Raw genomic sequence first — 144,179 nt, 5'->3', positions numbered from 1 at the left:
AGTCTGAAAACAGATCTGCCCTCTGAAATTGATCTTTCCTTTTATCACTAGTGCTCATTTCATGTGAGTTGCACAGATAATCCGTTTTTAACATACAGCATATCAGAAGTTCCTATATTGCTTTCATATAGCCTGTTCATGACAATAAAATGTCAGCTTAGGCAATTTGGGTCTGATGTTCAAGGACTTTTGAGGATTTGCAATCTATATTGATTACAGCTGGAGTCCTAGGTGTTCACCACTCCTCCTGCAGCTCCATCAGTGCTAGCAACAATGGGAGCTCTAATGTAGACGAAATATTTGTCTTTTTATCACCAGTGTTTACTATACAGCAATAAATCTATACGGTGAAGTAGAGCAGCTGCCAAGAGGTTTTGCATGCTCAAGCTGAAGTCACCACTACCAAGAGTGGAGCTGTGCTCGTGTTAGCGTAACGGTGGGAAATTCTGCTAAAAGGCTCGTTGTAGACACGCTTCTCCGTACTGCACCTCTGCTCAATAGATCATTCATGACCACCCAGCCCCGCCTCCAGAGAGCAAGTAGAGTCGGGTCATGAGCAGGAAAGGATGGAGACAAGGCTGAGTTTCTTACTTATAGCTCAGGCTCGGAGCTGGTTTATTGTTGTCATGGCTACAGGCTCCACATGCCTCCAGTCCCTGCTTTATGAAAAGAATGATGCAGTGTCTAGCCTTACAGCTGAATATATAAACCAAATTAGTCTACCATGCCTCTACCTGTTTTGTGGCTCACAATGAAAGAAGTAATATATCATGCAATCAGTCTTGTAGCAGTTATATTCTGTAAACACTAAGTCATTACACCCAGATTTTTTTATTTGCTCTTTAGAGTCCCTTCTCAGTATAATAAACTGCAGATTTCAATAAGAAACCTAATTCATAAGAGTCCTCTGTGACTTCTCAGAATTTCTGTAACATATAAATTAAAAAGTGCATTTCAAATCCCTTCTCACACTCCATTTTTGCATAATCCCACTCACTAAACAAGAAGCAGAAAGACATGATGAATGTCTTTTCCAGAGCTGCAGTGCCAGAATCAAACTATTCCTAATATAAGTAAAGAAGAGTTATATAGTCCTGCAGGGAACCATTAACTTTTCCTGAATAGAGTAAGAGCCTCATATGGTCCCATCTCTACCACGAGATTAAATAAACCTTTAATGGCACCAGGGTAAAGCAGTGAGAGAAGACACGTCCTGTGATGCCACTGTTGTCAGTGTCGTTTAGAAGAGGGGGAAGGAAAGAAAGCTTTAAAAGTGTGGTCTCAAATGAAAGATAAACATATAAGAGGGGGGAAATGGGTATCAGAATAAAAAAGTGTAAATCTCAGCATATGGTGGTGTAGCCTGCATATCAAGGGTTTGGAAGAGAAGTGGTAACAGGAAAAATAACTAGCATGAAGGGTAGGGAAGGTGTAAATTCGCTTTAATTTCCACCTCCTTACACATTCTTCTTTTTTTCCCACCTTGTAAATTCCCCCAGTTTTGATTCTCTATAGGCTCATTTAGACTATGCATGTCAGTAAGTGGAGGTGTGTGGTCGCATAGTTCACCATCATTTTACACTCTATCTCCATCTTTAGCAAAATGGGCCTTATCCTCACTTACCTCCAAAATCCATTAAAGTGCTTTGGCAGTGTGGGCTGTAAAGGACGTTTATAGCCAAGGAAGTGTAAAGGGATCTCAGTGCAGATAAAGAGCACAAGAAAGTGTTACGTCTTTACAGATCTGAAGTATTTCTTAATAAATAAATAAAGACAGCTTTATTATCTATCAGGGAAGGAACAATGTAACAAAGCATAAATTGAACGTAGTCCCCCAAATTAAATTCACCTCGGCTACAGCAAATTGAATGTTTTGACTCATCAATATATCGCCAGTATTTCATGCTACGCAAAGTCTCCCATGCTGATATTTTCTATTTCTTGCTGCTGTGGAGAGAATTGGAAAGAAAAAAGTGTGTTCAGAATAATATACCTGTGTGTTGTAGAATAGTACTCAGTCTCATCAAGGCTGCTACATACTCTGCAATTTCTCACTTGAAGGGTTTTAATGACTTGGCCATTTCAGAAAACATCAAGACTGAAAAAGTAAAATAAAACCCAAAGAATGTTTTTGCTGTAATTATGTAACTTTTACAATTTCAAAAAAAGAAAAGTTTTTTGCATTCTACATTTCTACTACCTGGCTCTGAAGTGATATGAAAGAAAAAATGGATTTGTTTTTTTGTTCACTTTTTGAGAAGTTTTGGTTACAAAAATTGTTCAAAATGAAAGTCACTCAAGGAAGCACATTTAACTAAGACCCTATGTGCAGCTGCAACATATTTGCTTCTTTAAAAGAGATGCCTACAGCGCTGAAAGAAATTATAAACCCAATGGGAAAATATCTGTTATTACCATGAGTTATATATATGTGTGTGTTTGAATACGTATGAATATTCTGTGTATGGACTATAGATACCAACACCTTTTGCAGCAATAAAATGAAATAAAATTAATTTTATTTCTGTATTTATTGAGTGTACAATTTCACATTTTGCTTGGAGACACACGTTCAGTTCATAGGTTCTTAACCAGTGTTTGGCGTGTCATATATGTGGGAACTATATAGTACTTTCTGTGCAGCTGTTAGAAGACAAAAAATACTGTGTATATTTTAACCAGTGCTTTTATTTTTTGTTTAAATGACGTGAAACTTTACCAAGATACTTTTAATTATTTCAAGCTGTCCAATCTTATTTACAAAAAATGTATGGTAATAGGGAAAGCATTTAATAAATATGGGCAAACACAGCCCACTGCACAAATTCCTATCTGTAAGGGGTATGAATCCTGATATTTTGGCCTTGGAGCAGGAAGTGGTTTAGACTCCTAAACAGGTAGTGAGCTTCCTGTTAAAGTCTGTCTACTTTTGTATATGTTTGATTATTTTTTTAAAGTTGTTTTATTGTTTTTTCATGCTATAGATGAAATGATAGTAACAAATTTAGTAACACACATTTGCCAGCAAAATTTAATATATGTAGGAGACTATAAAACTAAGTAACCAATGAGGGAAACAGATTGTATAAATACTACATTTTAGGGTTACATAGTACAAATATTTTATAAGGCACATGTTGTATGGGACAACAAAATGTGAAAGCAGGATGGCTATTAAGCTGCTGACAGATTTAGTCTGTCCCCTAAAGAATAAGTGAAACAAGTTCTTTGAAACTCTATTACCTACATTTTCAGAGCTTTCACATGCAGTGTATTATATTTTTTTTCTTCCTTTTACCAAAAGAATTGAGGGACAACATAAATACAGAAAAGAGAGGCATTTCTGAGAGAAAATATACATATAACTGCTAATGGCTTTCCTAGTCTGTAAGTTTTAAGACCAGTTAAGACCTTTAGATCATGTATTCCAACCTCCTATATTCACAATCTCCCATTCACAACCCATTTCACCCAGATAGCTTATCCTAAGGCCAAAAAGTGACTTAAACAAAAACATTCAACTTTGAGAGCTGAAACAACTGTTCTCTCCCAGCAGCGACTAGGAAAGATCCAGGTTCCACCAGACTCTGAGGCTTCTGAGCAGTGAGAAACTCATTAAGTAAGAGATGTTCCAATGATCTGAGCAAGATGAATCATATCCCATGCCACAAAGGAGAGAAAAAACACAAGTAAATAAACAACCTCTCCTCCTCAATAACAAACACAAAACAGTGAAACAACAATAACAAAAACCCATAGGCCAATCTGTCTGCAAACAGAGAACGTATTTTTTTATCTGAGACCTTACAACTAGTTTGAGCTCTGGCATATGGATGGATACCAACCCTGGCCAGCCAACTAAGGTTCCTTGTACCTTCTCTGAATTTTAATCTGACCTATTTTGTACAAACTGTCCATTTACTGCAGCTTCAAACTAAGATCTGGCCAAACAAAGAAACTCAAAAGTACATCTGTCACTTGGAAAGGGAGATAAAAAAATTATTAAGTACCTCTACCATAAAACTGCCTGAAACTCTCAAGCATGCTGTGTTTGATCATAGTCATTGCCATGTGTTTCTGAGGGCACCTCAAAATGTATGTTCTCTTTTGACTCACAGAAGAATGGGAAACAGAGGAAAGTTCCCTGAAATGCAGAATTAGATGTCAAGGCCAAAAGGACCATTGTGAACCACATCACTCCTCCGCCCTCTCTGATTTTCTCACTCATAGATTTATTTCCAAGAGTTTGACTTCTTGTCCTTAAGAAAGCACTGCAACCTTGTTCTAACAATTCCAAGTGATCTTGCATCTGCTGCCTTTCTGCTGTAAGCTATTTCCACATTTAACTACGAACGCACCTTCTTTTAACATTGTTTGCCTGATTTGAGCCTCACTTGCTAGGCCTTGTAATATTTTTCTTCTCACTCAGTATTAAATTTTTCCTCAGTATCTCCTGAACACAGGGACTGTCTTCTATGAACAAAGAAGTTCACAGAAACTGACCTCCTTTTAACTTACATGATAAGCTTTATATTCTAAAGTTCATCTTCAGGACTGTTTGAAATTTTTAATATATCTGCATTCTTTTCAAATATAGATGATAGTGTCAATCTAGTATAACAGTGCTATATATAGAACTAATATTGCTTGTCTCCTTCCACCTGGTATCTTGGTTATCACTTAAATAACCAAGGTTCATATGGATCCTTTTTGCCATTTGTAATTCATTTGTAGTTCACTCATATTAAGAGGCATTATTTACTCTGAACTCTCAATTCTTATGTGCTTCATTGCTTTCCAAGACAGGGTTTCCTGTCCCCTTATGTTCATCTTCATTCTTGGTTCCCAGCTACAATCTTGCATTTGGATACTGAGAAAAGCTTTCAGCTGAAGGACACCCATTTAAATTATACATAATTCTCTGTAATAGTAATTTGTTCTCCCTCCTCATTATTTCTCCTCCCACAAACTATTTTGCACCTACAAAGCTTGCCATGAAAAATATTACTACCATCTTGATAACAAAAAAAAAGTGCTGTATGGCCTTTACAGCAAAAGCTGACCCCTGCAAGACCTACTATTGATCTCATTCAGTGAAATGCTTTTGTGGTAACCAGTTTGGATCTAATTGAGTCCTTATTCTGCCTAAAATAATTCTAAAATCAATATCTCAGCCAGAATTTTGCAAAGGCTTCTGTCTTCAAAATTAACCTTGGGATTTAAATGGAGAAAATACCCTGGCTATTTACAATCTGAATCCAAATGTGTATCACCACCCATAGTCTGGAGTGATCTATAATTTCTGGTTCTGAATCATATTTGTATAAATCCAGCATAACTTCACAGACATCAGTGACAAGTATGAGAGCAGAATTTGGCACAGATTATGTACACAGGCCTAACTGTAACAATAAAACTTTGGGTGGAATGCAATCCACCTAAATTAGATGTCTAAACTTAGGTCCTGCCTCACTGAAAGAGTAGCTGTCTACTATGGATGAGTGTGTGTGATAAGGGGTGGTAAAATGACCTAGTCCAACTAATTACCTAAGCTACCCATAAAGTCAACAGATGTATTTCTGAAAACATACAGAGGGAAATCCAGGCAAATTAATTTAGGCCTGTCCAGATAGCAATCCAGTCTGGTTAAGTGATACATTTGAATTTTCCAAGGAAAAGAGAAGGAATAAATAGGAAAAAATAGGCAGGGATCCCTATTTGCAGTCTACAGAAACTGAATGCCTACAGCAAATAGCATGGTAGAGGCACTATCCAGCTACTGCGTAATACGTGCTCAAAACACGCCACTCGTGGAAGTGGGAGGCTGCAGTTCTTTTCAGACTGTATATGCAGGATCCTGGACACATGTCAAGGAGGCAATCAGGCCACGGGATGCTCCTAGTTGGTGTGACTTTCATAGATTCATAGAATCATAGAATATCCTGAGCTGGAAGGGACCCAAGAGGATCATTGAGTCCAACTCCTGTCTCCACACAGGGCAATCTGAAAGTTAAGCCATGTATCTCAGAGCATTGTCCAAATGCTTCCTGAACACTGACAGGCTTGGGGCATGACCATTTCCCTGGGAAGTTTGTTACAGTGTTTGACCACAGTCTCAGTGAAGAAACAAGTGCACTTGCAGTGAACCAAGAAGTAGCTAAGACTGTGTGAGACTCAGGAAGTGAGCCTCAGTCATGAAATTCAGCTTGGGTTCCTTCCCCATTTCCTTCTGTTACATGACAATGGACAGACATAGCTACAATCTAAGTATCCATTTGGCTAGGAGTAACAGTAATCCCACAGGGTGTGAGTTAAAAACCCAACAGCCTACACAGAGCCGAGATTTTATCTTCTCTGTGAGTGGGCCGATCTCTGCAGCATTTGCAGTACTTATTGCTAGTAATTGAATTAGGCAGTGGTGGACAGTAAGTGGACTAAATTTCTGTCTGGACCTTAGTAGGGTTGGTTCCGTAATACTTTAAGGAGACTGTAAATTTAATACATTTTAGCTCTGAAATCACATTTGTCTCAAAACCAAGAGAATGATCTACACCACTTTATAAATATTCCACTCCTCCACAGACAGATTGTGTTGGTGCCATGAGCATACTACCATCTAAGCCATCCCTGGTAATTAGATTCTGCATAGCTATAACTTGCTAGCCTACACTAGCTTGCACTTACCTACGTTTGGTACGACTATCACCCTCAATTTTTCAATGCTCAGGCTCACATCCTTAGTACCTTTAAAATAATGTTGTTCTTTTTTTAACTGTGTAGGTAAACCAAATATTATAGCTAAAACCTGTGAGAAAAAAATTCTATTGAGTTCTCTAGAGTTTAAGGTATAAGCATGAAGGTGCCTTGGTACCACAGCAAATGTGAACTTACTAAACCATTGTGTTATAAGAAAAATAAGAAACATTTAGAGCTATTAAATCATGCACTTTTTTTCTGCATAAAGTGGAACAACACACAGAAGGTAAATGCAAGGTTTTAGTGATCAATACACAAAAAATTGTGTGGGGTTCACAGGCCAGAAACTTGCACTTTCTCCAGTATAATCTAGTCCTCATGTGGACTTGGTATTAGACAGCACGGAACTACATAAACAAATACTTAAGTCTTGAGATTCAGAAATAGAAAGGGAACTGTAATGAGGGAAAGGAAGGCAAAACCATGAAGTTTAGTCAGGATCCCAATGCCACATTGTATCTGAATTTCACAGTAAATATTATTACCTCAAATATTCTGAATACACACTCACGGATCCTGAAGATCCTCACACTTTTTGACAGGGTATTTTTCAAAAATTGCCATCTGGATTTGCCATTTTAAGATCCTCTTTGTGGTAGTAGAGAAAATTATTGTAAAATTATGCTAAAATTTATTTCATATGCTGCCCATGCTGTTTGTTATTGCTTATTTTAGAAATGTTTATGTATGTTTCATCCCTTCAAAAAGGGAATGTGAAGATTTGATGAGTGTGCCTTGAACCCAACCGTCTCCTGGTAGAATGAAATATGTTGCCTAGGTTTCCTGGGAATACACCACAGGAACAGATGAAGATAATGTGGTTGCGTATTATGTGATAATGATTATTCTGACTGATGTATTCACCCCAAGGTATACTTGAGCATCTGTTGTTTATTTAGGCAGGACTCGCCATTCTTATTTTTAAGATATTTAAGTGGGTGAACATATTTCTCCTTAAAGACTATCAAATGGGGAGAAAACTAACAAGAGGCACATGGGATTATGTACCAGTGATGACATGGAACGTGAATCCAGGTGGGAGATGTACTTGAGTTCTAACATTGTTCATTGCCTTAGGAACTTAGGGTCTGTATCTGAGCAAGAAGTTAGTTTGGCTTGTGTTGACTTTACAAAGCAATGAAGCGACATTAAAAGCAACTATTGTGGCTGTAAAGCCTTACTCAGTCCTGTACGTCTTTAACAATAAGGTTGATAAATCACTAGTAAAATACAGTAGAGTATGGGGTGGTATCCTCTCTGTCATATGAAGCCTTACAATCTGATTTTGATGATTTTCTAAGATACTGTACCTTGACAAGAAGTTATATGCTACATGAAGTAAATTACATGGGGAAAGTTTCTGTTCTGTGTTATACAGAAATTCAGACTAAGTGACATAATGGTCCTTTTTTATTTGAAAGCAGAGGATGTCTGAATCATTTAGAAGGGCTTCCAATGGAAGAAGGGCTTCTACAGGTATGTCAGCCAAAAAAGGAAAGTCAAAGAAAGTCTACACTCCCTGATGAACACAACTAACAAACTGGTAACAATGGATGAGGAGAAGGCTGAGATACTCAACAACTTTTTTGCCTCAGTCTTCACTGGCAACCTTTCTTCCCACCCCTCTCAAGTGGATGGACCACAAGACAGGGACTGGGGGAGCAAAGTCCCTCCCACTGTAAGGGAAGATCAGGTTCATGACCACCTGAGGAACCTGAATGTACATAAGTCTATGGGACCTGACGAGATGCATCCCAGAGTCCTGAGGGAACTGGCTGACGTAGTTGCCAAGCCACTCTCCATGATATTTGAAAAGTCATGGCAGTCAGGTGAAGTCCCCAGTGACTAGAAAAAGGGAAACATTGCACCCATTTTTAAAAAGGGTAGAAAGGAGGACCCTGGGAACTACTGACCTGTCAGCCTCACCTCTGTGCCTAGTCGCATCCAGAGGGTAGTGGTCAATGGCTCAATGTCCAGGTGGAGATCAGGGACAAGTGGTGTCCCTCAGGGGTCCGTACTGGGACCAGTACTGTTTAATATCATCAATGACATAGACAGTGGGATTGAGTGCACCCTCAGCAAGTTTGCAGATGACACCAAGCTGAGTGGTGCCATTGACAGGCCTGAGGGATGGGATGGACAAGCTCAAGAAGTGGGCCCATGTGGACTTGATAAGGTTCAAAAAGGCCAAGTTCAAGGTCCTGTGGCCGGGTCAAGGCAACCCCTGGTATCAATACAGGCTGGGGGATGAAGAGATTGAGAGCAGCTCTGAGGAGAAGGACTTGGGAGTACTGGTGGATGAAAAGCTGGACATGAGCTGGTAATGTGCACTTGCAGATCAGAGAGCCAGCTGTATCCTGGGCTGCATCAAAAGAAGCGTGGCCAGCAGGACGAGGGAGGTGATTCTGCCCTTCTATCCACTCTTCTGAGACCCGACCTGGAGTACTGTGTTCAGCTCTGGGACCCCCAACATAACAAAGACATGGACCTGTAGGAGCAAGTCCAGAGGAGGGCCATGAAGATGATCAGAGGGCTGGAGCACCTCTCCTATGAGGACAGGCTGGGGTTATTTAGCCTGGAGAAGAGAAGGCTCTGTGGAGACCTTACTGTGGCCTTTCAGTACTTAAAGGGGGCTTATAAGAAAGACAGGGACAGACTGTTTAGTAGGGCCCGTAGCAATAGAACAAGGAGTAATGGTTCTAAACTAAAAGAAGGTAGATTTAGACTAGATATAAGGAAGACATTTCTTATGATGAGGGTGGTGAGGCACTGGGACTGGGTGCCCAGAGAGGTGGTAGATGCCCCATCCCTGGAAATATTCAAGGTCAGGTTGGATGGGGCTCTGAGCAACCTGATCTAGTGGAAGATATCCCTGCTCATTGCAAGGGCAGGGGGGGTGGGGATTGGTCTAGATGACCTTTAAAGGTCCCTTCCAACCCAAACTATTCTAAGATTCTATGATTGTATGAGTTACGAGTGCAAGTCTGCCTACTATACTAAGCATAAATACAAAAATGGTAGGTTGAAGAAGTAGTACACATGACAGTGTGAACAGTTTCCTCTTATTCTGTGAATGACTGCAAATATAAACATTGTATTGCACAAGCGTCACATTATTATCTAATTCTGATTTCTGAATATTAGTATCCTCAAAACTGTTCACCCACTAGTGGGAAGAGATTGAATTTTCTATCAGTCTAGCTTCACTTCAGTCTTTTTTTGGACTTTAGCAAAGCCCTTCAAAGTATTAGGAAAAATTGCAGACACACAGGCTACGCTAATTAATTTTCTTATTTTATTTTCCCTGCAAGTTTTATCATTACCAGTGGACATTTACACCAAAAAAAAACCCCAACCAAACAAAAAACCACCCCCAAAAATCTGAAGACTTACGCATGATGTAATCAAGTCATGTAGAGTACTTACACCTTTCACCACATGTAAGGTTCATAACGGGTGACTATATTCTCTGTGGTTTAAGGTGTTACTGTTCCTGGTTGCCAGTTCCACTCTTTTTCAAGAAGTAACACTGTTATAGCGGAATTGGCAGGTGAGGATATGTCTGTGTCAACTGCTCTTCAAAGGTATATGCTGAACCGCCACATTGCTTTTAAATGAGCGAAAGAGCGTCCATGCACAAAAGCTCTCCTCCCATTATGAAAAATGTTGCAAAAAAATCTATGCAACTTATATGTATAAACAAGTTTTGTAAACATTTTCAGAAGAATGGACATACTAAATCATACCTAAACTCTATATAACCTGCAATGCTGTGTCCAGCAAAGGTCAGTTTGGGGGCTAACAAAAATGGTCTGGTTGATGTTGCTTCCTCATGAATCTATAAGCCTCTCTTTCATCCTACTTTGTATTTAGCTGTCTGCCATATCCATTTTCATTCTCAGTTCTGTGGACTTTCTCCTGACCTTTGGGAAAACTTACAGTATTTTCAGATAGATGTAGTTTTATTTCCTTTTTCTGATGTTTCAGATAATAGGAGATACCAAGGGAAGACTACAAGAAAAAGGGAAATATACAGTGATTTTTATCTCAAGGAGGGTGTAAATCCCTTTAGAAAGACAGTGGTTTGCACTTAGCATCTCTATAACTTCATTCACACTTTAGTTGTTAAAGGTTTTCTTGACATTTGCTCACAAACCTTTCACTTCCCCTCTTTCCTTCCATGATGCTCAAAGTAGCCCCAGGCATGGTCATTTGACAGCAGACAGCTGGTCCCTGCAGCTAAGAGAGGAAGCTGAAAAAGATGTTTTCAGAACCCTTGCAAATAGTAAGTATGTGTGTGGAGGGCGAGAGCAATAAACTCCAAAGAGTCTGGGTTAGTGAAGACTGCTTTGGAAGCTGGAGATAATGAAGAACTGTGAGGAGGTTTGTAGATGGCTGGAAAGATTTCCTTGCATACTTAGTTAAGGGAAGTACAAAAATTGCTTATGACCCCTACAGAGTAAATTCTAAAAACCCAACAGTAAGATCAGTGCCGACAGTTTATGCAGGCTGAACCATTCACAGTGAAAAGAAAGGTACTTTGAGATCATTCTGCTGCTATGGGCAATAAGAATTACACCAGACTGAAGCCCAGCTGAGAGAAAGCCTATTTATGGTCTTGTTTCCACCATTGTTCTTATTCAGCATATTTTGTCACATTATAAACCATGCACGGATGAAAGCTGTTCAGTGGTGCCTGGCAAAATCTCAAGCATCCACATATCCAGAGCACTAAACACCTGACTCCTAGTATTTGCTGACACGTTGGGTTTTAATACCTTGGGGCATTTTGACTGTGTTTACAGATAGGTAGACAGGCCAAGCACTTAATGCAGGCCTGAATACACAGAAGCGAATGTTTCTTAAACAGAGCCTTCTTTCCCCTCCCCTCCCTTGCCTTTTCAGGCTCAGCTTCTCACTACGAGGTTATTTTTCAAGAAAATGAAGACTGCTTAAGAGGATATAGGAAAAGTTTGTGGATAATTCAGTTTGGTTTATTATATTCTGGAAAATACAGAGATGAGATGAGAGCAGACATATCATTTGCTCAGACTTCATAAAAACAGCAGAATTCCTTTAAAACCTGAAAGGTATTTTTAGAACTTTTTTTTTTTTTTGACTGAATTTCTATCCTAAAATCCTTTTTAAATTGTGCTTCAGAGTAATTCAAGGTGACTAATCCTTACTATTTATAGCATTAAAAGGTAAGCATAATAAGGGTATAATTATTACTGGTTAAAACAAAGCAAACTCTTCTGGAGGTCATTACCATGATCTGTAATGTCACTGCAACAAACCACAGTTGGTGAGTTTGGTTAGGTCTCCCTATGTTCCTCTTTCACATGAAGGAAGTAATAGAAATCATGTCTCTGCTAGCCCAGTTTAATATACCACTTGAAAAAACAAACTACATGCAATATACAAGCAGGATAATATGACCTAAACGAATAAAATAAAACCCAGTCCAGATAAATAAAAACAGAACTGCCAAGGCTTAGCATGCCTAGGCATAGAAACGATACACTTATGCCTCTAGAGAATAGCTAAGAAATTATTTTCACGTTACAATTTCAGTTCATGCCAAGAAATGGAAGTAAGCCTAGTATTCAAAGTTAAGACTTAATGTACAAATTTCACTCTCTTGTCAGAGAAAACTTGGAGGTCAACATATTTGCGAAACTTGTAATACTTAGAATTGTATACTCAAGACAAGCTCAACCTATGTTTAGGATCAGATTAAGCGGCCCATATATGAAAAGTTTAGACCTTGGCAAGTATCTTTAACAGCCTGATGAAAGTTTCTTTTCTCTTAGCACTGTTCAAAATCTTATCTTTAGTTAAGGTTATGCAAGAATTGAGCTCTTCTGAAAAGCTGCTCTGAAGCAACTGACAACTGCCTGTTAACCTTAAGCATGCTGAGGCTCTTAGGCACTTGCTGTTGACAGTATTCAGAACTTTGCTGCACATTCAAAACTTGATGAATTTCTAAAGGACGAAGAACACGGCACTGTGCACAGCCCCTCTCATACGTCTAGGCAAGGACAGAGACAGTTGGGGAAAAATGAGGTAATATATGAATACCAGAAGCTGAACCTCATTTTTATTTGTTTGTCCATGAAAGCAAAACTGACAATATGGTACAAGGGGTTTTCTTTGTTTGGGGGGGGGGGGGTTCCCCCCCAAGGCAGCTGATTCTTAGCTGCTAAAAGCTGAAAGCTGAAAGCTAAAAGCTCTGAATTACATGACCCTGACAGATAACTTCAGCCTCTGGCCCAAGCTGAAATTAGTCTAAACCCTTAATAAAGCAAAATTAGGCAGAAGTCTTGTGGCATCATTAATTAATTTTATAATTTTCAAAGTGGTTTGTGTTCAGTAGGGGAAAAGAGGCAGAGGAATGTAAGAATTAACAGTAGTAGTTTCTGTAGAGTAAGTAAGGGGTTGTAGCAAACAGTCTGCACTGTGCATTCCCAGGCATGTTGATCATACTTTCAGAGTGGAAAAACAAGGACAGTGTAATCAAAGAGGAGGAGGTTAAAGAGAAGTGTTTTAATGAGAACAAGGGAAGATGGATGACAAGGGGAAGAAAAAGGAGAGTGAAGATCCAAGACATTTTGCAGTAAAGAGTAAAAAGGGAAAGATTCCTCCTGTATAACTCTTTTACTGTTCATTCCTTTCTCAACACCTTCTTCAAATGTATTTTTGTTGTATCAGTTGCAACACACTTCTCCAGCTCATTTGCCACATTATTGAGCTCTCTTTCATTTGGCCTTGATCAGTCAAGCTCCCTAGTCATAAACTTTCTGACTCACTTTCACACATCAGCCTAGTTTCTAGTGTAGGAACACCTAAGAACAAAGGCCTAAGGTGATAATCCCTCCTCTTCACACTTAACTTCCCCATGAAACAAATTCCCTCAGCTCTGAACCTTCTTATGCCTTCTGACATACACAAATGTCTATTTAAAATCATCACATATATATGACCTTCTTGACCTAAGAAATCCCACCCTAATGTCAGAAACTCCTGATCGCTGGCTCTTTACCACTAACAGCCTCAGAAGATTTAACACGCTGGATGAGAAAAAGCAGGAACAGAGAATGCCACTGTTCTGATTCTGTGCACTGGAGTGAAAGAACTTCATATTGGCCTAAGTTTCTTGCTCCAATGCCTGCACATATTAACAGGAGAAAAAACAAATTTTTTACAAATTTTCAGCCAGTGCTCCTCGTGGTCTCAGCATCAAAGGAGGAAAAGAGCACAAGGGGCAGTCAGATCAAATGCATCTCCACGGATTAAGGCCTCTATAGCATCATCTGTATTCCTCTATGAAGACATACACTGACACACTAGCTGCACTGCATATTGATTACATCATTTGTAGCCATCATTTTTAAGAGTCATGTTTGCTCTGGACTTTCTGAGTCATCAAAATAACTCTGACAAGCCTCAGCTCTGTCTTTGTGATCAACCAACTACTTGTGATGTTAATGTCTGGTTATCATGGAAGTAATGATCAAAACAGTTTCATATATAAAGCAGTTTCAGCTTTATATAATCTCTTTTATATAATTAGATACTTGTTTTCAGCCATGGGCAAAGATTAATCTCCTTCCAATGGTGTAAAGTAACTGGCATAAATAAGCCTTAAGAGATCAATGAAACTTTGGGCAATTTTGTCTTTATTTTCATTTCTTTGCAGATGAATCATTTAAATTAGTGATAACAGAACACTTCCACTGAATGACTTGGCTAAACAAAACTTCAAAATCAGACTGGCTTGTCCCAGCAGGAATGGTGGAAAAATGTCTATGGTAAGGGTTCAGAAGTATTAGGGAGGATATGGAACACAAAGAGGTATGTACTAGAAAAGAGTCAGATTTTTTTCTTTACTGAAAAACTCTTCAAAACTCTTTCAGGTAATCCTAGAGTTTCAATAAGCTCTATTGATTTAAGGAATGATTCACACTTGGACTGGAAATGAAGGAGCTTTTAAAGTGCAATCGCCAAACCCTTATGGTTTATTTCACAACATCTTACCGCTCAACTTTAAAACAAATATAACTCAGATCACAATACAATGATGATTGATGTTTTTCATCAACACCCAATTATCATTCCATCATGGCACAAGACTTGAAAGCAGAGTTGTCTGAGCCAGGTAAAACACAAAGTGAGCATCTGAAAATCCAGATCTGTGCTCTTACAAAATGACTTACCAAACTGCATTTATTATTTTCTGACATGTTAGGTCATGTTCGTTGTATATGGGTATACAAGATGAGGTATTTATTTTAATCTTATGCTCAGGTAGTTCGTTTCACTAATTTCTGAGTAAGAATCATATCTGCAAAGAGATTTTGCTTTTGTTTTAAACAGGGCTTGAACTGGAATTCTTCGTAGCATTGGTGGGATCAGTTCTCAGTTCGAGTTCACTGGACTTCTCTAAATACTTGATATTGAGCATTCACAGGGCTACCCACATATGTTGCTAGGTATTTAATGGGCATTTAATGATCAAATCATTACAAGTCCACTAAACTTCCCCTTTTGTGTGCAGAATATGTTAGAATATATATTTTACATTTATATAGAAATATATAACGTATATGGATAGCCTAACATGTAACAGAGAGAGGTATCTCCTGCTGTTTCTCTGCACCATCTGACATGACCTGACATGATTTTAGTTGGAAATTAAGTTACATAATTCAGAAGCAGGTTGTTTGGGGTTGGGTTTTTTCAGCATTGCACAGTAACAGCAACAAAATGATGGGAGGTTATGGGAACAGCAGGAAGTGGTTTAAACATGCAAACACTTTAAAAATGTAGGTGTTAAAACACATACTAGTAATCTATGTAAATTGTTACAGTATCATAGGTTCTACATTTCTTCTAACCAAGATAAGTAATACGTAATTTTCATACTATATATTATTCATAAACTTGACTTGGAGCACAGTATACATTTTGTCCTCAAGGACTCTAAAATAACTAATATACAGTTTACTTAATAAACACTTCATATTTTGCTGAAATGCAGTCACCTCAGGTGGGCATAAAAGCAATTATTTAATAATGATAAAAAATAATACATACCAGTTGAGAAAAAAATAGACAATGTTATATTAATTTTAAAAAAAACCCCAAACTTCTAGTGCATCTTAGCTAAGTGCAAAAGAATAACCAAACACGGAATTTAGCTGACACACTGTGCCTGACACAGCTACCTTAAAAAGATAACATTTTTTATTTTCATTGGTGGAAAGGATTTTGCTTTTATCCTGCAGCTCAAATTATGGTATCTCCTATACTGTACTTCCTAACTCTGAATTGTTTGCTATGATTCAGTGCAATAGCTGTTTGATGGTTTACAGATTTTTGTGGGAAGAAACAAGAGCATTCTAATGGAGGGGCATTTTAATGCAATTGATCTTTTGCAGCAATGAAAAATCTGAAATAAAATGTTTGCTTTTCAAAGGTGTCTTTCGTTTTTCTTTAAAAAAATCTAACAAGCTCCAAAAAGCATTCAATTTTTCACTTAGTTTACCACATAAACCAAACTGGAGTGATTTGGTAGTTATATCGTTTTTTCAAAAAGCAGACTTACTTGCTTCTCATTTTCTTTGGAGGAGAAAGGAGAAATGTGTGTTAACACATTTTCATTTTCTAATCAAGCCTTTCTGAAAGAAATAATTTTGCCTCTTGATCCACTAGAAACTTTTACTATAGGATTGAATGAAATCAGGTAAATTGCCTTCAGATACATGCTCCGTAACCATTAGAACATGTCATTACAGCATCACAATAGACATATGACACATACCTTCTGCATTTAGTTGCCTGTTCTTTTCAGATAACCATTTAAAGCAAAAAAAGCAAACACTTTCACACAGAGGTTTACAACAACGTTCTTGACTAACTGCTTGGGTGACATTTTGATTCCAAATCCATTTTGCTTTTGATTTTCGCTTGTGTTGTTCTTCCTGTATTTTACCTTAGGGAAGAAAAGATTAAAGATAATGCCTGTTAAGTTTTCCTTCATATCTTATGAAAACCAATGTGAATACAGTATATTTTCCCTTAACAACTTTGACAATTTCTTCAAAGATTCCCAAAGGCCCCTTTATACCAGTCCAGTACAAATCAGACTTAAAGTGCATGCAAATAGAATATTCATTCCCTTTAAAGACAATTTGCATTGCTTACACATATTGTAAACAGCAGCCATGTCCCAAACAGCTTCTTTCCAACAGGACTCATTTTTGTTATTTGTTCAAAATTGAATTAAAACAAAATTATCTTTAGGAAAGGGAATTTGTTGACCTGAAAGAATCCTGTAACTTAACACTCTAATTTTTATGACTCCATTTCACTTATACATGCACATTACCAGATGTCTGCTCACACTATAACCCTATGGAAAATAACTTCATTATGTGCAGGTAACAATCCATCATTAGCCAGCAATTAGAAATTCATGAGAGAGTGTGAAAACACTCTACATTCAGTTTGGTTGCTTACAGTGTGTGAGGCCTATCTTAAAAAGAACAGCTCAATGTCAGACTGAGTTTTGTGCTGTGCTGCAGTCCTGAATGACAATAGTACCACATGCAAGTCCCCATTCTTCTGTTGCAAATACTCATTCTCCTCTTTTGACATATCATCACCCTAAAGTATTTCAGTTGGTGGTCCCCAAGCTGAAGGTTGTGGCACTTACAAGTGGAGCTTGAGACACTAATAGAAATTCTTTTTTTTTTTCTCTTATCTGATATAATGACTCTAGTAAATCATATGTTTGCTTGTCTGCTTGTGCCTGGGTTGATATCAACACAGGAGGTGGCACCCCCTAGGTGAAGCTCATAACCATAACTAAAAGTGATATGATATCTTTAAAAAAGTGTGATCTGTTAATTAACAGCAAAACAGATAAAGAATTGCTTTCCCTGCAACCAAGAAAATACGCGATATGGCCTCTTCAGACCTAAGTACAGTTCTTCTCAATCTATGGTCAATGAACCATTCATATTCATACCGCCTCTTTTTTGGTCAAAAGTTAAGGGATGCATTGACTAAAAATGCTGATAATTCTTTGGACTGATCTCTTATGCATGTATTAAGAAACAAGGGTTATCACCTCTCCTTCTGTGCTAAACAGCAACAGGCATCAAGTGTTGCAGAAGAACGCAGAGACCACTTATGTGCCCTGTGTATTCAGATGAGATACAGTTCATCCAGAGCCCACCTCATTCCTAGGCAACAGTTGTGCCTGCTTCCTTTCTAGGATTACTTGTCTTCTAGACATCTCACTTCATGTTTCTGGCCACTTGGTTTCGGCTGCCATATACACCCAGAGCAATGCCCTTTTTCAGGAGGACAGGCACCCATCACCTATCCAAAATTATCATTATCAAAAATTATATACATTTCTAAAATTATCCTGCAGTCTAGGATTAGGCAAGTGCTAAATTATGCCAAGAATGTATATTAACGAAAACTAATCTAGGAAATTTTCAGATATGTCCTTCCTCCAGCAGGCTGGATGTTGCGGCCAGGCAGACCCTGATTTGCAACTGGTACACGGAGGGAAATTTGAGTGGTTTCATCCATATACACAGATGACTCCTGGTGCCACAATCACAGGTCGGTCTGGATCTGCTCTTTCTAAGCTGCTGCACTGCTTTGTAGGAACATCTGCACTACATGGAGCTCCGTGGACACTGCACTAGCAGCTGCTTGGACTGCACCTACACGGGGCTCAGATAAAGACCTATGTGAATGGTATAGGCTGTTAAAATGTGTCTTACACCTAAGCCACCATAGTCTAAACCAGGTGCTTCAGCCAATGTCAGGCAGATACCTGCCTTCTTTAATTTTATATAAACTGGTAAAGCAGGAGAATTTCTTGGTTCTCATGTAGGTCTAAAGATATCTTCACTTATGATATTTTCAGGGCTAGTTTGATTGCTAAATTTTCAGCAAATACTGATGTATACCTTGATATTTGTATCGCCACTGTTTGGGCTAACTTTTTAAGAAGGCATTACATTCAAAGATCAAGACAATGAATATGAGTGATACCAAGATTACTATATAAAAATGTGTAAGACCGCCTAAATACAATCAGGATGTGTTTAGGATACGGCAGGTAACCCTAAGCAATGCAAATTTCAACACTGGATTGTGAATAGTTGCTGTATAGCATGAGAAGGAACCATAGTCTATCTCCATGCTGCCCACTGTATACCACTGTTTATACGGTACATGATCTGAGGTGAGAAATTAGCATATTAACACACTTTATGTTCTAGGGCACGTTCACAAAAAAGAACAACGTAAGATGGAGAACTTTCAAACTGCTCAGGTGCCAATCTTGGCCACAATTTCCTAAGATTATTCAGTTCATAATTGCACATGATAATCAACACAAAATTAAACATCCATATTGCCTAATTACATGTATATACTCTAGTGGCATAATTAAGATACCCAATTTTACAATTAGAATGTGGCATTACTTAGTAAACAGCTTTTCAGAGCTTTGTTTCACTCATTTTAAATTACTTCCAGAAAACACAAATTAATATGCAAGGTACGGTACACTGTAAGAACATTAAAAATTGTTTAATAATGCATATTCACGAGGGCCCAAAATTAAGACTTAATAGGCATACTTGACTACCTGTGTCTTGATTTTTGAAAACTTAGCAGTACAACTTTAATGTTCTGTTATTATGGCTTATGTCTGGTTGTTTGAAATAGAGCTTTTGGTTTTGGCTTTTCTAGAGAAAAAAAATCCATGCTTTAAAATGGTGTAACCAGTAACCAGTAAACCAAATGTCTGCACATTTCATAAGTGAAGACAATATTATTTTTCATTATATTAAAAATGTTTTTTTCAGGAAGTCAATAGACTGACCTGAGAATTGTCACTTCTATTTCTAAGCAGATATGAATTCATAAGTATGCAAACACCTATCTTGTATATTGTTCATTATTGTGTTCAGTGGTTCAGTGGATATTTTCAAAGATGAATGATTTTGCAGGAGCCTTTGTCCAATGTCTTTTTTGGTTTTGGAAATCTTGCCATTAACTTCACCAATATTTGGTTTTTATAGCCAATATCAACAGCAGTCATCTACAATAAAAAGTAGCAGCATGCAACACAAATTTCTTTTGCTTCCAGATGCCAGTAGGGAGTAAAAAGCTGTTTGCATAGGGTTCTGCCTTACTAAGAAACATTTGCAATGCTCATGACACAGCCAAACTGAAACCAGCTCTCAGTCTTTGTCATCAAGATCTGTTCTGTACTCATTTTTTTTTCCAGTATCTAAGATAATTAATAATGCCAGAAATATGTATACTGTAGAAAATATTAAGTTTTCAATGCCTTCTCTTGAAAGTAGCTGAATGTTTTAAAATTAAAGAAAAGAAATAATATTTTAAGGGGAAAAAAGGTCTGGAAAGTGTTATCTAAAAATAATAGATGTTTCAAACAAACTGCGAGACTGACACAAGCACAGAACCCTACAGATGCCACTAGTGGATAAACTGTCACTAGAAGGTTAATAAGATGTGTCTTTCCTCCTGCATAGCTCTTTGGCCTGATTCCCACTAGATGACTTAGCTGAACTACCACACTTATTTTAGAAAAATGCCAAGTATTGATTTAAAAATATTGGTTGATGAGGCATCCACTGTGCACTTGGGGAACTGATTCTAGTGACTAATTGTCCTCATTCTTAACCATTGTGTCTACAGATCTAATATGATTTTACTTGCATTTAGCTTGCATCCACTGGATTGTACCATAACATTTTGCTGGAGCTCACACAGCGTACAAGTGAATCCAGGCCTAGGGAAGTGTCTAGTAAGAACTGAGTCATATAAGGCCAAGTTGTGACTCCTGAGGGATCTTGCCTCTGTAGAGATTGACAAAGAACAACTTCATGTTGCACATACTGTTTTAATCCATACCTTGTATTTACCTTTTGTCATTCAAGTTTTTTGACTGAAATGTGATACTATGTGATACCAAGTGATATATTACGGAAGTCTAATACATTGTAACACTGATTTTGATCAAAATTATAATCTCATTAAAAAAAGTGGATTAAGTTATTTTGACAAGAGCATGTTAAATGATCCCTTTGATTGTTTACTGAGCATTAATCAGCATTGAGCATGTTATTTACCCTGTCAGATGTCTAGCTGCTTACCTAAGAGTTAAGAAAACATACCTAGAATAAGATGAGTCTTCCCTTTCTCTTTTTAAAAATATCATCAGAAATGGCAATTTTATTGCAATTTCTGAAAATTTTCATGGTTTCTCAGACCTATGAGAAAGTAACACAAGCAGATGATAGGTATGACTTTAAAAGAACTCAGATCCAAATTATCCACAACACTAATTTACAGATTATACAGAGCTATAATAGGAACTGTTTAAGAACGTATCTAGGTACAGCTGGAATTAAAAAAAAAAATCATATTATATATACATATAATATATAATCTGTCTTTTTCTCCAAATGCAGAAAAGGAGCATTTGTCAAACACATACTTTTCTGCTTATTGATTGCATAGTAAACAAAGCAAAAAATTCTTCCTGTCCCTTATCAAATGAATTTAGCCATTATAGCCCAGATGAAAATGATACGTCAGTATATGTCAGCAATGGCAAAGTCCTATTATTCTTCATCTGAAGGCCTATATATTATGTATCTTCCAACTGCTTTCAATACTAAATGTAACTAGATGAATAACCACTGATGGCAACTCTCAGTCCTGTTTTGCATCCTAAGTTTAATAGATGAACATAAGTAGTGATTTTTCTGGATTTATCATACAGAATCCAGAAATACTAGAGACAGAATTGCTGATTACCTTCTAGCAGTAACTGAAGCTTGCAGAGGAAGGAAGCTCTCCATAGGGCTGACAGACTGTTGCCGTTTTCCTTCAATAACTGGTACAGGGAGTGGGAGAAATGCAAATTCAGAATTGTGCAAGGAAAAAAAAACAAACAAAACTATCAGTCTTCTTGTTTGAAGATGTATGATTTCTTCTTCCTTCATGTCAGGACAAGCCCTTGCTAGCTTCAGACTTACTTTAAATTGCTTGGAAATTATGTAATAACGGGTTTAGTTCGCACAATTGCAGCGCAGTTTTAACTAGGTGATCAGCTCAGCAGAACTGTTAAAATGACAGTAGAAAATCTGTTGGATTTGCCCCTAAGTGACTGGACTTCACAACTTTCTGTAATTATTGCTATCAGATTGTGACGCGAAGTTCCCACAGTGACAAATGCTGATAGGTTTATACATAATCTTAAACAATGTTTTAATGGTTTGGGTTTTTTTGTGAAGAAAGAATTGCCATTGGCTGGGTTTCTGCCTTCCTCTGTACCCCTAGCTGCTCAATACAGAAGTGTGAAAGGAGTCAAGATACCTTATAAAGATTGTCATGTACAACATTAGTAAGGCAAGTAGGTTGCTTGGAAGGTCTTCTCTCCCCAACTGGCTTCATGCCTAAAATGGAAGAAATCATCTGAAGATGCTTGGTAGAACTGTCAGTCACACACACTGTGGGTTATCTGTGTATAAGCATATGCATGCACAGACACAAAAATTGTCCTGGCATACCAGCACACCCAAACTGATCATTTACCTGTTTGCTTTTTATGTTGCTGCTTGATTTTCTGTTGATCTTTTGTTTGCATTATTTGTTATTTTATTGTTATTGTTATACCAGAAATACACAATACTCTGAAAGGAAATTGTAGAAGTGTACATTTCAGAATGAGGGTAAGCAACACTATGTCAATAGCCTATATCTCCTGGTTTTAAGGAGAAGGACAATGGGTATGTTAGAAAAGAATGAGACTTTTATTTATAATCTAACGAATGAGGAATAAACTGCTTGTGAAAAGCAATTTAGGCATTCTGGTCATTACAGACTCTTTAGGTCTTTGAGACCAAAGATGGAGTGGCTCCATATGGTGTGATTCATTATTCCAGATGATGGGTTCACTTGGCTACTGTTCTAGAATACAAATAATGTCCTATTCTCCATTCAGTAAATGCTTAAGTAGCAGTGGATTATGTTACAGAGTTTAAGTTGCATTCTTGATCACATTTGAATCGTCTCCTGTTAAGAAAAAAAGTGATCGCTGAAGTAACCAGCCCTTCTTCTGGAGTAGCCTTGCTACAGTCTGCTCGTTGCTCTAAAGCAGAGGGGTTTTGAATGCCAGCCTGATACCATGCTTTGCCTTATGAACAAATATAAACCAGCTAAGTCCTGCCAGCAAATTGCCAGCAGATATGCTGTAGAAATAGATCAGGCCATCAATCCCAGCACTGGCTTGATCACAGGATAGAAAAAGAAGCTTCACTCACTACAGTATTCCACTGCAGGGACAGCCGTTGAACTTTGCACCACAAGAATTCTGCTTTCTTCAAAACACTTTGATGGCAGGTTCTCTGTCTTCTGACTCTGTCTGTCTCTTTTCAGCTGCTCATAACTATCCCTTCCTTACTGCAGGAGGTTCCTGTACATCCACTCTTTCTAGCTCTGATTTTTATCCCACTCCAGTCAGGAAGAGCTAGGTTAGTTTGAGCAGGTTATATAGGGACTTATAGACAACCTAGATCGTTTTGACAGAGGATGTGGTGAGCACTGGGAACAGTAAACTGTGGAAAAGCACATGTGGTTCAGCCATAACCAGTCTTGTCTCTGTCATGTGCTGGCCCAGAGTTCCCAAAATGGAATTTACCCCATGGCTTTTATAAGGAAGGACAGGCTTTTCAACCAGCTTCCTAATTATAAATACACTGAGAAGCCAAAGAAGGGATAAAAGATATGCATGCAGTCAGACAAATTCCAGTTACAGCAAGGAAACTAGCACCTCACATGCAGTTGGGGGGTGTGTTAAAAAAAAAAAAAAGACAATGACAACAGAGATTAAAGTAGCAAACAGCAAAGTTGCAGATTCATAACTAAAAAAAAAGTGATACCCATGACTACAAGATGTCACATTCCACTATTGAAATACTGCTCCACCATTGTGTTTACTTTAGTACATAATACAGGCCCTGTGAGCCATCTGAAACCTGGAATGAAATCAGTAAGAACGGCAAATTCTCTTTTATCTTTTTATCCTCTTAACTCAAATGTATTTAATTCAGGTTTTTTTCAAAGCAATCCAGTTAGTAGTGGAACAGCCCACCTTTTTTTTCCAAGGAGAATTATTTTTTCCCAAGTGATGCAAGCTCAAGGGTCTCAAGTCATGTACACAGCTACTGAGAGTTATGTTTTTATGTTCAAATGAAACAAAGTTCTTTGGGGTTGTTGTTGGGGTTTCTTGGGTTTGTTTTTTTTTTCTTTTGTGAGTTGTTTGGGTTTTTTTTCATAGGCCTGATAATGCTACAGAAAGCAAAATGAAACTAAACAAAACCAGACATTCTTTTTTTTTTTTTTTTTAAATGGTTATGCAAAATTCAAAGTTTCTTGCAAAAAAAAAAAAAAATCTCTGTTCTGACAGTTGCACACATTCATCCAAGGGCAGAACATATCCTTCTGGGAAGGTATGTGTTTGCAGTAAGACAAATTTCTTCTGGAGAGAGAAAGAAGAATAAAAGCAGCCAAACTCCTAAGTGACAACTTACTAGTGGGGAAAATTTGGTTAGAGAATATTTGCAATTCAAGATTCGTGGCCTGGCTACTGCTATGTTGGCCTGACCTGAAAAGGAATGAAACCCGTCTCTGAAGCACTGCTTACATTCTTTAAAACAGAGGATCTGGGGAGAAGTACAAGCACATCGAGAAACTCAGGACATACAGTAAAGTGGATATGCAATTACATTGAGGAAGGCATCATTACTGTGGCAAAATGCTAGAAAAAGACATATCCTCTTCCTGTCCTACCTAGTGGTTTGCATCTACGTTTTTAAGAAATAAAACTGATGTCACAATAATAAGAGGTGTGCAAAGACTGTAAAGGACATAACTGGAAAAACAGAAAGTGAGCTCAAATGTAAATTCCACTAATCCTCTCACTGAGCTGTTCTCAAACATCGACAAAATATTATTCCCTCATTTCAGGATTGTTTCATCTAATTGCCAGTTATGCTAATTAAGGCAATGTGTGGTTATTTTCTTGTGCATGAAAGCCTTTGAAATAGCTCTGACTTCCTTAAGTCTCATTCTTGGTTTTCTTAATGGAAGAGCAGCACTTCTAGTCCCAAAATTTTCAGTTATAAAACCAGCAGCACTGTACTTAACATAGACTTACATATGGATTTAGTAATTGAAAAGTGTGGGGTGAGCATACATAAGGGGATTTTCAATGCTAAACCCTTTTCCCATCAGCTTGCTCCAGCAAGCGGACACTAAAAATGCACATAGGGGCATTTTATAGCCAGTGGAAAGAGAGATTTCTGTGGCCTTGCTAATACTCTCCATTGACCGTATCAGGAACTTGGACACCTCACCCAATCTTGTTAGGCTCCTACTTTTGAAAAAGGCCTGAACACATTTCAAGACCATCGTCTGATGTAAATATGCTGGGAAGTCTGGGCCCAAGTTAGTTCTGTAAGTCTCTCTCAGGGGTTACCTGCAGCTTTAGACATCTGAATATCTCTCAGTCTCGGCATGCTTGTTTGAAAAGTTTGTAAATTTATTTAGACATGTATTACATAAAAGTGAATTTGGAAATCATCTGATATTGGTTAACAGGTCTTTTTTTCCTTCTTTTTTTTTCTCAGATCTTTTGCCAGCAGACCTTTTTTACTGAACTATATAACAGTGTGAGTGTGTGGGTTCACAGCAAGCACTCCAAGGCACCTGCACCCTTGTACACACTGATACTCCCACTGCTAACCATCCTGGCACGTCCAGGTATCAAATCAGCCCGTGGCTTCTGGATGTTCCAGCACATTTTCAGGTGTGAGACGCTCAATGGGTTACTGACCTGGATGTTTTATCTTTCAATGCCAGCCTTTGTTGTTCTCTTGATGAATTGCTCACTTAGTGTCTAGAAAAAATAAAGCCATCAATATCAATGATTGTGCCAATGAACTGTGGCAAACTAAAGGATATGGCAGATTAACAATCATTGCATGTCAGAGGCTTATGATATGATGATGATGATTATTGGCATACTTATTTACCTCTACAAAAAATAATATTGTAACTAATTAGAATAAAGGACAACTTTAAATTATATATACCCTGTTTTATCCTTAGCAGAGAATTAACAATAAAGTTATAGAGGAAAAAAGAAGCTATTTTAATTGTTCATGTTACACAGATGCAAGGTGAAATCTAACTTAAACCTCACTGTGATATTCATAGGGAATATGTATTTTAAGTTACAATATATTTGATGTATAATATTATAAGACCTAGATTTAACCCTGATTAAAACAAAGGTCATCCAACTAACGTTTATAAAAGATCAAGTTAAAGAAAAGTCCATGTTTTTACCAGTAAGATTATTTCTTTAATTTGAGAATTAATGCTATCTGTACCCTACCAGAAAGCTTTTAGAGGTAGAGATGTAATACAGTCTTCTTTAAATCTAAAGAAATTAGCCCCATTGATATGATAAATACATTTTTATTTCTGCTGCTGATATGAGAGGGAAGCTGTCTTTTTGCCAACTTCCACTTATTCAGTATACAAAAGATATTAAATGCTTTAAAACTCTGTTCACATGGTTATATAGTCACTTTCCAGTCAAATGAAACCAAAGTCTAAAGCATGTGTTAGCTCTCTCTTCTGCCACACAGTAATTGGTCTAACCTCCCAAATGAAATTAAATTTAACTTTCTTTTGATGACTCAAGTCTGAAAGGAAATAAGCATACCCATATTTAAAGCTCCTATTTACCTTTCCCTTTGTCTTCTTAACAGAGATAATCTGGAGCTTTGTCCCACCAATATAGATGCTAATTTTACTATCTGGGAAAATCACAGCCTGTGACTCTATCAGATCACATAGAAAACTCCACTCCTACTTTCCCATTGTTGGCATCTAAGATAAATTTTTGTGAATAATTTTCTTTTTTCTCTCTTTCTCTCTGACTTTTACACAATTCATATTAGTAATGTCCTTCCTTCTTAGCACAGAGTAGAAAAAATATATGAAGGCTGAAATGACAGTAGGAATCTAGAAAAGCTCCTTTATCTCTACAAAACAAATATCTATCAGGTGACCCCTAGTAAACGTGTTAAAAGTTTTTATCAAGCAATCTGTAACCTGAAGCTTACAAACCCCAAAATACACCCTTAGAATTTACTTCAGGATGATACCTTCTTCTGAAATTGCTTAATATTAGTGAGATGTGGTCTCATGTCAGCAATGACCTTGCTGGCACACAGAACTGACGTTGCACTTTCCCTCCTGGTCAAAGTTAAGCCTGGTCATAATTTATGGGCACCTATTGCTCATTTTATCCCAAGCTCCACCTCCTCTTTTCATTACACCCTTCAGATCCACGAGGATAAAGTGCTAACGCAATTCATTTCTAACCCAGTTTGGTCAAAACGATCTGAGTTATGTGGCATTTAATCTGTTGAAACTGATGTCTGTCTGACTGAACTGGGTTAAGGAGCAATTACACAAGTAGCTGTGGCAATGGATCTGGGCTGCAGCTCCTGAACTGGCTAACTGCTGGCTGCTGCAGTCCTGATACATCCCAACCCTTCCCCATTCCTCTGTCATCCCTTCCCCAGGCTCCTCTGGCCCTGACACAACTTGTTGAAACTCCTAAATCTGCAGAAAACGGCCCAGTGCAGGATCAGCCAAAGACCAGAGCTGGTAAAAGGGAGGTGACAAGAAAAACTAACCAAGAAGGAACATGAGGGAGAAGAGGTGAGGTTTAAGGAGGAAGCCAGGTTCTGGGAGCAGCAGAGGTTGCTGGGGACAGGGACCTCCTCAGCCCGCCTGGAGACATCCAGGACAGCAGAGGTGACTGCAGATCACCTGTCCCTGCACTCCCTAATCTTGTTCCTGCCATATTAAGGGGCATCTTGGCAATGGTTTCAAGGAGGCCAGAACTGGACTCCAAGTGAGCAAGAAACAGGGCATACTTGGAGAAAGACATCATGAGGCAGTGGACTGTGCCAAAGAGGGATTTAGGTGCATCCAGAGCTTTTAAATCCATTTTGCCAGAGATTTCAGCATGGAGTTCTGGAAATAAAAGGAGGAACCTCTCGCCTGAGGTATTTTTAGCTTTGAACTCCCTCCTAAAGTTAGGGCAGGAGCAGATGTTTTCTCTTTTCCCCAGCTGGAGATTCCTGTCCCAGCCCACCTGTGACTGACTCAGTCTGTGGGGCAACTCCCTACCTCACCCCAAGGAAATTCAGCCAGGTTCATGCCAACAATCTGCACTGTTTGGACTGATCTCCTCTGTTGTGCCTAAAGCGAATTAGGGCGTGCATGTGTTAACAGCCTGCAGAAGGGTAGGCATGAGCAGCTGCTGTGAACCAGAACTGGCACCCCTGGACCCAGGAGAAAGAATCTGTCCTTGATTGCAGGTCCCTAAACCAACCCCCTTCTCACAAAACACAGTAGGAGGAATGTATTATCCCTCTCGTAATGATTACAAGGCCTCACCCCAGAGTGGGGAGACAGAGTTTTAATACTCTTTCTGCACAGGAGAACTTGTATCCACATGCTCTGGATGCACAGTTTTCAGATTACTGAGCATTTCAGAGCAGGATACTTTGTCTTTCCTTTTGCAATGAAATCTAAAGCAGGGTACAGAAACCCTTACCATCTAGTGAAACTCTTGTAACCTAGAGCTTGGCATTTTCATCCAGGATGGGAAAGATCAAGAGCCCGGGCGCTCTCCACCTCTCCAGTGAGCACTCACTGTTTAACTGAAACACAAGTCTCTTCCCTCTGACCATCCCAAAACATGCCCCCAGACAGCGGCTGTTTGATGCAGCTCTCTGTCAGAACGAACACCTCATCGTCCGTTTGCTGAGATAAGCACTCAAGCAGAGAAGGAAATTAACTGCAGGATAATGCTGTAACCGCAAAAGTAAAAGTGGTATTACACTGTCTGGTCTCCCTTTAAATGACGAGCAGAAATTAAGATTTGATCTGAGTCTGCTGACTGGATTAGGCCCTGCCAGGCAGCCATGCAGAATGATGTCTAATTTATATACCTCAAATATGTTTGAAACCTAAGCTAAAGATGCTCACGTGATGATGTTTTGGCAACTCCAGGGTATGAACAGTTGCAAGCACTTAGATGTGGAAGAAATTTAAGTGATAGCAACTTCAGTACTTATAATAATCAACCTCTGCAGGGTTAAGTGACAGCCAAGTAGGCATTTTGAGGCTATGTATTTTAGCAAACTCGAAAGGCACTCAGATACCTGAATCTATTTCGTGTATCAAAGGTAAAATCCAAAAAGCAGCCTCTGGCCTAAAGCATGGTTTCACCACCTTAGAGGACAGTGGATGTACGACAGCTACCCTCTAGCACACGGTTTCAGGGAGGGCAGGGGTAAGGAGAGATCTGGGAGACCTCACTGGCGCAGTCTATCCCGCAGGAGCACTGGCTGCACAGCTCCTGTCTGCTTTGGTCCTTTCCCCCTTCACGGCCAGCGCTTGAAGTTGCAGTGACCGACACTAATCCCACCCTTCAGAGCTGGGGTTGTGTGTGAGCAGCTTGTTTACTAAATCTCCAGTCCTGGCTTACTTTCTACTGCCAGGAGTTTGGGGCCTGTTTTCCACCAGCATTCATTAACTTTAAGTTATCATGCAGTGTGCCAAGTTTCCATCAGCCCAACAAAAACATTCTCAATTCCAAACCCTGTTTTCCTGATGGCAGCACTCTATGCTGTAGACTTTTTGAGCTGTCTTGGCCAGAGAAATCTGTTTATGCAGTTAAATTTTCCTAAGAAGTTGATGGGAGCATACACGCTTTAATAAGGCAGAAGATTATAGCAGCCACTGGGGCTAGTGCTTTCTAAAATCAAAACAATGGGGGGGAAAACTCCCAAACTTAAAAATACAGCCACAGAAAAAAAACAAACTGTAAATATAGATATAATTTTGCTCAGAGATGCCCAAGGCTTCTGGTCCTATAAATCTAAATCCTATTCCTAACACTGTGATCCTGAAATTAGTTTGCTTTTCATGAGAATCAGTGAATCAGACCTCTTCAGGTCTTACTCAGAGATGAAACAAGAATCAGTGACAATAAACGTAGCAAATTAAAATCTTGCCTGGTTGAAGACTGGAGATTTATTTTGGCAAACTTCAATTCTCCTCAGCATATTCTGTGAGTATGCAAGCATCCAACTCCCAGTACAATTGAGTGAGTCCTTAATTCCTGTCCACTGAAGTAAACAGAGGTAAAGTCAATGATTCAGCTGGGTTCTCAGCCTGCCTCAGTCTACATATTGCAAGGATGTGACCGTAATGACTATCTGCATTACTAATACCCGGTAGTTTCATTCATGAAGGAAAAACTGCTCAGTGGTTGTTCAGTGGGACAAGGTAACTATTCTAAGTAAAGCAGAATTTCACGATTGTTTTTACTACACAGAGGAGATGTAGAAATCTGCATCCTGTTTTGAATTACACAGCACATTTAAAGATGCGTACGTGTTTTTGCAAAGGGAGCTGGAATCCTTTTACCAAATAGGAAAAGTTAACATTTGAAACGGTCCCAGCAACAGAGTAATGAGAAATGACCAATGTGACAAAGATTTTTAAAAACCTTCCAAAAGGGACGTAAGGAACGGCAACTAGGAAATCTTGCATTCATATTAGGAAAACTGGTAGAAGCTAGTAATAAAAACATCCCATCATCAATCAAAAAGTGATAAACATGTTACACTAGGGAAGAGCGGACACTACTTTTGCACAAGGAAGTCATACCTCACAAGTTTACCAGAGTTTTTGAAAGATGCTGAAGAGCAGACAGATGTGGGAAATCCACGTTATGTAGTGAGTGTAGATTTTCAAACAATTTTACAGCATTTGTCTCCAACAAACTAAGCTGACATTGTAGCAGGGAAGATCCCCTCAGAACTTCAGATCTGATCAAAGTATAGAAACAAAGAGTAGAAATAACAAGCTGATTTTACAGGAAAAGGTGATCACCAGGACCTGTGCTGAGGCTTGCATTGTTCAATATAATAATAAATGATCTAGGAAAAGGACAAGATTGTAAGGCAATGACATTTGCTGGTAATTCAAGGTTTTAAAAATGAATATTCATATTACTTACTGGCTGGGTAATGAACTGTCAGGGGAAATGTAATGCTTGTAAATGCAGGATCATAAACAAAACCAGTCCTAACTAGATCTATAGAGCGATGGCCTCTAAACTAAATATCACTACTCTAGAAAGAGGTCTTGGAGTTAGTGAATAAGTCTGTAAAAATCTGCTCAGTGCTCAGTACTGATTACAAAGGTAAACAGAGAAAGTCTTAGAATAAAGAACAGAAGCAAAATCATTATTATGCTATTATTATAAATCTATGATAGGTTGTCATTTTGATTATTATTTGCTGTTCTGATGACACTCATGTCAAAAGAATACAGTGGCATAAGAACAGGTACAGAGGCAACAATTATAATCAAAAGTACAGATTTCCTTCCATATCAATAGAGGTTAAGTAGACTAGAACTCGTAAGTTTGAAAGAGAGAAGACTCAAAGGATTATGCTAGAAGTCACTGGTGATAATCATAAGTGGCCGAAGATGAACAGGATGCAATTATTCAGAAGTTTATAAACAAAACTAAGGGACAACAAATGAAGTTATTGGACACTAGTTTGGAAGCAAAAAGAAAGAGACATACATTCACTGTGTGTAACTAATTAAGTCATAGAATTCACTATGAAGAATGGTATAGAAGCAAAAATCTGGAACGGTTAAAGAGCAATAGAAAAAATTACAGGAAAACAATGCATCCATGGCCTTAAATTACAAAGATACAACTGGTAGTTCAGAAAATCTATGGACTGCAGAAGGCTGGAAGAAAAGGCAGAGGAAGTATCACAGCACAATGCCTTTTCTGGAGGCACACACCGCTCTCCCCAGGGAGAGACAGGGTGCTGCACTCTGACCCACTACTGGTTGTTCTAATATTATGTGCTTACTTGTATCATGTCAGAGATCTGAGATTCTGTGGGAATCCCATAAAAAATTATTTCCTCCTGACAATAAAACCAAACTTTGAAATCACAGAAATGCCTCAAATCTGAACATTTTTTTCTTTAACTTCTAATTCAGGCCACATTCAGATAAATCTCTTTCCACTGAAGGCAGCTGGAATACTTCTAGTGATTCCAATGCAAATGTCACAATTCTCCTTTTAGTATTTCTATCACGCATATGTCCACAACACTTTAAATAATACTGAATGTTTTGAAGATGTGAAGCATTGTATACTTGTTTGAAGATAATGTAACAATAACGAAAATTGTAGCTGTATGTCACACAAAAGAGAAGGTGGGAATTGCTTTTAATTGCATACAAATACTGAAATAGTGCTACAAGAGACTGACTTCTGAAGTGGGCGGTCAAATATGGGTGGTCCTTGATAACAGTCTAAGACGAAAAGACAAACTGAGCTATGGGAAATACTAGCTGTAACAAGGTCTCTTAAACCTTTTAAACACTGTTCTCAGAATCTTTTGATGTTCATCAGATTTCTTGGGCTGGAGGAGCCAGATGGTACTGCTGAAAGGACAAACATGCTCTCCTTAGGGCCCTTTACAAGTCAGTGACAAAATTTTCATTGATTGCTGTGAGGCCAAACATTGTTAACTCGTTAGGAAGGGATGGGCTTTTTGACAATTGATTTAAAGACAGGGAACTGGAATATGCAGATGCTTATATTTCACTGACAGTTCTGAGCAACTATTATCATAACATTTTACTACATTGCTTTCTTATTACTAAGTGTGGGCTGAACTACACTGTGCCTCAAAGGGTACAACGTTTTCCCACAAAAAATTAGCATTGCTCTTTTTCTTATCTGGGAGCTTTGTCACTGGCTACTGAGCTGATTGCTCTGCTGAGCACATTCTGTACACTGCTTTTATTAAGAAAGGAGTAACATTTAAGCTAGGTGGTTTACTAGAATTATTGCTTCAGTCATACCACCAGATTTATCAGATCTGTAAAGAGGCCACCCCATATGGATTTGTTCTCATAAAGTCTGGATAGGTGAGCAGACTACAGTATTTCAATGTTAGCTTTCTGTTAGAAGAATCAGACTTGAAGAGATTATACTAAATAACCTCTATTCTATTTCCTACCTAACCAAGACTTAACAGCAAAGAAACATCATACAAAATGAAACCCCCTTTCCTACCATTTGAGTGACAACTGCTTACTTTCTGGGGCAGGCTAATACCTTTCACACTGACAGCTGTGGAGAGAAACCTCAACCTAGTCTTCTACTCAAGCCCTATGACTAAGTGCCCATTGTGGGCTGCACTTTTCCTAGCACCCCATGAGCCCACCACCACTACACAAGATTTCTTTATGAACCCTGGAATCTCATGCCCCAACCACTAAAGCACTGCACACAGCGTCTGAATCAGCTGAAATCAGTAAGGGTAGTCAGTGTCTGTTCACCAAGGTATTGCTGTAAGGATTTCATGGATGGCATTGAAGGAGCTGATTCTTTCAGTTCACAGAAGAAACTTTGTATGGATTTTGGAAAAGATTTGTTATCTTGTAAAGTCATCTATGTCCCAGTAAAAAAAAGACGACTGGCTGAAAGTAAGTCCCTGTGACTTCATTTATATTCTCATGATACAGAAGATTTAGTAACAGTATGCTATACTGATCAGTGCTTTTAGATTCAATCGACTTTACTTAGGTCCTTCACATAAGAGACAGAATTATCCTACGCAAAATTGTAAAGGCCATGTGAACCGGATGGGAGCTGCTAATATTACAGTATAGTGAATGTAGCCACTACCTTATAACCTCACAATATTTCTTTACAGACATACCAATGCTTCAATTGATTGCATCATAAGGAACAAAATGCATTCCAAACTAGGTAAGAAAATAGTTTATGACCCCAGAAAAGACAACTAATTCATCAAAAGTCCTTCTTTGTAGAATCTTATTAAACATAAAGCTATTTACAAAATACTCAATGATAGATATTATACAAAGGCATGGTTATTTAGAAGACACTGAGGAATGCTCAGCTAAGACAACAATTCTCATTTGGCAAAAGTAATGGGGAACTCAGATTAGGATTTTTCAAATATTATTCCTGCAGACAGGCCAGACTGTGAATACTATGTATCATATAAGCTAGCGGATATCCAAAAGCTGTATGAATTGCAGAAGCGCAAAGAAAGAATGGACTTGTATTAGGGGGCTGATCAACAGCTTCTATTAGTTCTTACTGCAGCTGGTTAAATTGTGGTTCCCAGCAGTCTTCTCCACCCCTCTGCTGCATGTTAAAATGTCTGTTTCTGTTCAAACCAGTTTCTCACTCTAAACTCTTGCAGCTCTTTGTGTTTATGATCTGGTAGGTCTGACCAAGTTCAGCAGAATTACTCCTCTCTCCCGGGGACCTTGACATAGTGGATTGACCACCATACAGCTTTCATGCCGGAGAGTATCTCGTATTTTAGGACAAAGAGATACAGAGAAAACAAGCCATAGGACAGTCAACAGTCTGCACATATCTTCAACTTACTGTTAGGTGTACCAGTAGCTATAAACACAAACTCATGAAACTGTTTTAGTCTGTCTCTGCCTGTCCTCTCCATTCCTCTCCAGGATGGGGTCCTGTCTCCAGCCTGTGTCTTTAAAAAAAGTCTGTGTTTATCTGGCTTTGTGAACTAGGACAACTTTCCCAGAGGGTGGTGCTTTCCCAGACTTGTTTACCTGTCTGGGGAATTTGCATTAATCTCTCTCTCCAGTGAACTGGGAATATAATAACATAGCACAGCATTGGAAAGACAACTTTTTTTTTTTTTAGCATTTGCTGCTGTTCTAGCATCTAAGACATCTCAGTATAATTGGTTTTGAAGTTTCTGGGCTTCCAAGGCCTCCCATCTGACGCAAGTTATTACTATTTAATGTAGATAGTATAGAACACTTAAAGGCTGAGAAATGGATGAGAGTTCCTGTCTCACCACCCACTAGTGTCTGCTCTTGTTGAGGAAGCAAGTGATGCAGCCAGTGGACTAAAACCATACATGTATGAAGACCTAAAGCATAGCAGAAATCTGAAGACGGAACAATATTAAAATAGAACATATTATTACAGCTAACATACATTTGTAAATCCTGGGGAAAAAATATAATACTGCTATTTTTTCCACTGATTCTCTTAGTCAGATCCAGTCTGAACAAGTTCTCTCTAAAATGTGAAATGGGTGCCCAAACTTTGCCACAGTCTCAGAGAGAAATACAGTCTGTCCTACTTTCCAGGGTTCTCTCATGTATAGCTACATAAATTCATTAGGTGCCTCCCTTCTTAGCTTGAAAACTTCCGAGGTATTTACCTTTAGTCTCCCACATATACAGAAGTGGAAAAATGGATGCTTATCTCCTACCTACACCTCTCATTTAATGAGTTTGTTGGATTGGTACTTGAACTCAGTTAAAAGTCCCTGGAGAAGACTGAAATGTTAATTGTGGCCAGGACTACAACTAACCACATCTGATGCTATGGTAGCACTGGGTGTATAATTGTTTAGTTGCTAGAATATTCACCCAGGAAGTGAGAGAACTGAAATTTAGTTCTTAATTAGCCCAAGGGAGTAAACATGCATCTCCAGCACACCAGTGGCTAGGTACCAAGCAACAGGATAACTTGGAGAAGATCACATCCCCTGGGGAAGTTAAGCTACTGGGCAGGCAAGAGTGCCAGGTCTAGAAGAAGAGTAGATTGGAGGTGTCCCTGCTGCAGCCCGTGTGTCCACACCCCCAGTTTGGAGGGGCATGGCTGGGCATCTAGCGCCCACTTTCAGCACTGCTTTTGTTCACTAGGCAGTGACAGTTTAATATAAAACACCTACACATTTCAAGATACAGCTGCATAATACCAGTTCTGCCCTGACCACTGTTTTAGCATCAGCACAATCATTTCTCGTCTGTTCCAGGTAATATGGAAGTAAGGAGACAAAATGAGTAAAGGCCAAAGTTATCTCCACTGAATTCAGTGGCAGAGCTCCAACTCCAGTGGGACCAGCAATTAAACTTACATGACAAACACAGGCCCACAACATAAGTTAATGGCAAAAGTGAGATTAGAATAGAGGAACTGCTGGCAGGATTTACACACAGACAAACCAGTCATGCTTCTGAGACATAACTCTGCTGAAGTAAAACTTTGATCAATTAAAATGACACAGAACAACTGGGACCATTACAGCCATATTTCTAAAGTTTCTGAAAAAATATGTCCTGAATTTGGTAGAGGTCACAGGCTTGAAACATGCATAGGATGCTTTGAAAATGCCAAAGGTTCAACTAATCCTGAAACACCAATGTCATCAGAATCCTATTTCTTTTTATTTGCCTACCATGTCTGACTGCAGCCATCTCCTCCCACTAATGTAAGGTCTGTATTACATTTGACCACTTCAGATTTCTCCTCAGACAGGAAGCAACATAACCTTGATTTTTTTTACTGTGTCACAGGCACCTTCTATGCTATGTAAATGGCAAAAAATCAGATGGAATCCTCTTACCTGCTTTTACATTTATATTTTATATTTAATATAAATATGAACAATCCTACACTCATTATTACCACTGCATTTCACAGAGAGGGTTTTTCAGACCTGGATCCAAGCACATAAAGAACTTACACACCTAAAGCAATATCAGGGAAGAACAGGGCATGTAAATGCAAAGTTCTGGATCCCAGAGCCTGCTGCAGCAGCATCATCTATAGAATTCAAGTGACTAATGTACTTGAGGGGTGACATTCACAAGATGAGCATCCTTGATCACAGGATGGGGAAAGTAGAACTACGCTACTCCAGATGAAAGTGGTTTGCAGCTGGGTATCTTTGAGGGTCCTTGAAGGTCCAGGGAAGCGTAAGTTTAGCTGCAGAGTCATGGCTCCTGTACAGATGCAGGACTCCTTGGAACAAGCACATATCTGCAGTGGAAATGAAGCTGCAGCATTGGTGCTGGCACCGACCTGTGAACACCTCAGCCATCAGCACTGTGGCTGGGAAGTGGGGAGGCAGGGGTGGATGCACAAATCCTCATACAGACAGTCTAAATCTTGTTACCTAGTATAAAATAGAGGAGTCAAAACCCAGGACGCCTCTTTTCCATATGAGTGACTAATCACCGGACTCTAAAGCCAGGTTTGCGTGGCTCACTGGCTTGTGAAATTGCATGGTCCAGCTCCAACAGAAGGGTCGGTGAGCACTTTGTGTGCCTTCTTGCTGCTCCCCTCATCATCCTCGGCCAGTGTGGGGCTGGGGGGGCTCACATTTCCCTGGGAGGTGGCAGATACGCATGTGAATTCTTTCAGGCTGAGAAGCAAAATTAATTAAGTGCTTCCTTTGCAACTGCTATAATCCCCAGTCTGTTATGTAAAAAGGTCCTTGTCCAGTAAATAACTTTCAGAAGAAAAGCGTGAACCCTGCTCCATTACTTAAGGGAATGGTTTCAAGTTTCCACTGCAGGGGGAAGGTGAGCAAGCAGCAGATCTCAAATAGACAGAAGCGCTTTTTGGCAGACATGCACTGAGCACCTCAGAGTGTGTCAGCTTAATACATATACCTGACTTCTGTAATGACCCTGAGCAGGTCTCTTCACAGCCTACAGGTTCAATGTGAAGTATCTGTTTCCCTAGGCCTGTACAGGAAGGACAAGACATTAACTGAGACTTGGATTTCACTCTAAACTTTGGACTCGGAACAGTTAAGTGCTGTGGTGCTTCACTTCATAGAATCACAGAATGCTTTGGGTTGGAAGGGACCTTTAGAAGTCACCCAGCCCAATCCCCCTGCAGTGAGCAGGGACAGCTTTAACCAGATCAGGTTGCTCAGAGCCCCGTCCAACCTGACCTGGAATGTTGCCAGGGATGGGGCCTCCGCTACCTCTCTGGGCAACCTGTGCCAGTGCTTCACCACCATCATTGTAAAAATTTTTTCCTTATATCCAGTCTAAATCTATTCTTCTTTAGTTTAAAACCATTACTCTTGTCCTGTCACAACAGGCCTTGCTAAAAAGTTTGGCCCCATCCTTCCTGTAGGCCCCCTTTAAGTACTGAGAGGCCGCAATAAGGTCTCCTCGCAGCCTTCTCTTCTCCAGGCTGAACAACCCCAACTCTCTCAGCCTGGCCTCATAGCAGAGGTGTTCCAGCCCTCGGATCATTTTGGTGGCCCTCATCTGGACCCGCTCCAACAGGTCCATGTCCTTCTTGTGCTGAGAGCCCCAGAGCTGGACGCAGCACTCCAGGTGGGGTCTCACCAGAGCAGAGCAGAGGGGCAGAATCACCTCCCTCGACCTGCTGGCCACGCTGCTTTTGATGCAGCCCAGGATACGGTTGGCTTTCTGGGCTGCAAGCGCACATTGCCGGCCCATGTCCAGCTTTTCATCCACCAGTACCCCCAAGTCCTTCTCCGCAGGGCAGCTCTCAATCCCTTCATCCCCCAGCCTGTACTGATATTGGGGGTTGCCCAATAAATAACTTCCTACTTTCTTCAACTGAGCTCTGTCCTCTTCTAGTGGATACCAAACACAGTGTTTGCAACACTGGTATTTTAGAGAATCAAGACAGAGGTAAGAATATAATTCATGGCAATTAACGTGATGAAGTTTGCCACATTTTCACTTTGTGAGAGACAAGGAGGGAGAAGATAAAGCCAGATGACATGCACTGGCAGTGCCATTTTCCATGTAATGTCCTCCAACACAGAGGCCAGTTCAAGGCAGCAGGATGTGCCACAATAATTGAGTGCTTTGTAGGTACAAAGTCATCCTTGGACATCGTTTGTGAACAGCATATTCTAAAAGCAGGTAGCCTTAAGTAATGCTGAACAAATAGCAGGCTGCCTGTTGAATTAGAAAGCCACAACCTGCAATTTTCTGCTCTTGTGGCTGACTCTTGAGAGCCACTAATCAACAGAAAAACTGATAAGAGAATCATGTTTTCCAAATGACTTTGCACTATTGACTTGGAATACATTGTCTCAACAACCCTTCTTCCCATTAAACACAGGTCACTGGTTGATGATACGGTAAATCCAGATTAGGGATTTCAGTACCTTGTTCCAAAAATATCTTGGCCAGAGAATAAAAAAAAACCTCTAATATAGCATGAACTCAATCCACTGCAAATATGTTTAAAAAACCAAAAAATCCCAGGGTACTTTTTGTGCTGCTAGGCTTTATGCAGAATCAGGTATTATCTGTCACCCCACTCTAACTTCATACCAGATCAGGTAGCATCTTGCAGTGCCTGCAGCTGCCAGAAAGCCAGCACAGAAGCAGAAAGTCAACATAATTTGTTTTTTGTGTGCTCTGGGTAATTCAGCATAGATGTGATCATTTGCCCATACCTAATCTGTATCCTATTTATACTGCTGGGACACCTGGTAAAGCAGAGACTCTGTAAGAGTTATCATGAAAACAAAATCTTATTCGCCCAGGAAGGGAATGGAAAAGAAATACAACAGAGTGTAAGCAAAACAGAAATTAATTATAAAACCTACCGGAGCTTAGGAATAGCAGAGGCATCTTTATGAATATGTGCACTCAATAAGATTGCACTTAATATATCTGCTGCACACACTCATAGCCACTATCTATAGGCAGAGAAGGTCCAAAGAGTCAGTCTTGCCATGCATCAATGCCATGACTGCCTGACACAGCATGTCATTTGCCCTTCACATGTGTGTATATGTGTGGAGGGACATGCTATTTCACTAATTCCAACTTGGAAGAACAATACCTTCTTTCTCCCTTACAAAAGAGGGCATAAATTGAGTGAAAAACACATTGTCATAGTTATAAACCTTTTAATATTGACTGCACTGGTAGAATGAATGTGGTTTTCCTTATTCTATGTAGCTAGGATTTTTTTTTTTAAATGCTTTGGAGTCTTGGTGTATTTGTTCAGAAAATCCCTTTATTTTCTCAACAGGCTTCTCACAGTGTTAGAACAGCATCTCGTCTCCTTCATCTTTTTCCTCCCCTCTCTCTACACAAACACATCCTAGGACCTTTCCAATGATTAGGGAAGCCAATGCATTACTCCAGTTCTCTCGTGTAGTTTCTAATGTGCACAACTTGGAAAGTGCCCTAGGCTGGCACACTACTGGATCTGTTCTTTTCTAGATGAAGCAAATCAAAGTGAGACAAACTTCAGTGCCCTGCTGCTGTGGCTTCTGATCACTCCTGTATTCACAGAAAAAAATAAATCCGCCAAAAGTTGCTTGTGGGTAAACTGAGCAGAGAATATATATTGAAGGGCATTAGTGAAGCCAGTAAAAGTAACCCACTCAAAGAAAATAGTTAGATTTTTTTCCAATGTGCTGTATTTATTTGCGGTTAGTGGTTAAATACAGAAGATTTATATCAGAGTTTCCACTTAATAAAAGTATTTGTGTGGATGATCTCTGTTTAGTTACTGTTAGTAGGGATTTTGCAAAATGTAATTTTCCAAAAAGCAGCAGGCTATCTTATTGAGACTATTATCAAAAGTCCATGAAATCAGGGGGTGTTGATTATGATACAACATAAATGGCATTCTTGATTTCTTATGTTTTTCTAGGCTGGAACAGGAATGCATTACTGGAGAAACTGATACATCTGCTATTCCAAGAGCACAAATTGAGTGTATGACCTGAATATGCTGTACATGTAGAAAATAAGCAACGATATAATCCCATCACATGGTAGATGTGATAACTTAGAGGAAATATGAAACTGAAGAAATCTTTATGGTTCTGCTGTAATTCATTTATTATGGAGTCATTAGAGGAGGCCAGACTGAACACAGGAGAGAAAGGTGAGGAGTCATGGAGACATTTCTTTTAGATTCATAGGAATTACTTACAGATACTAATGTCTGCAGATGTTCATCCCTGCCTGTCAGGTGGAGTTGCTGCCTCCACACTCCTCTCCTGTGCTTCCCAGGGGGCCAGGCTGGTAACTTGGCCCGTGGTTTAAAGCGTTCCTTTTAAAGCCCTTCATTGCCCATACTGCCCTTGGTCAGATCCTCTGCTTTGTATCCTTCCCTGGTTCTTGCCTTGTCACAGCTCCTGGCTGACACCTCTGCTTTCCTCCTCTCTACAGAAAAATTGCCATAAGGCAATTTGTCTTCAACGGCAATTAATTATTTAATAGCGAGTGAAATTATGGATTTGATAAAGGTAACAATGTAAATAAATCATGTATCTTTTGGCAGGACACCACCATACAATATTATGAACTATAAACTAGAATGCTCTAAAGCCAACAGGTCACACAGTAAATGAATTAGAAAGCAGAAGGTCTTGAAATGCAACTATAAACACGGAGTAATTGTTGAGTAAAGTCCCACAGGAATAATCTTTGACCCTAATTTTAATTTACATTTAAATTAATGAATTAAAGGAGAAAAAAATAAATAGAACACCCCCCCCCCCCCCCCCCAGATATCACCATAGCTTGCTTTGGGCACAAATGTGAGAGGAGTGGTGAAAAAAAATGTGCAATGGCTGGTTTACTGACACTGTTTTATTTTGGTTGCTTAGGTAATGATATGAATTTTGTCATGATCAAAAGTAAAGTCATGTACTTAATCACAGACTAAAGACCGTTCTCCCAGGACCGGGGGAGGGGAACCAAGAGGAAGGGACTTCTACTGGATCTCCAAGTCCCTGGTGGATTAGACTTCCCAAAGTGATGGTGGTACCGAAAAGGATAATGGAGCTCATTGACATATAAACAAGGGGATAATGGTTTGAAGTGGGAAGATTCCTCTGTGGTATGGTGCAGTTGAATCAGAGCTATCTGGCTTGAAGCAGGAATTAATATACAGCAAATCAGTTGCCTTTGTTATGTATGAGGTCAGATGAACAGTCCCTTCTGGCCTTAAAATATATTAATTTATGTATGGGGGAAAAAAATTACCCTCACTAAAGCCTTATCCATCCCGAGACAATGAGTGGAACATACAAGGAATAGTAATTAAGTTTCTAGTTATTATTTTGGCAAGAAAATTACAAAAAAACCCCAACAATTTTTCAGATAATTCAAGGTTTTCCAAACTGGACATTTCAAAATGTCAACTGTTTAAAACTTTGCATTCCCGCGTTTTCCCTGTCCCCCTCCCCTTCACCAGTGAATGAATGATGCTCCAGGGTTTCACTCCGTTTCTAGTCCTTTTTTTTTTTTTTTTTTTCTTCCCCGCTTCTGTCCCTGTTATTCTCAGAAATTCCTTCAGTTTTGAAAATGTTAGAGTAGTTCAAGGAAAACTGAAGGTCTCCACTCCGGCAGGCCCTGGCTGTTCTCCCCAAGCACCGCTGTGAGCAGCCCCATCTCTCACCAGCTGCCAAGACCCACACGAGGTAATGGCAGGCGGGCAGCAGCCAGACACCCACAGCCCCAGCAACACCTCTTCCCTCCCCTCCACACCCTCTCTGCTGGTGGCCGGGGGGAGCCTACCGTAGGAGCAACGCCTGCCACCCACCACCACCTGCACTTTTCCCCAAGGAAGAAGGTCTGGAAGTTTTATGGGGTGATTCAAAGTGGCCAGAGCAGTTTGGAAAATCTGGGCGTTTGCATTGCTCTCCTTTTCCCTGTCTTCAATGAAGTGTTACATTGAAAATGTAAATTGTCTTGAACAGGGGAAAAAAAAAAAAAAATAGGAACCTTGCACATGTCTGTAGAGTGAAATCCAGACTGCCTGATGAAAGGATGAACAATTAATTAAATGATTGTTATAAACTGGAACTTAATCATGTTCTTACAGGTTAAAAAAAAAAATCACAGTGTTGTCTTTAGACAGTTTGCTGATATTCAGTATGGAAAGTTTTCTTTAGGGTTGTTCCGGGGAAGAGGGTGGGGGGAATGCAGAGCCTATCATTAGAGACATTAGAGGAGCAGTTTTATCAACAGCTGGGTTATGAATCTGTGACAGAAAAATCACTCCAATCCTTTCAAATTGCTATGTACTTAATAAAAGACCAATCATTTAAAGGGAGAAAAGATACCATAGAAAGAGTTTTCTTAAACTAGTACAATCTGGGGTTGAGGAATTTGGAAGGTGTTTTATATGGATTTTTGTGGTTTTTAGCTGGGTGGCCAAAGTATACTACATTAATTTTAAGTCTGCACTTACAGACTGCAGCAGAGTGGAGAGTAAACAATTAGGTTTGTTTGCTCTCTGAATTGTGATACTCTGGGTCTTTCATTGATTTAAAGGTATGCTGATCATATTTTATGCTTTGACAGCACCTGCCGGTCCAAGACCTCAAATGCTTTACAGTAATTAACCAGTGAAACCCACAGACCATTCCTCCCTCTTTAAGCCAGATACAATAATGCTGAAAATGCAAATACTTGATACATACTAATGAAAAAAATATATAATAATGAAAAAAAATCTTACAAAATAAAAATCTTTTGCTGTGATAGGTAAGTGCTAGGAATCCTATTTTGTATACAGAGGAATAAAACAGTAGAGAAGTTGAGAGTCACAGACAGTTAGCAGCAATGCAACACATAAAAGCTACAACCACTGAAACAGTAACCACAGCTGGGACCCGAATTTTGAGAGGTGCCCAGTACCCAGTAACTCCTATGCTTCTTCAAGTAAATGCCCAAATAAAAACAACTGGCGTTGTAGTTAATATAAAAAGCTGTCTGCCAGTTCCCTTCTTTAGCTTCCAAACAAGTTTCCTCCCAGTCAGAGATTACAGGATATGAAAGGCTTGTTTCTGCTGTGATGGTAATGGAAAAAGGTGGGAAGGAAAGGCTGAGAGAGAGCATATGCTGCTCCAGGCAATGCTAATGAGGGGGCCACTCATTAGCACAGCAGCCTTCCCTGTCATAAATCTGCTCCTGATTTGTTAATGTTTGCTAATATGTAGTTTACTGTAATAAATTAGAATAAATTGTACTAGCTAAATTGCTTGTGAAGTTGCAGTTTCCCTTTGCAAGCCTGGAGCTGCCTATTTGGTTCATTTGCTTGCTCCGTTCAGTCCTACTCCACTCTGCGTAGCTCCCTGCGCCGCCGGCCCCAGCTCCCGCTTACAGACCCACACGCACCCAGGACTGCTAAGCAAAACAAAATCGCAGCCATTGAGTTTCACTTGGTTTCACGCTGAAATCATGCAAAACCAGACACATTTTTTTTCAGAAAGGCAATGAATGAAGTTACCCAAATGAGTTTTCTAAGAAGATTCCAGCCAACCTGGGCTGAGATTTGGAGTACATGGGTCCAGATTGAGACATTAAGTCAAGACAGTACTGATCACAAGTACCTCATGATCTTTTACCAGTGGGAACAGTAAAATGCTGATACCCATTTGCTAGATCCTTATGCTGCCATCAGCACTGTTGGCCACACAGAATCTGGTTGGATGCACAGGAAAATTACACAGTTGCTCCTTAAGCTGTTCGTTTTCTTAGGATGAAGTTTGACATTGCAGACAATAGCAAAAGGAGGCAAACCACTTTCTGCCATTGGCTGTGAATTCCCTTACACTGCTGACGCTGAAGTGATGCACATGAGCTGGTTCAAGAAGCTAAACAAGAAGGCTTTTTTTTTTTTTTTTCACAGGTTTAACATGCTCCTGACCCAGAAAGCTGAACCAGTTCATTTAAGAGGCAAACAACTCACTCAAGTCAGCAAAAGCACCAGTGATGATGCAAGAGGAGCAGAAGGAGCATAAGTTGAGGGACAACAGGATTTTCTGTAAAGTAAAACTGCACCCTCAAAAATCCTACATATTATTTAAATAGCCTGAAATTAGCAACACCTTTCTTTAAATATAATTAACAGAATCCAGATGTAGCATCACAGAATCATAGAATTGTTGAGACTGCAAGGAACCTCCGAAACTCATCTGGTCCAACCCCCCTGTTCAAGCAAGGCCACCTAGAGCCAGTTGCACAGGACCATGTCTCCCAGGATGGAGACTCCGTAACCTCCCTGGGCAACCTCTGTCAGTGCTCTGTCACCCTCACAGTAAAAAAGTGTTTCCTGATGTTCAGAGGGAATCTCCTGTGTTCCAGACTGTGCCCATTGCCTCTTGTTCTGTCACTGGGCACCACTGGAAAGAGCCAGATTCCCTCCTCTTCATACTCTCCCTTCAGGTATTTGTGCAATTGATGAGACCCCCCCGAGCCTTCTCTTCTTCGGGCTGAACGGTCCCAGCTCTCTCAGCCTTTACCCATGTGAGAGATGCTCATAAAATTCTGTGAGGAAATTTTTTTATATTCCTTCTCCTGTGAGGTCAAGTAATGGAAGACAGGATGGGGTGTTTTTTAAAATCTATCATTTGTTCATACCGAGGTATCTATGGGACATCTGTATGCTTAAGCTCCCTTTATAATAATTTCAAATCTTGTCTATATAATCAATGGAGTCTAAAGAATGATTCATCCCATCCTAAAGTAACTGTCTAAAACAGGTGAGATGAACCATGCTCTAAAATTGCCTATTTCAATAAAGGAAGCATAGTGTAGTTATCTACACTGAAGGAGACTAAACTTGGACAAAATTAGTGTCCCCTGTAAGTTACATAGAACTCTAAAGTGGAATTTGTTAAAACTTATAAAATAAAAAAAACCTGACGTGTGCTTATTCTGCACAGAAGGTATGCAAGGGGTATTCTAAGGTGCTAAATTAGTGTCGTGGTCCCTAAAAATAACTTTAAAACAATTTTTCAAAAAATCTGTTCTCAACTACAGAGAACTCATGTCTTTGGCATAACAAGATTTGAAGGTTTTGGTCTTTGAAAACATAAAAAAGATTTCTCTGGCAAACTAATTTACTACAAATACACTATCATTTGGTTAATGGTAAAATATTACAAATGTTGGTCTAGACCATATTTTTATCAGCTGCTGTTTCTGGGGTCATTTATGAAGTAGGATAGAACACAGGATAATTTGTCATCACAAGAAAGCTATTTACTGTATTGGATAGTGATCACCTAGCAAGGTACTGTAGAGATTTAGTTTTGGTACACTACTGTATTCTTTTTTGTTTAATGAATAGTCTCTGTTTTGTCTGAAACTTTTGTAACTTTTTGCACATGAAAGAAGTATATATAGTGGAAGAAAAGAGAAATTATGGATGAGCTTCAGAGGGGCTTTGATAGGATACAGATTCAGCTTCCTTTTAATCATCTGGATATCATCTGGACAATCATCTGCTTCTTCACAGAAGAAAAAAAACACTAGACATTTTTTGGCACAAGATTTAAGTTGGCTGGTATTAAACAGCAGCTGTAGATCAAGTCCCTCCATAGTAACCCTCCCCCTCAATAGAGATTCTAATTTTAAATATTTAGGTTTCCATGTAGATGAGACTGTGTACTTCTGGAGACACACTCATGCATTTGTTTATAGAAAAGGGGTTGAGATGAAATTAGGTGTGTTTTATTATTTGAAGACTTGTTATACTTTGCTTGTCAGGAGAAGTTTAGCACCGTAATTAATGTTTCCATGAATTAAACACAGGAGTCTAGTATTTTAAGTAAAATATATGGTTGCTCTATCATCTGTTTAACAGACTTTGCCAGTTCATATTTCATGTTCATTTTGAATATTAGTGAATCTCTGGTTGTTCTTCCTTTAAAATATCACTGTTGCATTGCATGGGAAAGAAATTTAAATGTATATTACTACAGAGAACAAGAAATTCTTTTCAATATTCTCCAAGTACTCAGAATAATTTACATGAAGTCTAGGCTCTGATATGAATCTGGGGTTGCACCTCTAAGTATGCCTTTTTGGTCCTGCAAATAATTCCAAACATTGAAAACACTGAGCATTGAAACATTGCTTTACACATTCTATTTCCCTTCAAAATACTGCAAACAATCTTTAAAATATTTTTGCCAGTTTACAAGAATATAAGCAAATAGCCATATGGACAAATATACTTTACTGGAAGATCTGAGTTCAGATTTTCAAAATCTTAAGGCTCTGAAAGGAAAAGAAAAAGTTATCAAGATAGGTCAGTGCCTATGTGTTCTCATTATCATCAGTGAGGTCTTTGGCATGTGGGAAATCTTTAAAAATCCAGGTACTTCTGTACACGTTGAAATGAGAAGTGCTAGGTGTTGTGAAAATCCACCCAATGAAGTGAATGATCTTTCGATCCAGTTTCTTACATCAGTGCACACTAATCAAAAGGATAAATCCAGCCTGGTTTACTCTCACTTGATGTTCCATTAACTGCCTGAGAATTGGATATTTGGGTCTTGAAGAGTTTGTGACTTAAGCGCTTCTCTGACATTGGATCTGAGTAATTAGGAAAATCCACTTAATAAAATTTTTCCCTGAGCGAAGAGAGCTGGAATCAGACATTATCTTTCAACATTCTGAAAGAAAACAGTGCAGTAGCTGAAACCAAAAAGAATGCAGGGGAGCCCACAAGCAGCATCCAGTATGAAATGCACACAGAGGACGTCTTAAAAGGTACTACCCTTCAGCAGCTAACCGCAATGTTATTTTCTTGATAGAAGATATGTAAAGAAGCATGATAATGACATGCAGGGAGATAGGGCCATGCTGACAGGGGGAGATGGATTTTAGGAGAGACAAGGACAGGAGAAATATGGTAGATTACAGACTAGAAATTAAGATGGAAAGACAATGCAGAATATGGGGAGAGTTATTTTATTTTTCCTTTTCAATGCTTTTTTTGGTATTTTAAGTCCTTTATTCCATTTCACAATGTAGAGAGTCCAGAAACAGTTTTAGTGACAGAGCTGACTCGATTCTCATCACAACTGTACCACCTCCTGAGATGGAGAATACAGGAACAGCTTCACAGATCATTTTCTTAGGGTTATACCAAACAGAAGATGTTCAGAGATGAAGATTAAGTCCGTTTTATTCGGGCAGGAGGAACTACTATGTTTTGGGTTTTTTTAAGGCTTTCATTTTCAGAGAAAATGACATGAGTGACACAACAATTTCAAAGTACTACATGTTTCCAAAGCCAGTTTCCAAAAGTATATATGGCTTCATGTGAATGAGTTTTGCCACGTATATTTATCTCTTTTTTACTGTTGAAGTTATTAACTGACTAAAACCACATTAAATTAAAAAGCTATAAAAGATTAACACATCATATATTTTGAAATGCAAGCTTAATGGAACATATGTTTTGACCTAGAGAGGAGCTTGTTTGTTTACCTGTAACCACACAATAAGCATGTGGTGAGATTGCCACATAAATGGACTGGGCAAGTGTAGTGAACAGTCTAAATGATTCATTTGGTCTTCCATGTTTCTGAACTTTTATTGTATCAATGACAGCAACATAGGCTCATCAGAGGTATACATACAGTCAAGTGAACTTACTCCAGGAAAAAAGTAGTAAAATAGGGAAATATATGAAGATTTCAAAACAGATAATAGAAATAATTTCTTTTCATAATTTTATCCCTAAATTATTCTACATTCTAATTACTTTTCAAGGCCAGTGACTTAACCCTACCCATGTTAATCAGGAGAAACATAAAAGTCCTATAATGAAAAAAAATTAATTGGGTAGCTATTTACCTCTCTGTCATTCCTACACATGTCAACATCAAAATAATGTGTTGCTTGAATTGCTGACTAGTTTTCCTTAACTAGCCCACGGGGGTATTTGTATATGCAGAACATTACTCACACTGTATGTAACTTAATCTTTAACGCAACAGACTTTTCCAAACAACAGTTTATAAACACGAGCTATTCTGTTATTCATCCAAGAGCGAAGAAACAGATTTTGCTCTAAATTGCATTGGCAACTCTCTTCCTTGTTTGAAATGTGTGCAGTCATTATAAATTTGCACCAGAGAACCTGAAAGTAGGGGTTTTCCCACTGTACAGCATAAATCAAGCCACAGTATGGACACAATCCGTGAGTCACACATGTTGAAGTTAGCATACATGCAGGTACAGCGCGCAGAGCTGCCAGTGCTACATGTGATACACCCTGACATCATGCTGCCAGTTGCGGTAGGTAACAAGAAAAGTTTTGGTGACCCATGTGTGGATTGTACAAGACTTGTGGATATATACAGAACGAATATTCATCTGCGTCTCTTTCACAGAAAGAAGAGAAAGTTCAGGTCACCATTTTCTCAAGGGCCTAAACATTCAACTCTATGAAAATTTATTTGAGGACTTGGAAACTAAGGACTGTAAATCTATGTTCAGCTGTGTGCAAGGGAACGGACTCTATGAGCCAGACAGTCCTTCCCCATCACATGTTCCTTGTATAAGAATGAAGTCTAATATAAGTGATTTGAATAACTCTTTTAAGATGTTATATAAACTGTAACAAATTTAGGCTTCTGCTTTCAGTGTGTAGTTTTGAATCACTGCCAAGCTAGATACTTAAACAGCCAAAAATCAGCTCTGCAAAACCCCCCAAGGTCTCTTTTTGAATGAAGAAGTTAACAAATCTCAGACTTTTTATAGTGGAAAAGTCTCCTCCACACCATAACCAAAGACTGTTGACACTAGAATAATTTGGTCTTATTCTGTTACAGTAGCAATGGTGGAAGAGCTATAATAAATCGACCTCAAATTTGTTACCATTAAATTAATTTAGACACAAGAATGTGGTTAAAATCTTTTTAATTGGACAACTTTAACATACCCTCTCTTGCTCTTGCAATTGCAGCAGAGCAAGGGAAAATGAGAAAATACCCCGACACTGAGAGTTTCACTGTAATACCTTTGCCTGATTCTAGGTAGAATGAACATGGCAGAACACTATTACACATTGCTCATAAATTGACATGATCTAGCCGCAAAGAGGGCACAAAAAGGATGCCTTTGCGATCATTTATTAAAGAAAAAACTGTTTTCTACATTCACACTGCATGACCAGGTAGTGTGGACCAAGAGATGCAAGCTGGTGCTGTACGTATTTCAGAGGTTTTTATTTTGGACTTCTAGTCTGGGCCTGTGGACCAAATGCCTGTTAAACAATTGAGGCCTCCCGAGTGCACTCCTGGAATACATCTGCAATTTGAACTAAGGCAGAGAAAGTGGGAGCAAAAGTGTACTCCTTATGATTAGTGGAGATCTAGTAAAAAAAAAAATCAATGGGGTCTAGCTCCATGAGTGCTTATTTTTCCCTGTTGACGGTAACGACAGTTTGACATGATAAGCAAATTGTAACTTTCTAAACTGAGGAAGGCAAATGCCATGTTCTGCATCTCAGAAGATGAGGATGCTGTCCAACAGTGTTTAACAAGCATCGCCCCATGTGAGTTCTTCTATATCACTAAATGTAAACTGCTCCCTCAACCCATTTTTTCATTCCATTCAGAATGGTCCCTCTCCTCATCTTCTGTCTATTTTCTGGAAACTTAGTGGCATATAAACTGCTGGTCCTCTGTCTCAGTTAAAACTGCTAGTAGGTTCAAAAATGATAGGGGATGATCTGACAGACAAAAACGCAGGACTGATCAGTCCTCTAAAGTTCATTTCTTTACAAAAACAAAGGCTAAAGCATCAAAATCATTACCAAAATCACAGCAAAATACTCAAAAAAGTAACTACTTTAAACAACAAATACCCAGTGCTTCATAAGCTTTGCAGTCAAACCCGAGCTGCCTCACCCAGTGTGTGAGAGCAATGGGACACTGCAGATTTTTTTAGCTGGAGCCACTAGCTGTTAAGTAAATATCTTTCTTTCAAACCATTCACTTCCATTTTGGTTTTAAGTTACACAGGCAAACAGAGCTAAAAGAACAGAGCTGAAGCAAAGAGGCACTGAAATTGTGCAAAGGAACAAACCAGAAAAAGGCATTCTTTCATTTTCTCATATTCGCACAAATGGAAATTTGAATAGTGAGAATGCTAATGGTACTCCGAAAGTATTGAGTATCTTGGGCAATTTAAATCCTTAAAGATTACTGCAGAGAGAAAGATATTTCCACAGAGTTACTCTCTGCCAGTATCAGAAATTCCTCTTTATTAAACAAGTTCAAATAACAGCTCAGTGTTTCCAAACTTAAAGAAAATGTGAAGTGTTATGTTTTCCACAGAGAAAGAGACACAATATTTTCTTTTCTGGAATAAGTCATTTTACATTAAGCGAAACAACAAACCAGAAAAATATAAAAAAATTGAAATTGCCAGTTCCATCTGAGAACTGCGCCTGAAGAGAGCAAAGTCCTGGAAGCATATCCTGCATGGAAAATGGAATTGTAACTGCTGTATGTTACAGTTTCATATACCACAGTAAAGGCACTTCTGCCACTTTCCTCTGGAATTAGAAAATATTTTACTGCATGATTCAAAAGCTTCACTGTATTTGGTTTTCCTGAGCTTCTGTCAGCAGCAGTTCATATGTTAGAAGATGATGGAGAGAGTATCTCTGACAAATACATAATTTATGTAAGAATAAAGTATTATGGATCAGTCTGGAAGTGATGACAATAACAAATATCACTGTAATAGAATGAGATGATTTCTTGATCTATCTGTGAAAAGAACACAAGTTGTTTCAATCAAGGAGCAAACTTTCCTTCCTCAATTTCCAGTTTGAAGTTATTCCTGGTGAAGAAGCAAGGATAAAGGAACACAAGACAGAGTCAGCCTGACTGCAAATGTCTTGGCTAGGATGGTACAATTCCATATTGTGGAAAGCAAAACAAAGAGAGAAAAAAAATTACCTATACTAAAACCACGAAAACCAGAACTCCATTATATCTTAATGTCATATTAAGAGTTTAGAAAGCAGCAATGCATCCAGTGATGAGGACTAATAGATTTCATCTGGGATTTTTAGATCTTTAGATTTGTACATGATTTTTCAGAAAATATCATAGTTTCTGATCTTTCTTGAGAGAGAAAATGACGTTTTAATGAAAAGTTTCTAAAGGGGAGATTTTCAGCATGGAGTTTTTGATCAAAACAAGCATAAAGAAGATAGCAGAGCAGTCAGTAGCTGCAAGAGGTAAGTACAGCTTAAGACCGCTGGATTTAAGTTCCTGAACTGCTTATACAAATATGAGCAGCTGCACCATGAGGGGCTGAGAGGTGTGACTGAGTACTCAGTGATCCTGTGGTTAAGACATCCACAGGGTTGCGCAAATAACTAGTTGTGCAAAGCATGGGTATGAATTATATTCTTCTACATCGCTGCGTTACCAGCCAGACTATTCTGTGGTGGGTCCCTTGGCCTTTGGTTTTGACCAGACATGCCACCTGGTCAATACATACCAGTTTCTATATTTTCCAAAAAGTAAGTTTCACTGGAAAATTCCCAACCAACTCTCATCAAGAATGGGCTCTTGTTTGTCAGGCCAGATGAGCCACCCCACCACCTGACAACCTTTCCCACACTTTTTGGCAGGTAGCACTTGGTATGAATGCCAGTGGGCATCATCCCAACCTCGGAAAGTGTTCACTGTAAACTGCAGCAGTCATAAAGGGGACTCCCATGAATCGAGACAGCAGCTGGGAACATTCTCATTACTGGAGGTGAGAGGTCTGGAGAGAAGCAGCCCATGGTCACAGCATCAAGTTTCGGCAGATGCCTACACAGGTGCTAAGGTAGAAATATCAGGCTGAAAGCAAATTGGGGGAAAATTATGTTCAGATTCCAGTTAGACAGTGAGACACGGAAAGCCATGAGTGCAGTGCCCGGAAGAAAAAATGAAAACAGACTGTGGTGATATATCTTTTCAGATACTGAAACTACCTATAAGAAATCAATGTATCCTTCACGCAGTTAATTATGCAGTGTAAAAGCAGGCAGAGACACAAGAACAGAACATAAGCAAAGTGTTAGTCCAGAGGTACACAATTCCTACAAGACAGCTGGAACTGCACTGCCCCAAGGAGCACTAGCACCGCATGAAAACCCGAGGGAGGCTGTGTTCTCTGGAAACAGATGAGTTAGTGGGGTATGTGGTCTCATCACCAGTAACCATCACAAAGAAAACACTGCATGCTGCAAGACTGAGCACAATTCACATTACTGAGACGCTAGCGTTATGCTGCAAGGATAAGGAACAACTCACTAACAGCATTACTAATGACAGAGATACACATCAAAGCATGCCTTCTGGAGACAAGTATTCTTCCAGCTCTATAAAACAAAATATATGCAAAATGCAATACCTTTTTTTCTCTTTTGTGAGTGTTGAGAATGGCAGACAGCAGAAAAGTTCATATTCCAGAGCTAGCCATGTCTCAGAGAGCAAATGCCTCTGGGAAATTAGTCCCTATTATAGACAAAGCTATAAGATGGAGTTTTGTTTTAAAAGGCAGGGATAAAGCAGTAGTTCCAGAGGATTTGGAAGGCAGAACAAATGCATTCATCACATATGGAGAAAGAGGTATGTCTGAAATGAGCTGAGGGAACAGCTATTTCACAAGCACAAATGCTAAATCAGTAGCATACATAGATTGATGAAAAAATATACATGGTCCAGCAAGCACCAGAACCAGGAGATCTGTAATAGATCTTTTCATTATTAAAAGTTACAGAAATTACAAGATAGCAACAGATTAGTGCTCCATTTTCTAGAAAGTAGGCTGAATGGGGGGCAAAACTAAGGTCACAGGCAAAAATGTCTGTGATGCTTATAAAGCCTGTCAACTCGTTGCTCGGATTTTGTTGAGACCACTAACACCACACTGACCAAGACTTTCTTATTCTTTGCACTTCCCTATCATCATTTCTACTTGTGTACACTGATTCTCAGTTTACACACAAATTCAGGCAGAGACTCTCTTTTTGATCTTTGAAAGATGCGTGGCAAACCTGACTTGTTGAGACAACGGGCCTCCGTGCCCTGCGGTAGAACACAAATCAGTCAGTGTCAATTGGGAACTTAAGCACAAATTATCATCTAATAGGTGCTTTGAAAGCAAATGAAGACAGAGATGCAAGACATCCTAGAGTGTCACAGCAGTTGTCAACCGTACAAGGAAAGACCTCAGAAAAGGATGCATCAAAGAACAATGTTTTTGTTTCACACTGGAGCAGAAGAATGAATGACAGAACAAAAAAGCAGTAAATGATAGGGGACGATAATGTTCCAAAGATCCAATGCACACAGGTCAGCAGATCTGGGTACAGCCCTCTAGGAATGGGAAAATGCAAAAGCCCGAGCTCCACGGGAACAGAGAACACGGGAGACATGTGGCAGATTGTGCTGCAGTAGGCAAGGCAAGCAATGAAGAGTTATCAGTGATCAGTCGTCTCATATGTAGTTAGGCCAAGGCCAGGATCTGAACTCAACAGGAGTCTCAATGATCAGTGACACCCAACGCTCCTGATTTTTCTGCAAGACTTGCAACAACATTATATAATAGCAAACAACATCAGGAGCAACCCGGGGGCTACCTTAAATAGAACCCAAACAAGCACATAGAAAAGACTAGTAAAACCATGATGGCATGAAGGGAAAGGCTGGCTTCCCAGAACATCTGCACGCTCCTCATGTCTGGCCACAGCAAGTCAAGAAAGGCTTTCACAGAGAACACACAATAGTTACTAAAGGAACTTGTATGTACAGCTCAAAGGGAGGGGTACGGCCTGGAACTGTTCATTAGCTGCTTCTTAAGCTGTGGAGAGAGATTCCTGTTCAAGAAGTGTATGCTGAGCTCGTACTAACTCAGTGGGGCTAAGTTATAAACAGCATGCAGTGAGGACTGTTTATATCTTCTCTGAAAAAGGATCGGTATTAAGAGGTACATTCTCCAAAATCAGCATCTCAGAAACACCTCCAATCCAGACCTCACACTCCATGTTAGTGCTAAGAGAAGACTTTCTCTGGGTCTGTCCATGAAATTGTCCAGACCCTTCTGATGGTCATGTTGGAGGCAGCTAGCACTTTTCCTTCTTCATCCAGAAGTGAAAACAAATAGTGTGAGAGCATCCCTTATTAAAACAGAGTCAATTATTTATATAAGTATTAGGATTTCCATTACATTGAAGCAGATTTACAGCAACCAAATGAGGAAATCAATGAAGGGACTGCTGACAGATACAGGGAAATGGTTAAGAAAGCCATCAAAAGTTTTTCAAATATTGGCTGCAGCTGTTCGTCTACAAGTAACTATATTCTTTAAGAATCTGGGAACCCTTGCTTGGTGAATTAACTGCTTGCAAAATAAGTAACTGTTCTCAGCATGCCACTCCAGGTAGTGTGCAGTGTGCAGTGTGCACTAGGGAACTCCAGCAACCAAAACCTAGGCAGGATTTTGATAGCAGCAGTCTTGAGACTAGGAACTTAATTTTAACTTATGGTACCTGACTGCTTCTGTGGGCCTAAGTCACTTATTCAAAGGCATATTTGAAGTCAATGGCAGAGTTGGAAACTGAGTTTTGACTGACATACTAGAACTCTGTGCGGAGGCCATTCTTCTGTGACTGAATGGAAACTGAAATTACCAGGTTCATAATCTAGAAAATATATGTGGAACAGTGTCCTTGCTTATCTTAAAGCAGAGATAAACTCCCTTTGCCTTTTTTTCTGAGAGTGCGACTTTGTTCTATACATCACTTTTAAATATGTGCTTTTTTTTTTTTTAAGGTTTTGGGGAGAGAGAGGGAGGAAGGGAGGAAGGGAGGAGGATATCAGTAGTTCCCTTTCAAAATTATTTTGCAAATACAGATTTTACTTTTCTGTACATGAAATTTTGATCAACTTGTAACATCCATTTTACCTGAGGATAAGACAGTCTTTTTCTGCTTATGTAAGGGAGACAACTGAGACCTATTAGATCTGTCTACAGACACATCTGTAGTCTCTCCATGACCTTATGTCTTTTCACCCTGTGGAAGCTCCTGCCTTCGGATAACACAAAGTTTTAGAGACAGAAAGCAGAAGGAGAGGGAGCCCATCTGCTAGCCACAGGAGCTTCCCCTGCTGACCCCACATATTTCCACTTGGAAATCCAAGGAAGAGTTAATGCCTGCTTCAAAGCCTGAGGCACAGATAACTGCTTCCACTCTACCTGGCTGCAACCCAGAGCTGCCGGGGGTCTTAGCATGTGGCAGCCAGCTTGTGTGGCCATCCTGCAGGGACTACACCAGGCACTGTGAAGAACAGGCTCTAAACTGGACCCTAGCTTTCCTCAGTCGTGTGAGTCAAAGAATCACAAAATACCTGCCTACCTCTATAAACACAAACAAAGAACAACCTTCTGTTGTTATTGAAATTTGACAAAATTATTCCAGAAATGAACTTACACCTCCACAGGCTACGTGATTCCCAGACAGCGCCATCAGTCACTGCACTGAAATACCTGATTTATTATACATAGGTATGAGGTAATTACTACATATTTATTACCTATTATTTTATTATGTGTTTATTTTGGAGAGGCAATAGACTACCTGTAATTAGGTTTGCATCCATTATGAAGCCCTTTTTTAAGCTGTTTTATACCTTTGACTTGCCTTGGCTTGAAAATTACCACATTTATTCTGCAGGCAATGGGGAACAGGTCTTGTTTAGTTTGGAAAAAAAAAAAAAGTCCTAATACTTCACTTACTGAATTCAACTCAGAAACAGCAAAATAAGTTACTTTTGCTTATTTCATTAAGAATGCTTAAAATACGTTTGATGGAGGAATTACGTCTATTTTGTTCAGCTTTGACAAGTTTCCTACGAAATCACTGGCTCTGAAGCATATGGGCCTTAGTCCTGCTATAAGTTCCATCCTTTCAAAAGTCTGAGCATTCACAAATCCTGTGTGAAGCAAATGGGCATCTGCCTATTCACAATTCATCCTCCAGACTCAGGGGTTTATGATCTGTTTTCCATTTGTTTCCCAGGCACCATCCTCTGTCAGATCAATAGGATATTTGATCACAAAACAAAGAAATAAACTAGTTTGAACTGAAGCATTACAAGTTCCTTACTGGTACCTATTGCTGCATTTGAATGGGTGGGTTTTTTTAATAATAGATTTTATTAACCAAAAGCCCGTGTGCTCTTTTCTCATTATTTAAATGCAAAACCTTGTTGCCCTAAACAAGGTCCTCCCCTTTTAGTGGTAGAATGGTGGAAAGTAAAACACTTGATTAATACACTCCTTGGCAATTTCCCACCAGCACAACCAGAGAGAGGATTGTTTTTCATAAGAACAATCTTTTCCCTCAATAACTCTTACTTGAGGTTCCCTTTAAACCTATCAGGGTCAAGCCCTTGCAGTCCTGAAGTGCAATTGCTTTTATCGTGCCTCCCTTCAGTACACACATGCAGTTGTTTTTATTCCATTTTGCTCTATTCCTTAAGGAGAAAAAAGTTTTTTTACAAGTTTATAATTTTTAAAATTCCTAACAGTGATAATCATCCTATTGACTTCGAAAAATTTCTGGGTCTAATTTCCTCATTCTATTTCCTTTCAGTATTTTATAGTTATCCAAAATTAGCTTAAAATTGAAATAACATCTAAAGACTGTTAGAAGATTTTTTTTTTTAAGGTAATAAACATCTTGAGACTTCACAACAGGTCTCTCATTTGTTTAGTTAAAACACATCTTTATTACCTCTTTCAGCTGACACGAAAAGGTGCAAACATTTTGCCATACTAAAGCCTTTTTGGTGTGGCGAGCTCAGAGGAATAAAGAGACTTGAAGCTGCCAGTGATGGTCTGAAAAAGTAATTACCAAGGGACATTCTAGCAGGATTAGTGTCCTTTAGTATGCTGATTAATCGGGTTTTAAATAGTGAAGATCCTCGAGTAAGTCCTTCCAAGTAAAGGGACTGTCTTTACTTGCTGGTATATGATAATGGTATTTGAAAAATCAGAAGCGATTAATACCCGAAGTGTGTGTAACTGTACAAATGTAATTCTTTTCAGAAAGGAAAAAGCGCCTAGTAACACATTTATTGTCCACCTGTAGGGTCTGGCTGAACACTTCATTCGGGGGTTTTCTTATTCTCCCAGCAGCAGGCAACAAACATCCCATGGGCTTCACTGAGAGCGCAGCCGGGAGCCTGTCGCCGCCGCCGACATCCAGTCGGATCGTGACAGCCGCTTTGTAGTCGCGCTCGGATCCTCGTAACCCCGCCCGCTCCATCACGCCCCTACACGGCAACTTACGGAGGGCAGTCAGCGCCTCAAATCGCCTGGCACTTCGCGAAAGTAAGTGCTAATAGGCCTCCTCTTTCGAGCTCTAATTAGTACTATGCATTGGAAATGGCTCCTGAAAGCTGCTTGTGATCTCTCAGTCGAAGGCAACCTCAAAAAGCAAATAAACAGCAGATAAATACCCTTTTAAAAGCCCAGTTATAACTCTCTCGCTCAACGTAACATAGGAATACTCTGCCTCTTTCTTACGAATAAACATAATTATTTGCAAAGGCTTCTGAACTTTTAAGTGGCTTCTCACACCCACGTCTTTATACGAATTTAATGAAAGGCAAATGTCAAATGTCCCGTTGGGTGAAAGAGGATTGAGTCTTTCCTCTGTGCTGCGTGGTAAGCTCAGAAGTGTACTTCCCTGATCTTTCACTTGTACACCTACTTTTGTGTTAATTTTCTTGTCTTCTACGTATTCTCCTTTATTGCAACCTAAATTTCAGAGTACAAGTCACTACATATATTGATTTAACTTTTTGTACGATTAATCTTCAGAAAACATACCCACGGCTCTCATGTCTTTGTGTGACTTTGGATATGGGAGGAGTACACTGGAATTTAAAAGACCACTCACGCTCCTAAAATTAAGCATGTGTATAACTGTTTGCAGAATGGAGGCCTAAATTATCCCTTATCTCTATTTCTAATATTTCCAGGTTGCATTTATTATTTGCGGTCCTCTCTTGTGTTTACAGTCTTTACCAATTATACATAAAACACTTTTTGCCCATTCTTTCAGACCGCAAATGAGAACAAGGAACACAAGCCTTGACATCCTACAGGACATTTTTCTCCAGTGACTCTCCAGGCCCTTTGTTGGTCTTTCCTGAAATTTCTAGCTGAAAATCCGATCTGTGACAGATCAATTTAAAACAACAACAACAAAAAAAAAAAAAACCAAAAACAAAAACCCCACCCCAAATAAATCAGATTTTGTGATGCAGTGTATTGAGTGCTTTACTTCATTTCCCAGAATGGACCAAATACGTTCCCAGAATAATTCACCAAATCCATGGCAGCTGTAGGAGTGTTTAAGGTCACTGTTAGATACTATGAGATAGCACTGTACTATTAACTAGAGGACAGAATGGCATCTTTCTGATGGGAAGAATTGCCCAGCCTTTTCTTTCATGGGGAGAAATGCCAGCCTCTTTAAAGTCATGCAATAAAACTCCCATTAGCTCCGGTGTTATCCCCCTTACATGATGCTTATTTACTGTATGTGTGGCAATAACACATACTCCAAGTTTAGCGTCAAAGAGACTCAAAATTGCAGTTGTATAACAATTCGGTGAGTTTGAAAAAGTGAAGCAAAGGTTCCTTATTTGTGAACTTCCAAGGCCTCAGCAGAGCAGATGTTTCTATCAGCACTGCAAGTCACAGAAACCTGTGGGGTGCAGCAGGATTTGCAGGTTTTCCTGCCAGGCTGTTGAGCCGGAGGCTGCCATAGATAGTCTCAGTTGAAAGCTGCGCTAGCTGTGCTTGGCAACTACTGTACTCCGCCTGACAAAAAGGCATGCAGTACATGAAGTTAAATATCATGTGCGCAGGAAGCTGAAGTACATATAAAATATATCTGTGTGCATGTATATGTGTGTGTGTGTGAATTTACATGCACAATAAAAAAATGGGGGTCTGAGCATGAACTGCATATAATCCTGCACAGAAAGAAGGATAAAAAATGTGCATTAAAGAACTGTAGCACCCATGCAAACTCTGTGGCTTTAGACAAGCAAGCTTCTACAGCACTAGAAATGGAAGAAGAACGTGAAGTACAAGCACTGATGCATGCTGTCTGGTTTGCTTTCAACTATTTTTCCATTTTTGAGCCCCTATACATTTTTTACTAGCAATATGAACGTCTGTTAGGCTTATGAAAATGAGCTGGTTTTTCTTGTACTGCAGCTTCCATGATTGTTAATACCAGACCTGCACGTTACTGGGGTAAATGGAAGCGGAGCCAGATTAGGTGTGAATACGCAATTACATTCTGATAAACTGGACAGTATGATGTTTAATGCTGTCTTTAGTATCTTATACCAGTTTTGTTTGAGCTACAGATAGATCAGATCTGATCCAGCATAAAGTTAAACCAGTGGAGAGAGGAAACATTTGAGCCAGCACAGTTTCAAGGGCAAAGATACCTATGGAAAAAAAACTGAATTCATTTGAAGAGGCAGAGTGAGGTTTTGTAATTTCAAGGGACTGTGCTGTTTCTAATCTCAGACTCAGTGCCCAAAACCTGGATTTACCACCACATTAAATGAGATTCTTCAAGACACAGTATTTTTTGATATGTTGTTTTCACTGGTAACAACAGCTTAAGGTGCACCCAGGACCCCTAATGCCTTGCCACTTCTTCCCTGGTCCGTATCATGGCACCTGGCATCGTCTGTGGGGCCAAATGACAAACCAAACAAATAAGCAGAGCCAGGTTAAAAATAACGCCAACAAAAAATCATGATCTGGCTTCCTGTAAGGCACCACAAGCAGCTGTGCTCACATCATGGAAAGGGTGGTAGGGGCAGGTCTGAGCAGGCAGTGTGCTGGATGGGAAAATCTGAAGCCACCACTGCTTGAGAAAATGGTATGAGGAACTGTTCACAGGGATACTCTGTCTGCACTGCACTCCCTCATCCTCCCCACTTGAAAAGCTGCCCATGGCTATGGAAAGGTACCCAGGCCACAGGCGAAAGGCTATTCAGGCACATCTGATTTGCTGAAGGAGTAATGCTACAGACAGCTTTGAGCTACTCATGGTTACCAAATGCTTGCAGTTCATGAAGGGGTCCTGGTCAGGAAGGGTTCTCACCACCCAGCCCATCAGGCTTTTCATTTTGTGTCCAAACCTTCTTCTTAAATACATGCTCCAGTGCTCCTCTGAATCGGGGCTTTTTATAATAGTCTGCTACAGCTCTGGAGATCAGCGTATACCACTAAACAATGATAACAACAAAGGGTTGTTTGCACTTGCAAAGTAGTCAGTAGTAGCTTCTTTGGTAGAATTATTCATTTGTGTGAGCTGCTCTAACATTTTATAATTAAATATATACTTAATTTAAAACATCCGTTTAAGAAAATAAATTAAAGAATGAAGTATTTGGAAAACATTAGAGTAAGTTTAAGACACTTGAAATGCAAAAGAAGTCAGACAGCTATACTTAAAAATTAAAAAAAGTCCTACCACTTCATATTTAACTATTGCCATTTTTTAGACAATGACGTACATTCAAAAGCAGTGTAAGAGATTATGGCTTTAGTTTTAACTCTGAATGCCCTTTTCTTGTTGATTTTATTTTAACATACTTTATGGTTTATTTTTATGACACACAGCCATACATATGTGTGTAAAAAGCACATTTATTTATAATTTAAGAGATTAATTTATATACAAACTCAAATACACATGAGGCTAAGTTTCTTGGCTAGATCTCTTTTGATACTATTTTTAAATTGTATTATTTTACTAATAAGATGCAAGTCCAAGGGTTTAACATTGCCCTGGGAGAATTACGGTCTCCGAGGAACACATTGCTCACAGCTGCGGTGAAATATCAATCACTGAAAATTTCAGCACTTTTAATTCCATCTCAGTGACATCAGTGGGATAACTGAAATATTACTCACACGTGGTACTCGGTGAGTGTGTGTATGATTTTATCAAAATACTAGGAAAGTAATTTTGTGTTTATCTTTAGCAGGTTTTTTCTAACAAAAAATCAGAATGAAAAATATGAACGTGGACAACGTGATGGATTAGTGGTGGATTTTTTTTTCATTATGATTAAAATAAGATATAATTTTACCAAAGTTTAAAATGATCAGCAAACCTCTTCCTGTTTGCTTTAGTTTCTAGCTTTCCCCCCCCACACACAAAATTGGGAAATTCATACTGTAGAAGTAGCTTAGCCAACGTTATGGAAACTTTTCTGATTATAAATCACTCAAAGGATAACTCAATTATCGAGTGTCTGCAATTCAATGAAAGCCATGGTTTCTTAATCACTTCTGCCAGGCTTGTGCCCAGCCTGATCATGTATGTGGTAGTACTGCTTTGATTTTGACAGTGTGCATGTGGGCCAAGGCACCTAATAACCCACATCGTGGCACTGCGTCTTCTCATCTACCTAGGATGTGGTAGGATGCTGACGCTGTTGTCGGCATCTCTCTAGAAGGTTGCTTTTTCTCCTGCTAAGCTCAATACAGTCCAAAGAGAACTGTACACTGAGCTATTTGCCTTGTAGCAATGCTAAAGCATTGCACCCTTTTATCCTATTTATTTCCTCTCCATAAGCTGCAACAGCAATAGAGAACACAAATGCAAGGGAGTCCCTGAATCAGAAGTTTCTTGTTTGGAGATGACAGCACACAACCAGAAAAGTATTTCAAGATTCAACACGTGCAACTCTCTGTGCTGCTAAATATTTCCTTTGATAGATCAGAGAGTGTAGAGGGGCCTGTGAGAGGGATCAGCGACTGAGAGGAGATGACTAAGCTGCAGACCTGGGAGGGAAAACAGCAAACGAAAAACTTCACAACAGACAACATTCATGGAACTATGTGCTGATGGTTCTCTTAGCTTACCCTAACAGAAAACCTACTTGAGAAAGTCACTGAGGGCCAAGAGAAGTGCCATGGACATTAGGAAATGGACAAACCTCAGCCTCCTAGTGTTAGCTGGCAGCTAACAGGGCTACTTGGAAGGTGACATCTGCATTTCGGATGCTTCCCAAACCATGTTGCCTGCATGTGAGAGATGTAAAAGAGGCCATAGAAAGCTTCGCTTGCGTAAGATTCCCCAAAAGTGCCAGAGCCATGAACAGGATTCATACCAGTATCCCTTGCAGTTTCTCCCAATTCCATATTAACAAGATCAATACAAAGAGCGTGTTGCAGACCATTGTTCACCATTGTTCACCAATCTGGCCAGCTGGTGTACAGTCCTGGTGTTTGTTGCAACTCCCGCTGGGCTATGGCTGGCACCCAGCCCATCCAGATCAGCAGGCTGTGTTTGCTGCTGTCTGATCCAGCCTGCTCTTTGATGCTCTGGCTCAGAAAGTCAGACTTTATTAGCAAACATGGCTATTGCAAGTAACCACTTGAGCAGCTGTGGATGTGGTGCAATATGTGTTTGGCCAACATCTCACCAGGACAGTGCCTGCTTTTTTTTTTTTTTTTTTGTATAATAATTGGGAGAGCAATAGGCAGCAGACAGCAGAAAGGGGGGAGCAAGTCCAGATGACACTACAGTCTGCTATGACTCCCTGTTTTCCCAATGATGGCAATGGGATAGCTGTGTGCAAAATCTCAAGTGCTGCTTGCTGCGCTGCAACACTGGGTATTCATTTTGTGAGAGCAGTAAACTGTGTCTTCCTGAGCCTGCTACCAGCTTTCTGTAGCCCTCTCCTCCCCACTCCATTCCTCTCCACTCCTCTCCTTTTATATCTGGCTCCCAAATGGGATGTAGTACTTCATCTCAGCCCTCAACAGAACATGATTTCTTCCTCTCACATAGAAAACTCTAACTGATATACCCCAAAATGCCTTCTTTGATGTTTCACTGTTGACACATACTTAGTTTGTGATGCACTGCTAGGTCTTTTTCCACAGGGTCCTCATTTTGTAATTGTACATGGTACTTCACTTAAGCATAGCACTTCCCCTTTGTTTTACTAAATCTTGTAAGATTTAATCTGTTAATAAATCCTTAATACAACTTGTTACATCAGCAGACAACAAAGCAAACTATTACAGGGGTATAATAAAAATAAAAACTACAATTCATATTTGTGAGAAATTTTGCTTATTACTGCTACAACATTTAAGGTACCTATAATTGAAAAAGTTTGAGAACTATGTATACATATTAGTCTATTAAGCTATTCAATGTATATGTTCGAAGGCACAGAGTGGGAATAGTCTAAAAATCCAGGGTCTAGTCTAAACTAGTCATAAGGCTCTTTCTAGTCAATGGAGAGCAAGAAAAACCTCCAGAGGCTGATTCATTCCAAATGCCTTGATTGCTTATTTTAGAAAGGTAGTAATCACTCTCTGGATGTGTCTTTCTCCATTGGCTACAGAAGAAGCCAAGACATCTTTAGAATAGATACCAAACTTCCAAACTGCTAAAATCACACAAGATGAGTGCCAGCTGCAGCTTGTTCCCCCCCAGAACAGACAATCAGACCTAAATTCTTCAAAGACTTAGGTCCTAACTCCCATGGATTTCTCAGTGTGAGATTCTTTTAGCTGTTGACTTAAATGAGAGTTACACACCTAAACTTGGTGAATACTTAACATCGGGGGGGGGGGGGGGGAGAGGGGGTGCAAAACACTGCTAAAAATCTTAACCAAGTCTGCCCATGATGATTTAAACAAATACAACCATCAAGCAGCCATGCCTCTCCTCTGGCAGAAATTTCCATCCCCGTTGCAGAAGGGAACATGTGTTCGTGCTTCAGGTGCAGTAACTCCCCCCCTCCCCAAGGAAGGGAAGGAGGGAAGAGCTGGAGACATTACTGTCTGGGAGAGCCACCCCTAGATTGGACGGAGCATCTCTTTTGGATTCCCTTTTTGGCCACTTCTTGATCTTTCTTACTACAAAATGTTTACTTCTTTTAAAAGATTATTTAAGAAAAAAAAACCCAACAAACTAAAACAACGGGTAGAACAGACCTGGCAGGTGTCTTATTACAGTAGCACCATCCTGAAATTACATCTACTTATTTTCATTCAAATTGACATCATTTCAAATTGAGTGTTCCTTAATGACATAAAACTAACTCTTCTTTTTTCTTCTTTGAAGTTACATCATTGTAGATGTTGATTGTTTAATTGTCCTTCCAATCATGCACTTAACTTCCCACTTAGCCCCATGCAGGACATGACTTGAAGACATTAACAATCGTCACTAATGTGGATTGCCTTAGGATGTTTAAGTTTATTTGTAATGGAGGCAAACACTCACTGTTTGGATGAATTCTATAAAAGCTGAACATTTTCTGCCCCAGGCAAAGTTTTCAGAAAGAGTTCATATGGTTTTTCTGGTTGTAATCAGAGCATTCAAATTATGCATAATTTGGTTTTCATGGTTTCAGTGTTGGATCACATAAAGTCAAGTGTAATTACCACCGAAAATAAATTTCTGTATGCACCTTGGGATATTCACCATGGACTTATGACACACTAGTAGGAGATTCACAATTACTAGGAAATTATTTAAGAACATTTTCTTGTTTTCCTCAAATGCAAGTGAAATTACAATGGTTAATCACAGGAATTGAAATAAATGGTCATGAAGTCTTAGTGCTATCTAAGTAGTAGTAAAAAAATAGTATCAATTGCTATACCCAATGGGCAGAAGAAAAGGAGGGTAGGAAACCTTTGCATTTAGAGCCATTTCTATGAAAAATATTCCATGATATTGGATGAGATTCCTGTTTGCACACACAAAGGGAAGAAGTGAAAAGGGTCTTCTGCATCCAACAGCTTTCACAGGATTCTAGTATAATTTCCAGACAGGTGCCTGAGGCAAAACCTTCTATTGCCTATTGCAAGCTATTTTGCGTATGCAAGCAGTCTCCACAAAAAGCATGTTCTGCTCCACTTTTGTTTTTTAAGCAAGATGGGTCTCACTTGTTCATCTCTCTCCAGCTGTGGCTTTAGAAAAAGTTTTGTTAGCCTTCAGATTTTTTTTTTTAAATGGATTAAATTGGGGAACCTGCATTAGGGAGTGATAATCTTGAGAGGACGAACTCTTCACTTCCTTCTCCCGGATAGTCCTAACCATCTTCTTTGACTAGAAATAAAATGGAACTGAGAAGGTTTAGGAATAAATAGACATTAAATCTGCCAGTACTTCTACAGGGCCATTTACTGACAGGAAAGTGGATAGATGGGTCATTGATTTCTATCTCAATCTATCAGAACTGAGATGTGTCAGAGCATAAGCAATGTTGTTCTGCTTTGCTTCTGCTTTCTGCTGCTGAACACTACCTAAATCACTTTATTTACCCATGAAAAGTAGAAAATCCAAAATGAAGACTAGACACAGATTTGGATTACCTGGTGATCCAGGAGTACATGGGGAGACTCTTAATTCCCAGGGTGGCCTTAATGGACATAATCATTTAGTAGATGCAAATGTTCACTCCTTTTGACCTTCTGATATAAATTCTGCAGATTTAACTATACATAACTATATACAAATATATGTAACTGTCTCTTGCAGTGGCTTGAGACTCCTTTGAAATCTGACTAAAAATGAATTTAGATTAATCACACTTACAAGTTAATAATGTTATAAAAGATGTTCTAAATTTAACTCAGAACAGAAAATGTACAGTATCTTAATTTGGTTTTGCTTAATTTAGCAATAGTAAATTACTTTTAGTAATCTGCTAAAACCAGCCTGATTTGAGGTTGACCTTTTCTGGAGGTAGGTTACTTGAAAGGAGTGCCTGATTTCAATGCGTTAATGATATGTAAAAAAATCATACTAAGACAGCTTCTGGGTGTGTCTTTTGCCTGAAGTGAACGCATATTTTAAACAACATATGTTTGGACTTGAATCTGTAAACCCGTGTTTATCTGATTTAAAATAATCAGGGAGTGAAAAAGACACCATTAGAGGCAACCCATAACATCCCAACGAAGGGTCTACAGTTCACTATGCAACCTCCCTTCCTCCACTCCCAACTCACCCAGACTACTATGCTCAGGAGTCTCCTGGAGGAAACTAATCTCTTAAGCCAGAGAGCTTGAGGGTCTAGTTTTACTAGAACTTTTCTCTGCAGCTGTGCTTCCCCCTCCTCAACATCATCCCCTCAGGCTGACCTATATTCAGGCTGCCATGGAAAGGGCCTGTCTTTGTGCAACCACCATGAATAAGCCCTCTTCCTTGTGCAGCTACATGGAAAACTGGATGAGGGAATTACTCCAACTCAGAACTAAAGGGGGGCGGGGGAATGTGTTATTATTTTTGATAGGGTTTCAGTCAAATCAGTCCCTTAATCCTGCTGAATATACATTTACACTAATGCTGATGCCAAACAAGGGTTGGTAGAAATCCCTTGCTACATGTGGACATCACAGGGTAGAGGAACGTGAGACCTCTCATTTTGATATAAGCTTACTTAGGGCAGATATAGTCCAGCCAAACCTACGAAGGAGACCTTTGTATTTACTTATGTACAATCATGGTGCGCTCTCAACTTACAGCTAATGATGAAGAGACCCCTGGGACTGGGGGCTGCCAGCTCTTGCAGGATTCCTTATCAGGTGCAGATTTGGTCCCTGAAAGTTCTGAAGAGAGCAAATCTCCCTCTGGGAAGAAAGACTTTCTGTCATGGGCTCTCAAGTACAGCATATAAGCATTTTAGAATTCATAATATAATTAGTTCTAAAATGTTTGAGTATTCTGAAAAAAGAAGCTGCAAAGACAAATGGATTCATTTTCTGAATTGATTTACCTTGCTTAATTTAAAACAGCTTCATGTATTAGCACTCAATATGCATTAGGTATTTCTAAGGGCACAGTATTCCATGACTGCATGAGGGGGTTTCAAAATTACAAAAGCAAAAGTTCTTGCCCTGTTCAACATTTTCATCTTTTTTTTTTTCTGCTGTCTTTTCTCAGATTCTCTCTTGTTCCGTAGTTCACATAGGCACTGTGTATATTATTGACTGCTATGATAAAATAAGTTCAAAATGCTTTGTCTGTATTTTTTCTTTCCTTTGGATGTTAAAACTGACAGCTTAATGACTCCATTGCCACTTACCAGTGAATCACTGCCCTTGCCAACGCTCAAAATAAGACAAGTTCACTTTTCCCAAAAAGGAGGCCCTTTGCTGTGCACTCTGGGAACTGTAGTACAAGGCTTAGTTATTTTAAATCCATTTTAATTGTAGTATGGTTCTCTGTAATTCTCTGGAGCGACACAAACATGAAGGTCTTCCCCTTGAATTTGTGATTACTTTGCAAAAGTAGCAAGTACAGCATATTTTCCCTAAATATGAACACAACATGTTCAAGTGTCTGTCTGTATCTTAGTATAGAAACGACTGGACAGTTAGAACAACTGCTGGCACTTTTGAAACAGAAGGAAGCTTTCCCACTGCTTTCAGTGGGAATAGGTACAGGCTAATGATGGATAGTTTTGAAAACCTGAATTTGGCACTGTCCTTCTAGATATTTAGAACAGCTCAGTGTTTCACAGGCTTTGCTAATCTCATGTCAACCTAACATTTTTGAACAGAAGGCGGCAGCTGCAAAGAAAGTGACCAACTATGACACACCAATGCTGCCAAGGCAGTTTTCATTGACAACAAATCAATGAAAGTAACTTGTAAAGATATACTAATTAATTTTTATCCTGTATTTCGTTCTTTTGCTTGCTTGCTTTAATGTGTAGAAAAAAAATGTGTGTTCATGCAGTTTGTTTGTTTTTCCGCAGTAATTTCCTTAAGGAGCACCAGTGGTCAACGGAGCTCAAGCTGACAAAACACCGCAGAGCTCTGCACGCCCTATGCACCTGCAACAGTTGTGTTGACAGCGGCACGTGAATGTTTGTAGTTACTGAGGACTTGCCTGCTTGGCTTGCACATTGATGATTCCTGACTTAAAATGTAGTTTCATGTCTTTAAACCTGTGTCCCGAGATACACATGGGAACAACACGGACAGAGTTTCAGCCTTACAAATCTTGATATTGGAGCTGTCAGGCTTTTGAGGCTCCAGGTCCCCGGTGTCTAAGCTGCCTACAGTCTTTCAGGTGAAACGTATAGACGTAGAGGTGGGAGAGAAAGCACAGCGTCCATGAGCAGTTTGACGTCTGCCGCTGCCGAGTAGGAGTGTATGAAGCCTACAGTAATTGAATCCATTGCAGGGTCCGGGCTTACATATGGAACTTGAACAATAGGTATTTACTTAAATTACAAAGATTACCTCAGAGATGTGGAATCTGTACGCCCTGCCCACTTCCCTGAACCTCTGGAGCTGGGATCCTGTGGGGAACATAATGGGCTTAATTACGCTGTCTGGACTAGCCACGCAGGACCCGGAAGGCAGGAGTTAACCTCACCTCACCTTTTACATGCCAGTGACCCCAGGCTTGGCTGGGAACCTGTTGGGGCCTCTGGAGCAGCTTCTGGATTGCCCCGACTCGCGCTAACCAGCACGACGGCGAAGGGAAACGCTGCACGGGCAGGGCCTGGCCGCCCTCGCACCTCGGCCCACCCGCGGCGGGCCACGCTCGGGCACCCCGGGCCCGAAGCTGGGGGCACCCAGGGCCCGAAGCTGGGGGCACCCAGCGCACCCGGGCCCGCCGCCCGCGGCCGCCCGCCCCCGGGGAGGCCAGGGAAGGCAGCGAGGGCCCACACGTGCGCCCGCCGTGCTGCGAGGCCGGCCCTCGACGGCCCTCAGGGGGCGGGCAGCGGGCCCGGGGTGCCGCCCCCGCGGCCTGGCAGCAGCGGGGCACGACGCCAGCCCACCCCGCGCCCCCGAGCGCCGTCCGACGCCCCCCAGCCCCCGCGGGGCCAGGCCGGGGCGGCCGCCCCCCGGCCGCGGCGGGGCGGGCGGGGGCTGCGGCCGTCACATGGCAGGGGGAGGGGGCTGCGGCGGGGCGGGCCGCGCTCGGGGCTCCCCCGGCCGCGCGGAGGCGGGCTGAGGCGGCGGAAAGTTTGCGGAGTGGCTGGCGGCGGGCGGCGCGCCGGCCCCCCCCCCCCTCCCGCTTTCTCCCTTTACTTTTTTCCTACACCCCCCGCTCCCCCGCCACCCCACCGCCTTCCCCCCCTTGGCGGCGGCTGCGGGGCATGAGCGGGAGCCGCCACCCGCGCTGAGAGGCGGGAGGTCGCGCCGCGCCGCGCCGCGCTCGGCTCTGTCAGTGAGGGAGCGCCAGGGACGGGAGCGCGGGCAGCGGCTCCGAGCCCGCCATGCCCCGCCGGCCCCGCACGGCGCCCGCCGCCCTCCTGGCGCTGCTGCTGCTGCTGCTGCTGGTGCTGGGGGGCCGCGCCGCCGCCCGCTGCCCCTCGCCCTGCCGCTGCGCCGGGCACCTCGTCGCCTGCAGCCGCCTGGAGCTGAGCCGGTTGCCCGAGCGGCTGCCGCGGGGGGCGGTGCAGCTGTGAGTATCGGGGGGCCGGGGGTGCCGGCCCGCGCCCGTCCGCCGTCTTCTGCCCCCGGGGGGCCGGCGGGGGCCGCGGTCCCGTCGGCGGGCGGGTTTTGGGGAGGGGGGCGCGGGTTCGGTGGCCGTAGCGAAGCGGGAGGTGCCGGCAGCGAGGTGCGCGGGGCGGGAGGGGGCAGCGCCGGGGGCCGGCGGCCGAGCTGTCAGCGGGGGCGGCGGCGGCCGCAGCGGGACAGCGGCCCCCGGGCGGCCCCGGCCCCGGCCCCGGGAGGCGGTGGCGGTCGGCGCCCGGGCTGAGATCGGGCCCGGGAGCGCTGCTCGGGGTTTTGGGAGGGGGAGGGAAAAGAGTTCTGATGTCTTGCTTGGAAAGCGTGCGCTAATCGTCAAGTTAAGAACCGATTTGTGCGTCGGGAAAACTGGCCTCGGTTTTGCTTCTGCAGTTCCTCACCTTCGCTCCCCGGTAGTTTTGGGTTTGATGATTTTATTAACACTGGAGCTTGTCCCGTTCGGCCCGGTGGCACAGAGTCGCTGAATCTGCAGTAACGCGTCCTGAAATGCCATCTGTAGAAAATTTACTTTCAGTGACAAACTTTTATGGACAAAGCATGAATTATGGGAGCTTTCTAAAAGCCTGAAGATAGCTGAGGGACTTCGCACATTTGTTTTTAATCTCTTGTCACTCAGTGTTCTTCTGTATTAGTCGTATTAATTTTCTATTGCATTTCCAAAGCAGATTGAGATAAGGACTTTAAAGTAAACAGGAAGACTTTCAATTAGTTGTGGCTAATTCTGTTCAATTGCCTCGTCTGGAGGTCATGCTGCTTTACTCATGAAATGTGGATGGCTGTATTGACACCATATGGAACTGAACATAGGAATGGCTCTGGGAGATGAATATTTCCAGGAGTGGTATAGGAAAGTGTGAGGGGAAAGAAACTTTTTTTTTTTTTTTTTTCCTTCTGGCTTATGTGATTGAAGCATACGAATCAAATACCGGATCTGCTTTACATTCAACAACTGGCTTTGCTTCCTATTAAATTTCATCCCTCCTGTTCTTTTGAACTATTTCAGTATGCTAACGTAAGTTTTCTGACAAAACCTAAGGTGTTTTTTATGCTAAGCTAAGCTTCATAGCTTAGTTGCTTAGCTTAGCTTACTTTAGCGCTGTTAAGTTAAAATTCAGGCGTGACAGCATGGTAAACAAAAAAAGCCGAGGGGAAAAATCACAGAACTTTCATTTGTAGAGTTGCTTTAAAAAGCGTTTTGCATTAGCAGTAATCCAAATTTGTCTTTTCCACTTAAGATACTGAGAGACAATAAAACACATTGCAGGGCTTTTTTGTTAGCACAAGGGAGGTTTTTCTAATTAGAATTCCCTTGGTAGTGTAAATTGTCCTTATGTAAGTTCACATTCCTTTAAAAGTGTGAGAAAATAAGTTCCACTTGTATAAATAAGCTTTGGTCTGTTGTAAGAAACCCTGCTGTGATTACTCATTGGACAGCTGTGTCACTCGCTCTTAAACTCACAGGAGTACATCTTTGTAGGTGTCACCAAACCATGTGGTCTGGCCGCTTTTGTGTAAATATTTCTTTTGTTTGTGTCAAATGCCTTAGAAGTACCCCGCTCTTTCTTCCTTCCCCTCTTCTTAATAAGAGAACAGGGAAGAGCCTGGCATTGTCTGTTACCTCCAGCTACTCCAGTACTGGGAGCTGGGATTGCGCAACGTTTAAGATTATAATGCGTTTCAGTTTTACATATGCAAAAAAGGTTTGAATAGCCTGGATTATTGTTGCAACAAACTGTGCATTTACAAATTGTCAAAGACTGTTTATGAATTTTATTGGTATATGTTTACTGTGTTTTCCATGGAAGTCCATAGCGGGTATAGCCAAAGGCTAGTAGTTTAATTGCAGGCTTTCCAATTCTCTTTGGAAAACAACAACTATTACACCATGTTCCCCGCATATGCAGGCGAGATCTCCCAAGCAGGAGAGGGAAGGCTCTTGTGCCCGAGAAGGTCTAGGCCTGCGTTAGGCTTTACACCTTCCTCTGCCCATCTGCCTACTTGCCTACGGAGAGTGGGTCGGATGAAGTTGGCTTTCTGAAGCGCTGTTTGACTCTTACGTTCCTTTTGCGTTCAAATCCCCCAGTGAAATAAAATGAGAGTGTCTAATGTGGGAAGGCTGCGTGACCTCAGAGTGGACAAGGAGGGAAAGAAGAAAACGAGCCTGAACGCCGAGTCGCATCCCCTAACTTTTGGTGGCAAGTGTGAGGCTACTGCTTTGTACGGAAACGGCTTCACGAAACGGGGCGCAAATAGGGTGTAATTGCCAGCTTTACTGTGATTTTAGCCCAAAACACCATCTTCTGTGACACTGCCTTCACAGAAGGTAACAGTCCGCTGAGAACCGATAAACATTCGTAATGGTTTTGCCTACAGATAGTTTTGAAGTTAGATTTCGATTTACTTCCAAGATGCGTGTCCCGAGGTTGCAAGAACGTGGCTTTGTTAGAGCTGGTGTAGCGGAGCTGGAGGCGGCGGGAGGAGCAGCGTTGAGCGTTGGCCGGTGTCCTCTGCGTGTGCAAACTCCCGGTGGCACTGCCGTACCCCTCGCCAGGTTCACCGAGGAATGCTAAAACTGTCAGTGGGGCACGAGGGAAAGTCTGAAAGATGGTTTTCACTTGTGTTTGTATTACATCTTTAGTATTTACATTTTATAAATCCTCTAGTTCTCTACCAGAATTGCCAGAAAAAAGGGCCGTATGGTTTTCACAGCTGTTTTTCAATATTTTCCAGACTAAAACTTGAACATAGCAAGCTGATTTATGAGTCACTTTGGATCAGTGTCTTAAAACAGCTACAGCCTGGCTTTTTGTTTTTCAGCTCTCCTGATTTCTGCTGAATTAGCAGCTCTATAGGCCCCAGTGGGACTGATTAAGAAGCTGTTGCTGGATTTGCATTTTAAAATTTGACTTGGGGCTCAGATTTCTGAGTTCTCTAAGGAAGACGATGATAATTGTGGCTAAGTGTTGTAAATTAAGTTAGAGTCTAAAAGTTATATTTATAAAATGTGTGAAGAAACACTTGCCCTCTGCCTTTATACATTAGGCCTTCCTTTCAATTTTTTATCACACGAACATTGATGTTCAGAGTTATGTTTCAGCTTTCGAACACAGAGACTTGTGAGTTATGAAAGACGGTCATACAAACATAATGGAATATAGAAAATAGTTTCATAAAACGGGTTCTTAAAGGGCCTCAAAAACTATGGCATGCTTTTTCAAGTGGAGGCAGTTCTACTTAAATGCCCAATCACTTTTATTAGAAATCTGAGGTGAAGAACAGGTATATATACTTTTTATTGTTACAAAGAATTTCTTAATATAAATCTGGTTTCTGAAGTTTCTGAGTGCATTCACTGTTATATCTTTCATGGCTTTTGAAATTCTAGTAGCAAAAGTAATCACAGAGGAGACTTTCTCCCCACTTGTAATGTGGTTTTAACAGACAAGGAAAATTCAGGAATGGAAAATGCATAGTAATGATCATAGTGTTTTAACGTTGTCAGTTCTGTTTCTGTGAAGGAAAAATACTGATTCGTTTTCAAACCTTTTCTTCATCCTTGTTTTAAGGTATGTTGAGAAATGCATTGGACTGAACTGTACTTGTAGCTTTGTGGCAGGGATGATAGATTTATATATTTGAAAAATGCCTCAGATTCAGTGCTTGTAAGTTTCAGAAACTTCTATAGTCTTAAGCTTCACTTAGAATATTAGTAAGAGACAGATATTTTAACTCTTGGTTCACTCCAACCACTCTGATTTAACTTGAAATGTAACTTGCAAAGCTTTTTTTTGGGAAGTTTCTCATGACAATGGCACTGAAATAATGTTTAATAAAACATTTATAATTCATATTTTATCCAACAATTGGTAGACAAACATGTATACAGCTGTGTGAAACAAGTGATTCAGTATTGTCTGTTTATTTTTTTGTTGTTGTTGGTCTGCTTTGGGTATTTTGCAACTGTGTTTGACAACCTGCTGTAAGTAAACCAGGAATATTTAGGTATTTTTTTAAAGTAGGTGCTATGTGGAAAATCTGAGGGTATCTTTAGTGTTAAAAAAACAAACACAAAAAAAAAATAGTTTGAAACCTAGCGTAAGTTGTTACGCTCACGGTTGCCTTGATAGACTCCAGATGGATGTGAGCTTGAGCTATGAGTGAAAGTGTCTGGCTCCAGTGTGGTGATCATGCACAGCAGTGGTTGTAATTGCAGGATTTTTATAGTTTAAGGACTCTGCCAGATTTTTTTTTTTTTTTTTAACATGTTATAACTCCAGCAGAACAAATCTGCTCACGTCTGTTACTGTCTGGTAGGTCCTTTAGGCAAACATGTTTTAAATAAACCTTTTGCAGGGTTTTTAGATGAAGTGAAGAAATGCAGGTTTGTAGCACTAACGTTGAAAGCTCTTTGTTGAAATAATTACTGATTCCTAAGTCGTGTCTGAAGCATGAAGAACAGTAACATTACGCACTAACAGCCATAACTTCACTGAATTTTGGCTGTTTATTTGCATAGTTCTTATAATCCCTACAGACTAAAGCCAAATACTGAATTAAGTTTAAGGGTAAAAATTGTCTCTACTCTGTCTGCTTTAAAGGACCAAGTTGGATTCCCGTCTAGATCTTTGTAACACCATACTTTTTCAGTCTTTATGTTTAAGAATGCAGTATGAGACTTTCAAATCTATGCAGCTAATATCTTCAGGTGTTAAACAAAGGGATTTTTCTCCAGTCTATGGCCAGATGAATGTTTGCACTGTATTTTTAAGCAGTGAATGATGCAGTCCTCTAACTCAAGTGTGGTTAACCTCATTTACAGGAGAACTTAAAATCATAATGATGAAAGTAACGTTTGTGGGTTTTTGAAAATGTTAACGCTGTATTGGTTTTCCATCTTTAAGAGGAAAATCTGTAGGGGTTTAGACACCTGGAGGAAGGCGTGGATATGTATTGGGTGCTTGAGTCCAGAGCTGAGTCTCGGAAAACATCTTCTCTGTGGCCACCTGAAGGTGGTGGAGGCTGTTCACCTTCTCTAGGTGTCTCTCCCCCAGCCCCCCCCGCCCCCCTTTTTGTGCTGGAAAATGCCTTTCGCACCTGAGAGTCTGCCCTGTGCACACCCCTGCACAGCTCTGGCTTGGGAAACGTAGCATTTATCTCCTCCCTGCCCGTGGCCGTGAGCCAGGTGCTGGGGCCACAGCTCCGCAGCCCGCCGGGCCCGATCCAGTTGGCTGGCTCAGAGCACGCCTCGTAACCGAGTACTGGTGGTACCCCTCCTTATGCCCGTGTATACCTGAGATTATTTTTATTTTTTTTTATTTTTTTTTTTTTTAAACTGCTGACTCCAGGGAAGAACAAAAGGGCTGATGGAATTGCCCTGGGAACATGCAACAAGTACTGCATAAAGCACCAAGCAGCTGGGGGAGTCTAAAACGTTTTGCCGTCCCCATGTGCTGTTAAGAAGCCTGGGTGCCTGGCTGGGTTGCAGCGTTCCGCTTGTGTCCAGGGAGCTGCAGTGGTGGGTGCAGAGGAACAGGAGTTCTCTGGATCTGCAGTTTTTCTGGGCTTAGTCACAGAGCAGAACACATAGCACAGACCCTGAACCTGGCTTGATTTAAGCCAGTTCTGCTCTGTGTGCAGTAGGGATATGCTGATCATCAGGTTTCTTCACTTCCAGAGCTGTAGATGGAGAGTGGACACGTCCATGGCACTCAGGCCTGTGTTTGGCATGCTCAGCATAGGTGACTGTACTGAGTCATCCACAAAAAGTAAGGAATCCCGGAGCTTCCTCATAGATTCAAACTGAAATACACTTCATGCCCCCATGGCTTGATGAGGATCCCAGGCACGTTGGATGACTGCTCAGTGCTTAATTAGCACAGGGAAAAGTGTCGCAAAATATGAGAAATTTCTTTGCCTTTACCTGATGCTGCAGCAACTCGCTGCTGAAGCGTGCCGATGCAATTCTTTATGTGTCTGCACAGGGAACTCCCACTGGAGTGAGTTGAGGAACTCCTTAAAAATAGTGCAGTTTTTGTTTGCTGGCTTGGATAAACTCGGTGTTACAACGTTCAGCAAGTGCTTTGCAGATGGCTGAAGGGGTGCAGGTGAGGTAGTGACAGGCGTGTAGGATGGGAGCAGGAAGGTGCATGTTGTGCTGGATGAGGGGCTGAGAAGGGGGAGGTCTTCAACAGGGCTAACCATGGTTGCAAGATCAGTCGTGAATCTGTACCACTTGTGCAGATCTCTATAGATGTGCGAGTTTGAGTTTCTGTTAATTAGCTTCTCTGCCTTCTATTATGTGGGCACTTTTTATTTCTGTGATGTTTCCAGTACTTCTGAGGCTACAGCAAAAGTTTCTTAGGACTCTTTATTTTATAGCGTTGTGAAGCATTCGTGAGGACACATGGTAAAGATGCATGTTGTCTGTAGGGAAAATAATTTCTTGACAGTGGTCAAGAAAGTGGGTTGCATTCTTGGTACCCTGGCTTGTTTTGTAGCAAACACTGCAAAGACACTAACAAGTTTTCTTAAAAACTGCATCAATATGTATTTGGGATCTTCAGTGCAGAGTGACACATGCGAAGAGCTCGAGCTACTTCAAGTGCGATTAAGCGTGGTATTAATGTGACTAGTATTACAGACATCTTAAAATTCAGAATAGAATTAGGCCTTCCTGTGCCTGTTTTCTTCTGATATTGCTTGTTCGAGATCCCCATTAATTTTGGTTATGTAGGAATGGAGTCCTGGATTGTGTGAAAGCATGAAAATAGAATTGAGATTTATGGACAGTCCTCGCTGTGTACTTAGGATCTGTGTGTTGCTTTAGAGAAGTAAGCGAGAAGAGTAAATGATACAAATACCATGACTGACTCAAGGAATGAGACTGTCATGAGTCTTGGTTTATAAATTTTCCTTCATAGGCTAAAGCAAAGAGGTTGCTTTAGCTAGATCTTTTGTTACAAATGGATGGGGAAGAGGGGTTGTTGGTGGCGTACATAAGTCAACATCTTAAGATGTTTTTCATGGGTCCTAGACAGACCCCAGTGAACAGTTCTAAATTGTTCAGAGGTATGGGAAATACAGGAGATTCTTTGACACTGCTTGCAGTAAGGTATTTACACTTATTTATACCTTGTATACTCAAATTTGAGTTTCTATTCTAATTTTGCTAGTATTAAAAAAAAACCATTTTTTGTACTTGGAAACAAATGATAGCATATTTTGGATTGAAATTATATTGCTTTACCCAATATTTCATGGCAAAACTGACAGGCTGTTTATTTTTGTAACCTCATAGGGACTTAAGTCACAACAAATTATCTTCAATCAAGACCAGTCTCTTGGATCACCTTCATAGTCTTCGGGAAGTGTAAGTTAATTTGTCTTAATTTAAAAAAAAAAAACCAAAACCAACAAAAAACACCCAACCAAAAAAAACCCAACCAGTGTTTGTGTATGCTAATTGTATAGCTATTTCTCTAGGGATAATTGGTTGAACAACAAAGATGTTTGCTGTTCTGATATTTTACACTAACTGAAACTGGAATTTTTTTTTAATTTTGGGGTGACACTGTTAAGCAGTTTAGCAAATCCAATGTACACACTTCTGATTAACAACAAAGCTGACTCTCCCTTTTCTAATATTAATAGGAAGTTGAACAACAATGAACTGGAGATCATTCCAGATCTGGGGCCAGTCTCTGCAAATATAACTCTTCTGTCTTTGTAAGTAGATTTTACCCTTGTCTCTAGTTAGTGGAACTAACTCTACAGGGTTCGTGGAAATATGTGCATTACAGAGATTAAAGTGAAATAATTGGAAATAGAGCAGCTTGTGGTTAGGAAGTTGATTATGTCATATTATTTAGCAGGTTGTTTAAAATGTGTGTAATTGAGCTTAATCCTTGTAGTTTTTATGCTTCCATCGGATACAAAGACTGCATTAGAATTAATTTATGTTGTGGTAGTGCCCAGAAGCCTCAGTCCTGTTGTGCTAGGCACTGTACAAACATTAGTAAATGTTATACAAACTTGTACAATGCAGACTTGAAAACAAGAGTTATACTCTATCATTACGCATCTTGGCTGAAATCCCACTTGCGTTAAATCATGGCAGAATTCCATTAATTTCAGTGGGCAACATGGGAAAATCGCCTCGAGATGCAGCTTCAGAACAAGTATCTAGGTTGGAAGATTATTTGCCAATATATTTAAAATGTCTTTTTGAGTCCATTTTAATGTGTGGCGTAATTTTTTTATGGCTGCAGTTAATACATATAATTGTGATACACGATTATGTCTATGTTCATTGTTTTGTTTGAAAGAAATTAGTAGGTTGCTTGATGTGGCATCTGTAACACGGGTGTAAAGTTGTAAAAGGCAAATAGGACCCATAACCAAAACACTTGATTTTAAAGGAAATTTTATTCCTGAGCATTTCACTTGAAATCAGTTTGATCTTCCCCCCCACCCCCCTCCCTGTGATCTAATTTTTGTAAAATATTCAAGGAACTGCTAACAAAAATAGTTACTATCATACTATTAATTGGAAAAAAGAAAAGACATGTTTTCATGTGTAGGTTTTGGGTTTTATCAATGGGAATCTAAAGTGTCTAAAGCTAGTAATATGTAGCCCTCTGGCCAAATCCTGCCCTCAAATACAAATTGCGAGTTAACTTTCTTGAAGAAACCTGAAGGGTTAAAACAATACAGTAAACTTTGGAAAGCTGTTCAGTTAATTAAATTGATCACTATTCAATTGCTTGCATCTGGTGATTTATAGGGGTTTGTTTTTACTCTAGGCCCAGGTCAGCTAAGTCAGCTGGTGCAGCCGCTGTGTCTGGACTGCTCTGTTTGAATAAGAACTAAGTGACATTTGATACTGATGTGGTTTCTTACAGATCAGAATCAGAAAAGAATGAAAGAAAAAGCAGATGGTGTCTGACAAATAACTGTTGAATTGAAGCAAATCTTCTATTTTGCATTAGTGTTGATGTTATTTTTACACCAGCATAGCATTTTGTATTTCAGGCATCTAATTGATATAAAGAACATATTTCCTTTTTTTCCTTTTTTTTTTTTTTTAAACACCTTGCTAAGGTTCTTTTTACCACAAGATTGAAAATATTGGCATAATAAAGTAGTTTATATCCTCGTACCTTACTTCCGATGAATATAAAGTTGAGAATTTGCCTTAGCATCTTCTCTAGTCTTTCTCATGGAAACTTAACTAGTTTACATGAACCTGAAGTCATCCTTATGGAGCTGTGCAAAGATTTTTGTATTCCTTTGAGAGAATACATGAAAATCAGTCACTGCTGGGTTAGTTCCGTATCCTTAGGTCATTAGTTTGGTTCATTTACTCAGGTGGTCAAACATGGAAAAACCTTTGTTAGATCTGTGCTCTGCACTATATATAATGACACTTCAAAGAAAAAAAAAAAAGAAAAAGTATTTCTAAAAGCTGTTGTCATACTACCAATGCAGTTAACATTGCCCTGGTTGGGTGCTAGCTTGTTCTTGTTCTAATTTCCATTACTTCTGTGTGGTGTTGGGAAATAACTGAATATAAGTGTGCTCCAGCTGAGATTTAATACCTATTCTATGACCACAGCAGAGATTCCTTGAGACTAATATGGTAGAAATAATTCATTAAATAATTTAAAGGTTTTACATTAACTTATGAACGTCAGTGTATAATAGTTAAGACAATTAGAGTTGTTTGTTCTGTATCAAAACGGATGTGCATAGAACATAAAATTAGAGAGTGGTATTGCATTGTTCAAAAAATAAAGCATCTTGTTTCTTTTGCAAAGGTTTCTGTTTAAAACATCTTACAGGTTGGAAGGAAGTTATGTAAAGATGTTAAATCTCATTTTACAGAAAAGAATGTAAAGAGGAATAAACGTACAGCAGTTGTCTGGCATAAAAATACATGCAATATAGTGGTATCATGGACAAATATTAAATCTAATGATACATTTTGGTTTTAGAAGTGAAAAGAAATGTTCCCTTATTTTCTCTGTGTTGGATGTTATTTGGAGGGTTTGAATTAAACTGAGTTAATATGATAGCTGAGTCATGCGAGGAGAATACATATGGAACAATTAGAATATAATTTTTAGAACCACTCTTCAAAGAAAAACTGTACTTGAAACATCTGATTACTTCAGGATTTTAAACTTTTATATGAAAGGAGCTTGTGGAGCCTTTCCAAAACAAACCACTGTTTCCTTGTTGAGTCTTTGTTCTGACTTTCAAATAATAGCAGAAAAGACGGTGCTAGTCTTCTGTAACTTGATTTGATTACATTTCTTATGAGATACATATATGTTGGTTCATTACTGTCAGTTGAAAAGCCAGTTGTCTTTCCAAGGAGTCTTCCAGCAATGCTGTGGAAGTGGTGGTGCCTCCTTTCTTGCCAAAATCTTCATTGTTGAAGAAACTCTTTTCCTGCAAGAATTTTTTTTCACTTCTTACTACTTGTCACTCAGCTGTGGAGCCTTAGTTTTACCTGTTCTGCAAGAATTTTCTTGCCCTTCAAAGGAAATTACACTGTTGGTATGTCTCCAGTGAATAATAGTGCAGGTATCTCCATACAGCACTGTATGTCTAAATTCTTTGAGCAGTATAAACAAGCATGGGTGGATTATCATGTTAGTGTAGTTTCCATTTCTGGAGCTACCTCATTTCTAGCTATCTAATTGATATTTATCTAGCATAGATATTTACATGCCATTGAATTATGCAGGGTAAACATACCCAGAGCAGTAGATGTTCCCAGTCTCATGGTCACGGTCTGTCTGTAACATGAAACGATGCCAACATTTTGTTTTCATGGATGCCAGTTGATAGTTGAACACCATGGGAGAGAAAAGTATCAGGCAGGCACACCCCCACCACCACCCTGGAAAGACCTTATGTCTGTGTGAAGGAGTATACAAGCACATGCAGGCATACTCATTACATGGCTGGAGATGCATCTATGATGTTATTCATGTGACGGGTATATATATCTTGTCACATGGCATAGGAGAGCTTCTGAGCCTCCTGGGAATCTGGAAACCGCTGTGAGCTAAATGGGTGGTACTTTGGCTAAATCTGGTCAGGAGGCCTTAGGTTGTGAAGCTGGGATGGTTTGCCTGACACTAACAGATATAATATGTTCCAGACAGAGCAAAGAGTAGGGTTGATCTTCCCTACCCTAAATTCTTGAAAGTTTGACATTGTAAGTATGAGTTACGAACTGTAGATCCCCTTCAGGATGAGTGGAGAAGAAAAGGCGCTCTCTGAAGTGATATGTCTTCCCTAAGATAGTTCAGATCACTTTCCTGCTGAAGCCCATCTAGATACCCATTTCAAACTACCTTTTAGATGTCTCAAGTTAGGTTCCTTTTGAAACATCTAGCCAATGTATTTGGGTGTGCCTGTCTTACAGTGATGTTACTTACAAAGGTCTGTTTGCATCTTTCAGCGTGTTTGACCATGTAAGTCAATTATTTGAAATTGAAATTGCAGGGTGTTCTTTTTGCTCAGCCACCCAGCTCTTTTCTGTCTTCTGTGAGAGAAGGCAGGAAGAAAGCAGTTTACCAAGACAGAGAGTAGTTCAGGCATTTGCCAGAGATTGCCAGCTCTCCAGTCAGCACAGCAGTTCTAACTAGGAGGCCAGGTCCCCCCAAGCGCTGGACAACATAAGCTTTTGGGGAGAATACTGGATTTCACAATGGATTACCACAAATACATAATATACAGATGCCACGCACAGTAATGGAGTTGTATTTATTCCTCAAAGTAAAATATCTTAGGTGTTTCCTAATTTGCATTCCTGAAGTGCTTGTAAAAGCAGTTAAATTAATGTAGGATTGTTATAAATGGTTGTGGTAGAAAATGCTGCAGGTCTTGGAGAATAAATAAGTTACTTCTCATTGTTTCTAGATAGGTGGATTGCTTTTGTGTCAGGTAAAGAAATGGGCGCTAATGCCCTGTTCCAGGAGAACAGGCAGAGGTTCTGAATTTGGTTCCCATTCTAATGGCATTCCTTGTCCAAGATGTACCAGTCCTGTCCTACTTACCCTGAAAATCTGCTAGAATCTGTGGTGTTGATACATGAGAAGAAAACTGGTATTGACTTTACAGCAATGTCAGACCTAAAAGTTCTGTACCTAGGCTAAATCCAGAAATAGATTGAAGCCAAGCAATACAAGTATAATAGCCTTGTATAGAAGTCGTGCATGGTGTTTAACTACCAACTACCATGTGCATAGGGGTTTTATTTTGAAACTCTTCAGAAAACGTTAACTACTTTTAGTGTGATTAGTGCTTTGTAAGGAAGAGAAACACTGATTTGCAAATGCTGCAACATTATTTATGGTTTTGTTTAAGGATATACAGTTAAATAAGAAACCCATGCTACTTTACTTGCAGAATTTTTAAAAATACGTAATTGTAGGCATCATCCAACATCATCAGTGTACTGTATCCTTAAGTACTGTGGAAAATGGAAGGCAGCAGTGACTTTAAAAAGAACAGCTTTGAGTATTAAAGTATCCTGCCTCTCCAACTAAATTTTACTGTTCTTATCAGAATGTATATGTAGAACTAGAATTAATATTAAAAAAATATGTTTCTTATTACCTACATCTAGGATATGTTATATAGTAATCATCTTGCTAATCATCTTCCCTACAGATGGACCTGAAAAGCTGTACATGCCAAAGTCTCTAGTGTGTATAGTGAAATTCTAACATAAGGCTAGCTTTAAACGATGGAGTGTTTTAAATAAACTTGTGGTTTTACATTTTATTGGATAGAAATTATTTTATTTAGAAGCACTGGTGCATATGTTGCAGGTGATTTAGATGGAAATAGCCGTGTAGCTTATGTTGTAAAGATTAATCATGTTAGTCTAGAATACAAACAAATACTTGGTGTTACTAAAGCCAGAGCAGAAAATACAAAGTTCACGATGCAGAAGTAGAAGGAGCATGGATGATTCACAATCCAGTAACTTTTTTCAAGTTTTACATTAATATGTGGTTTTATTAGGTTCCCACTTCTTTCAGAATGTGAAATCTTCTTTTCATAGGAGACATATAGAATATGCAACATGGTACAGGTCTTCCTCTGCTACCTTGAGAGGACCCTCCAACCCCACCTGTACAGGAAGTCTTTGAGGCAGTTAAAACAAGTAGTCGCATGGCCATTCACTTTTGAATTCCAAGATGATGAAAAATGTTGCCAATATTGAGGAGGTTTCTTGAAATGTGCCCACCTGTTTTGTTTGGTGCTGGACTGAATCCACAGGTCACTTTTCTGAAGGCTTTCTACAGCCTGTGGTTTGTAATGTCTTTCTGTTGGTGTATGCTGAGTTTAAATGCATTGGCTTTGAAGACACATGTCTTGTGTCCTGGTAAATTAAAGGTAAATGAACAAAAAGTATTAACAAAAAAGATTGGTCAGGAGATAAAATGGGACAAAAGGACTGGAAAATAGCCAGTCTTAGGTGACTGCAGGGGTCACAAGTTTTCATAGTAAGCAAAATTGCTTCAACTTTAAATGTAGCTTTCTGATCAGCCACTATAAAATGACTCTGATTACTTGATTATTAGTCTCGGGCCTTTGGTGTTCAATGAACACTTCTGAAAAGCAAACCTAAAAGCTGAAAGTGAATTGCTGTACTGAAAAAGTACAAAGTAATTCTCTTCAAAGGAAAAAAAAAAAGTAAAATTAGCTAAACCATCAGCAATGATTTGTTTAAAAAAAATGATTATTTTGATCACTGAAAACAAACAAAAAAACCCCCCAGTGAATGTCTAAAAAGTTTTTTCAGGTCCAGATGGTAGTGTTTGCTCTAAATGGGAGGTTCTACTTGTTGCTCATCTAACCCACACAGCTGCAGCAGGGAATTTATTGGAGAAGATGTGCTAGTTTTAGTGTATACTAGGCTTCATAAATAAGCTCTGAAACTTTAAAATTAACTTAATTAGAAGAGCCCAGGTTTAGCTTTGTGTCTTCCTATATTAGCTCCTTCCTGCTACCTTGCTTAGTTGTTCATTAATCCTGATTTCAGTCATCAGTAAGATTTCTTCGGTGGACTGCCACACTTTGCTCCAATCTGAATAAAATCTCATTGATGAAAGACCTGTTTACAACGTGGTGGTTTTGTGAGATTGGTAAAGCTTTGTGCTATCAGGCAGCGGAGACAGAGCTAACTCTGATGCGATACAAATCTTTAGTATGTGGAGCTTATGATACTGCAGTGTCATTATCTTTACTTACAGGGTTTTCAGGGTGAATGGGGTTGTTCATGCTACCTAACTTCAATATGTAATCTGAAAAAGGATTTTTCTTTATAGCTCTTAAGACTAAGTAAACTAACTCTTAAGTTGAAGTAGCTTCTCATAGATCTTAGCTACAGAAGATGCTGAGCTTGTGACTAAGATTTGTAAATTCATCTGTATTTCAGGCATCTTTGTGTGTGCTTCCATTCTCCTTACCAGGAAGAATAAAATAGTCTTACCTTTTTCATTTAGGTGGGGAATTATAGAGCATATACTGGTCACTGATTTTCATTCTTGGTTAAAAAAAACAAACCAAAACAAACAACTCGGTTGCCAAAAAGATACTCTTCCAAAATTTGAGCATGCACTGTCGCATTCTAGCTTTGATTAATCAACATACAGCTTAAATACTTATCTAACTTGATGTATAAATGTAGTTACTAAAGAAAAGTGGTGATTAATCCCTTACACTATGTAGAAGGGATTTTATTTTTAGTATTGTGTGTCCATTTCCATTTAAAATATGGAAAAGTATATTTAAATATGTTTTGTGATAATGGGCATCCCAGATCATGCTTCAAAAAGTCATGCTGAGAAGTAAAATTAAATTAATTGAAGGAAACATGCAAAATAGATTATACATTTTCCCCAGGTGGCAATGTAGAAATAAGTGTGATAGTTTGCACTGTGTGGCAGTATCTTAATAAGGAAAACTCCTGTGAAGGGCCGCCTGTACAGATAGAATTTTTTTTGTAATCCTTGTTTGTAAGATTATTTGGAATAGGGATAGGTGGGAGAAATCTGCCTCTTTGTCATCTCACGGTAGGCTGGGAGTGGAAGCTGTGTGTAAAGTCCAGGTGAATGCTGTCTCAGCTAGCATTTAGAAAGCTACAGTCACAAGAAAGAAGTTTAGATGCAACTCCTGAAAATGCAAGCTTACATTCAGTAGGAGTGGATGCCTTTCCCTTCTATGCTTGCCAGAGAAAGTGGTATTGTGTGTTTATAAAGCTAGCATACTAAGCTGAAGTCTGGCTCCCAATATTAAGAAAATGTTGGTCAAATATTTTACATCCTTGTCATCTCTTCAGCTACCACTTTATTATGGGAAGGATTAAGATTTGGATGCTGCCTGGAAGAATTTGTTTTGAAGAAGGATTGAAAGAAAGGATAGAAGAATGCCAGACTGGGCTTTGGGCATAAGGCTACTTGGAGAAGGTCCCAAAAATGAGAGTGGTGGTAAACCATGTGTGACTTAGGCTGAAGTTGCGAGCAAAAAGCTAGAGCAAAGAAACTTACTGGAATTGGTTCTTCAGTCTTTGACATTTGGTGTGGAGACTTAAGAGGAAGTACATGACAGAATTTGAAAAGGAACCTGTCTTAGTCAGACTTGCAGACACGGAAACTAGATTTTTATGGCAGCAATTTAGGCTGAATGATGGGAAAGGGAAGAAGTATGTAGAAACTCAGAGTTTGTTGTAGCAAAAGGCTAAAGTCGTGAGAGCCTAGATAAATGCTTTTGCAATGAGAATGGAAAAGAATGCAGATTTTATGAGCTATTTGCAGTGGAAAAAAACTGCCATTTTCTGATCAACAGTGTTAAAGAAAAAGATGAATTACAAAGAATAATAATAGATCACAAAAATAGAGAACACTGTTCCTGTGTGACAAAATGGAAGAATGGTAGGAGATTTTACCAAGGAGGAGGTGCCAAGTTGTAAGGCATACAGTACGGAGAATGAAGGAAGTCAGAATGAAGTTAAGACATCAGGCATAATTATTGGGGTTATATCTTAGAGAAGTGGTAGGTGGTTATTGCAATAGAGCAGTGAAATGTAATGACTCAGTCCCTTGAGTGAAATAGAAGTGGACAGGAGAACATACCTCAACATCTACTAACAGTTGAGATTAAGAGTAGATCTGGAAGGGTGTGCAGTCTGAAGTGCCTAGACTTCGGTCTGCACCCTCCAAGAGGGAGGGTTGGCTCTGTAACAATAAAGGATAGGTGTTTTACTTAACTAGGCTATACATCAGGTTAGAAATATGATTTATAATATTGGAGGGCATTACGCTGTTTTTAATCTAGGTCATACTTATAATTGTCCAAGATTTTAGCATCAGCTAACAGTCACAGAGTACACCAAGTCTGTAGTAGGTTATTATTCCTGTTGTCAGCTCATGCTGAAATAGCTATGTCTGCATTGCTTTTGTTTACCTTCTTTAAAATAATGAACTTACTTAGCATGTGATAGCCAAGTGACTGTGTAACTTGTGATTATTTTGGAAAGGCCAGAAGGTGTAATGGAAAACAGATTCCAGGTTATCAAGAAGAGAGTTTGGAAGGAAGGTTTAATTAATTACATATTGGTACTATGACTGGAATCAGGAGAGAATGGCTCTGGAAGTATCATGTGTTTGGAAGTTTGGATTTGCCTCTGTCTTCTTTTTGATGATGAAAATATCTCTGATGCCAGAGTTGCTTCATTCTGCATCTTTCTCTTCCCCTTTTCCCTGTTTATGTTTGGTTTAGGAATCAATAAACCTTTGGTCTCAAGTTTTGGATGGGGTATTGGTAGCCTACAGGGTTCTGAGTTTTCATTTTCTACTTTATCCCTGTATACCATAAAAAGCACAAAAAATCAGAGATTTACTGATGTCTGGTTTGAGAGAGCAATGACAGGCATGGATCATGGAATGAAGGAGACCTTCAGAAGAAAGAACAACTGCTTGCCGCAAGGAACGTGAGAAGCCTGTGTGCGAAGGAGGCATCAGCCTTGTTAGACCTACCAGTAGGACTGGAAGTGAGGCAGAATCCTGGCTTTTTTCCTGGCATCTTTGTCTTGGAGAACAGGTTCACTTGAAATATTTCTGTATCTAACAGTTGCAAAGATTAAAAAAAAAAAAAAAAAAGGAGGTTCTTAACTCAGTGCAGTTGGGTGTCTAATGATGAGAAGAGCATATAGTCCCATTCATATCAGGGGATTTTTGTAAGGGTAGTGTTCAGCTTGAAACCATAATTACAATATTTTAAGTGACGTAATTGTTCATTACAGTCTGGCTAATTTTAGTAGTCAAATGAGTATAAATCGGAGGAACAAAAAAAAAATCTTTTTTTCTTCTTGTAGGAGTTACTGAGGCTCTCTTTTGGTATGTGCTCCTTAAAGTTGTCCAGCCTTATCCTAAAAGCCACAAAACATGAATCTTCCAGCACTTTCTGAGGAAATTTATTACAGTTTTGGTCTTTCATCTTTACTATCAATTTTTTTAGTTTGTTTTCTTAAATTTTCTTCCACTCAAGTGTCTTGACATCATTGTTTCTTACAAGAGCTCCAGAAGTCTAAAGGAGTTTGGAAGGGCAGGAGGGGAGTGCAAGAAACAATAGATGATATGCCAGGAGTCATGTGATGTCAGTGGGTGAGTGGAGGGAAGAATAGGTGAAGCAGCCACAAAGGTTTGAGGAAATGCGAAAAAGGAGGCTGTGAGCTGTAATGGCACATAACAGGCCATGCGCTACGTGCTCGGGTGTGGACAGTCACATCTGCTTTGCCTGTGCTCTGACATGGCTGCCTCCAAGCCAGCTCTTAATCTGGAAGCCATGTAAACAGAAGGTCAAATTAAACATCTATGAACGCCAGCATCTTGGCTTCAGCACTGCTCAGAAGGATATATCTAGCCCTAGCAGAGTGCTTTTTTTCTCTTTACATATCCTCTTAGTCTCTAGCAAGAGACTCCACTATGATTTCATTTGCCTGTTCGTGAGGCAAATTCAGTATATCCTCCCTCTCAGGGCTTAGTTGAAGGACAGGAGATACCATCGTAGTCCAGAATCACACAGATGTTAAAACAGTTATTTCACATCTAACAACTTTGGAAAACAGGCTGCACAGGCACAGCTCTCCAAAACTGTCTTTCTAGACAACTTGTTTTTTACCAAGTTGTTCCACCTCCAGACTCCTACACATGCTCCATGTCAGGATCATGGTGTAAGATAAGACTCAGACATTCTCAAAACACGGCAGATCAACATCTACCTGGAAGAAAGAGTTATGCTGGAGAAGAAAGTGCAAGAGTATTATTTTGTGCTGGGATTTTGAATAGAAACAAAAGATAGGACTTTAGGTCTTAATGTGTTTCCAAGTTGGGGCTTCCATGTTCTAGGATCAGAGTAATGAAGGTTGCATACATATTTCTCTTGCTTAGAGAACATTACATACTGACAATCTTTATCAAGAGATACTTAGTCATACTATCTTAGATCTTTAAAAATTGGGGGGGTTTCAGCACGCAAGAACTATTATGGCTAAATGGTGTTAACTACATCCTTAACAAAATGGATATGGAAGTTGCTGTCCTGCTTCATATTTCCCCAGAGGCAAGGAAAGTACAAGCTGATCTGTCAGATATGTTGTAGCTGGTTATATAGAGTGAATCTTGAGATCGTGATTGATAGGACTGTTACAGATGTTTTGGCCTAGTGGTGTGGTTAAAGTCATCAATGCTGAGACAGAAAGCTAAGGTTTGTCATACTTGTAATTAAAAACTGATACTCTGTCTTAAGCTGGTTTTCACACAGGCTTATGTGAAAATAATTAAATTGGTCTGCATGAACTCTTGGGTTGTTGGGGTTTTTTTTTTGCTGCCAGTCAGGGTGTAGGCACTCAAATTGCAAAAGGCATGTTCAAATGTATGCAGGTATTTTTGGTGGTTTTATCTGTTTTCCTTGGTGCTCCTGCTGCTTTAACTGTAACAGAAGTTCCAAGGAAGCTGCAATGTGTTGCTGTTCCTTGCACATGAAGAAATTGTGATCAGATTGCTGCAGGCCTGCTTGTCTGAGAACTCGATGTGCTGGTTCTCTTGTTGCAGGGGATCTCTGTTGCTCTGATCTCCCTGGAGGGTCTGTGAAATGAAACCAGTGCAGTGTGTGCAGCACCTTTTGTCTGAGCACAGTAGTAACAGCACTTTGCTGGAAAGTTGGGGTGTTTTTTTGGTTTTTTGGGGTGTGTTGTGGGCATTTTCTTGGTTTTGATTATTTTTTTCCACAGTGAACAAACTTGTATGCCATTGTGCTGACACAGAGGATACTGTTTGGTTCTACCTTGACAATTAGATAGGCTTGCATTTTCAAACATGTCCTTGACTAATTTTGATGGTGATTTGGCAGTTACAAGGAAGCAGATACATTGTTTTTATTTTATTTAAGTAAGTGATGATTGTGAAGAAAAATCAAATTAGTTGGGACTTAAAGTAGAACTATTTGGATATGTTCAGCACTGGATAATCTCCTTCTAGGTGTGAATTATGGCACTTAATATTTTTTTTTGAAGAGAAGACTGGACTGGGAGGTTAGGGCGGTAAGGAGTGAACCATTCAGATATTTTGCATTCGAGTAGCTTCTACAAATATGAGTAAGCAGGAAGGTGCAGTGAGGGCTGGTTTGATTTTCATTGTGAGATGGACTAGGACTTTGATGTATAGCTCTGTTTCAGTGAACAAAAGAAGTTACTTTCTCCACACAATATGACCTTACCATCACCAGAAAAGAACAACGTTCTCTGAAACAAACAAGCTATTTTTTTGTTTGTTTGTTTTTGTTGTAACCTGGTCTGTGTCAGGTAATTTGCCAGTTAGTGTAAGTGCTAATCTGTACGCTGTGTAAGAGTTTTATTCGGTTCCATTAGGTCCAACTAAATTTTGTAATACAGGGGCTATTATCCTGCCAGTTGTGAGGAATTTCTGTTTTATGGAGCAGTGCTGACACAAAGACAGCACTGTGCAAGCCATCTGTATAACTGAACACTTTCACACTGCAATTTAGGAGGCGTGCAGTTCAGGAAATTGCTGACTTCTGCTGGAGCACACTTTTACTGCAAGGAAAATTTTATTCGTCACTCAAGTAATTGGCAGTTTTAATACCTTGTTAGTAATTACCTTATAAACAAACTAATGCATAAAGGCAAGGCTCTATGACCTGTTATCTAACTTGCAGTGTTATTTGGCCAGTGGAACTGACACATGGTGGTGGTGGTTGTTGTTGTTTTTTATTAAAGTAATTTGTTTCCATTTATTATAAATACTTTCAGCTAAGAGTTAAAAAAAATGCAGTGTACCTCTACCAGACAGCCTGAGGAATGAAACATGATACAAGCGCAGTGTTGGAGGGGCTGCAAGATCACTTACCCGCTCCCACATGTGGTCAGAAGGACCATTAATCTAACTTCTGGTTCAGTTTTTGAGTCAGGACTTTTTTGTCTTGAGCAGTAATCCCCCCACACCCCTTGAATATGTGAGAATTGTCCATGCTATCCTAAATGTGTGGCTTACTAGCTTACTATTTGATCCAGAGCAAGTATTTCCAATAAAGGCAAACAACTTCCAGAATCAACATTCTTGTTGATAGTTTTACTGAAATTGCTTTTGCCTGCAATCTCTAGGAGCTGGGGAGAGCTCCTAAATTTTGATCATTCATCTTACTAGGTACAGAATGTACCACAGCCAGAAGTGACTTGAACTTCCCAAGGTAACAAGGATCATTTTGGGTTACAATCATTTAACTGGTCGTTATCCGTTTTTCCTTATGTACCATTAGCCCCAAACGAATAACCCGATTAATGTTGCTGATGTGCGTGTGTGATTCCATACATTATGCAACTGGGATGGAAAAATTGGTATGTTGCTGGGTATGAACATAAAATACGATCGCTGGAAAAAGTATGTTTCATTGGAAGTGAAAGAAGGGATGTTCCTCCCTATCCCAACTAGGATACCCGTGTCTTTAAACAGTTGCAGAATTTTTGTTGTGGAACTGGGTGTGATGCTTAGCTGATGTTTGACCAGACCTGAAGTCCAGAACCTCTGTAATGAGCTGTAATAAGCACAAATATTATTCTTGCGAACTCACTAGAAAACTGTGTAGATGAAATACTAGGTCTAACTGCAAAATTATAGAATGTCTTTTTCTGAGGGGGCGCACTGTCATCCATCTCCCTTAATCTAGCTCTGTTTTTATGGAAGTTCAGTCTGATTTTCATGCTGTAGGAGTTTTCAAAAAAACAAACCACAGTGTTTAGCTACTATGGTGTTAATTTGGTTAAAATAAAACCCAAGTCTAATCTGATTTCGTTACAATACTGTGATGTACTGTTGAATGCAAGTACTAGATATTTCTACCGTTCAGAAATAGATGATGATAGAATTTTACATCTTGTTTTGAAAGTAATGAATTGCAGTAATTGGATTATAATGCAATTTTTTTCATCTTGTTTGCTGGGAATATGTTTTAAGAACTGTTGATAAACACATTTATTTACAGCATTCCAATTGGTGATTTGGGATGGCTAGAAATGAATGTTGTGTCTAGAGAACATACTTCATTGGTTTTCTTTAACTAGAAATTATTTTCAAGTGGGGGAATTAAGAACTAACTTTCGTCAGTCGTGCATCGTTAACAAGCATTTACTCTGGACATACTTTTGACTACTGTCCTTAAATTTCAGGACCAATAACAAGATTGCCAACATCTTGTCTGAACATCTGAAGCCGTTTCAGAGTCTAGAAACTTTGGACTTGAGCAGCAACAACATATCAGAGCTAAAAACATCATCATTTCCATCATTACAGCTCAAGTATCTGTAAGTAAAACTTAGTATTACTTTTTTTTTCTTTCAGGTTACTTTCAAAAAAACTGTTGGAAAACTTAGATTGACAGCTGTTTGTTAAGGTATTAAATCTTCTTTCAGTTAGACATGCATTAAATACTTATTCTTTCATCTGTTGAGTTTAACATAAGCTGCTAACTTGAATACATGAGTTGTTGCAATGAGATGTTTTAGTTCATAAAAAGTGAAGGTCATTATCTTGAGATGAAACTGTGTCTTGAGAGAAATAGTTATGTAACAAAATGAACTTAGGTTCCCCATGGTTGGGCTAGTCTTGAGTTACATGGAGTTTGGTGGACTTTTTTTGAATCTACCTTAATTCTTATTCAGTAATACTGCAATGCCAGAGCTGTACTGAGTGAGAATAAAGTAATGGGGTTGCAACATGCTATCTTTTGCCAATAATACACTCCTGCAGAGTAGAGCAAAATGTTGGTGGTGAAATACTATTTGACCATAGACTGAGCTGTCAAGAGCTCTAATTAATATGATAAATGAAATTCCATTTATCAAGGAGTAGGCAGCGCAAGAGCTTTATGTTTCACCACTTGGTATTAAGAATTTATTAAATAACTGTAAATTTAACCTTCTAGACATTGTTTCAACAGGTACATTAACAGTAACCGAATAACCTCCATGGAGCCTGGTACCTTTGACAATTTGTCTACCACACTTCAAGTATTGAAACTGAACAGGAACAAAATTTCAGCAATCCCTCAAAAGATGTTTAAACTCTCCCATCTGCAGCACCTGTAAGTGCAACCTACAATTGACTAATTGTTTTCAGGTTTTCCAAAGCACTGGCAGTGCTTGAACTTTAGCCTTTAATTTAGTCAGAGGCAGAGTGAGACAGACGCAGAAAACATATTACTACAACCCTTACTAACTGCATCTTTGTACTGAACGAAACTAGTCTTATATATTGGTTAGATATGAATGGTCTTTGTGTTTAAAATTGCGGTTGCCTATTAAAAGAAAAAAAAGACTGGAGAATAGCAATATATATATATACACACTGTTAATAGCAGTATTTCTTTAAGAAAGCATTGGAAAAATACTAAGTGAAGTAAACTTACATAGTTCACTATAACAGTCTCTTACTTATTTTGTGCTTTCGTGGTGAAATTGATTAATTTGCTTTCAGAAGGTAAGACAATAAGCAATCTGCTTGAGTAAATAGACCTCCATCAGCTTCACTGATACAATGCTGTCTATAAATGTTTTACCTAATAAATAATTGTCCTGGTTTTGGCTGGGACAGAGTTAATTTTTTTCCTAGTAGCTGGCTTAGTGCTGTGTTTTGGATTTAGTATGAGAATGTTGATAACACACTGATGGTTTAGTTGTTACTAACTACTGCTTATGCTAGTCAAGGACTTTTCAGCTTCCCGTGCTCTGCCAGGTGCACAAGAAGCTGGGAGGGGGCACAGCAGAATAGTTGATCCAAACTGACCCAAGGGCTATTCCATACCATATGACGTCATGCTCAGTATAGAAACTGGGGGGGGGGTTGGCCGGGGAGCAGCGATCGCTGCTCGAGAACTGTCTGGGTATCGGTCAGCGGGTGGTGAGCAATTGCATTGTGCAACACTTGGTTTGTATATTATTATTACTATTATTATTATTGTTATAATATTGTTGTTATTACTACTACTATTTTACTTTATTTCAATTATTAAACTGTTCTTATCAGCCCAAGAGTTTTTCTCACTCTTACTCCTCCGATTCTCTCCCCCATCCCATCGGGGTAGGGGGAGTGAGCGAGCAGCTGCATGGTGCTTAGTTGCCGGCTGGGGCTAAACCACAACAATAATAAAGTTATTTAATATGGAAGAGGATGGGGAAATATCTTTTTCCTTTTCTTTTTTTTTTTTTTTTTTTTAAACTTAGAGTGCAGGAAGTTGACAAGAGGATGGGCTAGGACTGCACTTTGTCAAATCCTGAATAATTTTTTTCCATATTGGATAGTAAGGAGTTAAAAATCATTAACTCTTAGCTTAACCTTGAAAGTGAAAGGTCATAAGAACAGTGAAGCATTAGGATGCTTGACACATCTGGAAAGAGTGGATGTGTCTTTTCTGTATACAAATGCAGGAAGAGTTTGACTCAAGCCTCAGTAGAAGAGTGTGAGAACAGTCCTGCAAAGCTCAGGATTTGTTAACAATCTTAGCAGACTTTCAGATCTTCAGATTCAACTGAAATTTTGCAAGTTGGTGATATTCTTGCCTAAAAAAGTTCTACTCATTCACAGTTTAATCGGTAGGCTGACCTAGTTATGTTAGGTAGCTAATCTGCAATGAAGGTCAAAAATTTGTGTTATCACCTAAAAGAAGTGTTCAGAGGAGGAGTGGGGAAGAACTGACGGCTGTGCTTACTGAATATTCTTCACTGCTTATGCATGTTTAAACACAGGAGGAGGAGTAGGGTTCTCTATTGGGTATGTGTTATCAGGTAGGGTTCATATTGGGCTACCAGAGACAAAAGCTGAATTCTTACAAGACTGAGACCCTGAAAAATAATGTGGTGTAACTATGGAGAGAGAATTATTTAGGCCTTTACTTCCCATGGGGAAGTAAGTTTTGGAAGGAGGGTATTCTTCTTGGTTTGGTGGGATGCAGGTTGATAAACCTGAGATCTTCTTGAAGGGACAGATGATCACTCGTTGTATGAGGGCCTTTTTCTTAGTGTTGTCTAATCCTGTCTCTTTATACTATGTATCAATCGTTGCTAATAAATATAACTGTTAATTTAGCAAATGACAGCTAGTTTAAAATTTACCATTATAAAAATGGTTAACATGGTTCTTTGTGTCTATGTGAGGCTAGACTTCCCCTTTTTGCATAGCTCATAAAATCAAAAGCTGCCTGGGGTTGGTGCAGGGTTTGGAGAGTTAAAAAAGACTAAAGCCAAGAAAGCGTTGTGGAGAGCAGGAAAATAGAAACTATTGAACGCTACTGTCGCTGCAGCTTGCCTTCCAGCTAGTTATGCCTTACAACTCCCTTCCAGGATACACATTGGTCCCAGCTTCTGACCTACAAGGGGTGCGTGTAGTGGCAGAAGGAGGAGTGCCAAGACCACTTGAGAAAGAGGGAAGGACCTATTCATAACTAGTTGTGGAGAATGAGGGAGAAATGTGTAATGAATGCTTGACTCCAGATTAAGAAAGAGAGGGATCACCCAGGATATTTAATTTTGCCTAGTTATCACAACTAAAAATTTTAACTTTTTCTTTCTGACTGATTAATGATTGCAATTACAAGCTAACCTTAATGGCTCTACTGCTGGATAAACACCAGGAACATGCTTTCGCTTTTGAATTTGTGAACAGGACTAACCATGACATTCTAGGCCTACAAGGATTCTTTAAATCTGAAAATCAAGGAACTACTAAGTACTTGTCCTCAGTATCAGAAAGGCAGAACAGTATTAGCATGGTTAAACATAATGTATTACAGTAAAATGTTTGATTTTTATTACATCTTGTCTCTGTTGTTTTATGTGCAAGAGAAGCATTTAAATAAGGTTTGTTTTCAGAGAGGGAAGAAAGATTGTTGGCATGCAGGTAAACTTACTCTGCTGTAACTGTAAATTTTATTGATGCAGGGAACTGAATCGCAACAAAATTAAAAAAATAGATGGGCTTACTTTCCAAGGACTTCCAGCTTTGAAATCATTAAAGCTGCAGAGGAACGGGGTTACTAGGCTCATGGATGGCGCTTTCTGGGGATTAACCAACATGGAAGTCTTGTAAGTACCAACTTTCTGCTGATAGATTCTGCTGATAACATGCTAAGTAGAATTGTGCAAAATGAATAGAATTACTTGATAAAATTTAAAGATGTTTCTGAATTAAATTGTTCTAATGTGGTTTGAAAAGCAGCAAGCAGTCATTGGTGAATGTGTAGGACGGCACATTCTGAATGCATGCATACAGCTCTGAATGTAAATAGAAGCTGCAGCTATCTAGCCAGTATCATGAAGTCAGATGCGGACCCGTGGCAAAGCACACGCCACCGAGTTTCTGAACCTTATGTCTTTTATCTGTTTGTATGTGTGTGTCTATGTTTGAAGGCAGCTGGACCATAACAACTTAACAGAGGTAACCAAAGGATGGCTTTATGGCTTGCTGATGCTGCAGCAACTCCATCTCAGCCAAAATGCCATCAGCAGGATCAGTCCTGATGCCTGGGAATTTTGCCAAAAACTCAGTGAGCTGTGAGTAGCTTTTATTCTGTTCCAGTTTTGAAAGCCAGGTACATGCCAAAGCATGAGCTTCTTACCGCTCATCTGTGAATTTTTCATAACAAAGTTTCCAATGTGACAACAACTTTTTTGTATGCGAGACAGTTATATTTTGTTAAAAGAAGTTGAAGCCAACCGTGACAGTTTCATTTCACTGTGGTGGTTGTACTAAAACTGTAACAGTCATTTTCAAATGGAAGAAATTCATTCTGCTGTAATTTGTGAATTATCAGAAACGACACACGAGCTGTGCGATCAAAAATCGTGTAGTATAGGTTTTGTGATAGTTGTAAGGGAAACAAACTTTCTCGGCCCTTGAAAATTCACCTGGGTTGAACTGAGTAATAAGCACTGCAGCATAAACATTAAAATACATTTTTTTCCTTGAATATGCAGAGATTTGACGTTCAATCACTTAGCAAGGTTAGATGATTCAAGCTTCGTTGGTCTAAGCGTGCTGGTTGGACTGTACATTGGAAACAACAAAGTAAATTACATTGCCGATTGTGCCTTCCGGGGACTTTCCAGTCTACAGACTTTGTAAGTTGTCAAACTCATTTTTTAAGGTCAAAAACCTTAAGAAAAACCCTCAGTGTTTATAGATTTTTTTTTTCCTTATGAAATATACAAGAACCTTTTGTCAACTTTCCCAGATCAGCATATGTTTTTCTTATAGTAGGATTTTTTTTTTTCAGAATAGTTGGGAGAGGGAGGACTTCCTCTTTTGTTAAGTCTGTGCACAATGGATGGTGGTAATTATGATACGAACTTTCAGTGGCATTATTATGGGAAAGGCATGTCTCCATTCAAAAGCAGCAAGCAGCACTGCTACCCACAGCTTTAGGGATCTGGATCATAGTTGTGGCTTAACCGAATCAACATTTTCCCTCATGGTAGAAATAAGTAATACACAGTTTGAGTTTTGTCTTCTATGGATGCTGATGCTTGTCGTGACTGAGCAATTGCTTTAAGCATTTGAGCATTTTTTGAAGTAGCATTTCTTAATGGAAGGGGAAGAAAGAAGTAAACTATATTCCACTTCATTAAAATCTTCCAACTGTGTACCATTGACCCATCTGTTAGCTAGATGAGTGAAATGGTTGCCTTTCCCTCTAGGCTTTGAAAAGGGTGCTAACATTTTACTTTCAGGGGCTTGCTCACATACTCACACTTTGGGCATCTAGCAAAGATGCAAGTCAGAGAGGTGTGTATGCTATGGTTTTTAAGTATACAGAGAGATATAGATCATAAAGAGAGGAATTCAGAGGCTTGTGAGGTGTCTAGGAATTAACAGTTAGACTTTTCCTCCTAGTCTTTTTTTTCCCCCCTCCTTGTGTATTTTATTTGAAGGGGCAACAGTTGATCCCTTCCTATGATGCTCCTTCTCTTATGATAGCCCTGTATCTGAATGTAGTTGTAGGGGGAATGTGGGTTTGTTTTCTAATGATTTTTAAAATTGTTGGGTTTGTGATCTTTTCAATTATCAGTGGAAAAAGTACTAATAGCCTTCAAAGTCTGTCAGTAAAAATTGAAATGAAATAGCTAATCAGGAAAAGCTCCTCTTAAAAACCAACCAAACAAAAAAACCCCCAAACAAACAAGAAACAACTTACCAGAAGGCTATTTTAGAAATTGTTTTAAATGATACATGCTCTTGAAGAAGTATGTACCTTGTTCTTTTTAATAGCTCTTGTGGTTTGATTTCCCCTCCCCCCTTAAACAGGGATCTGAAAAACAATGAAATATCATGGACTATTGAAGATATGAATGGTGCCTTCTCTGGCCTAGATAAACTTAGGAAGCTGTGAGTATTGCTACAATATTTGTATCTCATCATTCCTTAAAAAAATTATCTTAGGTTATGTGTATTTCAAGGGACAAGCCCAACACTTAATGATGTTATATTTTCCGTAGCTGAGATGTTTGGGGTTTTTTTCTCCCTTACCATTTTGTTCTCTATAAAATACTCCTTTTCTAGAAAAGAAATTCCAGATTTTTCGAGTCAAACTTATCTGAAATATTTTAAATATTACTACTGTTTGTGGAAACTCTTCTCAAAGAATGAGGGTTTCCCATCATAGGAAGTAATAAGTGCATTAAATGACAAAGGCATAGTGATGGGGTAGTCTTTGATAAAGTAATGCAGCATCCAATGGAAGTGGCGTCATTGCATTGAAATTTTCAAATGCACATCTATGAAACAAGAAGATGCTTATGTGTATACATTTAGAATAATCCATATCACTGAACTGTACACATTAAACGTCTTCTAAAATAATTGTAAAATCTAGATGTTTACTCAAGGGGAATAAATTAGTATCTTTTAGAGGTGAGACATTTTGCTGCATTGGGGAAGGTTGAATGGTGAATATTAGTCACAGTTTAGCAATAAATGCCAAAAATGCAATTGTTCAGCTCAAAAAATGCTTCCATTTTATTGCATCTTTTTTGCATCATGTACATATATTTTTCAGCATACTCCAAGGAAACAGGATTAGATCCATTACAAAGAAAGCATTTTCTGGTTTGGATGCACTTGAACACCTGTAAGTAGTAGAAATTCATATTTAATTCAACATTGGAAAAAATGAATTTTTATACTAATTGAACTGAAAGTAGGACTAACAAGCTTTATTTATGACTTTGAATGAAATACACTTACCCTGGTTGCTACTGTGATCTTGAGAAGGTTCTTTTATTTTGGAGTTATGCTGAATATGAATGTTGGAATTAATGCAGAAAGTGTTACATATTAAGCATGCTATAAAACTCCTTGATCCTGTCTCTTTAGTTTTGGAGCTAGGGGATCCTTTGTATATCACTAAGGTAGCAAACTATTTCTTGAGTCTTAAATACATTCAGTTTAATAAATTACTCTTTCTTTCTCTAATCTTATTTTTCTTTTTTTTTCCTAGAGATCTAAGTAACAATGCAATTATGTCAGTTCAAGGAAATGCATTTTCACAAATGAAGAAACTCAAAGAATTGTAAGTTTCTATCTAAAGACATCATCTCTATTAAATATATATCCATATAAATATATAAATAAAAGCCTTATAAGATGTTGCCTGATGTGATGATAAACTCCCACTGTAATCTCTGTGAAGTCACGCAAAAAGGGTATGTCAGTGTTTTGGGGTTTTTTTTTATTTTTTATGTGATGATTGTATTTAAGTGAGATAGTGTAGGATAGGAGGCGTTCATTTTCTGCTACATTTGGTGTCTGGAGTCCTTATTTTAAATTGGCTGATCTCTAATAGGTATTAGATAAGGGAGACTTTGATGTAATGTGCTATAAGACCAGCAGTGCTATCACTGAGCTAAAGCTTACTGGACCAGTAAAATGCAGTGCTGTAATTCTTTTGTAAAGACCTGGTTGTCAGTGCTTGTAATTGGGTCCTTCTATCCTGTAGTAGCAAAGGGGCAGATCTTCAGAGAAGTCATGAAGCGGTCACTGGGAAGAATGTATTCTTCTTGTGAGTTTTGGGGGGGTTTTTTGGTCCTCTTACCCTCTGTTGATCAATGCAGAAAAATGCTATCACTGTTCCCTGTGTTTTGAGCGCAGCTAATTCTTCCTCTTCCATATATCTTAAGTCTCCTCGACTTGTACCAGCCTTCTGTAGTCAGATCTGTTGTCCTAAGCTGCTCTGTGGATAATCTTGTTGACAAACTAAAGAATAACAAAAAGATACTGCTCTCATTATGAGTACAAACTGCCTGGAGCTTGTCTGAAGCTTTTAATTTGTGTTCTCCAGACTCCTGTCAAGTATCACCCTAGCAGCTAGCTCTCTACTTCATCTTACGGTATTACTTCGTGTTGGGTGCCATAGAGAAAGTAACGAGGAGCTTTGCGTATTTCATAGAATCATAGAACAGCCCAGGTTGGAAGGGACCTGAAAAGGTCATCTGGTCCAACCTTTCATGGAAAAGGAAGCTTAGATGCGATTATCTAGCACCCTGTCTGGTTGTGTCTTGAAAACCTCCAGTGCTGGGGACACCACTATGTCCCTGGGGAGGTTGTTCCAGTGTATGATTGTTCACACTGTAAAATATGTCTTTCTTGTATCTAGGCAGTATTTGGTTCATTTGAAGTTCATTTGATGTTATCCATATCGTGGCGTGGCTGCAGCTGCTCTAGAAAGCAGCAGCCATAGCCAGGGGTTTTCTGGCTTTCATCTTCCTGGAGTTGGATCTGGTTGTATTGCTTGATTAGTTTGCTGAACCCACTCAGCCAGCTGCAGGGCAATTTCTAGATTTGGCTCAAGAGAAGCGGTGGGAGCACAGTGCTGACAATTAAGGATTGATATAGATGATTGGAAGAGTGATCAAATGTGATGGAATAACATGCTAACACTGCTCCAGAAGGTGTAAGATGCTACAAGATACCAGACTCTGAGCACCTCAATGAAACAACTATTCAAGATTGGTTGGGGTTTTTTTCTGTACTTTTCTTGAAACACCTGGTAGACATCCATTATGTCTGAGGAAGATGTAGACAAAAGGTAGAAAGTACTTCCCAGATGTAAGATTATTTAGTATAAATTCCCATCTAGTAATTTCATTCTGAGGTCCCTAGAGAATAAATCTGAAAATAATATGATGGATACCCACTGCATCAGGGTAGCAAAAAATGCTGTGGTTTCTCTGCCTCCTAAGAATAACAAGAATGCCCCTAGAACTTCAGTGAAAGATGACCTGTTTCATCTCAATGTGAACTGGTGAGCTGGCATCCCCAGGTTTTACCCATGCAGTGTTAATGTGAAAAAAGAGCGCAGAGACGCTTTTCTTTTTCTTCAAGAAAAAAATCAAGAATTGGTATGTCTTCATTTATCTTTAAAGCTGTTTCTCTCCCTGGATCCATAAGTTATTTTTGCCTTTCCTCCAAGAACAGGTAAGACTTGAAGAGAGGAATTTTATTACTGACTGTGGTTTTTAAAATGTTTTTTAAAGGGTCATTCTGAGTTTACAGCCAAAAATGAGAACTCTTTCTACTTCAACTCCTGATACTAGATGCTTCACAGAATATCCCTTTGCTTGCTTCTCCCCCGCCCCCCCCCCCCCCGTTGTATGTAGCTATTCGCATAGGTTAGGTAAGCTGATAACCAGTTCTGCACTTGTTATTTCAACACTTGATTATTCTTTGTCTCCCCATTCCCCTTTTTAAGTATCTTCCCCAAGATAAATTCTGACTGAAATGGAAATGAGGGAATGAAATTATCCCAGAGTTTTTTGATGTTAGCTTCCAGAGCCCCTCCTTTCTGGACTGTTCTTCTGCGTGCCTATTCGTGTGTCTTACCGCCGACTGTAGTTTTGTACCCAAGACACTACAAACATGCCTGACTGCCTGGACTCATATTCTAGCAGAAGCTGAGAGTTCAGGATAACATGTCTGCTTTGTAGAATGTAGGAGTCATGACAATGGTGTCACCACATCTGAGCTAGATAATGTTGTTGTCTTTCTCTTGTGATACATGTATTTAGCCTAAAAATTTAGTTTTGTTACTGACGTGTGCTCATATAGATCCGTATTACAAACAGAAAAAACAAGCAAACAGGCTTTGAATGTAATTGCTTTTTCTTAGGCACTTAAACACGTCTAGTCTCTTGTGTGACTGCCAGTTAAAATGGCTACCACAGTGGATGTCAGAGAACAACTTTCAGAGCTTTGTAAATGCCAGTTGTGCCCATCCTCAGCTCCTAAAAGGAAGAAGTATTTTTGCTGTCAGCCTGGATGGGTTTGTCTGTGGTGAGTATAGCCTCTATTCCTCATTCCACAAAACAAATTTTCCTCAATGCATTGATTTTTGTTGTGGTTTCTTTGATATGTTTTGATTTCTCTACTAAAATGGAGAAGATTTAATATTTGTTAACATTTCCTTCTCTGTTCCCAAACTGTGATGTAGATGCTCAAAGCTTGTGGCTTTGTACAAGATGGGGAGTGACGGTTTTCTGACTTTTATTTCATGTACAGCTTGCTTACATAGTACATAGCATAGCGTGCAAGGGAAAGCTCAATAGTTTGTGGTGGTAAATGTATATGCCTCTAGATTTAAAAGATGGTTATTGTTTAGATAACTATCATTTTTAAGTGAGACATGTTTTGGCAAACTTAAGATGCAATTTTTGGTTTTGATTATTTGTAAATTATTTTCATACTTCATCAGTCTTGAGTTTATGTCAGAGCTGAGAAAATTTGAAGGTAAAATAGCTATACTGGCCTCAGCTGTGACCTTTTTTAATGTGTGCTTGTTCTATGCTTTAAAAATTATTTGGACCGTGTAAGTTATTGCCTGTATGTAAACTGTACTTCAGAACACCCAATTACCACAGTTACGCTACAGATACTTTGTATTTCAGTACACCAGTAAATGCTAATAAAAAATCTTTAAGACTTGAGAATTTGAGGTGATAGCATCCACCTTAAAACTGAAATTTCTCTCTGTGTGTTTAGTCACATTCATTATCACCTATATGTTAAATTACCTATTTAAAACAAAGTGAAGCTAAGCATTCAGAGTAAACATGTGTGTTCAAGTGCTCTGATACATTAAGTGGAAACCTTGAAAATATCAGGAAATTAAAAGCTAACTGGATTTCATGTATTTTTGTTGTATACATTTTCTTTTTCTTACTAAAGAAAATTCAAACTTCATATCCTTTGGAGACAAAACAGTAACCATATTTATCTTCTCAATAACTTTCCTCTCATAGCAAATGTGACTGCTTAATTTTTACTTTTGCCACTCATACCCTTTTTTAGTGAGGAAGCAGGCCCAGAATATAAAATAGTGGACAAAACTGTTGTTTTCGCCCTTCCTATTAGCAGTCAAATCTTTAATATATTAATGTTAAATAATGAGTAAATGGTGCATAATCTAGCCACTGCTGAAAAGGAGAAGTTGACATAGTGCAGGGAATTACAGATTACTCAATAGCTAATGGAGTATATATGAAGTAGACATTCTTATTTATGAGAAACTCATTCTGGCAAGAAATTAATTTGGGGGATTTAAATATATAGCTCGTAATTTGTTAAGCCATGGGGGTTCGTGATCTTTTAGCTGCTGAATGCCATTTTTAATGAATTAATTTCAAAACCTTCAAGATACATTAGCAAAAAGGGATATGTTAAGAGTAAATTCTTACATTTAATATGTAAAGTAATTGTCATGCAGAAGTAACTAGAATCTCTTAATACAAACAATGAGTGTTTCACCGTTTATGAAATCTTTATGGTGTGCCATCACTAGATATTTGGGTGTACACACCTTGCCCTACAAGTTTAGAATGGCCACTTTTGCTTTTATAGAATTCAAGAGGAATGTGCTAAGTCCTGTCTGAAATGAAAATAAATAAACTATTACATGTAATTTATATGAGTGTATAAATCTTCCAAATCGTGCCAAGTTACATTTTTGAAAACAGCTAGGAGATATGAGGGAGTCATCCTAAATTTGTTAAAGGAAAGCATGTGTTAGGCAAGGGTTCCATATCTGTGAAACTAAAAAATTAGAAAATTTGTGCTTCCTAAGATCATGTCTTTCAAGCTGAAACAAATCATGAGACATTTCTGTGCTAAAGGTAACTGTGGAAGAAAAATAGATGTGTTTTTGACCTGTATTAATTACTTCAGTTTAACATAGTGATGTTAAGAGTACCATCTAGGTGATGAATAGCTTGTTTTCTGTTACATAGTAGTCAAGTGGCTTCTATAAAATGAGAGGTGTATTTCTCAGAGTGTGTGTGTCTTTGTGTATATGTGTTTATGTATCTGTGTATGTATACCTATGTGTTTCTGTGATACATGTACTCAAATATACTCTCAAATTATTCCATTCTGACAAAACACATTGCCAGTCTTATCCTAGAGTGTTCTTCTCTATTCTGTAGTATCTATGTGAGTGACCTTTTCATCCTCCCCTTCCTGCCAAATAATTAAGATTTTAAAATATTATTCCATGGACAGTATAACTAAAACAGAATGAAGTATGTTCTCCTGTCCTTTCACAAGGCTAACTGAAGTATTTACAGTGTTTTACTTACTTTCACTGACTTTGCACACTATCAACTCAATTTGCAAATGGTGTAGTTTGTCATGGAGGCCTTAAGCCATAGTATGAAGCATGAAAACCAAATGGCCTGGGAGATTCTTAAGGCCCATGCTTAGGGTCCTAGATCAGGGGGTCTATGTTGCCCTGTTGCTGGAGCACAGCTCCAGACTTGCAAGTGTTCTGCAGGCAGCTCAAGTTCAGGCTATCCGCACATCTCATTTTCTTTTGTAACATGCAGCGTGGAGGTTCTTCAAGGAAATTAGGCTTTGACCCTGGTACGTTGTTCCCAAACAGATGAGATGTAAGGAGGCAAAGGGGCTAGGTAAAACCTGACTCTGCAGTGCAGGCAGGGTCTGCAGTAAGGAGTAGTTGGGCCCAGGGCTTTTTCTGCAGTTTCTGTGAAGTTTGGGCTCGTGTCTGTGTCAGGAGGTAGGAGACATCTTGAAAGTTGGGAATACACTAAGGCTTTTGCTTTTGGGAGACCAAGCATTTAATTACCCACTCCTTTTGTACACGCAATGTACACACAATCGACAGAATAAATAGTTCAGAAGGCAACTAATTCTGTAAGCTCACAAAATGGCACTTTTAAGGTAACTTTTCAATAGTTAAAGGGACCTCCAGAAACTAATCTCTTGACATTCTTGTGTGCTGCCCTGTTTAAGGAATCTTCAGCACTGCTGTGTTTGTAAGGTGGACCAAACAGCCAAAATTACTGGAACAGTGACTTTTGTACATGGTTGTTTTTTGTGGGTTTGGGGAAAACCCTGGACTTTAACTTGTAGTTTCTGATGGCAGAACTATGCTTTCAATAAAGAAAAACTCACAGCAGCCTGAGGTGTTGTAAAGATGAAGGGTAGGCTTCATGACTGACATTCAGAATAGTTCTCACGGATGTCAGGGGGTAGTTCTTTCCTCTTTAGTGTTTCTGTTGAACAAACTGTACACACGGTCTGCTTTTAAATGTGCTTTCTCTTCAAGAAGAGATGACTTGGCACAATAAGCTCATAAATATGGTATCTTTAAATGTCCTAAGGCTAACAAAATTTAAAATGAAAGCACTGTGTATCCATTTTATAAATACTTACCTCACTCTTCTCTCAAACCTATAAAACAAGGCTTACAAATTCTTTCTAAAAAGAGTCGTCAGGCCTCACATATATGTATTTTTTTTCTCTTCCTCTGCGTTACTTTTTCTTCTCTCTCCCTTCTGTGCAGATGATTTTCCTAAACCACAGATCACTGTCCAGCCAGAAACCCAGTCAGCAATCAAAGGCTCCAATTTGAGTTTTGTATGTTCAGCAGCCAGCAGCAGTGATTCCCCGATGACTTTTGCATGGAAGAAAGACAATGAATTACTGCAAGATGCTGAAATGGAGAATTATGCACACCTCCGGGCACAGGGTGGTGAAGTGATGGAGTACACTACCATCCTTCGACTGCGCAATGTTGAATTCAGCAATGAAGGGAAATACCAGTGTGTTATTTCAAATCATTTTGGTTCATCCTACTCTGTCAAAGCCAAACTTACAGTAAACAGTAAGTATATTACTTTTTGCTTGTGGACTTAAAAGTAGAATGATGTTAATCAAGATATGTAAACATAGTTTTTTCCATTCTCATCATCTGTGTCTTTTAGAAGATCCCTTAATAAGCTGATATTATTTCTTATGTGTTTCTAGTTCGAAGATCACTGTTCAGTTTTACATCTGGCCCCATTGTGCTGAACCGTAGTATAGGAAAAAACAAACAGTCCCAATTCATAGTAAATCTGACAAAATCTGTGTAACAAGATTGGAAAACACTTAATCTTTTCCTCACAGGTAAATTTATACTCTGTTTCAAGGTGCTGTGGAGAGGTCATGTAGGAGGCTGTTAGCAGAAATGAGATTTTGATCTAGATCATCTCACGTACTTCACAGCTCCCTCCCCTTCTCTTTGCTGGCTACTGATAAATTTAGATTGTATGCTTCTCAAAATTTTTAGGTCCAAGAAGGGTGTTAAGATATGCTGTGCAAAAAAGGAAAAGTATGTTCCATTTACTCATTTTGGTATCACTAACTTTCCCTTAGTGCTGCCTTCATTTACAAAGATCCCCATGGACTTAACCATTCGTGCTGGGGCGATGGCACGTTTGGAGTGTGCTGCAGTTGGGCATCCTGTCCCGCAGATTGCTTGGCAGAAAGATGGTGGAACAGATTTTCCTGCAGCGCGCAAGAGGCGCATGCATGTCATGCCTGAAGATGACGTATTCTTTATTGTTGATGTAAAGATCGAGGACACAGGCGTTTATAGCTGTACAGCTCAAAACACTGCTGGAAGCATTTCAGCTAATGCAACATTAACAGTACTAGGTAAGGCATTGGCAATCCTTAATGGCATAATCTCTTTGAAGAACAGAACTGTTGCTGAGCGCTTTTAAAATTGTCAGCTGATTAAAAATAGCATTGTAATGAAAGTGCTGTATAGAAATAAAAGTATTCTGAAATAATTTGTATTGACAGATAGTTATAGGTTAGAAATACGTACTCCAGCACACAGGCACTGTTATGATGCAAAATAATAAAAGTTAGTTATGTTTCTCAGTGTGTACACAATGTCTGATACGGGGGTGCAGAAGGGGCTGTTACTTTTCTTTAGGGGCAGGAGATTTTGTTTAACTTATAATTTCCTGAAGTTTTGTTAACCATTTTTAATCTAGTTCTCTGCGATCTTGAGCATGTATGATTTGGCCTTTTTACCTTCTAAGATAATCAAGCATCTAGGTCTGATCAATTGACAAGTAAACTGTAGGCTCTAAGTTTAAATTCTTTGAAAGTGTTTTTTCTGAGAATGTGAGTAAGCTTCACTAGGCCTTACTGATGCATTTAATTTGGCTTTTCCTCTTGAGCTGTGAAGGAAAGGGACATGTTCCCATTCTTGCAAGATCATTTAGAATATAAGGCTTATGCTTTCTTTCCAGAAACCCCATCATTTCTGCGGCCTTTGCTGGATCGAACTGTAACAAAAGGTGAAACTGCAGTCTTGCAGTGTATTGCTGGTGGTAGTCCTCCACCCCGACTGAACTGGACTAAGGATGACAGCCCTCTCGTGGTAACGGAAAGACATTTCTTTGCTGCAGGCAATCAGTTACTAATTATTGTGGATACAGATGTAGAAGATGCTGGGAAATACACTTGTGAAATGTCTAATACACTTGGAACGGAACGAGGCAATATCCGTCTTAATGTAATTCCTACTCCCACCTGTGATTCTCCTCAAAACATTGCCCCATCACTTGATGATGATGGATGGGCCACAGTTGGCATTGTGATCATAGCTGTGGTTTGCTGTGTGGTGGGCACTTCCTTGGTGTGGGTGGTCATCATTTACCACACCAGAAGGAGAAATGAAGATTGCAGCATCACAAATACAGGTGTGTAAACTGAAGGTTTGCCTTGGAAAGGAGAAAAAATGTTTGTGGTTCCATTGCAATGACTTTATTGTAGGAACATTTGTGTGCTTTGACTCAGAGTCAGAAGAGTGAACTGCTACCTTCAGCACTTTGCTGACAAGTTTAAAAATGCTTCTACAAACTCTGTTTTTTGTGTGTGTTTTGCTTCCCCACAGATGAAACAAATTTGCCTGCTGACATTCCAAGTTACCTGTCATCCCAGGGGACACTGGCTGAAAGGCAGGATGGATATGGGTCATCTGAAAATGGCAGTCATCATCAGTTCCTCACATCTTCCATGGGAGGGTATTTCTTGCAGCAGAGGGACAGTAACGGTAGGTGTAAAATGTTAAGCAGATTTTTCCATGTTGCTTGAGTAGGGGCAGTTTGGCTATTGTCTTTCTGACTAATAGAAATAACACTAAAGAAACATCTTCACTGAAATTTAAGACAGGATGTGAAATTTATTGCTTGGGGTTGCCTCAACGAGATAATAACAGAAACTTGGTTCTGTTCATCCAAGTGACAATATAGCTTTTCTTAAATAATGAAGTTTTTCTCTAGTCTTAAGGGTAAATTTAAACTGATGACAGCATTTCCAAACCAAGAGTGTCCAAAATGAATTACACAGCACGTCTTCCTCTGTTAGAGCTTGAAAAGGATGCTTTTAGTGGAATGTAGGTATGGGTGGTAATACCGGTGTAACTTTAGTTACAATATAACTGGTTAAACTTTTCTGTTACAAAAGTCATTGGGGTCAGAGTCAATAAAGGATTTATGGTGTCTGCAAGTTAAAAGTTGTGGTACTTAATATTTATACATCTGGCCCCTGAGAATGCAGAACATACCTGGGTTAGGGAGGAAAAGGCACCTTGCTGGGAAGCGGTTGGGATCGAGATACCATCAGGAGTTGGGGCAGGTGGGAATGGAGCAGTGGTGAGATAGGTCTGCAGCTGTAGGGTAGTGAGAGGAGCAGCCCCTTTCTGGAGCAAGAACCACAGACCATGTCCACAGCTTTCAGGAACCATTGAGCTAAAAGTCAGTGTAGCTGTTCGAGCAGCCAGTGACTACCTCAGATTCTTCCACCTGGGACTTTCTCATTGGAACTCTGTGCTCTGAAAGGTGGCTGTGTGACAGAGCATGAGCCTGGCTTCCAGTGCTTTAGAGGAAGGAAGTCCCCGGTTCTGATCCTTGTGATGGGGTTTGTTCTGTTAGCCAGGGACTGTATAATGATGCAAAGCGTGACAAGTTCTCTGGCAAGCTAATGAATTGAACACTTGGTAGAATTAGAGTTCTCATCAAAAGGTTAGGTTAAACTTAAGCAGGCTCTAAATACACTATGAAATTTAGTTCAAGAGATGGGGTTCTTAAAAGAACAAAACTTAAGAAACTATAAGCTGAGGCTTAAGAAAAGACCATACACTGACATGTCAGTTTTATATTTAAGGCATTTGTCATCTAGATAACGGCAGCGAAACAGACTTGGAGGGTGTTGCAGATCCATTCCTATGCCACTATCTGGGGACTTCAGGAACTTTGTATTTAAAAGGAAACACATATGGCTCTGAGGCCTTTGAAGCATACAGTGCAAGTAAGTGTGTGTGTATGTGTGAGTTCTAGTCTTAGTTTTATCTTGTGCTATGATGAATCTATATAAAAACAATTTTTCATTTTCTTTAGGTTGCAGCCCTGACCAAAGAACAGCATGCCTAGACCCTTATGAGTCTGGATATTTAAAGAAAAAGGAATGCTATCAATACTCACCTCCACTGGAAGATCCCTTTGACCAGTGTGTTAGCATTATTGGGATGCAGGCTACAAGTAGCAAACTGATTAACTCCATTTATACTCAAAATGAAGGAACTGGACTAAAAAGCAGAAGTCTGAACTCAGACACATCTGATTTAAACAGAAGTTTGGAACCCTCATCTGTTACCAGTAACAGCACTTTCATGGGTATGTTCTACCTGTTGGTTTTTATTCAAGCTGCTGGTATCCTTGTTGTCTCGTTCCCTACTTCCAATACTAAGAAAGCTGATTTCTCAGCTTTTTCTTTCCCACTCCTACATAGGTAATTCTGTAGTAGTGTTTAGATGCTCATACAGCTAATGTGAAAAAACTAATTTTGTGCAGTTTTGCGTGGGCTTCTTTGTGCGGGTGTCCATGAATTTAGTAAGATAATACAGCATGTGGAATATAAATACTTCAGAAAGGAGGAGAAGAGAGGCAGGAAGTAGCTGAGGAAAGGCAGTTTGAGAGTTGTCCTTGACATTTTGCATGTGTCCTCACCTTTTTGCTTTCTTTCCCCCCTCTTCCTCCCTGAGTAACTTGTGATACTGCAGTATCTATTTTTTTAAGGCTTGCATAACTGAACTGTGCACATAGGCTTGCTCTCTCTCCACCGCATTGCATGAGGACAGTTGGATGCCCCAGAACTCCGGGTGCCCTCTGGATCCTATCAGGAGTTAGCCAGGAGATGGGCCCTATCCTGTGTTACAAAGGGAGCAGCTTGGGGCTTGGTCAGTAGAACTGACATATATCAAAGGAGTCCTCAGGTGAAATGTGGTAGTCCAGTGAGGTGGGTCACCTCTGGGTGTAACTGTGAGCCCTCTTCTGCTTCTCAGGAAACCTGACTTCTAAGGACCATTAAATACTATGTCCCAGATGTTTGAAGTTCAGGAACAAAAAAGTGATTATGGTAGAACTGTGTAATGAGTATATTTAGATTACCAGGAGATCTTAATAGCTCACGCTTACATAAAAATATCATCGGTGGTGTGATTCTTATCTTAATATAGCTGGCAGATTTCCATAAATGTTACTTAAATACACCTTAACAAACTTCAGGCATACCAGAAGTTTTGCCTGACAGGCAAAAGGTGTGCAAGGTCCTGCAAGGGCTCAGGGCAGGTGGGGAGACTTGAACTCTAGTGTGTGAGGTTATATTGTGTAACACATTGAGCCAGAACTATTTGCCCTTCAGAGCAAGGCACTGTGGAAAAATGCCCTCTCTACCCCTCCTTTGTAGTCTTTTCTCATGGTGTGTATGACAAAAGAGTTCCTGAAGCTTAATTCAGGTTTTGCAGTTTTAATCCAGATTGCAGGGAGAGATGGGGGGAAGGAGAGAAGCGTTGCTTTACCTTTGAAGCTCCCTAAATTTTGGGTGTTGGTTTGGGTGGTTGGTTGGTTTAAAATGCATAAAAACCCACATACTGCTTTCATCCCTGTGGTATCTGAGCGCAAAGTGCAGCCCTGGTACCATGGACTGTCTCCCAGCTGGTGTGTCAGCATGGTTGATCAAGGCCTGGGTCTGCTGGCTCTGCAAGGGGACCTGGGGGAATGTGCATCATTGGGCTCTTTGTTCTCAGGGGGTGGGGAGGGAGGTACAAGCTCTGAAGTTTTCCCCCTTCAAAAGCCAGATGTTTGGACTGTAAAACGTTGCAGATGCTGACATCTGGCAGAGGCCCTGGGACTACATACGTTCTCCTGGCTGTCTGCCACTATTGCTGTGGTGGGACTGTGCAGATAGGGCTTTACCACATGTCTCCTGCAGAAAATAGTTCTACTGTATGTGGGTATACCCAAGGGTTAATGCAGCCTCAAGGGCTCATATTCCCCTTTCTGCCCTAAACATCTATACAGAGCTGCTACTTTTTTTTTTTTTTTTTTTTTTTGTCAGTTCTCTGAGCTACTACCTCACCCAAGTTGCATCATTGCCTTGGACACTTCATAATCGTTAGCACTCTTCATTCAAAGAACCTATGGTTAGGTCTTGGAAGTGGTGGCTGTAGAATAAGTCTTGATAGATTTCTTGTCTTTAGTTGTGGATTTGCTTCTTCAGCATCATTGTCTTCAAATTCAGCCCCCCTTTTGCCTCTACAATCACAATGAAGAAGGCAGCTGGCATTAACATCACTGTTGATGCATGAGCCAGAAAGTTCACAGCTTGGATTTTGTTTCTTTAAGACAGGATTCATTTGTAGCTTTGGTGCTGTGAGGCACATCGTTTCATGTTGCATTAGGAGCAAAATTGCTCTGCAAATCATTGATGCAAATATGGATGTTGTCCAAATCCATTTTTAGCAACTTCTCAGATTACAGTTTTACTTGAAACTTTTGCTTCTAGTAACTAAGCAAAACTAGAAGTATGGCTTTTTGGTGGGTGCAAGATTTATTAATGATTGTGGTGTTAAGTTTATTAATAAAAACTGAGTTCTTCAGAATCAGCCTGTGGCACATTGTCCTCTGAAAATAAGTCTTTTGAGTGTTATTTACAGATACTATGATTTGCGATGGCCATATCTTTCTTCATTGAAAAAAAAGAAGGCCCTTCTTGCAGAGAAGACCTTCCCAGTAGTGAAGAGTGACAGGCACACTAATTATTTTCTGGCTAGTGAATCCAGCTAATTATTAATAAAGGTTCAGCTGGAATGCCAAATTCTCTTCGGGCTATGTCTGTTCTAGCCAGTTGTGGGCAAAGAGGTGAACAGGTGCAAATGGAGACTTTGGCTGGCGCGACCTTTATTATTAATGGGAGATGCTAGCCAGAAAAAGATTGGTTTAGCATTCGGATTGCACAGTGGGAGGATGTTGTATAACCCTATACACGTTGGGTTGTTTTTTTTGTTTTGGTTTTTTTTTTTTAATTTTTGCTGAAATGCATGGTAGATTTCGTGTGCCATTCATTCACTGAAGAACAAAACAGGGAGACTGTTGTGACTTTTGCATTAGAAAGTGTCTTGTGGATATGTTTGCAGTTTGGTCTGTGTGCCCACCTCTCCCCTCACAACCCTTCCCAAAGAAAAATGGGCATGGGAGTAGTCATGAAAACCAAAGTAATGAAGTTGTGTGTGGCTATGCATTTACTTTGGAAATGTTTTTAATATCTCAGGTGGCAGAATCTTGCCTTATGCTTGTGATCACACGGATGTTTTCTTTTAAGGGGTAAAATAACAGTTAAGTAAAATCTCACTTTGAACTTTTGCTTGTGTCAATCCTTAGCTCGCATTCTAACATGCAGCCCTCAGTGAGACACAGAACTGTTAGCATCACTATTTCTGTACTTACTTATTTACTGTCTTTCAGGAACATTTGGAAAGCCTTTATGGAGGCCTCAGCTGGACTCTCCTTCAAGTTGTAGACAGCCAGCAAATTGCCAGCCAAAAACCTCCCATAATAATCCTCGTGCCTCACTGGACTTCGATGCAGAGGCAGATGAAGATGGAAAGGAAAGGACAGTTTCTAGAGGAGAAAATAGCATTTATACTTATAAACAGTCCTTTGACAACTTTAGGACTTCTACTTTCCAGTCCTGTGATTTGGATACATAGCTCCTTCTGGACCTGCCATTGATTTCTGGAACCAAAGAAATACTTTGACATACTACTACCTCAGTGTGGAATTTTATTTAAAAAGGGAAGAAGGGAAGAAAGAAACCACATGATGCTATGAATTCAGAACAAATAAATGCATTTTTATTCAAATAAAGCATAATTGCCAAAATGCTCTACGTTTTTATACAGGGAAAACATTCCTTATAAAAATACTTTATTTCTAATTATTTTATAGCTTTGTTTTATGCAAATAATATCTTTTGTAAATTAATGGTGTAAATAATACAGCATATGTATTTCTATGTCAGACTTCATTTTATTGAAATGAGTAGTAAGCATTCTAATTTTGTACTGTTACTTGTACCTTTTTACAAATGGAAACTCCATGCTGTTTGCAGGTATCATGCATCTTATTTGCACATTACTTTTAATAAAATATGCTGCCATGTGGTCTCTGACCCACATTAGTGTATGAAGAATGAAAAGCGTGAATTTTGTTTGTAGATGGAGGAGTGTTGCATATGTAAGTGCCTTCTGTTCCATGTCTGCACCGTTATTTGACTAAAACTTGTATCTCTGGATTTACTGTGGTAAATATGTTCAGCTTCTAAGAGTGGGTGTGGTCCTACCACAGCTACTGGTGGTTGGTAAGGTGGGTTGAAGCTCGTTGTGCCAAAATAAGTATGCAAATCTTCCACTTTGTAAATTCCCGCTATCAGATGTGTGTGCACACATTCTCAGTTTTCATGCACACAAGGCTGTAGTACCAACAGTTGGCCCATGCCTTTGTGCAAATAGTGTGCATGCATCCGGTGGAGCATATGCACAGTAGATGCACAAATCCATATCAAGCTATTTAGTAAAAGGAGAAAAAAGGCACTGGATGTCTGCCTGTAGCACCACTCTTTTCTAAGTGGCTTAGTGTTAAGCATCTGCCAAATATGCAGTGCATGCCCGAGTCTTTGCTTTCCCATACCCTTTCTCCCTCTTTTTTTGCTTCTGCAACCACTTCCATCCTCAACATGAGAAGGTAATCCAAGTACAAGATAATGTTTTCTTTGGTTTAACTTCTTTTGGTTTAACTTTTTCTATTCCTTATGCAGCTGCCCTTTTCTGGTTATAGATGAGTTCTGCGCTTTATTTAATTGCTCAGTCAAGTTGAGCAATTGTGAATTCTTGCTGGATTAAATTTGCAGTAATGAACCCAATGCCTTTAACTATACAAAGTCAGAGAAAGAGGATTGCTTGCTATAAAATGGTAATTAAAACTAAGTGAAAACACTCTCTTTTGTTTTTCTATGTACAGATGCCTACTATTTTAAAAAGCTGTGAATCCTGCTATCATCACTGCGTTAAAACAGCGAGACTCCAAAACGGTTAATATTACAGGACATCGGCTTTTTACATCTGTCTACTTTGAAGGTGCAAACTTACATGGTTGCCAAATGACTTCTTTTAAACTAAATGAAAAGCAGCTGCTGGAGTAGGCCATCACAGACATCATGGCTAAACCTAGAGCAAAGGTTTCACTGCCTGGTGTAGCTGAGCTAAGGGCTTTTTGTTGTTTGTAGCCAGAAACCTGGTACCCAGATTGCAATGCAATTTCTCTTTAATTTAGGCGCCAGTATTAGAGACGGGAAGTTAATCCATCCTTAGTCACTGGTGGTCTAAGTGTAGAGAATGGATTTTGCGTGCTTTAGTTGATCATATTGCCAGATTTTCTGACTCTTATTGTTAATTTGTCTTCATTGCTGCCAGATGTGCTGATGTGGTGACAGACATTGATATGGGTATTTGATTATAATTAAGTGCATTTTGAAAGAGATTAATTTTTCCTGAGTTAAGCACATGCTATAAGTCAATAAGGCAAGAAATCTTAAATTTGATTCACTGAATAACTCTCCTTTTTCTTCCTGCCCTGCTGACCCTAACTTTTTTGGGGGGAGGAGAGCTGGGGGCTATGATAGCTTGTGTTTGTAACCAGACATTGCTTTTTGATGTATTAAAAAAAAAAAAAAAGTTAAAAATAGTAAGTACATCTTTCATTCCAGAATTAATGTTTATGCTTAAGACTCCATGTTAAAGGTCCATCATGAGAAACAAGCTTTAAATTTGTTTTCTGTAGCAGGGGAAGGTTGGGAACGGTGGCAATGTCATTTTGTTCCATTTTCATCTTCTCCCTTAAACACTTTTTTTGGACTCGCTTTTGGAGAGTATAAAGATCCTAATCTTCCAAGGGCATGGATCTCGGTACCCAAATAAACTTTCAGGGTCAATGACTGAATTTTAGATGCTTCCCATCAAGTTCCATTTAGCATCCTAAAAATACGAATGACTAGAATTTTATTTGATGCCTTAAATACCCAGAAATGGAAATGAATGCTCCCGAGTCCTCTTTTTTGCCAGTGTGAGTTTTCATGTTTAGTAAGTTGTTTGTGCTTAAATACAGTGGCAAGATACTTGCAATGTCTTAATAGCTCTTTCAAGACCAATGATGTAACTAAGCATCTGTTTTAAAGGCGTGCAAATGTTTCCTTCATGCTTTTTTTTTTTCTTTTCTTAAAATTTATTTTCTTTTTCCTTTCCCCCTCTGAAGATCAAGGCGTTAGGGAGCTGGTAGTTTGATATTTACACAGCTGAAAGCTAAATGGTAAGTTGATGAAATAAATTGCGGCCGAGACTGAATAAAGCTTACACTGCATCTCAGCGTCTTAGAATGAGAAACAAGTGTTGCTGAATAACAGAACAGGCTTTTTGCAGTTTTATGACCAGCAGCAACTGAAATCTTGTCATGGGCTCACTTAAAACTTGAAAATGTTCTTTAAAGGCAGTATCCTCTTAATGCTTTACACAACAAAATGTTTCACCCAAGGAACCCATGCAAACAATGAGATACAGTTTCTGCAAGCCCTGAATAATAATTTTAATAATTTTAGACAGATAAATGGAGTTACCTGTTTACCGGAATCTCTCTGGAGCAAGTATTTCCTAACTGAATAACCTAAATGGTGTGTCTGAGATGACGCTGGGGGCTACCTGTGTAGTTTCTTAACTGAAGGCTGTATGTTACTGTTATGATTTCCAACACACAAAACTTTAAGGCATGCTGCAGTATTTCAGGACCAAATCCTTTAGAGTTCTTTTTTCTTAACTGTAAATGGATCTTGACAGTGCCACAATGGCAAAGAATGAGGCCCAAACTTTCCACTGAAGAATATTGCTACTTTTCCAACTGAGGACTCATTAGTGTCACCAAACATTTCTTCAGTCTCAGGGATCTCTTGAACACTTAGGTCTTATTCCTTGAACTGTTTTGAAGAAGCTTAAAAGTAGAACTTAAGATTCAAGATCCATTAAACATCTGTGAAACTTTATCCTGCAAACATTTGTGCTCTGCCAACCTTACAAGCCAGGACAATAATTGGGGATTGTATTTCTTTTCAAGTGTAAATGTAAGCAGAAATTTTATTTGCTACCTGCAAGATGTCTTGTTGCAGATGTAATGTGTCTCAAGGAATTGTTTTGTCTCTGTCAAGTCTTGTCCCTTTTTTTCTAACTTTGTGTATTGCTGTATTGTCATAGAGGTGTCTGACTAGTTGGCTGTTCGTTTAGCAGCTATGTGAAATCTTATATTAAGAAAGTAAAGGGGAGGGGAGAGCCTCAGCCTGTTTAGTGAAGGGAGGAAACCAATGTATAGCAAGGTGCAGTTCTTGCACGTATGGTTTTACTCAGCTGAAGAGCTTACCAGATACCTTCCTTTATTATATTTTAGGGAAGTGTTACAGCAGGGAATAAAAGCCATAGTGTCTTTGCTCACCTATGTGTGGTGAAAAGTGCCTCTCACAGTTGTGCCTAAGTATTAGGGTTCAGTAGTTCCACTGAAGCAACGTGTGTCTACATCCTATCGCTTACGGAAAGACACAGGAGCCCTCTCCTGTTTCCCATGCAGCTTTTTCTCTTGTAGCTCAATACTGCTCCCATGCCCTTTGGGGACCCTCCTCGGTAACCCACACTACTCTATTTCCAGTTTCTTTGCTTGCCCTGTCACTGTGCTTACAGACTAGGACAAATGTATTCAGTTAAGAGAGCACAGTGTAGTTGAAGGCAATAAGTCAGTAGTGGTTGGGTGCTGGAGGAGAGGAGGGGAAGCGTGGGGAGACAGGCTAGCCACACCTTTAGGAAGCTCTTGGTATGAATATGCAGTAAATGCATAATTGAGGAGACAGCTATAAAATGTAATACGATACAATACATGCATTCTTGTGCTCTTCACAATACTTTCTGTGTATTTAATTCCGCTTACCCTCTGTGCTCTAAAATGCCAAGAGCAGCTATGCACCAAAGGGCATGTCATCTGGAGAGTTATGCCTTACTGCATCTAAAATCCCCATTTCTGGTAGACAAGAAACAAGATCCATTTGTTATTCTGTGTTTGTGTTCCGGACTAAATATTGCTGGTGCATTGCATAGTTTCCCAGAGTCGTGTGGTCCATGAGGTCTGCTGTGTCAGATGCCTGTGATCAATGTTACTCAAGAATGCCATGGGACAACAGGACCTGAGAATGAAGTCGGTAGTAATTTAAGTTCACTGCTTGTAAAACAAATATAAGCTTTGTGACTTGAGTCCAGGATTTTATTTCCCACACAACAGAGAACAGAACCATAAATTACTCTAGGTTATGGACTACTGATAGCACTTCAGCATGATCACTTTTCCTCAGCCATCAATAAGTGCTTTCTTGTTATACCTATTCAGCTTGACTGTTGACCATGGGCTGTTCACCAACAAATGCAATACCGGAGTTTCCAATTTGAGCACCTGTGTATACTATGTCCTGAAATTAATTGTGACTAATTTTAAACCCTGCAAGTTTCAAATCTGATGCCACTGTAAATTAAGGTTTTGCTTGATTAACCAAGGTAGTAAGATCCCCTGAATATAACACAGACTTTGAGATTTTGTAGGCTATGATGCCTTTACTTTGAAAGTCTTGTATGTGGTCTAAAGACCCCCTCATTTGCCTTAGCAATGTACATCCTACTTATAGTCTTCCTTTGCAGATGTGCATGGAGAAGCTGAGACTCATGATTTTAGTCCACTGCTGCATAATCAAAATTCAGGTATTGATTATACAGCTTTGAAATAATTTCTTGAATGGTGGGGCTTCAGCTTCTTTTGAGGCAAAATGATGCAAAACCACATCAGTTCTTATTCAGTTAAAGAAACTACCTTTGGCACTGATCCTGGTGTCCAGTCTACTTATTTTAGAAATCTACTGAAAAATAATGTAATGGAGGAATTGATATTGATGTCCTTAGGTTTTGTTTATGCTGCTGTCTTCTATTTTGCACTGCTCTAACATGGATAATTCAGGGCTCTGCCCTCAGTTCATCAACAAAATGTGGGGTTTCACGCTGGTTTTCTTAGATGTGCCAGCACTTGACAGCAATTTATAATTCTGTCCTGGTGCTAACATGCTAGCACGCCACATGTAAGGGAAGTAGTCAGAGCTACTGTAAGTCACAGCTACAGAGATACTGTAAAGTAAACGTAAGGGAGAAAGGTAGGAGTTCCTGTCATATAAAGTGGTTTTGAATAATCCTCTTGTTCCAAGGGAATAATTTGTGCAGGTTTTAATATTTACTCCTTCGTAACACAGTTCATAGAATCATAGAATCTTAGAATAGTTTGGGTTGGAAGGGACCTTTAAAGGTCATCTAGACCAACACCCGCACCCCTCCCCACCCCGACCCCCCTGCAGTGAGCAGGGACAGCTTTAACCAGATCAGGTTGCTCAGAGCCCCGTCCAACCTGACCTGGAATGTTGCCAGGGATGGGGCCTCCACTACCTCTCTGGGCAACCTGTGCCAGTGCTTCACCACCATCATTGTAAAAAATTTCTTCTTTGTATCCAGTCTAAACCTATTCTTCTTTAGTTTAAAACCATTACTCCTTGTCCTTGCTAGAAAGATTGGCCCCATCCTTCCTATAGGCCCCCTTTAAGTGCTGAGAGGCCGCAATAAGGTCTCCCTGCAGCCTTCTCTTCTCCAGCCTGAACAACCCCAACTCTCTCAGCCTGTCCTCGTAGCAGAGGTGCTCCAGCCCTCGGATCATTTTGGTCGCCCTCCTCTGACCCGCTCCAGCAGGTCCATGTCCTTCTTGTGCTGAGGGCCCCAGAGCTGGACGCAGTGCTCCAGGTGAGGTCTCACCAGAGCAGAGTAGAGGGGCAGAATCACCTCCCTCGACCTGCTGGCCACGCTGCTTTTGATGCAGCCCAGGATACGGTTGGCTTTCCAGGCTGCAAGCGCGCATTTTTGGCTCGTGCAGCTTTTCATCCACCAGTACCCCCAAGTCCTTCTCCGCAGGGCTGCTCTCAATCCCTTCATCCCCCAGCCTGTACTGATACCGGGGTGGCCCGGCACAGGACCTTGCACTTGGCCTTGTTGGACCTCATGAGGATCATATGGGCCCGCTTCTCGAGTTCAGTAAGTTTATCAAGAAATTAGAGCTGCCACTCTATCAGCCCTGAAGTGGGCAGCTGTGCTATTTTCTGCAGGACGCAGAGTACACTTAAACTGGAGATACATGGTGAGATACTTGTCTGATGTTCAGTCCACGTATGGCAGAATTGTTGCTGACAAAGAGCCCTCCAGGTGGCAGGGAGAATTGCATCTGAAGAGTTCACGCATTTTCCCCAGAAATGTTAGACGAGTTTTTGAAACTGGTTTTCAATCTCATTGTGATTCTAGATTCTTAGAAATAAACCAGAAAGACTTGGTCCTTCATTTAGCATCAGGAGTTCCCTCACTCTGGGCACGACTCACCTTTTTGCGTGCAGAAAGATATTGCAGACTATTGACTGACACAGTTGAAAACCAGAACTTGCACAAAAAAATACTTGATCCACTGGTACCACATGATAATTGTAACAAATGAGACTTGTGTGCAATAGCTTTTTTAACAGCTGTGGCTCACTAGCACAGCAATGAAGAAGCTACTGTTTGAGCAAGTGGTAGAAAACATATATAAACAAGCCAGCTCTAATAACTGAAACTAGCTACTCTTGCTAAAATAGACTATACTTGCACTGCTACCTGCTGCGGCTGTGTATGCCAACAGCATTAAGAAAGCATCAGTGCTACAGCAGCCAGCTGCCCAGAGCCTGGCTTCTGCCACACACTGATCGTATTCTTTATTAGCGTAAACTTCTTTCTCTATTAACCTTCCCTCAGGAAAGGGGAAACACGGCCCCCATTGTAATTAGCTTACACGGCCTTCCATGTAAGCTAAAGAATGGAAAGTGTCAGGGGCACTCGCAGCAGCCTCACAGGTATTTGCTGTAAGCAGGGAAAAGTTAATCTGTTCTCAGATTTTGGCAAGGGGACAAAAACCTATGCGTAAAATAGTACTTAGAATGAATTAAATTTCACGTAACTGTGACCACACAGTAGGCAAAGTAGTAAAATGATGGCGATGATGGAAAATATGATTAATCAGAAAGCTGTATTAACTTAATGAATAAAATTATGCTTTAATGTAAACTGAGGTTCTTAAGCGCCTCATTTTAAAAACGTGTTTGTTTATTGCTCTGTAGCTTGTAACAACTGTGTTTTTTCACCTACCAGCACACTCTAGCAGTTTCATCTGAAATAGCATTTTCATTCAAAGTAGATTTAAAAAAAAGAGAGAAGATTACATCAAAAAGCAGCTCTGTGACGCTGAGCCACTGAGCTCATTTTACTAAATTGTTTAAATCAGAACATCAAAAAACATCTGAAAAAACAGAAAAGCTTTGATTTTTCACTTTGAAATTACTTGTTGTTGCAAGATTATTTTAATTTCTGTTTTTAAATTCTCACTTTTCCATTCAGAACCAGAATACAGAGTGCAGAACCCTTTAGGTTATCAGGGCAACACAGACCAGGCGCAGAGGCTGGTGTGGGCAGAGCTGTTGCTTGTTCTCTCCCCACTGCGTATCTCTCTTCCCAAATCCATTTGATCTGAGTTTGGCAGGTCCCTGCGGATTGATTCCCGTTGCCGCCAGAGCATGTTTCTCTTCCTGATTTCTTTTTAGTGGTTCTGACTCAACAAGTTGCTGTAGTAGTACAGAGTCAGGCTTGATATTTTTCTGTGTGATTAGAAATGTTCCGGCCTCTGTATACTTTAAGAATTGTAGGAAGTTGGTCCCTGCACTTTCTGCATAACCCAAGGTGGTGTTGCTTCTGAACAAGCACCAAGTGGACTCTCCAGAGGTGCTGCCGCACGTGCTGCGAACACGGGAGCCACAGCGACAGGGGTGACTCCCACCCTGGGCATGCTTTGCTCCAGCAGATCTCAAACAGCAGCTCGGATTCGGGAGCTGTGTAAGTGCTGCCCAAATCATCCCTCCTGCTGAACTGAATTGCAAATAAAAGGCTGCATCACGGAGGCATCTTTCAAACAAGGCAGCTGAGGAAACTTCTTAAAGTCTATAATGTTTGATCTACTTTATTTACTTTTAAAAAAACCCCAAAACATAAACAGCACCACGTTGCAGGATGATGGAAATCATATTCAGCATTCCCAAATATATCAGCTGTCTTCCCTGTTTTCTTCAGCAGCTTACTCTCTTGCAGAGAAAGTGTTCAATCAGCAAACAGAAAAACAAGTTATTGTAGGTGCAGAGGCTGAGAGTGATCTGGGAAAGGCATTCCTACCTCTTTCCTCCACCCAAACCTTTCCAGCTCTTCGATAGTGTTGGACCTCTTTTCTCCTCACAAAACATTCTTAAATGGAAAAGTAGGGATTTGTTCATATAGTTCATAGCAATTACAAAGTAACTATTATATAAATTTGGTGGAATTTTTCTTTTTTTTTTTTTATTGAGGTCTTTCACAAAGGAGTTTTGAGCCTATGTGGGCTTCCTGTTTAAGCTTCATATTTTCCTCAGGAAAAAAAAAAAAAAGAAGAAAAAGGTCTGCTTTTTTAGGGCCAGGTGTTTTATATAGCTAAGTTAAAACATGCCTGGAAAGGCTGTGGTTATTCTCCTGTCTGAAAAGTAATGCACTTTTTTTTTTCTTCCCCCCTTTTGTAACATTTAGCATATATCCCTTTAAACATGTTGTTTATTTCTGTGTTTTCTGATTGTGAATCTCCCACCACCATCAGTATCTTTGAAACACTGGATTCAAAAGTGGACATTAGTTTCCTCCTCTTCCTCAAATATCCTTACAGTTGTTGCTGTAAATCAATTACAGGGCTGACATAGCATTTGGCTGCCTGACAAATGTGCCATAATAACGCAGCTCAGTAAAATGTGGAATTTCTGAGGTACTGCTTGTAACTTTTTCAATACTGTTGTAAATTCCCAACCATGTCAGCGCAGGTGGAAACAAAGTCATAAATAAAGTGTGCACGTGTGTGTGTGCGCGCACACGCGTGCACATATGTGTGCGTAGAGGGTGGGGAGTAAAAGTTACATATTCTCATTCTTCCTAAAGAGTTCCCTAGGTGGTTCACTGCTTCCATGATTTAACTCAGCTACTTGAAGTGAATTAGAAAAAGAAATCCCTTCACTAAAATCAAAATAATCTTACTAATGAAGTTTTAGAGAGACAATGTGTGTGCAAATTGAAGCTGGTAGGCTGTCGCTGCTATGGGTATGAGCCGGCCCTGGTAAGCCATGCCAGGGTTCATTGCAGCGCTCCAGATAATGATGAAAGAGCCATTTCAGTTACCCACCATGAGCTTCTGCTTCTCAGAGGGCTGAGCTCAGCTGCCCCTCGTTACCTTCAAGAGATGTCAGCAAAGAGCTGGAGCGCTATGCTGATGGTTCGCAGCGCCGGGCAAGGACAGGAATGTGCGTTATCCCAGCATCTTTTGCTTTCCTGTTCCCTTGTGGGATCGATTCTGAGAGGCAAGACATTTGGATGCTTCCTTTTTCCTTTTGTCCTTAGACCACTTAAAGGTAGGGTCACGTTTAGCAATACAGCTAATCCAGTTGAATGGTCCATGCTGACGAGGTGGCCTCCATCCAGCGTGCCGATCCTTCTGCCTCCCCTGCGGGAGCTGGCCTTCACCTGAACACCTGCTGAGCCAGGCAAGGAGTCAGACCATCCTTCCCCCCAAAATAAATGGTTTCTGGCAGCTCGCTTTGACTTCATGAGTGTAGGACTACTCAGGAGTTGTTCCAGAATAGCTGAGGGCAAAACATTTGGAGGCATCTTAGAGAGAATTAGATGAGCTGGTTCTGCTGAACTACCTGAGAGGAAAGCTGCCTTCTGGGAATGCTGGCTTCATGAATATCACCTCTTCTTACAATCTAGGAATTGTTTCAATCAATCAGGAATCAAACAAAACTAGGAATTATTACTGCTTAACAACAAAATAATAAGCTCAGCTGAAGAACCTCCTTCTTAGCTATTATTTCAATCATCACTAGAGAAACGTGATTTAGAACAAAATACCAAGTTACTTTACACAATAATTTTTATAATGCACAGATACGGTGACTAACATTGAGCTGTGCACAAAAGTAGTGTTAAAGGAATGTTTAATTTCACGTTTACAGACTTTAAAATTAGGTCTTGCTAAAGGTAAAAATTAGTATTTGGCCTTAACGGTGTCTTCATGCACTTTCTGTCTTTAGCTGCTTGGAAACAAACGATTTCTTAAATATGGTAATGTATGTATATTGTATTTTCACTTCTTAAATTTATTTCAGATACAGTCTACCCACTAATATGCAACAGGATCTTCAACTGACAAGGATTATTAGACTTTAAAATTTGCAGAATAAATCAGCTAACTTAATTGGAAGACTAAACAGTAAGCTAATTTTTTCTGCTATCTACTCTTTTATGGTTATCAGTATTTATACCAGCACTTCCCAAACAGAGCACGCTTAAACCTAGGTCCTCTCATCCTTCAACGTATTTCATTTAAGGGAAAATTCATAATTCTATTCTCAGCAGACTTCAAAATCATTCTACTTTTAAAAATTATTATTACCCTACACGTTGCAAAATGACATACTTAAAAACTAGGTCCTGTATAACTTAAAACCAATTGGCCCAAAACGGTGACCAAAAATAGTGTAATTTCTGTTAAGTGGTAAAGTGGTAGCTCCTTGTTACTGCTGCTGTTCATGGTCCCTCTTTTGTGTCAGTGCCCAGAGGCCACACAAGGCCAGCTCGCACTTGGTGAGACTCCTGCCTTGGACCTCCAGCTTGCACAGAGAAGGCAAGGGCTAAAATATGGGCATGGCATTGTGTCATGGCTTGTTTGGTTTTGTCAGGAGCTCGGGGTGGGAAGACTCAATAAATGCAGGGGTGGGGGAAGAGAGAGTGACCTGAGAGGAGTGTGTGTGTGAGGAATATAAGGAGTGGGCCAAGGAATATGTTTGGTCTTTATAAAAACATTGGAGTCTAAATACAGTTCCACCTACCTTCAGCTACTGAAAAATGTTACTCCAAAGAGTAAATGCCTGTCCTAAGTAAACTTAGGCTGAAAATCAGAGAGATTCCTATCTGTGTGAGCAAGCAGGTTTTAGGACACCTTTCAATACCAATACTCATTTTTACCTTTAAATACTCATTTTTACCTTTAGCAATACCTAATTTTAAAGTCTGTAAGTGTGAAATTAAACATTCTTTTAACACTACTTTTGCGCACAGCTCAATGTTAGTCACCGTATCTGTGGATTATAAACATTATTGTGTGAAGTAACTTGGAATATAAGGAGTGGGCCATATAGATGTGCATAGACTGAGGGGAACAGGGATGATCAGCTACCCAAAAACCCTGAGAAAGTCCAAACAAAACAACAGAAAGAGTCTGTCTGGCTCCTCCCTGCAGCTGTCCCTGTAAGCTGGAGGTTGGGCTGGGAGGAAGGAGAACAAAAAGTTGGACATTTGTCCTACTGTTACAAGGAAGGTCTACTCTGAACATTTTGAGCTCTTTTGAACAAAGTTAAATCAAACTCCTCTGCCGTAGATCATTATGAAAATTACTTTCATTGTCTTGTATTAGCACCACCCAACCCACGCACCTGAAAGACGCTCTCGTGTTTTCATGTGCAGCATGAAAAGCCCATGCTGTGCAGTCTGATGATGTTGTTAGAGGTTTTAACTTGCACAGATGGTAGTTAGGGCTCAAGTTCTTCCTGCTTCATTTTAGCTGATGGAAAGCTGGGTGTCTAGCCTCTGGTAGCTGTCTTGGTTTCCTCTGGACTCAGTGGATAAGCAATAGGCATCTCAGGAGATGCTTCTCCCCATTTGTCTTGGAAACCCATCTGAGGGGAAGCTGCATGGCTGCCCAGGGCTGCCCATGTAGAGTTAGGTGAGTGAATCCTGTGCCACGATAATAATTGTCCCTCACTGGGAATGAGAAAAATGAGCACAGTTCAGCTGACTTCAGAAAGCCCCAAATGGGTTTATAAAAGCCGCAAACAGGAAAATAGATTTTTAATTGTAGGCTGTGGTGCATCTGATGCTGAAGCTGAGATCATTAACATGCTACCCTTTTCAGTTGACTTTAAATGCTCATAATTGGAATGGAAGACAGGAGGACTAGAGATAGTCAGAGTTTGGTCCATTTTGCCAATACTATGACAAATAAATTATTGCAGAAAATGTTTCTCTGTAGAAGCCATCTGGGTTTTCCTCCTCCAATCCACTTAGAAAGGTGTCCTAAAACCTGCTTGCTCACACAGATAGGAATCTCTTTCTGATTTTCAGCCTAAGTTTACTTAGGACAGGCATTTACCCTTTGGAGTAACATTTTTCAGTAGCTGAAGGTAGATGGAACTGTATTTAGACTCCAATGTTTTTATAAAGACCAAACATATTCCTTCTCAGCCTTTCTCTTTCTGGGCTAAAGAAGCCAAATTACTATACTTCCCTTTGAATATGACTTGTCTTTTTCTTAATCAGTTTAGTACCCTTTTTTGGCATCTCTTTCTTCTAAATTTATAAATTCAACCAAACATCACTGTAAATCAACAATGGCAATCATTTGAAAAATTAGCTTTATTTTGAATGTTGAGTTAAATATAGAAACCCTGTTAGTAGAAGAACAAAATAAATTAATCTAGGTGTATCATTTATGTTTATTTACAGCCCCCTTGTGGGGTCCACCAAACCTATAATGCAGCCCTAAAGAATTCTGCAGACCTACAAGAACTGATGTAGTTGGAGGAATCAGAAGATGAATTTCTGTTGAGCAGAAGTACAAAAAGATACTGGCTTGTTCTGAGACAGGTCATGTTACACCAGGTGCAAGTTGGCCTTGTTTGAAGTCAATGGTAATATTCCTATTTACATTAAGATTTTATTAGTGTTCTAGCAGTTAAGTATAGGACTACAGGAGGGGCTGGTAACAGTGCAATGGAACACTGGGTTTAGATCTTTCTATTAAAATGATCTAATTTCTCATTAATGCAGCCAGCAATTAATTGGCACTTACAACTAATGGAAATAAATCAATTTGATCATCATTCACAATGTGTCATTTCTCAGAAACTTGAATTTTAATGAAAAGCAAGAACATACTCTGACACTTTAGCTTGTCTGATCTCCATTCTGTTTGTGCTGGATGTTAGCTGTTTGAAGCATGTGAAAAATTTTAATTACACTGTACCAATTGAACATTCTAGCCTTAAACCTGAAATGATATATAAAGAGGGTGGCAGTGAAAGGAAAAAAGCAAAACCCAGAATGTAACTAGCTAAGCAAAGAAAGTCATATTCAGATCACCACCATGTCCAGCATTGTTGCTGCAATAGCTCCTGCATCTAAGTTCAAGATTTCAACAGGCATTTCAGCTGCAGACTATCCAGAAGTTCAGGAACCTTTCTCTCCGTACAGGCAGTGTATGACTGGATGACATTTCTTACCCTAAACTTGCATATTGTGGGAATGTACCTCATGGTGCTTCTGTTGCCTAAAAGTAAGGCATCTGCATATCCATCCAACCTTTCCTCAGTGACAATGGTGAGAAGGAACCACCGGTACTCCCCTAGGCCTTTCCTAGGACTGGCATTTCCAGGAGGAGATTTGGCTGATCAGTCTCTCTCCCTTCACAGGGAACCTCCATGACTACAGGGAGTGGCTATGTAACTGCTAGATGGTAAAACTGTGTGAAATGAATCCCAAAACAAGTGGTAGACGGTTGAAAATGCCCTGAAGCTGGCACCTACCACACATGGCCTGAAAGATGCATTAGTCTGAATCCTAGTTGTGTTTGGCAGAAAAGATTGTTTTCTTAATGTATTTTCACAGAGTTAAAGTCCCTTCAAAACCTTGTGGTCTTGTTTTTCATGTTTATCTCCCTTTTGCTTTCAACTGAGACGCATATGAAAGAAACACGGTCTTTTCTCTGAGCTTATAATCACCTGAATTATAAACCTCAGGTGGCAATGGTTGCCACGCTGCCATGCTCAGATATTTATTAAAAGCCTCTTTGTTTCTGTCTGTGTCCTGACACGAAGCTAAGGCCACGCAGGCGAAAGCAGGTTATTCTTTGAAAGGGTCATTCCTTCAGTAAGCAGAGGCAGCTTCACAGCTGCCTGCAGAGCATTTGCAAGTTCCGGGTTATTTCGGCCCTCAGGTCCAGCTTTGTGTACCAGATGCTTCTTTTTTTTGTCTTCCTCACACTCGTCATGATTTCACAAATAGGGTGAATCCCGCATGATTTCACAAATCCTGCTTTGCTCTGCAGCTGTGGGATTAATCTGCATTAGCTCAATAGGTGCTTACTCCTAGCTTTTGACTTTGGTTTGATTTTGCTTTTGTGTATTTGGTGAAGGGTTTTGTCCTTATGTATTGTGCAGCCAGCATCATCTAAAGGGAATTAGTTTTTTCACAACTGAATGCTTAGTTTCCTATTAATACTTCTTTAATTGAAAAAGCTGTTCAAACCCCTCATCAGCTGAGCACAAAACCACCTAGAGATACAAGAAATTGTACAAATTGAGAAAGAAAATTTAACTCTCTTCGTTTTCTAATTCATTGTATCTTTCCTGAAACACTTGACGAGAGTGCCTTAAGGGAAGCACTGTCATCCTTGCCTTACAGAGGCTGGCTGAGCCTGTGGTCCAGATGGCCTTTTGGAAGTGCCTGTGTTTCTTTAATGGCAATGAAATGTGCTTGGGGCAGAGACCTAGGGAAACATCTCAGGTTAGCAAGAATCACTCCTGGGCTTTTGCTTTGCGTTGCTCTTCTCACACGTGATGGAGAGACTACTTTAGCACTAACATACATTCAGAAATGTTGTATTCGTGTATGAGGTTCTAAGAGCTAGGATTTCATTATTAAACTGGATGGAACTATAAACTTTTTGTTTAAGCACACAAATATGAAAACAGGCACAGTTTTTATCACACACTCCCCAAAGACCTAATATATTCACTCTGATTATGAATCCTGAGAGGTAAGCCCAAAGAACATGAAGCAGTATTGTATTTCATTTACTGTTTTGTTATAAAATATTCCACTATGGCAGTATTTATTTTGTAAGTTTGAATGGGGAAATTATGTTTTGCTGCTGGAAACTCTTATAACTGTAAACTACCACCCAGATAAATAAACAAAAGTTAAGGTGTTTCTTAAGATACAGAATGGAAAGAGAGATTAACAATTTTTTTTTTTTTCACAGAAAATATTGTTCTCTGTCAATAAATCCTGAAAAAATTGTTCACCTTCTAAAATAGCTGTAGACTGAAAAAAAGTAACTTTATTTTACTTTCTTTGCTTTTTTCTTAAGTTTGACTCTTTCATTTTTAGTTTCTCCTTGTGAAATTTTAAGGTGCTTCCCAACCAGTGTCTTCAAGTTTTCAGAAACGTCCAAACATCATTATCAGTTTGTCTGATGAAGCAGAAATCTCTGATTTTCTGATACATCAAAAGCCTGTCTTTCATATGTCAGAAAGATTCACTCTTAGCGTCGGTAAACTTGCACAGCAAAATGAGATTTCCAGGCTGGAAGCCTGCAGGGGTATGAGAATATCTTCACTGTCTTAATATCTCAGTATCCCTGTCCAGGACTGATCTCTTTTTTTGGAATGAATCAAACAGTTCCTTCTGGGATGAAATTCAGATGTGGTTGTGGGGATGACTCTGTTTGAGGCTGTTTCCAGTGGTCAGCTGGGGAAGGAGCAGGGCCACCGTTCTTCCCCACAGAGCCTTCTCACATGCCTTCAAATGAAGGTGCAGGGTTTGCAACACATGCCCTTGGTATCATGATGTACAACCGTTGGCTTGATAGGCTGTAACACGGTCTTTACATTTCAGGGCATTATATCTGGAAAAAAAAGTAAAAAAAAAAAAGAAGGAAAGAAAGAAAAAAAAAAGCCCCAGAAATAATGACATCTTAAATTCACAGAGATGTCTAATGGAGCCTGGAGGTGACCCAGGCTTACATCTATTCTGTAGGGCTGCTGCCAGGGTTTTGTAGCAGAGTTTGTCCTGAGCAGCACGCACACAAGCCACCCTGTGTCACTGGATCTGGAGCCAGGCACTGGTCCCTTGGGTGGATGGCTCTGTGTGGTGCGAAACAAGTACTGGCATCTCGCAAGTGCAATTTAGATCTTTGGCTGGATGAATTCACAGCCTGATCTGTGTTAAAAGATACAACAGCACCAGTCTCTGTGTGCAGGCAGGGGAGAAGGAGGAATAGGTCTGAGCATCTATCAGTTTGGGACTATTTGGGTTGTGTTTGTATCTGTTTGTTTCCACTTACTTATTCAACAGGCCTCTGAAGAGATTATATTATTACACTTTATTTTTAATAAAGCTGTGGCTATGATCTTTGCTTCCATAGCAAAGACTTCTATTCACGTGTGAAAAGCGAAAAAGGGGGGGAGAGGGATGTGAAAAATCTCTAGGTAAAAATAAAGAGAGGAAAAAATACATCTACAGAACCCAACATGTCAGCAAAGACAAAAGCAGTTTGTGGGTTTTTTTCTAATTATGAGGTTTGCTAAGAACAAATCCAGATAAGATTGCAGATGAAGTACCCTCAGCTAGCTTGAGCTGGAATCTGAGGAGTTAATCGATCTCCGACTCAAGGGATGTTTTTTTTCCACTGAGGTCCCATTCTACCCTGTACAATATTTCTACAGCGTACCAGTATAGCACAGTTATGCTCATGGGACGGTTTTCCATTCAGTTCCATCAGCACAGAATTCCTTCTCATACTTTGCCCTGACTGTTGGCCAAATATTCTGGAAGCCTTAATGCTTCATATTTTAGGGGGGTGTTGTGGTTTCACCCCAGTAGGCAGCTAAGCACCACCCAGTCACTCGCTCACTCCCCCCAGGTGGGATGGGGGAGAGAATCGGAAAGGTAAAAGGGAGAAAACTCTTGGGTTGAGATAAAGACACTTTAATAGGTAAAGCAAAAGCTGCACACACAAGCAAAGCAAAATAAGGAATTCATTCTCTACCTCCCATCGGCAGGCAGGTGTTCAGCCATCTCCAGGAAAGCAGGGCTCCGTCACATGTAATGGTTACTTGGGAAGACAAATGCCATCACTCCAAACATCCCCTTTCTTCCCCCCAGCTCTTACTGCTGAACACGATGTCATATGGTATGGAAACCCCTTTGGTCAGTTGGGGTCAGCTGTCTCAGCTGTGTCCCCTCCCAATTTCTAGTGCACCGCCAGTCTACTCACTGACAGGGCAGCATGAGAAACCCAAAAGCCTTGATACTATGTAAGCACTGTTCAGCAATAACTAAAACATCCTGGGGTTACCAACACTGTTTTCATCACAAATCCAAAACACAGCAACTTAAAACTACTATCAAGAAAATTAATTCTATCCCAGCCAAAACCAGTACCAGGGGAAAAAGCAGTATGAGAACATAATTGGGGAATATTGTTAAATTTACCTGATATCATCCTTTTTTGGTTATTTTCTAAACTCCTTTCCTGGTTTTATCTCCATTGCCTTTCTGAATTACTTACAATACATGCAATGTGACATCTTGCCCTTGCTGAAATTAACTAGCTTTAGACAGGCTAGGATTTAACCCAAAAGCTTTTAAGAAAAAAAAAAAAAAACAACAAAAAACCCAAACATTAAAAAACAGAGAAGATTTTTGCAGCTAAGTCTGTAAACCTTTTACTATATTCACTGACTTTACCTAACCACTACCATATGATTTGGGAAAACAAATGTAGTGGTTTGAATTTTGAATTCCAGTCCTTTTAAGAATTGACAAGAAATTATTCAGAAAAAAAAAAAATGTGCAGAAAACAAAAGGTCATGGTCTCAAAATTTGGGAAAGATCCATAAAATCAGCTAACCAATGATCTTCTCGGGAACATTTATTCAAGAGAAAATAAATTAGATTCACTGAAATAATTGTCTTCAAGATATAATTTGACCAGCTCCCTAGTTAACTTGGCACTAATTTGACAAAAAAGCAAAACAAAATCATGTCTGGGGTAGAATCTTCTATTTACTCTTCCTTTCTCCTTACTCTCAGATAATATTTATTGGTAGCAACTTGGTGTTAGTGAATAACCAACAATTTGTTACGAGGTTCATGCCATATTGCTTCTCCAACTTGCAGAGACCTATTTCTTTCATGCATAATACTTTTTAATTTATTACCTCTTGAGAGCACTTAAGCAACTGTGATTCAGCTAAACCAATGTTCAATGGCTGTGCCTGTATTTCACACATGGCTGATAAAAGAAAAAGATGGGATACATTACAACTATTGATTGACTATAATTTATTTATGGTTTTAACCTATAAGTCTTTAACAATCACCTTAATTGTGTGTGTGTGTGTGTGAAGAGTGCTGAGCTAATAAAAGAAAGCTACCAAGGCAATCCATACTGAGAAAGGAGAAGCATGCTTTAACACTTTATCTGTTTATGTAGTGAATTTATAGTTTGTGACTTTGTCAGTTCTAGAGAGCAATTTTCCCTCCTTACATGCATAACAGAGATGTCATGAGCACTAGTAGTGCAATCTTCCCTAAACTGGCATAGCCCCCGATGCTATTTTAAGGGATTTTTATAGGGATTCAGTCTCTCATTGATTTCTGTTCATTTGCCAAACTCCTATGACAGGCTTTCTGGCAATAATGTAATTTCAGTGTGTGATATCAACATATCAGAGAAAGGAAAATGTTCTTTAAAAATTACGATGGTGGGGAAACTAAATCAGACAACTGTATATTGACTTGTCCAAGGTCATGTGGAAAGTCAGAGCCAAAAAGAGCCCAAATCTCTCTCTCTTTTTTTTTTTTTTTTTTTAATTGGGGCAGGCTGCGTTTGAATCCAGAGGGAAGCGCACAAAATTTCAGAGGCACCGAGTCCAGCTGAGGGAATGAAGAACACAAAAATGAATAAAACCCAATCCTTTAAAATGCAACAGGAAGAAAAAATAATGATTGCACTATTTTCACTTTCTATTTAATCTGCTGTATGGCGCTTACAGGGAGGCTTTGAAATAAAGAAACTCAGAAGACAAAGTGGAAGGGTAGGTAGTGAAAGGTACTTGAGGTGCTTACCCCGCTGTATATTTCCCATGCTTATCTGAATGATAGCCCTTGAGGCTGTTATTTTGCAGGCGTTCACAAGAACAAGGCAAAGCGTTATTTGTGTTTGGCTTTTTATTAATTCATTTGTGCAAAAGGCAGTTTTCAGGGACAGCCTATCATAAGCATAGCTACCAAGATACCTCCTTAGAATCAAACCACAAAAGCTTATGGACAAGATCATTTCTGCGTGAGGCTCCTGTGCTCACTAAATCCTGCTTCACAACCCACAGGAAAGGTTGGGTGAATGTAAAGAGTACAAAACATTCTTGTAAAGATGGGTGTACAATGATCACAGAAACAGTAAGTTGGAACTGGTGGAAATTTTGCCTTTAAAATTTTATTTGGCATAGAATACCTTTTAACAAACCTTAGATTTTTTTTTGTCAGAAACTCTGATTTTTTATATTTTTTCCACTTTGTAAAGACATTTTCTCTAAAAGTAGGAAGCAATTTTGTAGGATTCATGTTGGGTTTGTTTTTAAGGAAGAAAATTATTTTTTCCCAACAACTTAAAAAATTCTGGCTAGAAGAGTGGTAAAAATGCTTAGTTAATAACATACTATGGCTAGCCTGTTTCGGGGGTGGTTACTCAAACTGGCATATGAATAGGAAGAGGAGACCCCAAGAAGGAAAATCTTCATCCTTCAGATCACTTTCAGGAAAAGCTGCTTTCCTTCCAAGCCACTTCCCAAGATCAGCTGTCCACAGCAATGCTCAGTGAGAGGGCAGGAATTCCCATGTCTCCCAGGAGTGATCAGCATCACAACTGGGTGTTCATGAGCATTCACAGTAACTAAAGATGGACCTCTTCCCCAGCTGGACCAGCAAATTTTCCACCCTGCATGAATGATTACATATATGCTTTCATCCGTTTTGTGTAGGACTGGTAGTGGAAGACAGTTGCTTTGATTAACAGAGTGGAAACTGTACTGTAATGGTTGAGGTGAAACCCTTTCTGTAAGTCTCAGTGTATCTGTAGTTATCTGAAATGCTGCATCTTTATTATTTCAGGCTATGGTAATTTATATGATGCTATTGTAGGCTATTTTGTGGGACTTTGAATCCACTGTAATGTAGAGTCAATGAAACCGGCAATATCTTACTACCTATCTCTACCTATCTCCATTGCCAAATTATGCTGTATAGCATTCAGGTTCTGGGATGTGCTGTCTCATAGCCTTTATCAGGAGCCACCATCTAGCAGTCACCACATAGCAGGTGAAAGTCCCATCCTCCATTTGCCCAAGATTCGTCTGTACTTATCCCGTGTACCTGGCTGCAGTTCCTCATCAGGGCCTACCATCATGTTCAGCAGGTAGTGATGATACAGGAAGGGTGGTTGAGCGGTCAAGTGAAGGTGGGAACCAGGAGGACCCCAGGGAAGCTGCAGTATTCTCCCAGAGATTTCTGGTAGGAATTTGTCTTGAAGCTGATGCAAGAATTAAACACTGCGTATGACTGATTTTTTTTTTTTTAAACTTATTTTCTCAATCTTTTCATAACTGCTGACAGCCATGGAAAGATGAGGGCTTTCTTTGTTTTGCTTTGTTGTTTGTTTGTTTGTTGGTTGGGTTTTGGAGTTTTTCCCCTATCTACCACTCTATTCTGTGGTGTTGTTGCTCTTCTTGTTCTTGGTTTATTTCAGCCAGCTATTTGGATAGGCTTTATGTTTTACTTTGTATTGAGCCGTTGCTTTCTGGCTGTGGTTTCCATCTCTAATTTTGTACATAATGAACAAAATAGAAGAAAAACAAACACAATAGCAAAATATGTCATTATCCTTTGCATCTTTTCCATGCTTTTTGCTGATCATATGCACAGCATTTGTAGTGCTGCCAAGAGCATCTAAGCCTCAGTCAACTACCTTTGGGATTGTAATTCCTTTATGATCTATTTTCCTATTTATTTTGATCTGAATGGTTTAGTAAGTGCAGCTTGGAAAAGATGCAGGCAAAGGTCTTTGGACTAAGTTTCTGTTGAATTAACATGAGCCATTTCACATACCATTGGGTACTGGCATAATACGTTTTGGGCTGGCAAATGGCCTTGAGAACATAAATCAAATTCATTTATTTTCTTTTTCAGCTCCTATCTTACTTGGGCAGCAGACACTCTTACCACAAGTCAATGCTATACTAGCAACGGATTACACCTGAAGAAGGGTAATGGATACAAGAAGTTCATTCATCTATCTTGCTCTCTATCCTACATATATTAATAGAACATATCTGCTACACAGAGTTCACTATATTTAGTTTTGTCTCCTTTAGGCCTTGCATATGGAAATATAACTGTGGTTTTTTTCATGAGGAGAGGAAAGAGGGACATGATCTGCATTATTCATAGGAAAAGTAATATGTCCAAGAGGTAGGTCTGAGGAACTGAAAGAAATCAGGGAAAATCAGTACTTAAACTTAACAACCTAAAGTATGTACATAAGAGCCCAGTATAGCTGTCTCTGAAGGGCTGTATTTCAAAAGATGCCTTTACAGTCAGAGACAACAATAGTAGCTTTCAAATTGTCTCTAGCGTACATATCTGTGCTGTAGAAATCTATAGTTAACAGGGTATTCCAGTCTCCTTTTGCTGAGTGCTATGAGAAACAGCTACTCCTAGAAAGCCCCTCATCTCATCCTGATTCACAGATTTAAGGTAAGTCAGATAAAATGCCTTAGTAATGCCTTTTTCTCTCTAACAACAATAAAAAGAATCTAGCAGAGTAACTCAGATATACTTGCCTGCTGCATCAGTGCTTAAAAGTTCACTGAGATGAATCCCACTTAGAATTTTATAGAAGCTGAAGTCTTGCATTATTTTTTGATATTGAGATAGAGCTGTGTTTCAAAACATGGCATGCTTCATGATGAAAAGGGTGCACATGTTGTGTATTCAGGATCCTTAACAAATCTGCAGTGAACGAGAATCAAATATTGACCAGTATGCTTAAATACAGATATGAGATTTAATAATATGCTTGAGTATGATCACCAAATATGTATGTAAGTGAATCCATGAAGATTATGAATAAAGGTAGCAAGATACACGCAAAAATTATTTAAAAGAAAAAATACCATTTTTCTTATGGACCTAAAATTAATAGTTAATGTATGTACACTTGTGGGTATATCTTAGACACGGACTGGCATCTGTGACTCAACAGGTGGCGAGAACATTGGCAGTTGCTCAAAAATGTCAGGGGGTTGGTTGCATTGTTCCTGACCATCTCAATTGCTGAATTAAAATTAAAAAAACAATAAAAAATACTGAACTGAAAGTCCCTGATGTCTGTCTAGCTGTAGCATTTCTAGATAAAAGGAGCAGCTGAGGTAGTGAAATCATAAAGCAGTATAATATGAACCCATCACTGCTGGGGAGTGAGATTAGAACAGATAGTCAGTGCAGCAAATCTTTTTGCCATCTGCTCCTTCAGCTTCTTGACCAGGTTGCAAGGCAGGCAGTATCCTCCCTTTTGTCCTATTAAAAGTGACGTGTGCTGTCTTCTTCATCAAGGTATTTGATGCAGTCCAAACTTCACACATTCTAAATCGCAATTAAACAGAGCAGACTTGGACCGATCCATAGGAAGTTATCCTTCAAGGGTTGTCCATTGAAGCATTAAATTCACTAAATGTAAACTCAGAGTAGGCAGTGCTAAACTAAGCTATAGGAACCAGTCCTAAATGAGCTGATCTGTGTACTGGACAACAGTGATGTGAGCTTTTTCCCATAGCACTTGATCCCACTAAAGAAACTTTCTTGCCCCAAGTCTCTAAGGTAGTTCATGTGAAGTTAACATGGATATTTCTACATGGCTTTGCCCTGCTCAGACATAGCCATGACTTCAGCAGACTTGTCCAAACTACAGCAGAGGATGTTTATATACATGTGAAATCACTGCAACAGAAACATATTCCATGGAGAAAAGTAGGGCAAAAAGGCAAGCAAAAGAATTTAACTGTAAATATTTTGCTATTTTTAACCTGGCTTCCTCTACCAAAATTAAAAAGCTTGATGACGTACTTTTTAAAGTGAATTTTCTTGGTATTTCTATATACATTTGGTATATCTGCAATACATTATTTCAAAATACCATTTGCTTATAAAGAGCCATCACTTAAATATTTTTAAATGTTTTGTTAAAATGCTAGCAACTAATTTTTTCTTTTTTTTTCAGAGCTATATCAGAGACCAAACATTACTTCATTATCAGGTTTTTAATGCTAAAGATTACAGGCTCAGAACAAAGGTTCTCATATCCTGGAAATGATAATTTTGAGGAACATGTATTTAATGAATCTGTGCTGTGACATGCCTGAGAAAGCATTTAGGAACTACACCTTTAAAAAGTAACACTATTTAAACAAATCTATACTATATTTAATTAATATCAGCAAAAGGAAGGTGATTTGTGAAATCCATTTGCTTGGCAGACTCTGTTCTTTTTTTTTTCTCTTTTTCTTTTCATTGTCTTTTCAAATCAACAAGTACCAATACCTTGTCTAAAGAACAGCAAAGTAGGTGTGAAGAAATGAAGAATCTAGGTGTAATCATCACTGGCTGAGTGCTATATTAAGAGTGCAAAAGAAAATAGAGAACCTTAGCTACACAAAGGAAGGTTCAAGGGATGACAGTTTCCATTAACAGTATAGAGAATAGAAGTGAATGAGTGAATCTCACCCATGAAAGAGCAGAGACTGAGGGGGAGGGCTAAGTGAGCATCTGGCATACAAGGTCTACATCAAGCAAATGGAAATATCTCAGCTGCAAGTACTTCATAGCTATCCTCCATTCTTTTATTATTTTCTTTATTACTTTAATTGCACTGGGTATTGCTCCTTGCTGTGAAAAACACAGCTTCTTTCCTTACTGGAATACCACTGTTCCTGTGGTGTGGGTTTTTTTAATTTCATAGCACATTATGAGACTATAATTTATTTTTAATCTACAAAATAGAGCAAGATTTTCAACCTGGGGCCACAGAATCTCCTGTAGTGGAGTCTGTGCATTCACTGGATATTTCTTAGGGTCAATAAATCAAAAAAGGTTGCAAGTCTTCAATGCAGGAGGAACAATATTTAAAATACAAATATATAAAATACTTTGAGGGAGAAAAATCAAAATCAACTAGTACACAATAGAATTAACTACCTCCAGAAGCTGTTATTAACTGCATATGTCCCCTGATGTGGTATGCTTTTGTGGTGGCAATGCTTTCCCTTGTCTCATTCCTCTTGATGCTAGCAGTGTTACTTCCTTCTGGCCTTGTAGGGTAGGATTTCCAGCTGATAAAATGTAGTCAGTCTTTCTGACTCTTAACTGTATCTGTAAAGAAATCAGTCAAGCTAATTATTTGTATTCTGAAGGCACTTTCACCTTGTCTTCCACCTTCCAAAGGTGTATTCAGAGTTGGGCAAATAAAGCAAAATCAATGATGCACTGTTAGAAAGTAACTCTTCAGCTGCTGTGTGGTGGTGCATGTTCCTGGGGGAAGAGTAATTTGTATTTCCTTTATTTTTAAGAAGGTCATGCACCCAAAGAATGAACCTTTTTTTGCTCTGCGTTAAAACAAAGGAAGAGGTAAACAAGTAGTTAATGAATCACTGAGAGCAAAATTCAACCTGCTGTAATTCCACTAGACTTTCAGGCCAAGATTCTTGGTTTTTGTCAAAGACACCAAAGGTGGGGCTAGAATCCAATGTATGATGTCAGATTCTTTTTTATGCCAAAAAAGCTCATTGCCTTTTTTCAGGTGAGCGTTTCCTAAGGCCTCATTCAACACCCAGAAATACAGAACACTTATTATGTGTTCTTTTTATGTCACAGATTTTTCATTATATCCCTTTCACCAGTACTTAATAGTATCACATAATTTTTATCATTTTAAAATATTTTATTTTTTTATTATCATGGGTTGGAAATTGATTTTCATTTGCTTAACTGTTGATAAGGATATGTATGGACAGACCACTTTCAGCTCAATAAATGCAGCTATGTGAGCGTATGTACATACCAGAAGAAAGTAAAACCAGTCTATATGCACTCCATTCACTTGAGCCTTTGAATCCAGTGAAAGAAGGCAGCTGGGAAGGCCTTGTGGCAGCCAAACTTTGAAATGTTAACAGAAGCAGCTAAAGAAAGTCTTGCCAAGTCAGCAACACCACTATCCCAGTTGCATCCATAGCACTAAGTACTGCCAGCAAAGTAGATTACAGTGCTTGGTTTATGACTCTTTGGCTGCCAGGCAGGCTTTGTGTGTGGCCATGTATGCAACAATCAGTCCTTGGCGAAGGAAGGATGGGTACCAATACTAGTGTGCAAGGAAAGAATGAACAGGTAAGAATTTTCAAAACTGTGTTGTTTCTCTCCTCTCAGACACCGCTGTCTGCCATCCAGGAGCTGGGAACAGCACTACAAGGCTGATCAGTGCGGTCAGATTTTCAGTTGTATGCAGTGGTCATTGAGCTCTGTAATTAATGTGGTTACATTAAAACATCCAGCTGTCGGGTCCACATTTTGCCCTCAGATGCATGTGTGTGGCTTCCGTGCTTCAATGGGAACAGTGTATGCATAGCTGAGGGTAGAATCTGGCTGCTTGTGTGTACACATATGTATACATATGTGTCTCTGTATACACAGTAATTGCAAGGAGAAAGAGAAATATATTTTCCTGAATGATAAAATCCATTAGCTTCCCATTTCCTTTCTCTACCAAATGTTATTTCTCTGTAGAGTCGTGTGCTTTGGTGTGTAGCAGTCTTCTTTAGGAAGCATGTAGGGCTTTTGGTGACTCTATTTCAACCAAAGCAATGGGATTGATCCAAGCTTTTTTCCTAACCTCTAGCTGAACCACAGCCTGAACTGTTTTGAAATGTTAAAAGTAGTGAGACAGAGAGAGACAGAGAGGAGCAGGCGGCAGAAAAGGAAGAGAAGAGAAGAGAAGAGAAGAGAAAAGAAGAGAAAAGAAGAGAAAAGAAGAGAAAAGAAGAGAAAAGAAGAGAAAAGAAGAGAAAAAGACCAAATGTTCTGTTTGTGTCTGAGACAGGAAACAGCAATACCAAAATATCCCAGAAAGGCTATTCTTGCTGTACTACTGACCCAGCCAAAACCAAGTGCTTCTGGAAATCTTTCAAGAAATCCTGTTTGAGCTATTTCCAGTCTTGCTTCCAGACCAGAGAGGCTTGGATAAGACATTCAGAAGTTTGAATGCTTATCAGCTGCTTCTTCCTTTTGCCTCTCCCACCTAAACGAGAGCTTGGACTCATCATCAAATCTTCATGGTTGTGGCACTTCTTTCTGCAGACATCTCTGACTGGTTCTCCACTCATACAGGTCAGGCAGTTGAAAGAACTGAATCTAGCTTTTATAACCATAAAACAAAGCATGCTAAGACAGATAAGTTGTTAAGCAACGTCCGATAACTGAGCAAGAGTTGATGGTGATATTGTTCTTCCTCCCATTGTTCCCTTTTGTGCACTGCAACATTTTGAATGTCAGTATGTATCCTCTTTGGCACAGCGATTGCAGCTTATTGAGTAATATGACTAGCTATTTGTCTGTTGTTGCAGAAATGATGCTGCATTTGTCTCTGAAGCTGCCTCTGTGTATCTGCGTGCAGCTGCACTTGTAGTTCAGGCAGCAGCTGTGATTGTTATTTTTACTCTATTTTTTCAGAGCAGAGCTAAGATTATGAATTGCTTGTTCCCTTTAAACTAAGGGAACATTTGCCCTGACCTCATTCTTCACATGGTCATCCATGTTTAGTTGGAATCTGGGACAGAGGTGGTTCATTTCATATTCTAACTGAACTGCTTTTCTCATTCCTAATTATCTTAAAGAATTAAGTATTGGACCTTAACTGAAAAAAAAAAAAGAAAGTAGTCTGATTAAAAAACAGAAAAGAACACTGTATCTCTTTCACAGGTATTCTTCTGCTTCCTAAAAAAAACCCATTAGTCTTTTGCACTATATATTTGAGGTATGTCATCCATAACTAAGCCTCATTATTCCTACAGTCTAAGAAATCTTTCAATTTTCATTCCTGCTTGGTAGGTCCTATCTCAGTCAAGACAAATCTTTTAAGATATAATCTCTTACAGAAGTCTGTCTCAACAATATAACTACATATAACCTTACTTCAAATTATTCAAATCCAATTTGTAATTCTGCTTGGTTTGAAATAAGTAGTTGTGCATGAGTCATAGATTGCATGTTCAAAAAGGACCAGTGTAGTTAACTACCTTGCCTCTGACACAGGACGTGGGGCTAGCCTGAATTAGACATTACTGTAGCTAGACCATGACTTTTAGAATAACCCCTTTTTATTGCTTTTTCCTCACATGGATATATGTAGACTAAGATCACCTCATACATTCATTTTATCTTTGATAAAGTGATTAGGCTGCCTGCATTTTTTTTTTTTTTTTGTATGAGTCATGTTTTCTTATAATCTAATTATTCTCAGAAATCTTCTCTGAATTCCTTCCAAATATCAATCCTTCTTGAACTGCAGGCATAGGAATTTACTTGAGTATTCAAGTAATGTTTACTTTGGGACAAATACATAAGTGTTATTGACTCTTTACACTTGCTCAGTACCCCCTTGTTACTAAATTCAGGGATCCTGTTAGGCTTTTGAAACACAGGATTGCACGTGAAACTCAGATCAGTTCAGAGCAGATTCATCACATTGGATCTTCCCAGAATTACTGTTTCCCATGTTAGCATCTCCTCTCCTGTTAGTATAATTTATGTCCTTTATTCTTTAATATCTCTCTCTCTCCTTCTCACATCAAAACACATACTATTTGCAAGCTTCTAGCTTATCAAGCAATCAGGATTGCCCTTTGTCAGTAATATTTCTTCTTTATTATTTGCCAAGCTCTAACACTTCGTGATAACTGCAAACTTTGTTAATGACATTTTTATGTTATCTTCCAGGTCATTGATAAAAACTCATTAAAATATATTACCAATGCATTACCTATGGGATCACACTAAAAACACACCTGCTTGATGATGATTTCTCCAGCATCTGTCACTTAGTTAATGGATAATATATGTACTGTTCACTGTGCTAACTTTGTAGCATCCTATATTTTTAATCAAAATGTCCTGAGATACACAGTCAAAGGTTTGACTGAACTTTGGTAACATGTACTAATATCACTACCTTTGCCAACTCAACTTGTAATCCCACCAGAAAAAAAATCATGTTAACTTGCCAGAATCTATTTTCCAGAAGGCTAGTTTGAGTGACACTAATAATATTTTATTATTTATTGATGTAATCTTTCATCATCTGTTCCACTATTTTGTTTAGGGTCAAGATCAGGCTGACAGAATATCTTTAGGCAGGTCATCTTTTTTATCACTTTAAATCCTGGTGTAACATTAAATTTCTTCCAATTTCTGAAATTATTCCAGCCTTTCTAGAGTTATTGAAAATAGCAGTAACAGCTTAAAGACCCTTTCAGTCAGCTCTTAGGATTATATTTTTTATAGTGCTTAAGTCATAGTTTACGAATGTATGAAAGTCATAGTTTATGTATCTATGAATGCTCTTGAAAACTTTACCCACAAGACCTGGGATGTTGAGGCATAAACTATGAGTAGTGTAGGTGTACACTAATAGAGAAAAGTAGGGTGTTTTTTTTCTTTTTCACTAAATCCTTCTGATATTTTTATTCCATTCTCCTTTCCTAATAGGACAAACCTGCAATCTTCTGACATCTTAAAAAGGAAGATATCTGTGGTTAAGGCACTTACCTTGGATAGTACAAAGGAAGAGACTTGTAAGTAAGTCTCCTAAGTTCCTGATTCCAGCATTGATGGTCTTGGCTAGAGGTGTCTCAGTGTAAATGCTTGCATAAATAATTTTGAATACAATAGTTAACATTAACTGAAATATGACATCCTTTACCAGACCTCCCCTGGCCAAATGATGCCTTGGTAGTATGTATCCCAGTTTTCTAAATACTTGATTATTTATGCAAAATAAGATATTGGTGCAGAAGATCCTGAGGAATATACACTATGAAACCAGGAAGAAGAAAGTGGTGAGGGCAGTCTGGCCATGGTTTCACACAACAACTGGAGCAAAATTGGTCAAACTTTGACTGAAATGATCAGGTCCCACATTTGTTGCTATGACCTACTCTTGTTCTCTTTTGTTGGATTTCATCTGCTGCTTCCATGAGCTATTTCTACTTCTCACCTGGTTTCACTGGGAGTCAATTCAGCTAAATGAAATGGCATAACATTGACCAGAACAAGATTTCAAGGTAATAAGCTGAGGCAGGGAATGAGAAGGATCTCAGGAGAAGGCAGGAGAAAAGGTGAAGATATGGCAAAGCAGAACAAATGAGAACTATTCTACTTGGGAATGAGCTGTTATATGCAGCTCAGCCGTTAAAAACAACAACAAAAAAAGCATAAGAGCGTGTTTTATTACAGAATGGTTGGGGAAAAACAAAATAAGAACATACTAGCAGGTTTTGAATACATGTTTTACTTTTCTAATAGCACCTGTACCATCATTTATTAACTACAGATTAGACTTAGACTAAAGGTGGCATGCAGCAGCAATTTCAAAGTTGAACCTTGGTTTACAGTTGGACTCAATGATCTTAAAGGTCTTTTCCAAGCGAAATGATTCTATGATTCTAAAGATGAACTCCAGGTTATGTACTAACTGTATGTTTTTAACTTGTTTTCTTTTTTGGTCATTAACTATAAGTAGAATGGCAAATATTGTCCTTATTGCCAGTTACATTACACCAACAAGAAAAATCATTTAATTTAGTAAGTATTCTAAAATGCAACAATTTTCACATCTCAAAGCGTCAATATGAAATGCAGGAGCTATAAAAATAGACAACAAATGTCATATTGGCTGACTGAAAGATCTAGAGGAATAAAAGGAATAAATCAAATACTTCAAAATGAGAATTTTGTTGTCCTTTACAACTCATCAACACAATTACAGCATGGATAAATCACAGAGCTAGATATGCTTGTAAAAAGAAGTGTGCAGTTTAACAAATAATTGGACTCAATTAGAATAATGTTTCAGAAAAGCCACGAATAATGTATTTGTTAAAAAGACTTAAAGGCAGCAATATGTAGTACACTGTATGCATCTTGCAGTGCCAAAAAAACCATGACCACATAAATGCAAGACTAATTTGGAGAAGCAGTTGCTAGACTGTAATCCTGATGGCAAAACCCATGATTATGGGTGCAATCCTGCAATTCCCAGCAATTGTCCTAGGTTTATTCAAGCCAGTAATTGAGTTGGGCATTCCCACATTCTGACTGTCGCTAAATTCCTCTGACTCACCACGCATAAAATGGCTAAGCTTGATGTTTTCTACTTTGTTCACAAGTCCATTGCTACTGCTTGTTCACTCCTGGCCTTGTTAACAGCCACCAACTTGTTTCTAAAGAAC

General features: G+C 39.5%; 1 protein-coding gene across 1 annotated transcript; it reads left to right on the top strand.

Annotated features, from left to right (window-relative positions):
- The first annotated feature begins 69,950 nt into the window (after positions 1-69,950).
- LRIG3 (leucine rich repeats and immunoglobulin like domains 3) lies at positions 69,951-113,193 on the top strand. Its single transcript, XM_075717946.1, has 19 exons — positions 69,951-70,138; positions 77,504-77,575; positions 77,857-77,931; positions 91,976-92,110; positions 92,746-92,889; positions 95,741-95,884; positions 96,209-96,352; positions 96,776-96,919; positions 98,103-98,183; positions 98,854-98,925; positions 99,295-99,366; positions 101,962-102,125; positions 105,649-105,969; positions 106,503-106,784; positions 107,393-107,845; positions 108,040-108,198; positions 109,311-109,454; positions 109,544-109,819; positions 112,949-113,193. The coding sequence occupies exons 1-19, from the start codon at positions 69,951-69,953 to the stop codon at positions 113,191-113,193; spliced, it is 3,315 nt and encodes a 1,104-aa protein (XP_075574061.1).
- Positions 113,194-144,179: the final 30,986 nt, after the last annotated feature.

The sequence above is a fragment of the Pelecanus crispus genome, chromosome 1 (genome assembly GCF_030463565.1).
Source record: "Pelecanus crispus isolate bPelCri1 chromosome 1, bPelCri1.pri, whole genome shotgun sequence".
NCBI classification, from domain to species: domain Eukaryota; kingdom Metazoa; phylum Chordata; class Aves; order Pelecaniformes; family Pelecanidae; genus Pelecanus; species Pelecanus crispus.
This window is presented reverse-complemented; position numbering and strand designations above follow the sequence as displayed.

Bases quoted from the DNA above. Each gene is read 5' to 3' on its own strand.
- LRIG3 (XM_075717946.1), top strand. From the start codon at position 69,951: ATGCCCCGCCGGCCCCGCACGGCGCCCGCCGCCCTCCTGGCGCTGCTG. The intron at 95,885-96,208 runs GTAAGTACCAAC...CTATGTTTGAAG, and splicing joins TTAACCAACATGGAAGTCTT to GCAGCTGGACCATAACAACT. The intron at 107,846-108,039 runs GTGTGTAAACTG...GCTTCCCCACAG, and splicing joins TTGCAGCATCACAAATACAG to ATGAAACAAATTTGCCTGCT.